This window comes from Gymnogyps californianus, chromosome 4 (assembly GCF_018139145.2).
Source record: "Gymnogyps californianus isolate 813 chromosome 4, ASM1813914v2, whole genome shotgun sequence".
Classification (NCBI taxonomy): Eukaryota; Metazoa; Chordata; class Aves; order Accipitriformes; family Cathartidae; genus Gymnogyps; species Gymnogyps californianus.
Genome location: NC_059474.1, coordinates 58,361,881 through 58,462,900, shown reverse-complemented (window position 1 = coordinate 58,462,900; position 101,020 = coordinate 58,361,881). Strand labels below are relative to the sequence as shown.

Genomic DNA, 101,020 nt, shown 5'->3' with positions numbered 1-101,020 from the left:
TTGGGACTGCTTGAAGCATCTCTGAAGGGTACGGGCTTCCTCCAGCTACTCTCTTTTAATTTCTGAGACTTACAAAACCCGTGATTATTGTTTCCCATTTGTCTTAATCTTAGTACTTTATACAGTTTACATTCCTCAAAAATGGCTCTATTAGCTGTTTTCATGACCAAAAGCTGAGCAGAGATGCTAAGTTTTCCAAACTATATTTCCAAAGGCTTACATCCTTGGATAGTTTCAGGAAAAAATGCTGAAGCTTTGTGGAATTTATACTCCCTGCTAAAGCTCATGGGAAAGAGAAAAACTGATTTAGACTACAGTGATTTTTTTTTTTTAACAAAGCAATTAACTGAAAACAAACTTTGCACTTGCTCCTCAATGTTTCACTTACATAAGCAGAAAAAGCTGTATCACAAAGTTACCCTATTTTTTCCTTTGGATACTACTGTGGGATGGGGTTTGGTCGGGGGGGCAAGGCTGTTTGCTTGTTTGGTTTTAGTTATGCTTTCAGTATTCAAATTACCTGAAATCAGACACGCTTTAGAAGGTGTGAAATAAGAGAACTGGTTCAGTTTCTTTAAACCAGTTTACCTTATGACTGAAGCCAAAAATTGATTTTCTGTCTAAAAATATACGCATCCAAAATCACTGACTCCAGCTTCAGAGCTCTTTCTATACACAACAGCAGCATTTGCTTGTATGAAACAAGGCTTCGGAAGAAATAGCAAGAGTGCAGGTACTTACTTGACAGAGGGTGTAGGGGGGAAACGGGAGATCAGGAATTCTAAAACTAAGTTCTAGTTTATTGTCTCTATCTGCAGGTTTGAAAATCAAGGTGATTCTAGGAAACTGCCTCAAGCAAAAGTATGGGAAATATTCTCAACCTCTTCAGGAAGAGAGGTAACATTTTTGGAAACAACTAGTAGATCAGAAGAATGATGCCAGGCAGCTGAAAAGGCTTATTAAGGCTTTTCTGTAGCATCATAAGAATTTCTGGATATGACATTAAATGCATGAAAATTAAGAGAAGACTGCTTAGCTGTAACAATTATCACAAAGTCAACTGACAGCTGAATTAGCCCATTTTCTTTGCTGATCAACCTTATCTACTTTATCTTCTCTTCATGCTCCTGAATAGTTTTGCTCTCTAACTTCTCTGATCCCATCTTTCCCATGTAGCTTCCTTTTCATTTCTCAGCCTTAGGATTTTTTGCAGCAGGCCCATCTGAATCAGAACAGTTGTGCTAAACCTTTGACCGCTAGCAACTGTCCTCTTCAACAAAAAGTTTGTAGGGCTTTTCCCCAGTAATGCAAAACAAAAAGCCCCTACATTTTAATACAAACTAACAGTAGCTGAATAGGAGTTGCTAGATGATCTCTTTTTGTCCCTCTGTGTCTGCTTTTTCTATGAAGGAGAATTTTATCTTATTCAGCTGGGAAAGGAGAAAAAAATAGAGGGAAAAGGAAGTAAGACTGGAATGTGAATGAGCAATCCAAAACTGCTAAGATTTACCCCTCCCCATTGAAGTTTATGAGCAATATGATTTTTATCTCATTATCTTACATTTTAGGATTCTATTAGTATGAAGACTTTTTTTAGCAAAAATTATTTTTAAACCTAAGCAGCTGACACAATTGCATGAGGGACAGGTGGCCTACTTAAAAAAAAAAGTGACTGCTGTTATCATCTGAATGTAAATTCAGTATGAAACATACTGAGAGATCTATCATACTAGGGTAACCTCCTATCTAATCTGCTGTCCTGGCTCTGGTCGCAGGCAATGCAAGAAGCTTCAGAAGAGGCACAATGGCAATATCAATAAACACTGGGAAAAGGACAGAAAGGAGTAAAGGATCCTTCTATTCTAGCTGCTTATCTACTTACCCTTCCAAAGTACTTGCTTTTTGTTTTCTTTCTGGCTAGCATAACAGGAGATGCTTTTTCTCCTTTTAAATAAAAGGACCAGCAACCAACAAGTAGGGCTTAATGAAGTTATGCACTGAACACCAAAAGATCGCTGCTTTTGGTCATTTTTTTTTTGTGTGTAGGGTGTGATGCTCCTCAAATATGTAAGATCTGAATACAATCCCATGCCTATTTCTCCAAGAGTATAAAAAGGTTTGAGGAAAAATACTGGAAGGTATACAAAATAGTCTCAAATGAAATCTCGCTATTACTTTGTGCAAGACTGTAGAATAAAGTCTGACTGTGAAATAACGGCTAAAGACATTCTGACATATCCTTCAAGTAAGTGAATGAGTCATGAACCTCAGAGATATGAAGAAGCAAAAGACAGAGCTGACTCATATATCAGTTCTGAATTTCAAACACGACATGCTTCTTTTGATATTCTGTGTATTAGCAGGGCTTTAACATGTCTTCTTTTTCAGAGGACTCAAAAGGTAAATGAGTTTGGTGAAAAGATGCATGTAGACCTTTGTTCCACTGTATTTGAAATGTATCCAGAAGTAATTTTGGGCTTATTCTTACGTGGGAGCAAAATGCCCTGGTTCTACTTATGGAAAGTCATGGCCAAGAGATTTGGCGCAAAGGCCCCAGTTGAGAAAATGTTGATTAATGGATGATTTTTTAGACTGAAAAGCACTTCCTGATGAGTCTTTATGCCTGTTTGTATGTATCATCACACAGATGTGACTATATGGCTTCTGATGGCATGAAGCCAAAGTAAAGGGATCCAGATAGTGTTATGTCCTGCCAAATGTACATTTACTGTCATAAAAACATGTTCTAAAGTGTCTTTTCCTTTGATTCATATTTTTTAATTGATTTGGAGGAGGATGGAGAAAGGGTGAGTCATAATACAGGGAGAAGGGTTCTTCCTATAATCTGATGAGAAAAAAGATGAAGACTCTTCTCAAGTCTCTAGCTTGAGAAGAGGGGCGGTTCTCAGAAGAGATGAGGAGGCTGACAGTTTGCCATGAAATGTCTCAATGGAAAACACCATAGCATAATCTTGACTTTAGGTACCACAAGTTTATATGTAGGCAGACCTTTGAGATGTCTTCATTGTTGAGTGGAGATTCTTGTTCTGCTCTTGTAAATGAATCACAAGGAGTTGTAAATACAGATGTCGCCAAGGTTGCACACATTAGGAAAGGCAATAGAAAGTAAGATGGCAGTGGAAGAGTATTCTGCAATGTGAAGCTGATGGGAATCTTGTATCTAGTATGAATATAATTGATACTGATTAATTATGTGCTGAGCTGAATTGGCATTGTGCCAGTTCAGGGATAGGCATTGAAAGTATGAAAGATCTACAGGGTGATAGGCTTTGAAGGAGGAACTATACTGGAACCAGAAATATGAGGATCCTTAGCTTCCTTTCAGAGTATGAACAAAGGCAAAGCATATTATGCTCTGACTGGAAAGTAGTGCTCCTTTCTGACTCAGGAATAACTGAGTGACTTGTGGAAACGCTGCTGATCATATAACTGCTATGAGAAAGTGTTGGCATCCACAGCCCTGACAATAATAGCCCTAGTGAGTTACTGATCAAATGTAATTAATGAAAAGCAGCAGCTTTTTAACATGTTTCCCTAAACCAAAAGCAGCCTTTGTCGATCACCTCATAGAAATAACTCCAGGCAAGCATTTTTCTAGTCCATCTGGAAAACCTGCAGTACCTGTGGTCTTTTCTAAGGCAAAAAACCCCACATTATAAATATCCAGTATGCGCTCTCACTCAAATCTTTTATTCCTACTCTGCTTGATACTTGTATTTTCTAAAGCATTATTTTATAACTTTACTAATTTCTTCACAAAAATGTTGAGGAAAAGGCTAATGCGAATAACAGAAAAATATTGCAACAACAGAGATCTGTGCCATAGTAGGCAGTCATGGCTAAACTGGATATTGTGGCAACTGGGAGCTAGTTAATTAGGACCTCCTTCTTCTGTGCCTTTCTGCTGGGGCCTGGGACAGGTGCAGGCTGGGGATGGCACAATCTGCAATACAGTGGAAAAGTATTTTCACATCACCTAAGAGCCATAAGTGGAGTCTACGTAATGATTCCTGAAGATTTCATGCTGCATTGATTATGTAAGTTAGTTAAAAGGTATTGAGATTTTTTTTAATCTCTTTTTAAAACCTATTGTTACTTAATTCAAAATGCCTTTCTTTACATCTTAAGGAATTGTTATTTTGCTGCCATATGGTGACGAGGAGAAAGACAAACTAGAGACAGTCCGTAGTACACATGTTCTTGTTTGTGTTTCTGACTCCTGTTACAGACAGAAAAAGGAGAAAAACAGATTTTTAGAGTAGGCATGGGATACCTCCTACAGCAAAAAATATCTGAAATATAAAATCTGGGAAGTAAGGTGGAATACAAGTGTCTTATATTCCTTACATCTCTGGAATCATTTGGGGATTAACAACCTTTGAACCAGAGAGCTCTTGCCTAAGAGATCATGATCTAGCTTACACTGGGCATCCCGAGAACAGAATAAGAACTGAAACCCACCAGTGGCCAGTGTTAATCACTTCCATTCCACTCTTTTCCTATACATCACTACAGTCCACATGCTGATGCTAACAGGTTTATGATCATGCAGTGCTTTTATGCAGACATCAAATCCTGGGATAATTTTTGCTTCCTGTATATTTCTCTTAAACAGTCGCAATACTTAAAGGTCACTTGTAGAATTACATTTTAGTCCTTATAATGGATTTCTGGAAATAACTTTCTCATGTGGTGAAGTTTTTATGCCACTATCCTTTCAAAAATACCAGGCAGACTAGGGCACAAATGGGATGCATGCAAATACTGCTGACTGTGACTGCCCAAAGAGGCTTAAAGGAAAACTGTAGCGTGTTCATTGGTTTTCACTTCAGTTACTGGAAGCAAATGCAATTTGCCTACATTTGTTCTACTTAGCTGAATTTTCCTTGAGAGTATGAGTTACATCTTGCTTACTGTCCTAAATTCTTAAGCAGTGCTGCATGCTGCCTGTTAAAAAGTTGTCACATTCAGTGCCAGGGTTAGCTGCAAATCGAATCAGAGACTCAATCAGGTAGGAATGGACCTCTGGGGGTCACCCAGTGCAACACCCTCCTCGAAGCCGGGTCAACACTGAATTCAGGCCAGGCTGCCCAGAGCTTTGTCCAGTTGGGTCCTGAAAACCTCTGAGACCTCACAGTCTCTCTGGGAAACTTGCTCCAATGCTTAAGTATCATCATACTGAAATATGTTTTCTTTATATCTAGGTGGAACTCCTGTTCTCTGCTGTTTCTCATTCTCTTTTCCTGCCCCTCTGTAGAGAGCCTGGCATCGGACTCTTGGTTGGTAACTTTCTCTTAAGCATTGGAAGGCTGCTGCTAGGTCCTCACTAAGGCTTCTCTTCTGACAAATTTATTCTCAGCTCTCACTGACCATCTACTAAATCTGTAAAGTGTTTAGGGAGGTACTGGATTAAAAGTTTTGGTATTAATGTAAATCCATTAAGTTCTGCAGGTCACTGATAAAATCCTAGAAATTCTACTAAATTTCTATATAATAAAATATTCATAAATACTTTTGTGGACTTAATATTTTTAAGAGAAATCCAGAATCACATTTTATTTCAGTCCTTAGCAACCAAGTAGGTGATGGGTCATAATTGCCAGGTCTTTCTTTATATTGATCTAGGAGGGAGTTTCCAAAATAAAGTGGAAGAAAGCCCTATATCACTTTTTCTGTAATTTGGGATAATGTGAAAAAGGTTGAGAACAACAACAATTTCTGTTCTGCAAGATTTAAAATGATTACTTAAATTTTCTTTATCAAGAATAGAAGCTGTAGTATGAGAATAATATATTTGTCAAGATTAGGTATAGTTATAAATATTTCATTTTCACACTGACTATTCCATTGTAAAAAATTTTAATTCTTACTGACGGTAGAATCCAAGCCAGTCATGAATTACTAAACTCAAAGTCTTGCGGCATATACACTATGACTGCTTCTCTTCTGCCTAAGTTTACTATAACTTTCCCTGTTCGTTAATATTTTCATCATCCTCCTCTGCTACTCCTTCCCTGTGCTCTCCAAATTTTCTGATGGCTGCCATGCTTTCTGTATATTCTCGCTTTCATTCAAGGTTTGTATGACCTGCCTTCTTTTCTTTATATGATTCTCAAGGTGACAAAAAGTTAAGACTTTGTTGAAGAACAATAACTTAAACACTTAAGTCAGTAATAAAATAAAGATATGGTTATTTTTTACATACTGTCAGGGTGTTTTCTTTAAAGTGTTAACGTAAGTTTTACGTAATTTTAATGATTTCAATCCTCCTTGAAAGATTAATATGTAATGGATATTCAGTTGATTTTTCTAAGCATTTATTATTAGTACTATAATATTCAGTATTTTTTTGTCCATATGCCTCCAGGCTTTTTTAGAAAGGAAGGTATGTACGATTTTCCCAGTTATCAGATAAAAATAAGATTGTACAGTGGTGGCTTCTCCAAGCAGCTGCACATCAGAAACAGGATGAGGATTCATGACTTCAGCTCACTGATCTATATATTGTAAGCCAACGTCACACTATTTTTTATCAGTGGGAAATCTAGTGTGTCTAGAATAAATAAATCTTGGAAATTTGAAATAAGCCGAGAATTCAAACATATTAGTAATAGAGGGAGTGGCTGTGTGCATGCTTGCACAGATGCGAGACAGATCAGGCTTCTGGTATACAAAGCATGAGAAGGAACTTCAGAATCAGAAAGTGCTGGAAAAATCCTTTTAACATGACCATATTATAACATTGTTCCAAGAATGCTACAGAGGGAAAGAAGGCCACATAAGCCCACAGTGTTATGCTAAACTTTGTTAGCGTGCCAAAAAAAAAAAAAATCCCAAACTGTATAGAAGATAGGGAACACTGTAAATCTAGTGTTTATCTTACAACTTTTAAATAGAGGACTGGAATTCTGTTTCCAGCTCTGCATTGTGATGTTGGGCAAGTTGCTTCTAATTATATTTTATATATATTTTCACAGTTACAAGAGACCTGTGACCAGCCTCCTCTATCAAAAATTTAGATGGGTTGGGACTGTATTTTGAAACCCTCAAATAAGTTTATACATATATTTTGGGGGAAAAAAACCCTAATTTTTCTCCCCATTTATCTGTCCATTTTTTTAAAATACTTTTGAGATCCTCACCTAAAAGTGAAAACTTGGAAAACTGACTATATGTCTGCACTTGTATTACTGAGTATGGGTGAAAAGTTAAGTTTGTCTGTATTATATATTTATTGACTTCCCAGGGTTTTGCATGATTATATACTAAGTAGGTTAGGGGGGCGGGGTGTTTAATACAGGTATATCGCTTGTATTGTTTAAGTACTGCTAAAGTTAGCTCAGCTAAGATATGGGTCATAGCATCCTAAGCCCTAATGGATGTACACTTGTATTAGTTGCAACCATTTCAGCTTTTAGAAAACCCTTCTTAGTCTACAGAAATTAACTGTGTAAGAGAAACTGCAGGCACCTCTTTATGTTTCAAAAATATATCACATACAGTTTCTAAAAAAAAAAAAACCAAAAAAAAACTTGACATCCCTCATGCCAAATACAAATAACATCAATAACAATAATGGGAAAAATGTGGACTAAAATACTGTTTCTTTAACTATTTGAAAATTTCATAGGTTTCCATCTGAAAACTTGTATTGTACAGCAGTTGTGTGTATTTCCTAAAATTATTTTGACAGCAGCACTGAAAAAACAGAGATTCACCTTGCTAGTGACCTCTGGTTTTGGCAAGATAATAAGTACGAGAAAAAGAGAAGATCTGTTCTTACCATAAACAGGAAAAGAGGCTTTATAACAGCAGCATTTGCTAGCACCTCTAAAATTAACTCTGGGTCAAGCTTTTCATGATAAATGCCTTTTTTAGAGTTAATACAGAGCAGCTCAGCCTATAAACACATTAAAGAATATATTTCAAACAAGTCAGTCTGGAAACTAAGTTTTAAAATAGTACAAGTGGAAACAAAAACATAAATTTATACTGAGTATCCATTTTCTATTATAAATTGTCTGGCCTACAGTATTTCCATCTTCCCCTGTGATTACCCATGATAAGGTAGTTTAGGGCACAGACAGTTGCCTGTAAATCATAGCAGAGGTTAGGTTAGAAGGCACCTCTGGAGGTCATGCAGTCCAACCCTTTATCAAAGCAGGGCTAAATGTAAAGCTCTATCGAGTTGCTTAGGACTGTCCAGTCAAGTTTTGAGTATCTCCGAAGATGTAGATTCCATAGGGTTTTTGTCAAGAAATTCCAGTGCTTAACCTCTTCACTGGGACAGTTTTCTCCTTCTATCTATTTGGCATTTCCCTCTTCTCCTTCTAACAATCCCCATTGGTAATCATCACCAATTACATTACGAAGGAAAAATTATTTTACACCACTCTCCATTGTATTTTACGCAAACACATTTTACATGCATTGCAGCAAGCCAGGAATGCATGTTTGCTGGGTAAGCAGTAACCCCTCAGACCACATTAACCAATGTCAAATCTCTAGTAACCGTCTGATTGAAATGTTAATCACTTTTGATCATAAATTTGTGTTAGATGATATAAAAATATTATCAGGTAGTTAAAGCTGAGAAAAGAGCTCTGATAGACAATTTTGACATTTAATAACTGATAAACTTTCTTATTAAAATTGAAAATATTTGTTTGGATTCTAAGTTTTCCTGAAGTGGGCATACACCAAACACCAGGAGAAAATGTTAATGCATGGAAAAAAGAAACGGAAAGCACAGCTAACTGTGTGCACTTTGTGTATACTTTGCGTAACACATCAAGTGCAGATAACAGATAGTACAGGTAGGGAAAAGTGATTTAACTTTTTAAATTGTTCAGTTTTAACAGTAATTATTACCTTATATATGTGACCAATAAGGAAGTTTGCTGGGCTTTGTCAAGTTTTCTCAAGTTTTGTCAATTGCTGAAGGCATTCTCGTCTCTAAAAAGTGGATGCAAGGTAAGGATAAAAATGCTTTTATTCCGAAGAACTAGCATTTTATATCATCAACTAAATGTGACATTACTGTTTACTTGAATGGCAAAGCCAATTAAAGAAGTTCTTGCTACCCTCTGCCCCCAAACCTCTCCTCCCCTGGTACTCATTCCTACCTAAGTGCTAGAATTTAATGCTTCCTTTGCTATAAGAAAAAAAACTACTTGTGTCTGTACTTTAGATCAGCTGAGTGAAATGAGCCAAGTTAAAAAACCCTTTTAAACTGGATTAAACCCTTTTAAACTGGATTAAACTCTTAGGAAAAACCCTAAGAGTAGGGTGTAAGAAGAACATTATATTCATGTTGTGTTCTCTTTGTGTGAGAGTGATTGATGACAATGGGTAAAAATGAGACAAGAAAGAAGCTCCTTTCTTTAATAAATTGAGACTACTTTTTGTGCTATCCCAGCCAAGCTCACAGAAAGAAGATTCACATTTGCAGAGCACATGCAACATTACTAGTGCTGATGTCTGTTTCCACATTTTTTTTCCTAAATTATCAACTTCTTCAGTCTTTAATGCAAGAGCGTGAGTGGCTGGGTCAACTCCAATTTGTCCCAGAGTGTGGAAACCCTCCTTCCACCCATTGCTTTTGGCCAGTGTATGGCAAATGACATGTTGACCTCTTCTGTCCACCTGACCCTCACAAGTAGTGATCAGGTGCTTTAGTGCTGACAGAAACACTGCCACAAATGTACGTCCGTTATGGTTTAGGATGCTATAGCACACTTCTGAAGCTGAGCTACCACTAGCACTGCATTTTGAAGTATGTGGAAGTTAGCGAAGTATTAGAGACATGTTGTGCCACAGTGCCTAAAAAGGGGGGTTCCTGAGATGCAGATCTGCCTATATTGATATGCGAAGTATACGGAAGTTAGCTAAGTATTAGAGACATGTTGTGCCACAGTGCCTAAAAAGGGGAGTTCCTGAGATGCAAATCTGCATATATTGATATAGAAACAGAAAGCATAGTATGCTAGAACAAAATGAGGCAATATTATAAATAAGGAAAAGCATGGAAAGGAAATCAACTACGAAAAGATTAAAATATCACAACAGAACAGACACAGCAGAATCCAGCTGCAAGTCAACTAAAAGATGTATTAGTAGTCTGTGCAAGAATTGTCCATTTGCCTAATAATGGTTAAAACATTTCCCTAAATTTCTTTCATTTACCACTGCAATTAGAAAATGTAGGAAATTGTTGATCCCTGATATTCCAGAAACAACACTCACCAAGCTTATATGCATCATATTTAACTATCCTAGTAGAAGGTGGTTTAGCACACTGCAGCACTAGAGATATTTAATACATTTTATCATAGCTCAAGGGAAATGTAAGGAACTTCTTGAAGGCCTACCAGACTATGGCAGTGTAAATTGAAGACTTTTCTAGTCTTATCATATCTAGTATTTAAAAATATTTATAGTCTTTTTAGTAGGAAAAAAAAGTATCATTCTTTATTTTGGTGTGGCACATCAAAAGGCATACTTTCTGCCCTGTCCTTAGAATAGGAATTTCCAATGGGAATTTCTGTGGTATGTGCACTGCTGTTGGTCAGTGAGTGATTTCAAAATGATGCAGAATCTAACACAGGGACAAGAGCTGCCACTGCCAGTGGTGGCCTGCTATCACCGCAGCTGTTGGTGTTTCTGAACCCCTAACATTGAAAAGGAAGTTAACTAATACCTTCCAAAGCCATGCACTTCTCTGCTGACATTGCAAATGAAACTAAAGTATTCCAACTGAAGAGAAGTGAAGTTGGGCTTTTTAAATTTTTCCCTCCACTATAGATAATGGGAATGGGGAGAGGTAAAATTGACAAATGATTCTGAAGGATATTTTTAAGTTTTAAAGGAAAAAGTACAAGTTAGACACATCACTAGATCCTAACAGTAGCTGCCTAGGTTTTAAGACCCTGCACAGCGAGTGCTGAGTCATTCCAGTATTATACAGAAAAATATCCCCCATAAGGGCAGCTGGGTAACATTAGTTTTAATCCAGAATATAAAATGCACTAGAGAATCTCTCAGGAGCGGAGGCAGTAGAGGAATGTGGTTTAAAACACTGACAGCAGCCAAGGTCAAATGAAAGTGTAGGTGCATATTACTTTGTTATTTAAATTTTAACGATAATGGCCAGACCTGGGGAAGGGTAAGTTTGTATTATACTCCACATAGTCACATATTCGACATCATACAAACTGTTTACCCCAAGGGTAAATCCTGTGTTGGTTCATCAGTGAAACTTGAAGGCAAGAACTAGTAAAACCTGTCAGACTGGGGAGTTTGGCAAAATTTATGTTTTGATTATAAACTAAGCGTAACTTCTAAATATTTATTTCCTCCAAACTTAAAGAATTTAAAAACTATATATTTTATGCTATTTTTGGAACCAGGCAAATCTTGACTACGATGTTGTCTTGTATTGGTGGGGGGTAAACTCTGCATATACATATTCTCAAAAAAAATTTTGAGGTTTCACAGTAAAAACCATGAATGCTGGGTGTGTGGTAAATGTAATCTATATCTTAAGATGTTGCTATTTACAGCAACTTACCACTTACACTGGTTTCTGCCCACTTTTTGAGATTAACCAACTAGATTCCAGTTAGATATTAATGTCAATTAAATTTTCAGGTTATATACTAGGGCATCACTGTATTCTAGATTCTCCTTAATTCTGTTTATATGAATTGCTTCAGTTACAAAACTTGCGTCTCAAATGTAGAACTTTCAAATCAGATCCAAATCATTCTAGACAGAGCCAGCTATCGTCATTCACATCAATATTAATTTTTGAAGCCTAATTATAACAGTATAAAGACTGAACTATGTACTTTGTAGAACTTAGATGTTCACAGACAAAGGCATTTCTATGCATTTTTCTGCATATTTGTAACCGTAGAGCCAAATCAGTATAGGCCATCTAAATAACCGCATTTCCTGATGTCCAATTTTCTTTTGTGCATAAGTACATAAAAGCATAAATATGACAAAATATGTATCAAACACCTTGCTACCCCCATTATGGAAACACAGGTTCTAACTGTTAGCATATGTACACAGATTTAAAATAGAAATAAACCATGAGAAATGAATAGCCATTATTGTTCCCCAAGTTGAGCACTGAAAAGCAACTTTTTTTGTGTTGGTATCCGACTTTGTAATTAGAAGAAAGATAAAAGAACTAAAAATCACTATTAGCTACTGAATTAATGGATAGCTTGTATAATTTAAAGAAAATAATCTGTACTGAATTGGTGCATATGTTTGCAATTTGTTCTGCGAAAAGAACAGTGTGGCATTTTGCAATAGCTGGCATATACAGTAGTGGGTATGTTTTATATCTGTATTGATCCTTTGTGGTGTCCTGTAAAAGAAGCTTGTAAATTATTCATGTCTAAATCAAATTAGATTCTAGAAAAAAACCCTTACTGAAATCCATTTTAAGGGCAGCAGAATTGTAAAGTCAGCTGGCTTAGCTATAGTGATTTCTAACAATCATTCAGTTGCTAATAATACCTCAGTCACCATCTAAAAACCACCCTCAGACACTGAATATAAAAGCAGTGGTGCAAAGTAAGTTTAGATAACAGGCCTCAGAAGGCACCTTAATGGGATATCTCTTTGCCCCAGAAGTGCTAGCCTGCTTATGTTGTTTCAGGGCAGGAAACAAAACCATGTGGATATTAAATGATCAGTCCTAGAGGCTTGAGACTAACACTCTTCAACACATTGAATAGTGTCTTACCACATGTATATTCCCCTGAATAGGGGCTGCACTATAAAGCAACAGTGAATGATCCAGGTTTGCAATTTTCAAGAGGAATGGAATCAGGCCTTCAATGGGCACCCTGAAACAGTACTGGCCAAAGTCACTAGTCTTCTTGGACTCCTCAGTTTAACAGTGCAGAAACAAAAGTTTGTAAACTGATCATCTGAATAATTAAATGACTATGTACACGCATTGTTTATAGAAAACATATACATACAAGAACTCGTAATATTCATTGGATACACTGATAATTATTATCACTTCCTCTGTAATGTGGGATACTTGAGTACTGGGGAGGGAAAAGGTACTGACAGCTCAAGACTAGGAATAAGTATCTGTTACAGTCTCACATTTTTGACTAAGAGATTACTACACAGATATTCATAAAGAACTGGTATAGTTTTTAATTTCTTTTTCATTTCATGAGCACTTCAAAGCCTGTTGTGCAAGGCATTAAGCAGCCAACAGGGACAGCTATGCTGTCTTCTTAGGCTGAGGTCATCCTGAGCGGCATATAAAATAGCTAAGTAGTGTGACTGTTGTAGCACAAGAACTCTGTGCCAGCAAGTTGTCCAAATATTTACTTACCTTTACAAGCAGATTTTACAGCTGACACGGAACTGCTTGCTGCCATGGCTACGCTGCTTCCAGTAGCTGAGCTAGTTCATTTGAATCTAGCCTGAGTTTCTCTTCAAAACACTGCAGACATAAGTCTACAGCTCTACAACATATATGACTTCATTTACCAATATACAAATTTTTCTGTTCACTTTCTATAGCATATAAGACATTGGAGGATTAGGGTAAGTATATCAATGAGAAAAAAATCTTACATATAAAGCACAATTACTCCATGACGACTGTAAAGGGATTACATGCTAAAGCATGTAAAACCAGCTGGATTTAAAGGTGTTTCTCAAGATGCCTTAACACCATTAACTTCTCAGGAAACACTCAAGGCATTCCAGGATTTTAATTTGTGCTATGGAGAGTCTTTTGGAGTTTAGAGCCTGCAAGTAAAACCTGCATTGTTCCTTTTTTTTTTTTTTTTACTTTCTTGTTATGTAGTGCTCCAGATCTAGCATAGCCTTTCCTACTTCTTTAACGTGTTACAAATCATGTTACTATAATTAAAGCTGTACTGTTGAATTGGTAAATGGATTAGATGCTGGAAAATGGAGTTCAGCTTAGACTGACCGATTTCAGTTTACTACTCTGTACCAAATCCAGATGTATTTACTCACCCTCCATTTTAGTGAAGCATGCCCAGAAAGACCTGTAAAGAGGGAGGAGACCAATAAAATTTATGTTAATATTTACAATACAAAGCCCACTATTTTTCAGTTGCCCCATAAACTCCCATGTAACTTGCCTTTAGATAGATCACATTTATAAAGATAAAAATGGATCAACCTTATTCAAGTAGTTATGGTTTATCATTTGACTTAAATGTCCTATTGCAACCTTCCCTTGGATTGTCTGATTCCACATATTCTTCCCTATAAACCCCTGAATATTTACATATTAAATATTTATTATTAAATATTTATATACACACACATTCATGCAGCTAACTCTTGAAGGACTAAAGCTGTGCTCTAAAATGGTTAATCTTTATATGAAAGAGATGCAGCCAAGTTACAGACTATGAAATTCATCTTGTCTCGTTTGGCTAAAACTTTGGTATTTACTGTAAGCCATGTAGGCTTTCTTTAGCCAATCTAAAAAGACAGAAATTAACACACCCCATTCAAAAGCAGCTTGGACAAATAATTTCTCTTCTCTGTCTTATAACTATAGAAGAAGAGCAGGCAACTAGCTTAGTTCTGATACATACCCAGCTAAAGTTAAATGAGATGAATCTTACCCTATCAGACAGATCTGGGTTCTCCGAAGAACATGTTGAAGGTAGTTTATTTTCTATGTCCTGAAAGAGGCAGTGAGATGCAGCTTCAAATTAAAATAATCTGACACTGAAATTAGTGAACAGTAACGAACAATCTCTCATTTCAAATTTAGTCTTATTTTTTTCCTCACAGTCTGTAGCACCCACTCAATTTTTGGTATTGGGAGGAGACTCTTATGATCTGGATTTCTGTCAGTGGTGTTTTTGAAGAACCAACGTAAAGCATTTCTCTTTACTGTTCTTAAAGTGGTGCAGCCTGCACATACACACCACATAATGTTTTGGCTGCACTGATGATCGAGTCAAGAAGCTTTTAGGCAGTATCAGTATTTGGGGGAGTATTACATCTCAAAAACCTACCTTTTTCGGGTATCTAATAAGGAACATTGAAAGACATAAGGACAATATTGTTCCTGAAGCCTTTCTTTCCACTTCATGGAGGGTCTTCTTCATTTCATCTTCATTGCTACAGTTATAAAAGTTCAAATATTCCTCAATAATTTTAGGCAGTGAACTGATACGCAGTATTAGTAGCATGCCATAATTCCATTAAGCTGGTGTTGAGCCTAATACATACATGGTATAGGGAAAGCGATACTATTGGAAAATTCTACTCTGTTCCTTGGAAACTGAGAACTTAGGTGAGAACTCCTTACGGGTATGATAAATCTTATGGCACATTCACAGGTACCCACACTTATGCTCTTGAGTCATCTCAGTAAATTACTTGAGTAATTGCAGTTGGCTTAGTGGTTTTAACTGGTTTAGTATTACTCCCTTCTTGTCTAAAATTACAGAAGAGACAAATGGTATGCTCTTTGCTAGCTGCAACTTTCCATTGCAGAAACACTAAATTTCAGGCTAGCTTGCCTATAAATACCTCATTTTAAAAAAAGGTTGTAGCAAGTTCACAAAACTTACATTTTACAACTTCAGTTATCCCATGGCGTACGGGGATGCCTGGAGCACATATCTATCAATGCTGCTACACACCTACGCACATAGCACTAGGATTTTAATAATTTTTAGATGCGTAGACAATTGAGTAATTGTCAGAACTGTTTAAAATGAGGCAACATAGCTTCTATTAATATTAGGAAGAACTTATTATATAGTACTGTATAGTACAAATAGAATTATTTGCACTAAGAATCCCATCCAATGCATAGTAGCCATGTGATGGAAACACTTGACATTTACTGTTAATGCATTTCTGTAGACACAAGGGTTCAAACAGGCATCACAGACTCAGTGTGGTTTCTCCTGTAATTAAAAATATTTTCATTTAATGGCAAAATATTTTTGTTCTTGTTCCAAGAACACACCACTGCGATCCAGTGTTTAAACCAAATGTTTTCTTTTAGCTTTCCTCAAATCCTTAGCAGCCAAACTACACATGACTTCAGTGGATTCTACTCAAGCTTTCCCATATAAACCAAATGGCTTTCTTATAAATGTAGCAGAGAAGCTGCGTTACATGGTAAATATCAAGTCCACTCCTACTGGAAAGGTTTACCATTTGTTCCTGAGAAATAAGCATCCTGATCCTTCAGCCAGCACCTGGCTGAGATAATTCAGATCCATTAAGGTGTTTCCATAAACTTCAGTAGACCAAACTATACGAGAAGAGATCTGAGATTTAACTCATACTAAATGTGCTGATAATGCTCTAAAGTGAAATCACAATGTAGGACGTCTATCTGAAGCAAGAGTGCAATTTTGCTTAGGTTGCGAACATCACAGAGAACTGCAAATGAGATACACTTTGGAAAAAACAGATTAAAACACAAAGTAGGCAGTGCAACCTGACAAATTCCTAATGCAAAAAAAAAAAATCTGGTCTTCAGATATAATTCCATCAGCTGCAATAATAAAATCTGGTTTTGGAAAGCATGAGGCACTATAATCCAGATGATAGAGAATTTAAATAGGGAAAGGAAATCTTCCTAATCCTCAGTATTGCTTTATTACATCATTTGGTTAAATTAGATCATCTGTACCAACTGCTGCCTTCAATGCGCTCCCAAATGAGCACAAATACTACTACTAATCTGTCTTTTTGTGTTTTGTTTTGTTTTGTTTATTTAATGGGATCCAAGGTCAAAATTACTTTTAAAAAAGTTTCTTGCTAGAATCGTAGGAAAAACATTCAGTGGGAGGAAAATAATTAAGGAGAAAATAGGTGTATCAGATCAAAGGCTTCCTTCCCCGCGCCCCCCCAAACAGATTAAAAGCAGATCTTGATTTTATCATGCAAGTACAAGTCAAAGATACATTGTTAGCATGAATTTGCTTTCATTTAATGTTTTTATAATACAAATCAATTGAAAATACAACTCCTCTTAATATCGCAAACAAATGGATTTAAAAACTTGGTGAGGGAGTGGTAGGTGGCTAAATAAATACATAGAAACCCCAGTGTTTTGTCATATAACAAACTATAATAGCACTTCAAAGTTTTGGACAGATTTCCTTATATTATTGGTTTAGGGTGTAGCTGTGTGGAAAATTGTAAATGCTGTCTTTTGGTATTTACTTTTCAACCCTTTGTAATCTTCAGCTATATTTATAGCTTAAAGTGGGAAGAAATCAAAATTAAAGAGGCCTGTCCGAGCATCCTTTGTAATCAAATGCTTTTCCCATTTTTCCTTAAAATAAAAGCACAGCCTGCACGTTTGCCTGCCTGAGGAGACCACCCGAAGAGTTTACAAGTCATGACCTTACGCTGAAGTATCTTTGTGGAAAAGCCTAAGTCGCAGGAACACACAGAGAGGAGTCGTGAATAAACTAGCTGATTTTTGCGGGGAGAAGGGGGCTACTTCGTTTTGAATTGGAGGGCTTAACTAGAAATAAGAGGGAAAGGGTGAGATTTTCTTGCCTGGGGACAACATAGGAGCGACGAGTTATTTCCGAGGCGCTGGGACTGCCACTCACTCTAGTTCACCGGCGCACCGGAGCTGTCCATCCCCACGGCCCGCTCTCGGCCAGACCCGGGCAGAGGTTTCAGGCCCCCGGCAAGGCCGTGGCGGCCCCAGGCCCCTCCGCCCGGCTGCTGCTCTCCGCCCGGGCTACTCCCGCCGCGGCGCTCCGCGGCGCCGGCTGCCACCCCTCGGCTCCTGCCCCAACGGCCAACGCCGGGGCCGGGGCCCGCAGTGCCCTCTGCTGTGCCCCGCGCGCCGCCCAACGGCCGCCGGGGCCTTGGCTTGTGGGAGCCCACCATTTCCGCTCGCCAAAGAGCAACCTTGCCCCCATTAGCCGAGCGTCAGGACTACCTCTGGGGCCTCCCGCACTTGCCCGGGCGCAGGGGCCTGTGACAAGCGGCGTCTGGCCTGGAGCGTGGGTGAGGCCTGACTGACAGGCGCCCGGAAAGGCAAGCCGCAGGCAGAGCCCCGAAGGTGAGAGCTGCCCCCTCGGAGCCGCTGCAGAAGGCTCCGGCCTGAGGCAGGTACTGACCCAAATGAGTTCTGCGTACCCTGGGATCACCCGTGCTGGGGAGGCGGGAGAAAAGACCGTCCGAGGGGAGGTTGCTCCAGTGAGGGCATGGCTATTGCAAGGGAATGAATCCAGTTACCGGCAGCGGTGGAGGCAGCACAACTGTGGCAGCTGGTTATAACCAGAGATGAGCATCCAGCCAAACAAGGGCACCAAAATGCATAACCCAAGACTGGGGGTGAAAAATTGGCTGTGAGCTACTTTATTTAGACTTTTGAAAATCATTTCTATTGTAAGTAAGGTGGTCCAAGAACTGCTTTTAGGTGTTGACTTTCCCCTGTTGTTTACAAGATGCTCAAAGCAAAGTTGATAAAGATAATTGCGTTTTATTGGACTGACTGCTCTCTTTGGCAAAAACAGCTAAGCTTTAGGGCAGACAAGACCTTCAGGTTTGTGCAGCTGGAGAAAGGTGTCATGAGTACATAAATTACAGGAACTCCTTTCCATTCTGCCAAACACTCTTGGGCTAAGACATGAAAGCTGTTGCTACATAGGGAATATCACAGGGGAGCAAAGTGGTTTTTTGGGGGGTACACACGAGCCTTACCAAAAGAGGTTCTGGCTCTATATATCAGTATAGTGAAAACAGGCCCTCATTTGCTATAACTGAAACAAAAGTAGAACTGCTCAGAGAAGACACAAATCCATCTCCCATAGCAGCTTTGGAAACGTCCCAGAACTGTAGTTGTAAGAGCAGCTGGGTATGCTGTAAAAGAAACAGAATAGTAATGTTTTCCGAAATGTCAAGTAAGAGAGTTTGCCTTATTGACAGCTAATGTAGGTCCAGGTGGTCATATCACAGCTGCATTTCATTTAAATTTTGTTCCTTTATATTTGGACTGAAATCTTCTTGTTGCCTTTTGCTTCCTTTATTGCTTAAGCCTTCATCTGCTTTTTTCTAAATAGAACACAGGATCAGAAAAGATTTCATGGACTATGGAGTCTAGTTCCTTCCTGCAGCAGTTAAACAGGTCATATAATCCCATTCTTAAATTTATCAAGCTTTCATCTTAAAACAAGTTTGGGTTTTTTGCATCCATACTCCTACTGGGAAGCTGTTGCAGTATTTCATGTCCCTGACAGTTGGAAACTTTGCTAATCTCCATGATAAATTTTCATGGCAATTTACTTAGGTGATCTTATGCTGATACTGAGTTCTGCTTTAAGTATCTTTCCTTTCGGTGTTTCTCTTATCCTCCTTTATCCCTAGTATATTTAGGGAACAATAATAAACCTTTTCTCAGGTTTTCTTTAAATAAGAAAATAAGGTAATAAGCTAAATAAGGTAAATCCTTTCAATCTCCTCTATCAAGATTGTCACCCATTTTACATTATTTCAGAAAAGGTCATAACAAATTCTTATGTAATAGGTTGTACACTTGCCTGTCTATAGGAAAACTGTGGGAAGGGTTTCATAGCTTCATCTCCCCAGTGGTACATAGTTCTGCTGCAACAGATGAATATACCAGTTTTTTTACCTAAGTGTCTTTTCTAAACTATGAACATTAGCTGGTAATAGAAAATTCGTGTTATTAATTCCAAAGTGTACAACCTTGCACTTTGTACATTTTAACCTCATCCCCTTTCAGTAACTGAAGTTCAATGACCTTTATGATATTCCAGGCCTTTTCTAGTTTGGCACTGCCTCCAGACTTTGTCATCAGAAAATGTCATAAGCACACGCTTACGCCGTACCAAAATTAGCTATGATACTATCCACTATTTTTAGTCTCCAAACTAATCCTAGAGAATTCCGCTGGTAACTTTCCTCCAAACATACACTTCCCCTTTCAACACAACAGGTTGAATCTTTGTATTTTTGCCCTGGCAGTGAAGATAGTACAATCCGTCCAACACCAAGGAATTTCTGTTTTTCTCTGTAATTTTGATCTGATTCCAGTTCATTTCCTACCTCTAAATTCTTATTTTCTCTCAGTGAAGCCTTTTTCCCATTGTGGGCTAATTTTTGATGGGCTACTATATAAATGGTTTAATAAGGTACATCAAAATTAGGCTTATTTGGCTTATTTTAACTAGAAAAAGAAGGAGTTGTTTTTGTCTGAAAAAAGGCAACTAGGTAGATCTCATATAGTCTGCTTCACATAAAATGATTTTTTACTCTTCACTGTTTCAAATTTCCTTTTACCTTGATGTGTTAATTGTTCTTTCCTATGCTGTGTGTTTTAAAACCTTGCATACTATTAAAGTCAGTTTAATAGGGTTGTAGTTTACTTGGTTACTTCTTCTCTCCCCATACTCCATTTGCTAATCTTTAGTAATATGATCCAATACTTGCCTTGTTCACTTAATTAACTAACCCTCTGCTTTTCAGTTCACCATTTCAGGCAAAGTAACAGATTTTTAAAAATTTTTTCATTCCAAAAATAGGCTTGGTAAGGAGTACTGTGCTATTAGGAGCGGAACTGAGGTGCCTAAAGCAACAACTATACAGGACTCATTTGGCTGTCTGCCTAATGGTCAGCAAATCCACAGGGGTTGTATTTAAACTAGGGAATAAAAGGAGGAGCCTCTCTGTATCTCATTTAAGTTAATTGCTGAAATGCCTGTTTTTCCTTGTCTTTGTTATTAGAAGTCACTGTGATTTACCCTAACAATTACGAATCAGTTTGGTCTGAATCATTCTTCTCTATCATATGCTATGTTCTTAAAAAGTGATACTTTTTTTAGTTGTTTATATTATCTTGACTTTCTCAGATATATTTCCTAATTAACACATGATGGTTTTTCCTGTACCTACACCAAAACAGGAAAGATGCCTCAACTGCACAGTATTCTGACTGACCAGCATTCTGGAGAATGTCAGAATTTGCAAAGGGCACAAGTAAAAACAAAGATCAGGGTATTCCCGTCAGGAATGGTACAAATCCTTCTGCGTAACAGATATTTAAAATTGAATTTTTCCATGTTGGCGGAGCACTGCAGAGCTGAAATCTCTAAGGCATCTGAAACTGTCGTCCTTATATCCTTTATTTTAATGTGAAAAATAAAACTTGTTGTGTAGATCATTACAACATCCATCTCAAACTTACTTTAAAAATACCATTCCAGGATGGAACAATAATTTCATTGTTTGCCCTATGCTATAGAAAGGAATCGTGAAGGATAACTGCAAAAATTTCAAGAAGGAATCTGAACTCCTGCTCCTTGCATAGGGAACTGGATTTTTCTTTGCAATATCTGCTGTAAATGAAGCCATTTAGCATCCCCAGTAATGCCTCCAGAGAAATCTGATTTTTGCTTAGCAAAGAAAGCACTTCCAAGTTAGAATTTCTGTAAAGCATGGGTTTAAAGTTTGACCATTTATCTGGAAATACGGAAGGCCTTAATATTTCCCACTAGGTTCTGACTCTCTGATATTTGTCTGTCTTGCTCTCTTAACACTCATAGTACAAAGCCTTGGCCACAGATACTTTGGAGCTGTTTCTCCTGAAGCCAGAGCATCTGAAAAGAAAGCTCTCCTGGTCTGATGCCTTCCTTTTTTAACAGTGGTATTTAAGGAGATGCAGTAGCTTATTCTACATCTTTGAAAACAATGTCTCCTGGTTGTTGGTTTTTTTGGTTAATGTCCTGAAATGTAAAGTGGTGGTCAATGTGTACCATGTCTGCTATTTCAGACACATGCCTATTAAGATGGAGGAAGGCCTCTGCTTTCCTAGGCATCAGATAGATTGATCAAAAGGGCCAGAAGCCTGTGGCTTGCTTTATTGCCAAAGAGTGCATTTTGCTTCAAAGTTTTTTTAAACCACAAGAAATCAAGGGCTTCAAATATGAGCTCTGAAGTGAAAGATTACAGATTCTGAAGAGAGGCCTGTCTTGTCTAGATATATCACAAGGGTTGCTATAAAGGTTATGTCTACAAGAGAGCCTTTCAAACCAGTGGCCTGAAAATTGCTGTCTTAGATGGAAAGGGTGAGGCTGAAGTGTGGAGCAAAGGAAATTATCCAAACCTGCCAAAATGTATAGATTCTGACAAGCATGGAGTGTGGAGGAGTGTGCTTGAGTTACTTTGTAGGGGACTGTCGATCCCATGTTTTCTTTCAGTCAGAAGATACATCACTGTGTCATCTCAGAACAAGATGGTTGCTCTTTTTGTTCTTTGAGCTGCAAATCTTATGCAGTGTGAAGCCATGGAAAACCACCTGCTGGATCTCAGTTAGTTACATTTTTCTGAGTAAACAACATGAAAAGTTCGCATTGTTTAAAGTGCTGGGGAAAGTCTGTGAGAAGTTTGTTTGTGTTCTACATGTCGAACAAATTGTTCTTCTGTATGAAAGATTTGGCAGACAACATTGTGCCTTGAGCCCTCTCATGACATAGTATCTGTAGAGAAGAAACAACTGGTTTTATAGTTTGGTTTAACACAAAGGTTCAGGTTCTACACTTCCCCAATATACACAAACAGACACAGAGATTGTTTAAAAGACAAGTGTGTAAGTTGCTTATCTTGGCTTTCTCTTTTTTCTCTTCTTTTCTTCTGTTTTTGACAGGTTAGCCCATCCCTCCTTAGTTATATCTCTGGGAAATTTCCCAAGAAACCTACAAAATTCTCTGAGAAGAATGTGTTCTCTGAGCTAAAAAAGATACATTAAACTGTACTTCTACAGTTTCAAATTACACAGGAAGATTATGAAGAACGTACTCATATGTCAGATCAGAATAAAATTTTACAGGCTGCTGTGTAAATATACACAGAGTGGTTCTTGATGTGGTTTCCCACAATAGTTGCTCTAGGCTTTCATCTGGTGCAATTTTCACTGAGTGCCATAATGACAGGTTCCACAAAGCCCCCCTCATTCATTTTTAGCTTTACCAAACCAAAACAGAAAAAATCAGAAGAGAAGAGCCAGTAGCTAAAACCAGACTCAGAAACAGGAACTGCTGGTAAATCCTGTCTCCGCACACTGGGGACTGGTCACTATAACTCTGCTGAAAAACCATATGTATAGACAAATATTTAGAATGCAAGTAGGTGGAGGTGGTTCCAGGCACATGAGGCAAGGTGAATGTGAGTGGCAGCAAGAAACGAAGTAATTTTATGGTACAGGTCAGTTGAACCAGATCAAAGGGACTAAGCACAAAGGCTCAGGATCACATGGAGCTACCCCCACAGCACGTAGCCAGCTGTTCATGTGCAGCTTTGAAATCATGTTCTGGATGAAGTCAGGTAACAACTTTACCAAGCTAAGGGACTAAAATCAATGTGAGTGGAAACAAAGTCTAATGAGTTTGCTGTGAAGATACTAAATAAAAGAATTTTAATAAAGCAGTAAAGATGCTCTAGAAGATAAAGAAAAAAGTATTAAGCAAAATTAAAATTATTTAGTTAGAAAGAACTTCATTTCCATCTCTATCTGAGCTGTATTTTTGGTTAATTGGAGGAGTTTGAAATCATAAATAGTAACATAAACAAGAAATAAGTGTTTTTCCTGTCATGACCTTTCCCCTGATTGCAGGTTACCTTTTTATGACAAAATTCTACATTACAACCTTCCCTCCGCCCCCCCCCCCCCAAAAAAAAAATTTTTGTTGAAATATGGATAAAATAGTCCTTTGGCAATATTCCACCTTGTTCTAGTAACAAGACCATACTCTTCACTCTGCTCCACTGCCCAGCTCCTACAGAGAGAGAGTTTAAAGCTGCCTTACCTCAAGGTAGTTAATGTAATTATTTAGGTAAATTATTGAAGTCAAAGCTCCATGTAGAAGCATTTTGGCTTAGAACCTAACCAACTAATCCTCATGCTTCTTCCCGTCTGTACTGCAGATTGAATTTAGGTAGCACTCTATTGATTGACTGCTGATTGAGGTAGATTGTGTTTACATGTGGTGAGCTAAACCTAGATGTAACCATTTTTTCTAGACAAAACAACCATGGTGTTTATTACCCTAAATCATCAGTGAATATTTAAACACTGGAAGTGTTGCAATGATATTTATGGAGCACTGATGTTTGTCTCTAAAATTTACTCGGGAAGAACAATTTTCTTGAAAGGATGACTCTGTATATGAATGCCTGCATTTCAAGTAATTTCATCTTGATCATCTGCTTTGATTTCCAGACTAACAGAAGATTGAAATGAGAGGCTTTGTATAAAGGAAAATTTGGATATGAATACGGTGATGATTCTGCCAGAGGTACACCTTGCCTTACGAATTCAAAGCGTTCTTTGTTTTCTACCTTATTTAACTTCTTCCGTTCTGCTTCTTTGTCCTTCCTATTCAAATGTTCTTTTTTTGCAAATTACTGTGAGCTTTATTTCTCATTCTCTCGTAACATCTTGAAAGATGATTCTGCAGCACAATTTTCTAGAGAACAAAAGCACGCTGTTGAAACATTCTTTTTCCTGCATGGCTGTATTTTATATCATTACAGTCCAACTCTGAGTAATAATGTTAATACGAAAAATTATTCATCACAATAATAAATCTCCTAAGATTTCCTTAATTACTATTAGGCATTCTGTTGAACATTACTTGAGTCCTTTGTATGAATTAACATGTAAGTGAATACCTATTAAACCATGGATTTTAAAGGCCATATACAGACATAACCTTTATAAAGATTTAGAAATGCCAAAGAAACTGCAGCCACATCTGTCATGACCAAATGAAACACAATGTAATACCTGAGTTAATGCTGCCACAAACCAGGTCAGTCTGCCCCTTGGACACTTACCAGATTGTGCTGTTTGCTCCCAGTCCGCTGGGCCTTGTATGTGTTAAGCTTCTGGAGTATGAAGAGACCCCAGGTGCTTCATTTGTGTTTGTATTGTGAGGTGCAAACTTTAATGTTCCCTTCTGAAACCGAACATACAGTTCAACAAACTGTCTCCTGTGCCTGTTGTTGGCTCTTCAGGCTCTTTGTTGTTTAAGCACACTTTGAGAAGAATTCGATTTGCATGGACATTTTGGGCTACATTTTAGTTCTTTGGGCATACATAGATATGAAGGCAAAGACTTAGGGAGCAGCAAAAGAACTAACATATGATCTGTCTTTACTTACAAGGTAGCAGATTTATTGGTTAGAAAACAGTATCTAAATGCAATGCATTTTTTTCTTTCAAATTACTAGAAGTCTATCTGTTCAATGTGACAGGACTCCTTCCTGCAATTGCTCTACCTGCTTTGGGTGAAAATGCCCATGTAGGTTAGTTCTTATTATTTTTTAAGTTCAGCCTGTCTTCCATAAGACTTCGTCTTTGTCATCACCTTATACAGCCAGGTGATACGTTGCTTAAATGCCCCATCCTTTTCTCCTGCTGCAGACCAGAAAGAGTGTGTTGTAATACAAGCGTCTGCTTGTCCAGAAGATAATAGCCAAAATGTTACAATCTTATGCCAACTTCCCTTGGAATTCTGCTTCAAAATGCAAGTAAAGAAATGACATATGGGCTTACAATCAATGTTTTAAGTCTGAGATAAACACAGTTCATAATCAGATTACTCAAATCCTTATAATAGGTACACGAATACAAATGTGTTCCACTTAGACACAGTATATTCATAACAATGTTTAACAGTCATCCAGTTTAGCTGATTGCATTCTATATTACATGAACCATTTGATACTGGGGAGAAAGCCTGATATGATTAGAAGCATTTATGGCAAAAAGATATTACAACAAAGAAAGATTCATGATAAGGACACATGCTTACAGTGCTCATGAAGTAATGATTCGTTCTTACTGAGACATTTTACAGGCTGACATTTCAGAAAAACTTTCCCACCAGATATATAGCTTCTGTCCTAGTTTCTTTGCCTCCTTTTCTCTCTCCATTCTTCACATGATGATGAAAGGAGCTCTTTTTATTCTTCTCCCACCTCAATATGTCCTGTTCTGAAGGCCTCCAAGGCATCATTCTTGGGGCTATGTTTTTCAGGATTTCTTCCTCCAATTCAAAATTGAAGCTTTGCTGAATAGACAGGTACCAGCCTGGAAACATTATCTGCTGTCGCTGAATGGAATATCAGATTGTGGCTGCAATCCCATCTGGTCTGCTCATTGAAGAGTTTGCCCAAGACATTGCACAGTCTTTTTCAGACAGTAACAATAATTCCAGACCTTTTTCCAGGGGTGACCTCTGTGATCTTGTTTAGCTCTATGGTTAGGGACCTCTAGTGTCTCAAAAGATTACTCCAATGAGATTGTAAAGTTGAAAATGTTTGAAAGGTCTGTGTTTCAGAGACCTTTCTAAAACTCTCCCTCTGATTTTTTACATTGTTTATAGTCACAAAAGAGAATTTTTGAGGAGACAGAGAGGAGTCGAGGTGGCTAGATAAATGGGTCTGACCAAAACTGACTGTGCCTGCAGGAAAAAACAGTTAAACTGCCGGCATTTTTTTGTTGTTTTTCTCCTATTTCAATTTTGCTGGTGTGTTTGTCAGCATAGCAAAGAGTATTGTTCTCAGACATCAAAAGGAATAAAAGGAAATAAATGATTACTCTAGCATTTAGAGATTGATCCTGTTAGCTACTGGGCTGAAAGCCTCTTAAAAAGGGCTAAAACCTTCAGCTCCTTTTGATTTGATTAAGTGCACTAATCTTCTGTTCTAACTTAAGTCAGTGAGCGATCCGAGTACAAACACTTCACAGGATGTTCTCTGTATCACTCTGACCAAAGCCACAGTAAAGTCAGACTGAGACAAGCATCTGTCCAAGGCACTGAGGTGAGAAATTGCTACTTGGTAACCAAGTTAGCTGTTAGTTAACTATCCAACCAACCAACTGTTGCTGCTGCCACCTTGAACCAGAAGAGGGGACACAGGAAGTGACCAACTCTGGGTGTGAAGTATCACCAAGGCAGCTTGCAACAGCTCTGCTCACAACTGTGGTTGGTAATGCATCCCACTGGGGACTGAAGCAGTTATTTTGGGAAAATATGAATTCTAAGTTCCTTAGAGATGTCTTGAAGAAAGTCTTTCAGTTAAAGCTGCTTCAGACTTGCACATCTGGCAAATAATTCCATATTTTTAACCCCTAGGTAAATGTCTGTTGTTTGATTAAATATTTTAGGTTAGAGAAGAGTTTTCCCTGTTCTTGAGTTGCTGGATTTAAGTACCTTATGAACTGAACTAGAAATGTGTTTTGAGTCTCTTAGCTTTGGCCCTTGGGTGTTCTCCACAAAAATACATTTTATAATTCTGTACTAGTAAATGCCACCATGGTAGAATAACTTTATTTAATGTATATGACATAGTAATATTTAGGGTGTATAAAAAGTCTTTTGTTTCAAAGCATTTTCCTCAAGTAGCTACAGTAAAAAGAATGATTATTCATATGTTACAGAATGGGAAACTGAAACACAGAATAACAAGCCAAAAATCTTTAGAGTCAAGTAGTAATTTTGCAGACCTATTTAAAGTACTCATTTGTCAAGGATGGTTAGCATCTACATGGCTTTAGTAGTTCTGGGTAGTCCTCCAAAACTTAGGTCAAAAGGTCTGACACTGAACAGCAAATAATGGAGGTATAATGTATAAACTACTTTTGTCCCTTCCAGTATGCATTTCATGATCCTTGTCCTGTTTTCTAATGAGCAGACCATACTCTTCTGGAAACCTTTAATGTACTTTTCCAGTGGTGATTCTTATGAAGCTACCTTTCAAAGTTTAGTGATTCTGTGGCAACTCACCAATCTATCTTTTAGTATCCATGTGTACGACACTTGTAACACTTTCATACAGAATGTTTTTTTCCATCCTTTGGAGTTGTTGTGGGCAACATTCTATTTATGAATTATGTTGGAACTTGCTAGTTCCATTTAGAAAAAAATAGAGCTTGAAATTATGTGTATTTGCCAAAACTGCTAAAGGTAACTAAAATAACTTTTCTGAAAATTTCTTTAGAAGAAATAATTCCTGGGGTAAACATCAGTTAGATTCTCAAAATGTGCCGTGGTTGCATTGGCAAACAGATAGTCAGGCTGCTACAGTTGTTTCCAACAGGTGGGTATGCTTGTGATAGAGTCCTCTATTTAGCAGTCCAAAAATCTTTTCAAGATGAGATAGATATTTTTCTCCTAAACATGTTATTCTTAGGAGGTGGATTTGCATGTTGAGAGCAATAAATTATTGAAAAGCACTCTAATGGCTCACTTTCCATTTGTAAAAAATCAAACGGCTGGAGAAGAAATTGTATTACAAGTATTTCTGAGAAAGGGCTTTCCTCATTAAAGAAAATTTGTTTGTATTCTAATGACAAAAACTATTATTAAGCTAAGTGATGTATGTAGTAAGTAGCAAAGTGGTAGAATACTTGTAGCTGGTGAGAAAGCAATTCAATAGCACAGTGACATTAGAAATTACTTTGCAAATCTTTATGTACAATATATTTACTTCAGTTGAAAACCATCTACTCTTGGAAGGAACTTCCTTTTCAACAGTTGTGATTTGGCAAAAACAGTCTTAGGGACGTTATGTCCTGGGATTGTGGCAAGTGTGAAAGTCCTCTGTATGTCCTCATCCCTAAGAAAACAAACTGTTAGTTCACATTCACTTTCTTTCTCAGCTTGTCTCTCCTACTAGGATCATAGCTAAGAAGAGCTGGTCCTTCTTTGGCTTTAGGGTAAGAACTGTTGCATATCTCTTCTTCATCTTTTGCTTACCTGACAGGAGCTGTAACTGCTCATCCTTCTCCCAGTTTTCTTCTCTAAGCACCTTCCTATCTTCCTGCCTGATAACCTTCTTCTGTTCCATTCCTAATCCCAGAGATCCCACCAGGTTTAGCTTATTTACAGGTTTGCCACAAGATTTTTTTTCCACATAATGTCACAGCCAGAAATATGGGAAAAGAAAGAAAAAAAAGTCATTTTCTTCAAATGTTGAACAAAGACTTTAATAGGAATAGAGGAAACACCTTTAAAGTTATCCTGTCTTTAGTTTTGCTTCACTAGAGATCCCTCTGTCTAGAGTTTCTCAGTCTTGCTCCTGATGTTTAAACAAACAATACACTTGTCCTTCCTTGTATCTACCAAAGACAGGGTGAAATTATATAGTACCTAAATTTAAAATGACCAAGTTAGATGGAAAATAGACATCTGCCATATAGATAAATATTTTTGAAGTTTTGAACACTGGAATTAGGACCAGATTTTTTAAGGGTTGTTAATTACCTAAAGACACAGAGAAGCACGCAGCAAAGTATTCAGGTTTCTAGGTGTATGTCTAGTTCCCAATCAAATTAACTAGCACTCCTGAAAATATCAGCAGTCACCTAGGGCTACCTACAGTCACTGTCTACCTATGAAGTACATGGATAGTCAACTGTCTTCAGAAATGTAGTACTTAGCTCTCTTGTAAAGTTAATTCTTTATGTTGTTAATGACAAAGAACAAAATGAAACAAATAAACCCCAAATCAGAAAATCACCAAACTGAAGGCCTGAATTGTTTTCTTATTCATTGAATGACCTCTAGTGGTCATCACAGCTTTTACAGCAGTTGAAATGCCAGCACTCGGAACATTCTGGAGGAGGTGTGCATTTTTGGCAAGTATGGAGCATGAGGATCAACTTTTTCAAAACTGTGCACTATGCACTTTTGCTCTACCCCTGTCACTATTAAAATCGTATTTTATTTCGCTTTACAAAGTGAGCGCCCTCTGAGCTCTGCAGGAGTTTTAAGCCAGAGTTCTAGTATCTGCACTGCCCCTTGCTGTCTCTCTTTGCTAGCCAGTACCTCCCTCAATCTACCTCTCTTGAACTTTGTCAGAGACAGCTTTCCATAGCCCAAAACAGTGTTGCTGTGTATCCTGTTACCTTGTATGCCATCTGTTCAGCTTCTCATAACATCATTTTATTACCTGGAACTGGCCACCAACCATCACCTCTCACTGCGAGCCAAAATAGACCACTTCATTCTGAACATTGACGGCACATGGAGTGAGTTTATCTGTCTAAAGAGCAAACTCAGCAGATGTAATACTTGCAACATAATTGGGAAGAGAGCTCTAATCCTCAGTATTGTGGGACATGAAAAGAAATCTGAGTTGAACGTTCAGCAGTATGTCAGAAAACAAATGGTATTCTCATCACCCAGGGTTTTTATTAGCATTTCTGCTGATCTTTCTGTGGCTTCTTTAAACAGCTGGACCAGATTGTTCTGCCGGACATACATATCAGTCCAAATATTAAAAGATTTATTAAAAGCTTTTGCTAAAGACAGAGAATGGATTCCCAGAAATATCTCCTCTATTCCCATCTTTCTCAAATATGGGAGTTATACAGGACTTTCTGCATTTGTGTATTTTGTATGTAGATGAACATATCTTGTCTGCAACCCAAGCTGCATTACAAGTGAAGTATCCACATGTTAATTTTGTTAATCTCAGGTAGCTTTTGGCGGTCATCTTTTCCACTACACAAACTTGGTGACAGAAGAAAAATAGCACCTCCAACAGGAGACCACCGAATAAGGAATTTATGGTTAAGAGCCATTAGAGATTGCTTCATGGTCCTACTTCCAGTGTCGAAAAATACTTGAGAAAAGCTTGAACAAAATGCTTAATTTGTTTAAAAGGCATTCTGAAGTTCTCACTTACCAGAATGGTGTCAAAAGAAGAATGATTTATGTGAGAAATAAAGTTTGGAAACAATCCTGACAGAACAGTGATGAGCCTTTTCTATGAGGCAGCATCATCTACATTGAAGATGATATCTTTCTCAAAAAAAAACCAAAACAAAACTGCAGGCAGCCTGCATGAATACCTGAGTTACACTGCTGTGGGTATTTTTCAAGAAAAAAAAATTGAATAGATGCATCTTTACATGACCATGACATGTCATCAGAATTTGGTCAGAATGCTTACCAGAGGAGCAAGTCCAGTATTAAAGGAATTTCTACCCTAATTTCTCATTTTATTGAAAGTGGCCACAGTAGGTGGATTCTACAGAATGCTTCATTAATACTGTTTTTCTTCCTAGAAATAAGAGAACATGCATCTTAAAGATAATATTTATAGATAAGGCATTTCTGGGTTTGTGTATCAGTCATATACAAGTAGATGGTCAGTCTTTAACAACAGAATACTTTGTCTCTAGTCTGTAGTCACGTCTAATTCAGACATTCCTTTTATGTTATAATTGATGCCTGGAAGCTACTCAAAATAATCTTGTCTACTTTTGAACATCCTAAAACTTGATTTAGCTCTGTTGTTTCAATTGACATCTTGGGACAGATTGCCTTGTGAAACACTATACTAAAAAGTAAATATCAGACATCATAATTTTTTAATATTATGATTAAATAAATAATTTTTCTTTAAAAAGCTGATTTTTCCCCTGCAAATTTGTACATTTCTTTGGAATATAACCTAGGCTGAAATCTTCTCATCTTTTTCCTAGTGCGGTCAGTAGCTCACATTGTACTGAAGGTTGAAACTGTATGGTACCATGTATCTCACTGTTTGATAACGTTAAATAATGCACATTGGGACTCTTACTATATGTTTGGGATTGATTGATATTAGATAGTATAACTGGCTATGCAGAAACTAACTCAGTAGAGAATTATTTTCTATGGCATTATCCCTATGTAGAATTGAAAGGATTTCCCTGAGTTGGTTTGGTCAGCACGTCCATATGTAGAATTTGCTCTGGGCTGTCAGTCATTCTTCAGTGGTATTATGTGGGTGCAGGCTGCTTTGTCTAAAACTTAATCTGTGCTCAAAGCCTGTTTTTCCCAACCTTCAAATGAGAATCCAACACAGTTTCTTTAACTAGTCCCCATGTTGCCTATGAAGATTCTAGTAATTCCTTTTTAACAAGAACCTCCATTTTTATGTAATTTCCCTTTTTGAAATTAAGCACAACAGTAGTGGATGTTTTGTTTTTGTTGCTCCTGCAAGAACGTTAAATCCAAATTTATTATGGTTCTTTTACAGAGTAGCTCTTTGACAGGAGTATTCAGCATCACAATCAACTCAAGAATATAAATCCTCGTGGTTATTCCAGAGGTAGAGTGGGTCTTCTTTTTGGGGACTCAGACTAGCCAAAGGTTTAGCTCATAATATCATTTCTGCCATCATTCTCTTACCAGACTTTAACATTTAGTAAGGGCACACGCATACAGCACCTCCGCTCCATAGAGAAGGGTTGCAAGAGCACCTGCTGTCGTGAGAACAGTTTTTGAACTCCGGTTGGAAGCAGATTCAGAAATAACAGCAATTCATCAGAGATTGTTTATTGATTTGAATTTCACTAAGGGCTCCCACAGAAATTTGCTTTTGAAGTTTAGAAAACACCTGGCTTGGATATCAAAATCAATCCATCATGAAAGATTTCAGGGAAGTAGAATTGGAACTTACCCCTTAATAGCCATGCAGAACTTACACATAACCTTACAAAGAATTCATAGGCTGTTCATTTTCCCCAGATCTTTGTATAAATTAACATATATTTGCATCCTATATTTAAAGAATGCGCTTCTCATCTCCCTCTAATAGTTTGAGGAGGTTAAGATGTTAAAGAGGCAAAATGCATGGGCAGCTCTGGATGGACTTACATGTCAAACTTCTGTACACCAAAAATATATTTACATTTTCACTGAAACAGTGTTGACAAGAACTGATGAAATATGACCTATGCTTGTGACATTAGCCTCTGTAAAATACGTAAATGTTGGTTATTGCCTGATACACCTCATCTACGCACATAGCTTTACTATATAGTTAATATTTTACTATACTATATAAGCATACATATGTATTATTTTAGAATGTTAGTGTAATCATAAAAGGTGATCTGTTTTAGGAATTGCTGTTCAGAAATTTTTTTTTATTACCTCTAAGATTATGTCATCTTTCTGACCACCAGTGTCTATATTTGCAGTCACACTTCAGATTTCACTAGTATAGGCCTATCCATCAGGTTTTTTGCAGTATTTTGTGGAAGGAATCATGCAGCTCCCTGCCTTCAGTCTGTTTGGGCAGTATTGTGCATACATCTTGATTAATACAACTGCATTTTCTTCTCTTGTGATTTTCCAAACTGTAAATACCGTTGCCTAAAACTTCACCTGTGCTCAAAGCCTCGTTTTCTCAATCTTCAAATGAGAATCCAACACAGTTTCTTTAGAAACTAGGTGGCAAAAAAAAATCCCATGATAGGATGGAACTCCTTGCTGGCAAACAGCTGACCAAGGCAAAACTCCTATGCGGACCACTTAAAAAAATCCAATGTGTCTTGCTCCCAGTCAATGTGTGAGTCTTACAGGGGAGCCAAATGTACCTGTAAGAAGTCACTTGCATAGTTAAGTGGGATGCCTGTGGTTTTTGATGTAACTTACAAGTCTTGCAAACTACCGTCTTCCCACTATTGTCTCTCAGACTGCAGAATGAACAGTACCAACCTATATCAATACAGTTAGAATAAAGTAACACTAGAATTTTAAAAAGCATGTGATCACAAATAACATTTATAATGACTCTTAAGCCACATAAAACAATGTTGTGCAAAGGGCAGTTAACCAAGCGTGCCCTAGACATAACCAAATAGTCAACAGGGTGAAGCCCTTAACTCACTGTTCCACGGCAGTATGCTGGTTCTCTCTCCGTGTTTGGGAGACCATTGTGAGAGAGATTTTGCTAATTAAAATCCAGGCCCTGCCTCTGTCACTGTTTGTCATGGTCAGAATGTCCATATACAGCCATGGAGCATCTGTTAAAGAGTTACTTGCAGGGCAGCATGCTGTACAACCTTGTCATTCTGACCTTCAAATTGCCTGAGAGCATTTCCAATTATTTTTCCAGATTTCAGAGGGGTCATCTACCTTGCATAAGGATTTTAAGCTTTTAATCTGAATTTCAAAATATGGTTTAAAACCAACACCTTAGTATCTTTGGAAGGATGTCTTTCTAATATAGCAGGAGTAAACATTCATCCACAAAGAGGGCCTTTTTATTTTGTGTTTAAACTGTCAGAGAACAATCAATCTGCTAATATTTTTACAGTAAATGCAACTCATGTTAGTACAGCACCATTTCCACCTTAAGATTAGCACTTAAGTGCTAAAGCAATTCCTTTCTTGAACTAATATAAATGGACTAATATTTATACAGCAAATGTAACTCCTGTTAGTGTGGCATCATGTGTATCTTAAGATTAGCACCTGAGTGCTAAAGCAGTTCCTTTCTGGAAGTAAGAATCCAAGAACTTCTGGTTCTAAATTCACAATAAGAGACATTTCCTAGAACGCAGCACAGGATTAACTTTGTTTGTTGGGGAAATCCTTGTAAGGTGGGAGATTTAACTGAAACAATCCTTGCCCTCCAAGCCACTCATGACTACATCACCACCGGTGCCCACTCTGCTGCTTGTCAGAGTTTCATCACCTCCAAGCGAAAGCCTTGCAGCAAAGCCCTGTCTTTCTTCAAAGGCCGGGGAAGGAGTGCTCTGCTTTGGCTATGTCTTTAACTTGCCCCTCTCAGAGAAAAATGAGACAGCCACTTCGGCCCCCCCCCCCCCAACTTTTCCCGAGGGACATAACAGCCTCTCCTCCACCTCTGCGTAGTAACTGGAGAAGGTGGCGAGCTTCTGGGTTACTGGTGCCAGCTGAGGGACCCTGGCAGTAGGAGCAGGCAAACGGCCTCTTACTACTGCAGTCTCCTTCATTTCCAAACGAGTAGGACTGACTGCGCAATCCAAAGCATCACACGCAAGAGAGAGTACCTCCATAACGCCGCCCAAGTGCAACGTTACAGTGCAGAGCGGGCGGGAACGCCGCGACCGGCGCCGACAGGGACAAGCCCCGCTGCCCACCAGGGGCAGCAGCGGGCGGGCAGCGGCGGAAGTGGCTGCCTCCCGCGGCCACCGCCCACCCTGGCGCGCGTCACGGCGCGGCGCACGCGCGTGGCTGGGCTCCTATCTCCCCCCCCTTCTCCCCCCGCCACCTCCCTCCCTCCGGGCCGCGGCTCCTCCCTGCACCACCTTTGGCCGAGCCGCGGGCGGGGACGCGCATACGGCACAGCTCCCCGGCGGCAGCGGCTTCATCCGCCTCAAGCATCAGCGGGGAAGGCGCGTTCTCCTCCTCCCTTCCTCCTCTCTTTGCCCCCGCCGCCATGGAGCTGCCCGAGAGCCAGTGCAAGAAAGTCAAGCTGAGCAACAGGGTGCCGAGCTGGGTGAGCCGGCGGGGAGCGGTGCGCCCGTGGGCAGATGGGCGTGCGGGGGAGCGGGGCGGGCGGAGCGGAGCGAGGCGGGGGGGTCGAGGAGAGGAGAGGAGAGGGAAGGAGCTCCGTGGTGATGTGGCAGTGGGCGGCAGCGGGAGCCGGTACGGGGAGCTCCCTGCCCCGAGGCGGGGAGGGATGCGGGGCGGCAGTTGCTGCGGGCGGCAGTTGCTGCGGGCGGAGCGCCGCGAGCCGAGGCCGTTAGCGGAACGGCCGCGCGGGCTCCCTGAGGGGAGCGTCGCCATGGAGCCTGGCGGGGGCGGCCCTGGGGGGGCGGCTGCGCCCTGTACCGGTGTTCTGGTTTTCCGTTGCTGCCCTCGGGAAGGCGGGGGCTGCCTGTGGAGAAGGGCAGGAAGACCCTCCGGAGAGGACCGGGGGGTCTGGGGTTTTCATCCCTGCCTCTTCCGTCGTGAGCCCTCAGCTTTCAGCGTTTTGGAAGAAGGAAGACTTAAGAATGCGATGTACAATGTGGCCATTCATAAACCTGGGTTGGCCAAAGACTGAGGTTCTTTGTATGGTGGGTGTGATGTGGAAAACTGTCGAGACGGGGCTTAAAAAAATCTAACCAAAGCCTTCATTCTTGTTCATAAAGATGGGGGAAGATCAGTTTACAGCGACGACCAAAATGCAGCTATTTAGAAGATACATTGCAGGCCTTTGAGAACATTTGATACTTCTGATGATGCAAGACAAGTGAAAAAAAAAAAAAGCATGATTTCTTTCAAACAATGCTGAGCTGAAGCAGCTGAGATCCAGAAAACATTTGATATGAAAGTAACAGTGTAAAACAGTCTTTGAAGTCTTGCTGTGAGTAGTACAGGCCACAACTTTCCTATTAAAATGACAAATCTACTAAAAAAAAAAGAAGAGAGTCTCATGGTTGCCTGAAAAGCAGGGGAGTTGGTATTGTACTAAAAAGTGTTCAGTAGATGTTGTGCCTGTCCAAGCCTCTTCCACTGTGTATGAATTCAAATTTGTTTACATAAGAGAGTAATGGGTAAGTTACATTCTTTCAATTTCTATGAGGAAAAGGCAAAATCAGATGTTACAAAGATAGTGAAATAGATCATGTCTGGGTGGGGGTAACAAAGTGTATTCAAACGTTACTCTGTATCATTTAGTTTGTCAGCAGCAAAGTCAAGATGGATTTGTCCAAACCAGGGAAATCACATGTTAAAAAAAGGTTAACTGACATTAACTGTTTGCTGAGTTCAGTTGAGGTTAATAACCCCTTCTATGTTACGTGGCAGGCAGAGGAAGTCTTCCGCTTCTCCCTTTTTCTTCAGAAGACCTCAGCTGAAATGCTCTTTATAACCCAAGAAGCTTCACCAGGAAAAAAAAATGCTGCTGATTCACATGCTCCACAGACAAATGTTCTGGCACTTCCGACTCTGCGTCTGTTCAGCTGAGAGCAAAGTCAAAGTGACCTATTATACCCTGATGGAATTGGCAGCCCCTAGGAGAGTGGGCAGAGCCTTGTCTTCCAAACTTTCTCTGGGCATCCAGCACTATTCAAAATACACCTCTGTGGAAATCCCCTCGCCAAGCCCACCTCTGAGCACAGCAAAGTCCCAAGTCACAGAGCAGCACACAACATAGCCACAAATACTGCCATTACACTAGCTTGATAGGAAGACTTGTGGAACACTTTCTTTAGTGTAGCTCGAATTCCTAACACAGCTGAGGTATTGCATCATTTTGCAGGTAACTCCTAATGAGAACTTGCTCCAATTTTTGTTTCTGAGGGCATATTCAGCGGAGGCATTTCTGGCTTCGTTTTTGTCCATTCCCTCCGATGCTAGCCAATGACTCCACTCCAGCACTGGTGAATAAGCTGTCTCTGCTTTTGGTCATGCTGTTACTGCAGCAGGTGGCAGGTGAACATATAGTCCTCATAGTATGGTTATTACTGAGTTGCTTGTATCCACAGTAGTGTAGAAGATTCTGGCTGCTTTCTGCTGCTGTGATTTTTGAAACTGTCCCAGCATTAGAACATCTGGCAAAGATGAGCTAGTCTAAGTGGCAGGAGAGCATGCATTTGGCAGATTGGGTGGTGCTACATGCAAAGGTGTTTAGATGCCTTATTGTATCAGTATCACTGTGGCAAACTGCGTTCTGGAGGGCAGTTGTGAGGATAAAAGTAAGAATTTTTGTTGTAAGTGCGAGAAAATGTAATGCTGTATGCTATGGCAGAATATGGATTGGTGAATTGTTAGGTTTTTAATAACTGTAAAACGTCTTATTGTTCAGATATCATTTCTGGGCTTGCCCTTCTTTCCCAAGCACAGTTGTCCAAATCAAAGCATAGATTTTCAAACCAAAATTTGAGAAAGTAGCTATGGGAGGGCATTCCTGGCAGCTCTTTTGGTGAACAGGTCCTGAAACCTCATCTAAATGTGTGAATAAACAGACTCTTAGGTGAAGTGCCCTTGTTTTAGCATCTGTGGTAGTCAAATTTTTATGTTGGAACTATGTCTGTTCTCCTTGCTTGTGTTTGTATGTAGACAAAGAAAACAGGCAATATTCAGTCTGCTTGAGTTGCTGTTTGGCTATTGAGGAGAGCAGTTTGGAGGGAAAAAGAAACCTATCATTTGGTTGAGTTATCAGTGCTGAAGAATAAATGTCATAAAAATGTGTTATTATCAAGGTATCCCTGGCTTATAAGAGGCACATGGTGAGCAAGTTAGCAAATGGCCTAGGAAATATCTGAGGTGATTGGGAAATGGGAAAGACATTAAAGATAAGACTACATTTCAGAGCTGATGCTGGATGTGTTGCTATTGTAGCTTATGGGAGTTGTTAGCGTGGGGAATCAACACTGTCATCTTAGAGCAGAAGAATACGGAATTAGTCACAGCTTCTTGAGTATATATGGTCTGTATAGAAACCATGCCTGTTCTTTACACAGTTCTTTCCTGATGCTTCCAACCTCAAAGCTGTCTCAAGTTGGTGCTGTAGCTTGGGGAGTCTCTGCTTGCCATTGAATGCTTTACTTCCTACCCCAGAGGTCTTGCTTTGTGAAAAGTTAAAATTTGATGTAAAGTGACTGTAGAAGCACAATGTTTCATTGTTTCTCTGAAGTAATGAAGAATAAATTCAGTTTCTGCCAGTGTAGTGATCTGTCTGTTAACTATGAAACAATTCAGCAATAATCTTTTCTTTCTGCTGTCTTTTGATCTTGGCGTTGCAACTTGGGTTTGCTCTTCTTCGTCTGGATGTCTGATCTGAGTTCTTACATCAAAGGTGTTTGGCACTGATAGATTTGGCTTTGGCAAAAAAAAATATAGTTGCAACTGGGCAAAACATTAAGAATAAGATAAGAAAAAAAATATAGGTCAAGTCTATCTTGGCAAATCTTTACATAGAGAAATTGACAGAAGTAGTATTTCCTTTTGGTCCCCATCTTCTTTCTTTCTTCTGTTCCCATAGTTCTTAGATGTCCGTATGCATTTCCCCAGTCAACTACCTGCAAAGCTAAAAGCTTACCTTTATGCCAAAAAAAGTAAGCTGCGGAGTTATCCTTCTTTGTTCTCTTATCATTACAGCTCTTCAGTGCACATCTGTGAAAGGCTTGTTACTTTAATACTCCAATTTTTTTATCTTCAGTACAAAGATATTAGCCTATTATGGCACTTCAGATTTCATGTGAGGAACGAACTAGCATAGTGGAGGAGAAGAAAGGAAGGATATGTCAGCCTTCTCAGCTGACATTCCTGTTATAATGAAGCACTGAAGCATTATTTCTATTTAACATGGTGAGCAGGAGGGAAAATATTAAAATGCAGTGTTTGTATAAGTAGTGCAGAAGCACTTAATGTGTAACACGGGGTGGAAGAAATATTTTTGTGAGCAAGTCAGAGAGGAAATTTCCAATGGTTGTAAAAAAAGCACATAAATAGACCTTTGAGATTAATGCCTTTCTTTTCATTAGCCCCCTTACAAAAATCTAGGGTGTCCTTTCAGTAGCGACTATTATAGTAAATGTAATTAGGCTAAGAAGTTTAAAATAGCTTTTTTAAAGAGTACTTGCTCATCACATTGAGTTTTTCTGTTACTCATTTTCTTATGTTTCATTGCTTTTAACATTGATAATATGGATCTCCAAGGTGAGCGATGCTTTGATATAGTGTAAAAGGAAATGACTGTTCTTTATTTCTGCTGTCATTTTGGATGGCCATTTAATTTCATCAACTGATACCTACCAAATTTTATGTACAGGAATTTGAAGACTGGCTAAATAATTTGAGAGCACAACCAATGTGAGCCACTGATTTCTGCTCCTGAGTATTTTTCTGTGCCACATCAATAGTTTTAGTAAGTGTACATATCAGGGATAGTAATTAAAAACTTACGTTGTTGAGGATCCAACGTTCAGCTTTTGTTGCTCAGTGGTGGTAGTGAATCATCCAGTAGCAAAGTGGGCATGATTAGGAAACATTACTAGGTTTTTTTGCAGCAAGAGAGAATGACTTGCTAAATTATTAACTCTTTAGAGCATCTCTATGAAAAGCTGTTTTCTATTGGAAGATAAGGAGGATTTTGCTACTGCTTTGCCCAGGAGTAGTACTGAGCTGTCTTGTTTGTGTGCATGCGTACATAAACAAAAGGTGCGGCTGCTGGGGACAGGTGTGTTTTTTGAATGCATGCAGACTGTTTGGGCACTTTAACCTTTAGTCTTAGATGCCTGCTTCTGAAGTATAGATGGATTATTGTCCCACTGCTGAGCTTGCTGGCTGCTCTGTTGCACTTACATGCCTTGTACTCTAGCAATCGTTCTAGAGTGGCCTATTCGTTGCTGTGATTTGTCATCTCTGCAAATTTGTTGCTTGATACTTTTTTGGTTTTTCTTTTTTAAAGTTGTGTCGTCTTCATCATTTTAAGAATCCTTCTTGCCTGCTTTCTCAGGGTTTCATGTGTTTTGTAAGCCTAGTGCAATACCCTGATCAGTTTCATTGCTGCTTTGCTAGTTCTGGAAAACAAAGAAAACTGATGTAACTTACTGAATAGGGACTGGAAGAAGTCTCCTTGGATGAGACATTTGACCTCCCAAGTATTTCAGTCTGATAATAGACTCATTGCCAGGAGTCAAAAGCAAAGCATGTGTGTTTTTATGTTTTAATTTAAAAGAGCTTACTGAGACAGTGGTATGGGAGCTGTGCTTTGAGACTGTCTTCTGTTTATCCAGTGCCTGGTACAATACAGTACAACTGGAATTAATAAGAAAGAATGTTGCTATTAATGTATTAGTTTGAATTGCTGTGTACGTTCATTATACACAGTATATCTTTCTTTTAATTGAAGGCTAAGTACTTTAATTGGTTTTGTTGTTTTTAATTCCACAATTTATGCATTTGCTTGCTGAGATCTCCAGTTTTATGTAGTGCATAATTGTTTTCTATTATAAGAAGAAAGACTTTTTGATTTTTTAACTCTTTGACTTCTGGTTTTAGTTAGCTGTATTGCACTGACTTCGTGTGCAAAACAGCTTTGTTTTAGGAGATAAATTATTTGAAGATAACACGATCAGCAAGTATAACTTCATTTGGTATGGTTATAACCTCTTTGCAGGTGGTGGTTTCTTATGGCTTGGTATTCAGTCTTCATCTGTTTTTAGATGCTGGACTCTCACCACTGAATTAGAGAGTTGTATTTAAAAATTTCAACTTCTGTTCCTATCTCGAGTTTCTGTTTGTATTAACTATGAGCCCAGCTGTGTATAGAAGTGGGGACATGCAATCACACAAATTCTTCCAATCATAACTTCCAATTAAGTTGTAGATAAACTTTTGAAGGGGTTTTCTACAGAAGAATGATGTAGCAACAGTTCTTGAAGCCACAAGTAGATACCATTTTCCTGTTAACCCTACTTTGTGGTGTCTCTCTCTAAAACTATGAACGGCTCTCTGCTAGTACTCTGTAGATGAATATCCTCCCTTCTTTCTTTTTTATTAAATGTCATAAGTGCTTTCCTTTCCAGCTAGTATCGATACAGTGATGAAAGAGAAGATAGTGCAGATATCTTGCAATATGTTTGTAGGCAAGAGAAGTCAAAGCAGCATTACATATACCACTAATCCCTCCCACTTTTTTTTTTTTTTAAGCCTTCTCTTGTGTTTGATTGTTCATGCTCGCTGTGGTTATCGAAGGTCCTGATCTTTTATGAACAGTTCATATAACTAGATACTATCAAAGCTTAAGGGAATGCTGAGGCTGATCTTCCTGTGGGTTCCCTCGCCTTAGATTGTGAAATGTGTTTGACAGCAGTGTCATCTTACTTAAGATACTTGTACAGCAGCTTATTATGATGAGTAAATAGTTTTAAGAAAGTCTGTAACCAGTTTTGTTAATATATATATTAAAATTATATATAAAATCTATATAATTAAAATTATATCACAAAAATCCCATCTTTTTAAGTAAATTCTTTAATAAGTCACTTAGAAATAGTACTTGCTTTAAACGCTCAGAATATGTGATAACTGTCTCAATTCTGGAGACTGAAGATATCATAGGTAAAGGCAGAGTGGTTTGGAGGTGTGTGTGCTGAACTGAAAGTTGGACCAGACGTGTAGTTTGCAATGAAAAGGCCTCTTAAGAGTTAAAAATGAGCCAATGTTTGGCTGTTTTATGGCAGAAACCTTTAGCTCAGAGAGAGAATCCATTTGATCTTCTTAGATTTAAATGACTTGAATAGAAGTCAAGTCTAGCAGCTCTAGCAGTTCATCTCTATTTTTGTCGCTGATTTTTCTTAAACAAGTTGTATTGGAAAGTAGTAGCTGACTAACCTGGCAATATCAAGTTTCACAGGAGCACAAGGGATGTGGTTTGCTATGGGTGGCTTTTCTAATTTCCTTTGTGTCCTTTGATCTGTGCTGCAGCTGATGGATTGGGCATTGTTTTTCCTTCCATTGGTGTGTCTCCAAGTCTTTCTTTGTGCCTGTGAATAAGTTTTAGCATGCTTTGCCAGTTCACCCTTTCAGAAGTTAAAGACCTAATCAACTTCTTCTTTTACAGGGAATGCAGAGGGCAACCAATGTTACCTACCAAGCTCATCATGTCAGTAGGAATAAGAGAGGCCAAGTGGTAGGAACAAGAAGTGGTTTTCGTGGATGCACAGTCTGGTTAACAGGTACAGTCACGGATTTCTGAGGATCCTTTTGTTTTAGTTACTCTTCTGAAAAGCTACTTAGCTGTAGCTCCTTTTTTTTTTTTTTTTCATGCAAAGTTGAATGTTTGTGGAATCTAAGACCTTGATGTAATTTTATTACTATTTTTAGGTAGACTAGCAAGAAATTGCTCTGGGTCAGATAGTAACTTGAGAATGTATTTTGTTCAGTGCTCTAGGACAATTGTTTATTTGGTACTGTACGCTGCTAAATTCCAGTTGAGTTTTGGAGTTTATGGGGGGTGTTTGTGTTTTAACCAATTCTGGCTCTTCTTACTGTCCATTTTACCTATTAACAAATGAAACCTAACTTTTTTTTTTAGAGTCTGTGTTTCTGAATCTTTTCTGTAAAGGTCTCTTCTCTTTGGAATGTTCTTGTCTCCTTGGGTTGAAATAACATTTCAACATAAACCTATGCCTTTGGACAGCAATTGCATGTTGAGACAATGCATACTGGGAGTTATTTGTTAAATCAGCACCATGGTTTTTTCACTGAATTGTTTTGATTATAAAAAGAGGGGGTAAGTAAATTCTGGAAGACAGCTTTGTTTTGTAACTGTGAGGGATTTTTTTGTTCTGTCTTTCAAAGTTCCTGGAAGCTTTAACATATTTCCTTTGGAGTTTTTTTCAGTTAAAACTGAAAATAAAAAATAAATATAACAAAATGTGTTAATTAGTTTGTAAACCATTTAGAGCACTGTTGTATTGCAATACAAAAGATCTTCACAGAGTATTAGAGAAACTTACCACACTAAGTAAAATTTGTTTCCACTAGTGTTAACGAATGTCTGTGAAAGGTAAAGCAGTAGTTGATAACAAATTGCTGAAAGCCATTCCAAACAGATTTGATACAGTAGCTTGCTGTCATGTATTTCTTTGCTAAAAGAATGGAGCCCTTTCTCTCCCTATTTCTGTTACGTAGCTCCAGCCTGTCTCTCAATGCTCGAATGATCTGGTAGGCTGCCTTTCTGTTTCTCCTGGTAATTCATTAATATCCTTTTGAAAAAGGTCATGATAAAAATGTTTTCTCAGTTATTTACATGGCAACATTTTCCAGTCACCATTCTTTTTAAACAAATATGATCTTAATGCCCAATTTCCATTTTTTCAGGAGGAAGAAGGGTGGTGGTAGAATACAGAAGAGTAGGAAGGCTGTAAGTTATTAAGAAGAGTGTGTTGGGGAAGCTAGGTTATTGAAGATGTTTGAGCACTAATGTTAGGGAGTGAAATGGGCTGTAGGTATTGAAGTAAGCAACACTACCCATTCTAGAACTGTGCAAACATGAGTCTTCAAAACTCTGCTAGGTTTTAGAATAAAAGCTAAAATGGTGGTATACTCCCTTCAAGATTCTCTCACCTCATCAGCATTCATGGGTTAGGAGTGTACAGAAAGTTATTTCAGAGATCACTTTTCATTTTTAAGCCCAGATTTTTTTGAGAGCTAAATTCTAATGAATGTTTTGTGCTGTTGAGTCAGAGGGTCCTAGTAAAAAAACCCCTGAGGAATGTATCAAAAATATGGAAAAGCATTACTTTCACGTGTAAAATAATATGCAATTTTGAGAGGGTAAGTTATTTTAAAGACTTGTCAGCTCAAAAGCTGTTTTTAAAATTTGTTATTATATAACCCTAACTTTTGCATTTCATTACACATTGGAGACCAAGTGATGTGTGAAAACCTAGAGCATTTGAGTGAATAGCAAGCTAGATGTGGGGAGAAAAATTGCAAGTCAAAGACTGCATCAATGAGAAGTAAATGATGAAGTTGCTGAAATCTTAATTTGGACTGCCATGCTTATTTTCTAGGATGGGAGTGTACTTAATTGCTGCCAAAAGAAGACTGTTCTGTTTCCAGCCTTGCTTTCCTTCTCTTGCCTTGCACAAGCTGTAGTGCTTGCCCAGCCCAGCCTTCAGCTGATTCAACTTGCTAAATCATCAGTGAACTTAACACAGCCTCCCCCCACATGCAAAAAAGGGAAAAAAAGAAAAAAAGAGGTAAAAAAAAAGATTAGCAAACTGAGTTGGCTAACGGCACCAGAGGTGGTAGAATAATAGAGGTAGGATGGTGTGAGTGGAGAGCAGGGAGGGCAAGAGAACAGGACCTCCCCTTTTGGAAGCTGGTTCTGGCCTAAGTCAAAACATTCAGCTTCATCATGTATAGCTGTTGCTCTTTTCGAAGTAGACAGGTAAGCATTGACACAAGAAACTTGAGTTGTCCAAGAAGATGTAGATAGTTTTTATAGATGATGATAGGTCATTATTCACAACTCTGCAATTTTTTGAGAGTTTTGAGTATGAGCCAAACCATACTGAAATCTGTGAGATGGATGCAGGAGCTTTTCTTGAGAGAGAGGTGTTGGCTTAAGTTCTTATGTAGGATTTGCCCTGGGATATACAGTCTTACGTTTTCAGTAGACTGCTCTGCATCTTCTGGATATTACATTGAGTGAAGGAGGAACCAATGCAATGACACTTCTTCTTTAAATTACCCTGAACTATTGCAGGTGTCAAGGTTTCCTTTGCACTTTGTGTTTTCTTAGAACATGCTTGTTAGCATGATTGTCATCATTTGCTGTAAAGGTCTTAGAAGTAATACCAAACTGCTGTTTTGTGTGATTTTTTTTTTTTTTTTTTTTTTTGCTTCTTTCTCTGAAAGCTAGAATAAATCTTAACCACCACTAATAAAGATCAAAACATTTTTCTTCACCCACTAGTGCTATTATTTTTCTTTTAGGCTACCATTACTCTTATTTTTTTTCTTATTCAAAGGATTAATGTCATCTTATGAAGATTTGAGTTTGTGTCCCATTTAGGAATTGATTGCTCTGTATAAGCTGAAGCATGTGCTCCAGATAAACTCCTGAAATCTAGTCTGGAAAATTATTTAAATACACTTCCAACTTAAAGTGAACAGTAGACTTTTTAGTGCCAGCAAGACTTCTCAATTGTTTAAAGGTTTGTTGCCAAAGATTCTGAACTGGACCAAAGTTTAATGTTAAAATTGTCTTTGCTTGTTGCTAACACACTCCGGTTAGTGGAGCATGACTGCTGTGTGTGAGTCTTGAGTGAATTTTGTTGTGTCTGTGGTGTCTAATATAGTTCTGTTATCCTGCAGGGAGTAAGAACAGAGCGTGGTTTGGTCTGATCCCATTTCTTTTGTTGACTGAAATTCACTTCAGTGTGAGATCTTCCTCTTCGGATGTAAATATAACATCTTAATTCTGTGTTGGATTTCTGAATTTAGTTTGCTCAGGTGGTAACAACTGCATGCAACAGCACTGGGGAACGTGCACCACCTCTGTAAGTGGCAGCAGCACTCAAGGCCAAACTCTTTTATCTGCTTCTAATTGCACACTTAACTTTGTGCCTTACTCTCCCTATACCTATTGTCTGGGTGAAAGGCACTTGGCTTATACTGCAGGTAAGCATTTCCGAAAGGCATTGCTGCTGATGCCTGTCACTTTGGGTTTTTCATACTAGCAGTGGTACATGTACTACAATTTGCCCTAACTTGTTTCTATGCTTATAATATATATTTATATTATTATTGAATATTCTAGGTCTGTCTGGTGCTGGAAAGACTACAGTGAGCATGGCTCTGGAGGAATACTTAGTATGCCATGGCATTCCATGCTACACATTGGACGGTGACAATATTCGCCAAGGCCTTAATAAGAATCTGGGTTTCACACCAGAAGATAGAGAAGAAAATGTCCGTCGTATTGCTGAGGTTGCTAAACTGTTTGCAGATGCTGGTTTGGTGTGCATTACCAGTTTTATCTCTCCCTATACTCAGGTAAATGTGAAAACCCTCTAGATAAAGTCTAGGGAAAATACAAAATGCAAAATGTCACTCAGAATTTTAGTTATAGGAATCCCTCGCTGAACTTAGCCAGGATCAAATGCTTGCTTGGTTTTTTTGACATTTGTGCTTTCTAGAGATGATTACTCAAATTGCAGAAACATTAATCTTAAGTATAAAAAAGTTTACATTAGTCCTATAACTGGAACTGTCCTTCAGTCTATTAGGCAGAATTATTAATCTAATATTAGGAACAAACCCAAATGATACTCCAAGAAAGAGTGTGAAAATTATATCTTGTTTGATCCATGTAGATTCCAGTACTTTATAAATATGAAGACTAGGTATACACTTAACCTGAAGACTCAGTTAAATTGGTTTTAAAACCAACTTTTCCTTCAGTGAATGAATGGCATGAGCTGTATTTTATCAACTGGCGTAAGGGAAAAATGTGTAATTGCCCGTAGTTCTTTTTACTTTATTTCATGCCGTGTATATAACATAACATTAGATAATACTGAAAATTAACCTAAATCCATGTTCACATTGTTTTGTGAAGACTTTTTTCGTCTGTGTATGAGAACATGGATGGGAGAGACAAAAAGGATGTGTGAACACCAAGTATCTTGAAGAATGACCCAGGGGCTGTAGCTCACATGTTTCACAGCATGAGAAGGTGTTATTTCTTCAGTAACAGTGGTACAAACAGTTCTTCTGACAATAATTTGGGGAACTCAAGATCCTGCAGTAGGAAGTCTTTAGGTATGAGGAAGAATAACCATATTTAGTAAGAGAAGGTTATAGTGGATTTTTTGAAAGTTTTTTGTTCTCTAAATGAAATTCACCAATTGCTTCAATGCTTGGCAAGCCATACAAATAAAATAATATTTGGAGTATACAAGTCTTGTCAGATTAACAAATGTAGAGAAACCTGGTGCTCTGGAGAGAAGGGTGGTCATATCAGGAGCAGCAGGTAATACCTCCTCTGACTTTAGTGAGCTAGGCAGATGTAACTGTTGGGGGTGTAAGTCCTAAGATAGGGGCAGGTATAGAAAATTCTGCACTCTATGCCTGGGTTTGTTTTTTTGTTTTGTTTGTGTTTTTTTTTTTTTTATAAATCTGGCTAATGTAAAATATCTCAGATCTTCATGTGAGCTTTTAGCATGTGATGAACTGTAGCCAAACTGATGTAGCTTGCAGGGCATCAGTTGATCAAATCATGTTTGTTTTTGTTTTTTTAACTTTGAAAACTTGTTTACATTTTACTATCAGCTGCTTTAAAATGACCTTCGAAAGCAGAAAGACAATAACAACATGTAGGTGCAATCTTTTAGGGTTTTTTTTTTCTGTTTTCTTTCAGGATCGTAATAATGCCAGACGAATTCATGAAGGGGCAAGTTTGCCTTTTTTTGAAGTATTTGTGGATGCTCCACTGCATGTCTGTGAGCAGAGAGATGTTAAAGGACTCTATAAGAAAGCCAGGGCTGGAGAAATAAAAGGTGAACCTAGATGTAGTCACATCCTTTCTACCTAAGTGAAACATTGGTGTAATCTGCCTCCACATAAGTGGATGTGCTCAAGTCTGTGCGTGAACCACCCTTAAAAGCAGCATGGACTGGGGACAGGACCGAGCAGAAAATTGGAATCAACTTCTAGCTCATGCAACTGACTAGTTAAATGCGTAGGACAGTAAAAGGGCAAAAGTGGCTATCCTCACATTGAAAAACCTTGAGCAGATTACATGGTTTCTATTGCAAGCACTTTTGATTGAGGATTAATCTCCTTTGTGTGTCCATTGACTAGTTAAAAAAGAGCTTGATTCTCTGAAAGTCTATAAAGAATTGCGTTAATAAGAGTTACTAACTTCCAAAAAGTAAAGCGTGATCACTCTTTCTGTAAAGACCGTTAAGAACACTTCTGAAGAGACTTTTATTTTGAAATTAGGGTTCTATGCCAGTGCCCATGAAAATGATTTCCTATCCCCAGCCTCAGATCAAGATTTAAGTACAGCCTGCAATAAAAAAAAGCTTAAATATGTGATCGCTCATTACAAGTATTGTTTCAAGTGCTTCTTTCCTCTGTGTTACATTCTAGTTTGCAGAGGTTGACGATAGCACTTTTTGCCTGTTTTAAGAAACAAAGCAGTTTTTAAAGTAATCACTTTCAGGGCCTGAGTTTGCAGATGCTGTAATGATGAACTCGCCATTAATCAAAAGTGATATAAAATTCAAGAAATCTAAGAAATTCCACATGAATGGTTGCTTGATACTTCTACTGCTACCAAATATATCATGTGAAGACCAGGAATAAATAAGGCTGAACTAAGGTTTGCTCAGAATCAAAGCAAGATGGCTTGAGATGGCACGATATAAAGATATAGTTCTGTACAGAATCCTTATTTGTGCTGTAGAATTCTCTTAATATTTTGTTAATTTTACAAGCCCTATAATGGCATTGTATTACTTTAGAAGTGGTAGTGAGGTATACAGTGCCTGAGTAAGCTACAAGTGGGTCTAGCATTGGCTGTATCTTATGACCTATCTGATATATGAAGGACGAAAATTAAATGAACTTGCCTATTCACAAGTAATGTCAGCAACTGTTATCTTCTTTTTCTCTGGCAATGGTAATGGGACACTTTCTTTGCCTCCTATTCCCAGTAACCAGATACTTACAAAGTATACAGGTTTTGGAACAGATACTGGCCTTTCTTTATCACGTGGGGTACTGCAGCAATTGATCTTTTTCTTAGATGGGGAATTAAGCTACTGATTTTGAGAGTGTTTAAGTCTGAAGTGAAAAACTTGAGTTTTAATGTTTGCATTTGCAATAGTAGAGGATGCAGATGTTCAGTTTCTGTAGCCCAGCTGATATTTTGCTGCAGATCTGACTTGTAGTGCTTATATGCTTTGCCTTTGGGCTTGATTTTTCCTTCTTGTTTATGGATGGTTAAAATGGAATAATCTTTTGGAAAAAGTCACTTAAGATTTTTGTCTTATGTTCTATAGGTTTTACTGGGATTGACTCTGAGTATGAAAAACCAGAAGCCCCAGAGCTTGTGCTGAAAACTGATTCCTGTGATGTGAATGATTGTGTACAACAAGTTGTGGAACTTCTTCAAGAGCGGGTGAGCGGAAATGCAGATATATTTTAGTAACTTTTTCCAAAGCATTTGTGCCTGCAATCTGAATGTATGTGCTGGGAAGAGCAAAGACAGTTTTTAAGAGTTAAAGGCATATACATCTTTACATTCTAGCTTTTAAACTTGTCCTATTGTGTTTTTCCTTTTTACACCTAAACATTGCAACAACATTGATCTCTAAGTGAAATAAGATTTGGACAAGTGGAAACTTAATTTATATTATCGTAACTTGATAACGGGAAGGGAGAGAAGGCTGTCTCAGTTGTTACAGAACCAATGATGAATGCCGATTTTAAAATTGGTTGCTATAATCTGAAATTTTTTACTTAGTCTGTATAGCATACAAATTAATATATACTGCAGATGTGAAGAGACAGGGATGCACTTACACTGTAATTTGAGCTGGCTTAAATAGGGGCTGCTGTGGTTGTGCCTGGTTTCCCTTGTTTCCACTGTTTTTCTTGCACTAGTAAAAGTGGTCCTGCAACTGTGTAATGACCAGTTCAGGAAGCTGATCTTCTTGACATGGCTGAGTTGAGTTAATGGTTCATAGCTTCTGAAAAGGTAGGTCTCTTTCCTTGTTCATGCCTGCAATCTACACCATCCCTTTTGAAGCCTTCCGGCTTCCTCCTGTTGTCTGATAAGTGGATTCAGCTCATTACCCAAACTAAAAAAACCAAAAAAACCCAAACACCCCCTCCCCCCCCCCCAAACCACAAAGAAACAAACAAACAAAAAAACCCCAAACCCAAAACTCACTAAAAGTGAAGGCAGCTGTGAGATGGCTTTATCCTCTTGAAACCATACCCTCAGAATTTGCTAATCTTCGTGTAGAAGAAATGTGTCTCCTTACATTCTTATCAATAGTCATTGGGTAGTGGGATGACATTTCAGACAATTATTTTAACTTAGATACTCTAGCAGACAATTATTCATGTTTTTTTGTGAGGTGGATGTTCTGGAAATTTAGGGTGTTGGCAGTAGCTTGAGTAAAGCTCCACCAAGTGTTGAAGATGGTAGAAGCAAAAGACCTCATCATGTAGGCAGCATGGAGTTAATTTTAACCCTCTGTGCCAGTACAGCTCTGCAGAGATTGTCTCTTGTATCTAAATTTTCAAGAAAACTCTCTTAATAGATCACTGCTTGCTCAAGGTTGCTCAGGAGATAAGACAGGGCAGAAAACTGCAGCAGAATTCTAGATTTTTACCCTAATGCTCATCTGAATATTTTTTGGAAGAAAAAAGGAGAGAGCTGTGTAGGAGTCCTACTTATAGGAGGTGGCAGTTGCTGACTGTGGGAGGCCCTGCACCTCCTGCTCAGAAAAACAATTCAGTATGTTTCATAATTGTAGAAACCAATGTCACGTGTGCCAAGATAGTGATCCCCAAAGTCTTGCATTAGTACACTTGGTACACAGTGCTGAATGCTGGCTTCTGGCCCAGTCAGCTTTGCTCTGTCCTTTGCTTAAGGCACATTTTAGCACTTTTTTATCTTTCTAGACAACAGTATCATGAATGCCAAGATATCTTAGTGGTTGCTTACTTTAATGAGAGACAATGAAACCAATGCATGGCTGAACAGGCGTGTCTTGTTCTCAGGCCATATTAATACAGTGATATCTTGAGAATATAATTTCTGTAGGTTTCCTTTAGTTGGAACAAGCTGTGTCTGTGTTCTTTAATAATCCATGGTGATTAGTAAAGAAAAAGACCATAGGCCAGAAGCATTAAAAATAATTTGGGATGTTTGTTTTGTTTCAATAGCTGTGAAAAACTTTGGGAAGAAGTCCTCTCAAAGTATTGGTAATGCTTGAATTTCAAGGACTGTTTTTATACTAGTTCAGACAATAATGGCAGTAGAGAGGAGAGAGCTGGAACTGTATAAAAGTGTATTGAGTTAGAGATAGATATACACATATATATATTTATTAAACAAGAATTTGTAACATTGTTCTTTTATAGGTAGTGGAATTATTTGGTTCTTAGAATTTTTCATAATATTTGAAAAGAACTCTGAAACAAATTTATCAGGTCTTTTCCAAAAACATGTTCAATCCTTTATGGAAGAAAAAGGGAGGTAACTACACAGAAACAGGAGTCATAAGCAGCTGTTGAATCTGGAAAGTTCTTGTGTGGTATAACTTGGTTTTGGGGGTCACCTGGTTTGGTTTCTTTGCATGTAAATGCAACAGATACTTCAAAGTTCTTTTTAGGGACCTAGAATGCAAGGTACTGATGAGTATCTCCTAAAACTACCATGTCTGAGTCATATCAAGTTCTTTTTTTTTTTTTTTTTTTTCCCCCAACAGCTTTCAGTACTATACAAATCAGTGCTTGCACACTTTTTTTTTCCAGTCAGAAAGGCTTGTGTGGCTTTTAAGCTTGATAAATTTGGCTTTCAATCTGCTGATATTTTCCAATGAAGGTAGACAAGCCTAGTGCAGGTGTTTGGCTGTAAAGATTTCATTGTTTTCGTTCTTGTTTTTCCTGTCAACAAATATAGCTGATCTAGCCCCTTGCACAAAGTTCATATCTTCTTACTATCAAATAAGTTCAATATTTAGCCTGGAAAATATTTTCTGAAGAAGTCATAGCTCAGGAATGCCACATTTATTGTTAAGGAAGTGCAAAAGTGTACAAGGAAAGATTTGCATTTCCAGTAGGTAACTTTATTAACTACCTTTGTATGAGAGTCCCATTCTTAGGAACATCAGTGGCTCTGTGAATACCACCCCCCAAACTGGAATCTCTATGCGCTTCTACTACTATTTGGGTCAGTCCACTGTGAGTGTATGAACTTTCTGTCCCTTCTGCTATCTCCCACACATCCCCCAACAGTTACAGCCAAGTTCTTATCTAAGCTTAGCATTATACTTATATTTGGGAAGGTGGTCCTCATGGTATCTTATAGTACTGATTTCCTAGCTATAGTCACACAATTCCCTGCAGTTGTATTCAAATTCTGTATTTTGGAGTGGTGAGAATTTGGAGCAGAGTAGAAGTTAGGGGTTGTTCTTTGTTGTTGTGGTTTATAAGGTCAGTCTCTTTTTTTAAGATGTGAAGCTTGAAGCTGGTGGTTCCTGGCAAATATGTAGAAATGGATTCTGCTGTTCTGTACATCTGGGTTGTTTCGTTTGTGGGTTGGTTGGTTTTGGGTTTTTTTTGCCTCAAATTATACTGCAGCTATCACTGTAACAACACAATGATTCTCTCCGGAGCAAAGTTCTCAATCTTGTCTAGTTCCTCATTCACTTATCAAACATTTGATAATAAAGAATACTCTGTGTGATCACCTTGGTCATCCACATGAATTACAGCAGGCTCCAAAACATCTTTCAGTATTTTTTTTTATTGAGAAACTTGCAAACATGGGAGCTTAGTATTTTTAATATCTGTGACATTCATGTAGAGCAGGCTTTACAGGTCTTTAGCCCACTTTTTCATTATTTGACTGTAAATTAGGCACTCAGTAGAGTGTATTTGACACAATTGATTATACCCAGCTGGTAACTGGGTACTGAATCATTTTACATGAAACTTTGTTTTCTGTCTCCTACTTTCAAAATCATTTCAGCAGAAAATTTGTATGAATACAACTGTTATTTGTTTGGATGCAATGTTCAAACCAAATACCTACAGCAAAAGGTGATTGGATGGGACTAACTGGGATTCATAAGACAAAGTGCAGACCACGGGGATTTTATAAATGGGTTATAATGCTGGAAGTAAGCATTTGTATGAAATATAGTACAATGACATTAACTTGCAGTATACCTACCTTTTAACTTTGATATATGCTGATACTGTGTGGAATAACTCACCTTTTTGATAACTAAACAAAGTATCTCTCTTCCTAAGACATGAAGAGGATACAAGAGAACTGAAATAAATTGTTCAGCATTATAAAAACATTTGTCAGCATTATGAAAACATGTGTCCATGCAGCAAAGAAGGCCAACTGCATACTGTACTGTAATAGCAAAAGCATAGCCAGCAGGTTGAGAGAAGCAATTCTGCTGTTTTATGTGGCACTTGTGAGACCTTATCTGGATACCATGTCCAGGTTTGTGCCCTTCTCCCTCACCCAGTAGAAGACAGACATTGAAGTACTAGAGTGAGTTGAGTGGAAGGCCACCAAGATGGTCAGGGCTGGAGCACGTTGCCGTACAGGGAGAGGCTGAGAGGAACTGGACTTGTTCAGCCTGGAGAAGGGAAGGCTGAAGGAGGTCTTGTTGTCGTTTCTAGCACCCCAATGGGAGGGTATAGAGAAGACTGATGAAGACTTTTCTCAGAGATGCACAAGGGTAGGATGAGGGGCAACAGAAGTGAGATGAAACATGGGAAATTCAAACTAGACATAGGGGAAAAAAACCTTTCACTATAAAGATGATCAAATATTAGAACAAGTTGCCCTGAGAGTTTGTGGATGCTCCATCCTTGGAGATATTCAAAACTTGATTGGCCAAGGTCCTGAGCAGCCTGCTGTACTGGGACCAGTTTTGAGCAGGAGGCTGGACTAGATGACCTCCAGAGGCCCCTCCGTGATTCTGCGATAAGGCTAATAGTTATTTTGTGTGAGAAGCTGGGGGAAAAAACCCCATGCTCTGTGTAAAGGATATGCAAGATTATACTATTAGTTTTATACTGTTACAGTGAAGATTTAAACACACAACAGTAAAGATGTAAGCCAGACTGAGCAGAAACCAGTATAAGCGTTTAAGCATAATTTAAAAAAAAACCCCTCAGTATTCAACTTCTGTAATTCCCACATCAATAAAACATTGATTTCTTCCCATGCTTAGGAAAGTAAGCAGAAGTTCCTGTATTTTAAGTTATGGATTTCCCGTTTTTGAGGTATGTGTGCTTTGGTTGTGGTTGTTTTCTGAAAATATACTACTGAATATTATAGAAATAGCTTTCAGTAGCTCAGATTGGTAAAAAAGCATGCATAATTTTTGAGTTATTATTAAAGAACAAGCTTGTTACATTGAGTTGTGTAATCATTAAATACTGTGATAGTGTTGGTTTTGTTACTTATTTCTTCTGCTTTCTTCTCTTGTTTTTAACTTCTGTATTCTGGGAAAAGGCACAGACAAGGTTTTGGTTCAGAGCCATTCTATATTAATTGCAGAGGCTCCGGTTAGGCAACAATCATCCAGTTAGATCTGCTGACTGATAGGTTTATTATGAGTATTTCCTAGATGTTTTTGGTCAAAGTGATTTAGGTTGATATAGTTGTACTATGTAAGCTAAACATGACTTATTGTGACCAAAACAAATGTGTAAATTGTGTCTTTACACATTTGAGAGAAACAGCAGTGAATGGCTAGGGTCAGAAATTCCTCTTGTTGGCAGAAGAGGAGGAGTGTTTCTATGGCTCAAGTGAATTTAAAACGTGATAGAACACAACTGACGGGCAGAGAAGAGGTCCTCAGTCCAGGAAATTGTACCTCTCTCTGTTAAGATCATGGCTGTCATTGCACTTCTCAGTTTTCCCCATACTTAAAGTACTGACAAACTTCCCTGCGAGCTGTAGGTACCAAAACTTCAGTGATTATTATAGTCAAGCAAATACTTCCGTTTGGTTTTTCCATATATAAATAATTCAGTAGCCTCACACCTCAATTAATATGAACTTATAAGACTAGTCATTCAGTAATGTAAATTGGATGTCACTTGTGAATGCCCATCTACCGGAAACTTGCCTGAAGGCCCTTCCTTACAGACTGTTGAGAATGTTAGACAGCATCAGCAAAGAACCTGCCACCGCAGTCTGAGGAGGCACATTCCCATAAAGCATCTAGTTTATTTTTTTATTATTTTGCCATTATTTATATGAATGCATTGAGAAATAATAAATGTTGAGGAATATTGTGTAACTTGTCCTTTGGTCGAATGAACCTTTGAGTAAAGTTACTACCTTCAAGTGGTCACTAGATGGCTTGCTAGCTTAGCATTTTCCTAAAATTCATACAGTTTAAAGACCTATGGATTCCTCTTGCTGCTGTTTTTTTTTTTTTTTTTTTTTTAAATCTAAGATGTTGTTTCAAATACCATTTTTATGTCTGCAAGGTAGTCTAGGTTTACTAATCCTACAAATTCTCTAAATGTCTGACTCAGTGTTGCTAGAACTGTCTTCAAGCTGTTTACATCCTTATAATGAGGTAGGTTGTTGACAGAAACTGCGTTGTGAAACCTTTGTTTTCTCCATTGTTTTGCCAATTAGTGGGACACTAAAAACAGGATAATAATTGAAGAGACCTTTTTAATAAGCACATTTATTTTAAGCTTTCAATGGTTTGTAAAATTAGGACATTCTAGCATGGTAATGAACTAGGGTCCAGAGGGGAATCTTCTGTGAAGCATCATAGTGTGTACTCAGGCATTATACTTTGCTCGTAAGGTCTGCTGTTCTTTACAGCAGGCAATACCTTTATTTGATTCTGGGCTTATTGCTGTGGCAGGAGTCTGCTGCAGCTCTCCTGAGCTGTAATGCTGCTGCTCAGGCAGAGAAAATGGAAGGCCGGTTTTGCCTAACTTACTGTCTAATAAAATCAGCTTCCCAAATGATGTCTGATATGTAATGGACTGAGCATTTCCGTATAAAACACAATTTCTAAGTGATAGTTTAATTTGTTTTCCTTTTATTCGTCTTTGGAGATATGAATTATGTAACAGCCAGTGAGACTTACAACGACTTTTTATTCCTGCAGTCATTTTATCTCCCACTTGCTTTCATCATCCCACTCCCTTTGTTTTACTTTCCATGGAGGTAGTGCCTAATGTTTGATAAATGCTTGGATAAAGGCTTTAAAATGCTTGGATAAAGGCTTTAAAATGCTTGGGCAAACTTTGTGTGTCCTACAGGCATACCTGTTTACTCTGGGCTGCATATACTGGAAAAATAAAGATAACTTCTTTATTCTTGTTATGGGTCTGTATAAACTTTGCTGTAAGGGTGAGCTTCTTTTCTCAAAAAGTAAAACATTACTTTACAAAAGTTTCCAAAACTCTGAAAAACGTGTTTTAAAAAGAACTGTCACCTGCTTTTCACTGATATTTTTTTTTTTTTTTTTTTTTTTTTTTTGCTACTGAATCACTGGAACATTTGACTCGGTTTTGACATTTTACACCATCCTTTGTCAGAGGAGACTCTTTAAAGTTTTATCATGACAGCCTTCTCCCTTTTTTTAATTATGTTTTTATCCTTATATTCATATCTTATGAGAAGTTTAAGGTCTTGAGTCTTGAGCATTGTGGAGTGAGAATGTCTTGTTTAAAAAGTACGGAGGAAAACTGAATTTTTTTCAAATAAAAATTTATTCTCTGGTAATCTGGTTAAAAAACTAGGTTTCAGTTCATTGCATATATATATGCACAGATGGCCTCATTTAAATGTTCTAAGTGTTAGTATATAGATTAGGACACTGGTGTTATGTCATTAGCTGTAGGTAATACATTTAATATGTACTTCTGTATTAATCACTTTCAGTTGAGAGATTTTTTTTTTTAACGTCCATGTTACCACCTCTAATGTATGTTGTATAGTGAATGACTTAAATTTATAAATGCTCAGTCTCTAGAAGTTTTTTTTACTTCTTTAGCAAGTATAAAAGCATAGAGTCTTCCTTTCTGCTGTAGATAATGTAGGCATTAATAAGTCATAAAAACTGCACTTAGTTAAACACTTACTAGGTAAATGTTATATGGGGTACTCAAGGTTTAGGAAAACAAAAATCTCGTCAGAATGTTTCACTTCAGTTACTCAAGCCAACAGCTTGGCTAGCAATATAACATAATCTTGGAACAATGCTGGTTTTTAAATGAGTAAAAATTGCTTAATGAATAAACTCTTGCTACAGAGTAGTGCAACATTAGAATTTTACTTCTTGACCACATGTTCAGTGTCCAAGAAACATTTTGAGCAAACATTAAGTTCTATTTATTCCTTTTATACAGGACATTGTACCAGTGGATGCCTCTTATGAGGTGAAAGAGCTTTATGTGCCAGAAAACAAGCTACAGTTGGCCAAAACTGATGCTGAGTCTCTGTTAACCTTGGAAATAAATAAGGTATTGTGTGTTCAGTTGTCTCATTGCTGAAGTTGAAAGACAGTCTAATCTGTTGCTCAGCAGAAGTAGATATAGTTGAAATACCTGTACTGGTTACAGAATGTATCTTGATATACTTTTTCCCTCTTTTCTTGAGAGAAATCACAGCATCTGTGTTTTCTTTGATCACTTACTAGAGATAACAATTGAATCTTTGTAATTTCATAAATAATGTCTGGAAAAGTGTTACTTAGTTTATCCCAAGCCTGGAGATTAAATTTACAGTGACTTCCTCCCACACTTTCCCCCGCCATGGACTAAACCGTGCTTGGTATGTCTTGTATGAGTAGTTGTTTCTAGAAGAATTACTAACTTTTTTTTTAGTTTAATTATACAAACTGTTTTATTTAGAATTGTAATGACCTAGAAACATGAAGGAAATCAGTTACTGCTGCTTGATTCTCCTTGTTGGTAACCTTCAGCTGAATAATAGTAACCTTATATACCAGGCTCAAACAGTTGCGAACTTAAGTCTACAGAGAGATGATCAGATCTACTTCATTGTTGTTGTTTTTTATTTTTTTTTCCATATTCAGACCATATTCATGCTACTTTTCTGGCTTCCAGCAGAGAAAATGTGGAAAAGCATGGATCAACTTGATCAACTCTGTTCTTATTTTGGTTAAATGCATTATTTTCCATCTCAGATAAATCAGACAAAGCTGCTTCTGGCTGCTTCTGTTCTACCTCATCTTTTTCTGAAGAACTACACCTAAACACAGATACAATGCATGAGTTTGACAGTATTACTAGAACTTAAAGCTAAGCATTTTATCTAGGAGCTGACTAAGCTCAGAGTTGAGCATCTGCAGTGAGTAACTTGACTTTGAAGGATTGAGACGACATACTAAGCATTGAATTAAATAGTTTTAAAATTTGCCTAGTCTTCTACTACTAATAAATTTTAATACTTCCTTTCACTGCATCTTACTAGATTCCTTTCACATATGTGTCTGTAGAACTATTTATTGCTTTGAGGAATAAATATTTAAGGTCACCATTATTAAATTTCTGTAGTGTCCTGTTCTAAATTGCTCCCTATCTAGAAAAACAAATCCTTTCCCCCTCCACCCCCAACCAGTGGTTTGTTAAATATCAAGCAAGTATATAATGTAAGCTTGGGAAGAAAATGTGTGTTGTACTTGTCTCAGCGTAAATTAAACACTGTAATAAAATTAGTCATGCTCTTTGCAGAAGAGACTTGCACAAGCAAAGCCTGTCCTTGTTGAAGACTTGACCAAGTCTTAGTAATGCACATGCAGAAATAATAGAGGCCACACACTAAGTCATAGTGTGACTGTTTAAGTGCTAAGGAAGGAAATTCCCTGTAAGCTGATACCTCTTAAACTAAAATACCAGTCCCGAGAGAATTTTACTTCTGGATTGTCTCACTAGTTTCTGCAATAAAAACTTTCTCTCTAATCTGTTTTAAGATTAGACCTCTTAATATTCACCCCCATAATTCTGATATTTTTGTGGTAATTGTGTTGTTTTTCTTTTTTTTGTTCCCTTTTTTTTTACCTCTTGGTTATCTTGCTTTGTTAAAAAAATAAATGCAAGTGGGACTCTCTAATTCTGTTAAGTTGAACTTTATCAAACATTTACAAATAAAGTTTGTTGTTGTGGGGGTTTGGTTGGTTGGTTGGTTGGTTTGGTTTTTAACATATGGAAATTTGATCTAGTGTAAGGACTGGAAAATAACCAAAAATATGAACAGTGAGGAACAAGTTGTTCTTTTTTTCTTACTTGTAGAAACTTTGAATTCTTTGTGATTAAAAACTGTAATACTGAGAAATCTTCCATTTATACTGTCCTGCATTTTATGGGTAAATCATGATCTATTATGAGTAATACCTGATGTCAATCATTAAGCAACAACTTTTATCTGCTCTAAGTCTATTTCTCCATTTCTTTACAAGGTGGATATGCAATGGGTGCAAGTGCTAGCAGAAGGTTGGGCAACACCCCTGAATGGCTTTATGAGAGAGAGAGAATACCTACAGTGCCTTCACTTTGACTGTCTCCTCGATGGTAGGGTGAAAATTACCATTTGTAAAACTCAGCAAACTAATCCTACTTCTAAAATATTGCTGATGCTTTGCTTAGTGGTGGTGTGGTAACATGTTATCAGGCTTGTGCACAACCTGGGATAAGAGAATAGGATATTATAATCATCAGTTTTAAACTTGATGGTTTTATTCTTTTTATACCTACCATCATGTTAGAGTTTGAATGTCTTGTCATTTTGCCTTTACAAATTATATTTTTCAAATGTTTTCATTTTTGAAAGACATTTAAACCTGAAATCCACGTTGCTAATTTGTTTTGAAGAAACTGATTTTAGAATTCAGAATTGCAATTTAATTGCTGTTTAGCTCTATGTGCCAAAAGATTTCTTCTGTAATAGTAATGAAGGAAAGGACAACAAACTGAGTGCTGGAGCTGTTGCAAGTATGAAATCAGAATTTAAGGAGGTGGCTTGAGTATGGACAACTGTCACATGTAGTTGAATTGCTATGACTTAGGAATTATCCTGTGATGATTTAAACAAATATATTTTATTTTGCATTACCAATTGGCTAAGAGGAAGTATTAGTTAAGGTAGTCAACAAGTGATAACAGCCTCAGGTTTTGGAATTTGATTGTGATCCTCTTGTAATTTTTCATTTATTCCTCTTTGAAGGCTCTGTTTTACTCCAGCCTTTTAGGTTTTTTTGCACTCTCTAGATCAAAGAGGGATAGTAAAAATTCCTGTCTCCCCACTTCCTTCTGCATTACTCTTCTCTTGCTGGAGACCAAATAGCAGAAAAAAAAAATGTCACTTGTCTTTCAGCTCTATAATCCAGACATCTGTTGTCCCTCTTACATTTTCTAGTTCCCTTTTCTATAAGTCTCTCAGATACTATCCTAGGCAACATAATGCCATCCGTTATTTTGGAGTAGCTAGAGTTTGCAGTATCGTTTTGGACTGCTAGTTTTGTTTTCATTCCATTTGCCTTCTGTGTGTCCATCCAGGTGAAATGTACTCTGCAGATGGCATGCTATGCATTCAACTGCTAAAATAGCTTGTAGCTCCTTATTCTGCCCTGTAGTCTTCTGTAAATCAGAATTTTTATAAGGCTGTTAAGACCTTGTATAGGTGAGTGTTTCAGATATGGCAAAATTACAAGTTTTTAAACTTCTCTTGCAATTGTTTTTAGTACCTCATGTGTGCTGCAAAAAATATAAGTAATGAAAAATAACGAATAACTTATTGATGGAAACAATTTTCAGTCCTAAGCTTGAACAGAACAGTCATGTTCCTCTAGATGCTACCGTATTTCCTCCTCTTAGATATCTACTGCAACATTTTATGTATGAGAACCTTTTTAGAAAAAGCTGCTTTGCTACTTGAAGCAGTGGCAACGGTTAAGTCAAAACAACATCCTGAAAGTTTCCTCCCTGCTTGGTATGTTAGTTCTAGAGTGTCACAGCAGCAGTCATTTTCCAGGGTTTTGATTTTGAAGAGAAGGAAATTGTTTAATACCTGCAATGCATCTCATCCTTTGGGCTCTAAATGCAATGTTCATACTGACTGACTTCTACATTATGGAGATCAGTGCAGGTGTGTTGAAATTCTCACTTTAAAGCTTAAGTTATCTGAAATAGTCTCAAGCTGACACTGTGCTCATCTATCACTTAACAAACTCACTCCACTACCTTGCCTCAGTTTCTCATTTGTACAGTGGCTGAAGACAGATGCCAAAGATGAAATGTATTTATTATTGGTCACCGACAAAATTTTAATAATCAGCAGGTTTGAGATCTCTTCCCAGTTTGAAATATTTATTTACTTGTTCACAAAGCAAAAGGATTTTTTAAATTATCAAGTTAGGGGTGGGAAATCACCTTCTCTGTGACTGTTGCCAAGCTTAATTTTATGACCTAGTTGCTTTGAAAATAACTCTAAGCACTAAGACTGAACTTAGGAGAAGATGCGCAGCACGCTTTTCATTTTGCATTATGAAGGAAGGGGGAATTCAAGCCTTTGTATAAGACTTACAGTATTTACTCCACTGGGTTTCTCAAATCTCACTCTTGTAGTCGAGAAAAACAAGACTTCCAGTATCTAGCAGTGAAATAAATGCTTAAAAATGAGGACAACACATAACCTTAAAATTCAGTATATTGGTTTAGTTTTAGAAGTAAAGTAGCTGGTGAGCTTTCAGCTGAACAAACTATGCAAAATGTCTGCCTGACTCAACAGTTTTTTCTGAAAAATATATGCTTGAGTCTGAATACAGTTTTAAGTAAACAGCAAGAGTCACCTTTTGAAATAGTTGAATTATATATACTAACTACTTGGGTACATTTGGCTGCTTCTATCACATTAACTTTTCTTAGGGACCAAAAGTACGGCTACTGAGAATGCTATTTCTTTTTAGCTCATTATCCACTCCAGTAGCAATCTTGCCTAATATTTTAGATGATCTGTTTAAAAATGTCAATTTTGTATTTCTGCTTACTATATAGCTTCTTGAACAAGATATTCATTTAAGATCCCCAAGAAGTAGTATCCTCACAGTCTAAATACTTGTGTGCAGCTATAAGTACTTGCTATTTTCAGTACTGTCTTTGCTCTGTCTCAAACCTCAGTGCTTGCACATTTTTATAGCACATGTATCTTATGCAAGAGTTCATTCTAAAAGTTGCTTTTAACGCCTGTTAAAATAAGTACTTGAACTACCTGTTGTGTGATACATTTACAGCCTGGACTGTAACTTGTTAGGAGGGTAGATTTTCATATCATTGATGACCATTACTAAGGATAAGGGCACTTTTTTTTTTAAAATTTCGCTCTGCAGGGGGAGTTATTAATCTGTCAGTGCCTATAGTGCTAACAGCTACTCAAGAAGACAAAGAAAGACTGGACGGGTGTACAGCAATTGCACTGGTGTATGAAGGTCACCGTGTAGCCATTCTCCGTAATCCCGAATTCTACGAGCACAGGAAAGAGGAACGGTGTGCTAGGCAATGGGGAACAACATGCAAGGAACATCCCTATATCAAGGTGTGTGTTTAAAAGTTGAAAATCTAGTCCTATTCGCTGTACTGTTTGTGGAGCTGCAAATTAAGTGAAGCTGATGTCTGACTGGTGTATTTTGACAGCAAAACTACTTTGAGAACTAATTAAAAAATTTGAGCAGAAACAAAGGTGATTTTTTTTGTTGTTGTTGTTCTATGCAGCTGTTGAATAGTCTGCACTTAGTGTGAAAATCTAATGTCAATATGTACACATGAAATGAATTTAGAATGTATTGCAGAATCTGTGCTACAGAAGAGGGAACTTTGCCCTCTGGTGTGCCTAGGAAACACATCCCTCTGTGTAGGCAGATGGATCATCAAAGCTCCTTAATCAGTGGATATATGCATTGTGAAGGCAAGAAAACTTCTATTCTGCCTGCATGTGGAGCACGTGAGAACTGCCTGGTTTAGAAGCTTTTGAAATAGGCCCTGTTCCTGGAGAGTTCATCATTTAACTCTCTGGGGAGTTATTTCCCATCCATTGTGTTCAGTATGTTTTATTATCTTGACCTTATGTGTGTGTCATACTGAAATATTCTAACTGTAACACACTCATCGCAATGCTATGTTTGGTTTTGCAAGCTGATGTAAATGTTGCATCTTAGCTCTGCAGAGCCAAAATATGTTTCTTTCCCCATTTGTGTCTCTAGTATTTTTTGTTTACAACTAGGACTTAAAATCAGATAAAAAGAAATCAAACCAACCTCAAATTATGAGCTTGCCCTTAAAAAGGGAAAGCCTTTGATGTGTTCTAAAAGTATCTGTATGACTAATAGTTATACATATGTGAAAACTATGGATTTTTTTACTTCTTTATTAATGTGTAATCAATTTTTTTATTAATGTGTAATGACATCCTTTTACTGACTGCAGTTGTATTCAGGAGTATATCTGAAAAAGGACATCTCCTGCTAGATACAAGTAAGAGTATTCTGGAAGATTTTCAAAGCCCTTGATGTGTTCTGTGCTGATGAACATAAGATTACCCCTTTATTGAAAACTTAACATAAATTTAAGAAATTCTAAGAAAATCTCATGCAGATAAGATTTGAATGACTTGTTATAATGCATTAGCAATTACAGAATGACATGGCTGAAACTAATGTAGAAGATGAGGAACTATGTTCTTATGTCTGTACTGGAGCGTATAGTAGTATCATGACAGCACATGAATCTGATGGCCTTTCTAATTAATCAGAAATCTTTGGGTCCCTGAGAGTTACGCTAGTGCAGAGTTTTCTCATCTTCATATCTTTATCACACCTTCCCCCCCACCTTGGTAAGATGTCAAAGTCTGGCATTTTCTTTTGGAAGGGGATGGTGACTGTAGCATCATTTAATTCCACCAGGTCCTCTATCTCAAAGCAAAAATAAATTGAAAAATCCACACTTAATTTTAACATCTTGGCTTGTGGGTTTAGTATGTAATGTCTTATATCAACGTTTGTTGTCATCTTTAAATTACATAGGGCTAAAAAATTATCAGAAATGTGTATGAAACTTGGAAGTTTTTTGTGGTTCCATCTTCAAAAGCAAATGCATTCTCAGAAATTAACAATTTCTGAGTGATTTCTATGGCCATTGCTAGAGTATGTTAAGCAGCTTGCCATAATTCTTTTTTTAATAAAGGGTGAGGTGATATTTGAAGATATCAAAAGAATTCTAGTGAGTGTACAATACGTTGCCTCGGTAAAGTACTACTGTGAAACAAATCCAAAAGCTATCCTACTTCAAAGATTCTGATTTTATTTGTAAATTAAAGTGGGTGAGTAGTTAATCAGAACTGTTTTATTTGTTACTTTATTGCTGACCAGAATCTTGTAAACTGCAGGGTGATACTGGAACTGCATTTGCTTTGACCAACAACTATCAAGTGTGCAACTTCAGTGCACTTAATATATTAGGCTTTCCAGCCACTATCTCTTTTTGTCCTGTAATAATGTTGGTTAAGAATACTGGCTACTTTCTAGATATTAAAAAAATCCTTTATTTTGAAAGAAAGGCATGTGCCTACTGAAGATACGTGCATCTCTCCTGCACCATGGTATAACGTGTCTGGACTATGTTCCAGTGATTTTAAAACAACAACAACAACAAACATTGATGCTTGACTTGAGACTGGCAAATAAAATTAGCCTGGAACTCTTCCCTTGGTAAAGATATGCCCCCATTGCAATGCTCTAGATGCTCAGGAGAACCTGACAACCAATCCTAACAAGGATTTTCCTTTATTTTCTTAGATGGTTATGGAGCAAGGGAACTGGCTTGTAGGTGGAGATCTACAGGTCCTTGATCGTATTTATTGGAATGATGGACTTGATCAATACCGTCTCACTCCAGCTGAACTAAGACAGAAATTCAAGGAAATGAATGCTGGTGAGTAAATTTTTCTTGTTCTGTTTCTTCCTGCAAAGATTCATCCAAATGCCTGCTGCCTCAATGCCACAGGGACTAGCATTGTTTCAAGGATGAAGATTTTGAATGCTCTCTTAGGTGGCATTCTTTGCCTTTTACTGGTATTAAATTTTTATGATCTCGGGCATTGCATTGCCTAAACAGGCAAGAGTAGCTGGTAATGCCTGAGGTTCTGAATTTCATCCTTCCATGCACACTAGACATGTTACTAATGCAAGAAAAGATACTGTTAAAATGTGGTAGAACGTGATTTAAAAATTATCAGATTCAGCTAAAACTGTAGAGGTATGGTTGACTGCTGAGCTTTCATGCTCTTATATTTTTAAGTCTGTTCCATGCTGCTTCTGGCGAGCAAAGCTTATGACAGTAATGCAAGTAGACTGGTGCAAAGTAGAATGTATCATAGTTAAAAATTGTGAGCTAACTGCTAGCTTTATATTGCAGAAGAAACAAAACAGTTTTTCTCACTAAAGCCGTTGTGTTAGGCAGATAAATAAGAGGCTGACTAATGTCATAAAGCAGAGGACAATCAAACATACTGCCTTCATTGTGGCAGCAACTGGCAGGCAGCTGCTAAGCACTTCTAAGTGTGAGGGAAGAGATTAACATCAAGAATGCAAACCGAGATTGGTCCTGAGCTTCTGTCTTTTTTCAGTGTGGTCAGTATTTCCAGGATCTGCAGGTTTGAGATACCAGTCTTTGTTTTAGCTAGCCCCTAAATAAATATATTTGATACCTGAAAAAATCCTGTTCTCTAGATTTCATTGGTTCCTTATTGGGAAACCTCTCACTTACGGTGATTTTGCTGTCTTGCAGGGTACCTTAGTTCATCTTAATTTGCAGATGGGAGAAATCCTGGTTGTGTCAGGGTTTTTTGTCAAAGGGTTTGTAATACTTTGGAATATCAGTTAACCTTGCTTTGTTCGCACTGTGCGTAAACTCTACTAAGCTGTTTAGGTGAAGGAAACTTATTAAAGCACATTAAATCCCCTTTTATGTGTTTTGTTGCAAACATGTCCATTTGTTCTCCTGATGATACATTGAGCCTTTAAGACAGGTAGCATAGTTTGATTTCCTCTTAGAATTTAACTTTATATTATATGCTCATGCAAGTGAAAAATCCAAAGAGAAGATTATAGCTATTGGAGAAACTAGAGTAATTCTGCGGAAATCTCAAAAGTGAAGAAAGCTGATTTATGGTTTTATTAGTATGGTTGTGTTTTATAAGTTTTGCTTATTGAGTATAATGATTTTGTAGTAATTCATAATCCTTTAATGACCTGTGACTACTGCTATTATACTTGTTTAATAGAGTTCAGAGGAAAGATTGTACTGTTTGAAGATTTTTCTATGGTTGTACAACTCCTGATAAAATAACTTGCTTTCCTTATATCTTTTGTCTGTTTTTTGTCTGTAGATGCTGTCTTTGCGTTCCAGTTACGCAACCCAGTGCACAATGGGCATGCTCTTTTAATGCAGGATACTCATAAGCAGCTTTTGGAACGTGGCTACCGGCGCCCAGTTTTACTCTTGCATCCACTTGGAGGCTGGACAAAGGAGGATGATGTTCCTCTCATGTGGCGCATGAAGCAACATGCTGCAGTACTGGAGGAGGGAATCTTGAATCCAGAAACAACAGTGGTGGCTATATTCCCTTCCCCCATGATGTATGCTGGACCAACTGAGGTAAATACATCAAGAGTTTAAAACAAAACCAAACCCCTTTGATAGTGCACTAAAGTATTTCGTGCTATGCCTGATGTTTGTGCGTTATGGTTTTTTTAATGGAGAGAGTAGACTAATTTTCCTTGGGAAACCAGACTGTAAATGCTGCCTCTGTCATCAACCAGAACATTCTTCTATGAAGAAACTTCTGTATTGGAGGATTTGGTGGAAATGGTGGGAGACAATATTGGGTTTATGTGCTCCTTTCTTTAGTTATAAGGGTATGATAACAAATTAATCCTTCCTCCTTTTTTACAGTCTTTTTCAGAAGGAATTATAAGATCTGTTAACATACCAAATAGTTGTCCTGAATGTTAAGATACTTAAGTTTTATGACTGTTAAGCAAAAAGTTCGTATGTTGGAGGGCTATACACAAATTAGAAAAAAAAGAAAAAGGCTTTGTTTATTTTTTGGCAAACTTAATTCAGAGAGAATTGTTTCAAGGCTTTTGTATGAAATAGTTCTTTGGCAACACTTTATTTAGAAGCCAGGGCTTGGGTTGGAATCCCTAGAGGCTTGTGGGAAGCAGCAGAGAGAATAAATGCTCTCATTTGAGGGTAATTCCTTTAGGGGATATTGGTTCTCCATCTCATTACTTCCCCCCCTCCAATGAGTCACAGGAAGTTCAAATTCTGACCAGGCTCAAGAGGTTAACTCTGTGGTAGCTTTTTTATAGATAGGAGATCTCACCAGTGAAATTAAATTAGACAGGTGTCGCTTATTTTCTGCTGGCCAGTTGACTGATCAAACAGAGCTTGCACTGCCTTTCAGTCCAGAGAAAAAACTATAGTCCACATCTAGTTGAGGCATGTTAGTGAGTTACTGTAGGGAATCTTGTACTGTTCCCCATAGACCTTTTGTGAGAATTAACAGAAATCTTCTACTTCAGTCTTGTATTCATGAGAATATGAGGAGGAACAAAATCCACAGTCCTTATTCTGAACAGAATAAGAGTTTTCTCCTAACCTATATGGCATTTCCAGTGACCTCAGAGTACAGCCTGACAATAATGTTTGTAGCCAAGTAATAAAAGAGACTATTCCTTTAATCATTTTCCATAGGTCATTTAAAAGACATTGGTACCAGATTTGTTTCTGTAGCACAAGTGCTTTACAGAACAACAAGCAGCTGTTAGTGTAGTTATCTACAGGATGGATATGGCCTTCCAGTCTGTAAAGATTTCAATGGACACATTTCATAAGCATCAATTTAGCATCTTTGTATTTTTAACATTCCTGATAATTACCTTGAAAGAAAAGAAACAGTTCTATAAGGGAAAATGCTGTATCAAAATGCAATAAATTCACCTGCTTAGGAAAGTAAACATGTTCTGAAGTAGTATGGGTGTATAGAAATGGGACAAGAGCTGCTAGTTTTATCTTTCAGACATGTGGTTTACACTGTTCTAAATTGTCTTAGTCAAATAGCTTCGCTTATTCAAAATGGAGTTCTTACTTGCTGTTACCCAAATGACAACATGAAACTTAAATTTCTTAACTATGCTAGAATAGTTTCAGAAAATATGCTGCTAGCTGCTGTGATATGCTGGAATTTCATGTGTATGGCCCACTCTGTGCTTGTAGCATATTAAAATTATTAGCATAGCTATCAGTATCCAGATGCTTCCATAGCACCCTATATGCTTGAACAGCGGTGGAATCTGTCATGTGTAATGTCTGGCTGTGGTCAAGATGAAAACTGATACCAATGTTACCCTTGTAACTCATGACTGGTTCCTAATTTCATTATCTGGCTACTGATTTACAGAACTCTGTCTATATTGACTGCAAAACTTCCTCCTTGAATGGTTTCTCTAACTATTAGTTATAGAACTAACGTAGAACTAACAGTTAGTTACCACTTTGAGAAATCACTTTTGATCTTCTTGCCTAAAGCTTATTAACACAGAACAGCACACACAGTGACTAAAATATGAAACACTGTGATTTTGTTTTATGTAAAGATTTGCAGCAGGCAGATGCAAATTTTTTTTTGTAATGGAAGGAAAATTTATCCATCACATTGTCCATTTACTATGAGGTAGTGGCAGCAACTTTTGTCCTATGATTTGTGTTGTTTTTTTTTTCCCCTCCTGCCTCCCCTTCTTTTTTCCCTTTAGTGCTTGATAGATGTTTTGACAGATGTTAATTACCGTTCAACTTGTGAAGCTATTTTATACTATGTAGTTACTGGGTAGACCCTTTAGTTTTGTGTGAAGGTAAGGCTGCACATATAAGAAACTACTGTTATATACTTGCTGGTTTTTTTAAACTCTTCTCTGAGTATCCTTTGGCAGATACTAAGCTATATAGATGGTATGACAATTCTTTTAGGGGAATACTTCCCAGTATAAGAACAGATGGACATTTCCTGAAGTGGTGTGTCTTTGTTACCTAAAGTAATAGTTATTTTACTTTTCCTGTACTGTACAGTTGATACCAAAAATTCGGTCGCAAAAGAATAGCCCTCTAAGACTTAGTTTGAAATTTTAGAAGGCAGGCATTCTTTATTACAGCGCTGGATGCATGGGGGATCACTCCACCTAACGTGCATGCCGCATACCATTATCACAGGGTTTATATCCAGTTATCTAATTAGTAACAATCAGTAAAAACACGCCTAAGTTTACACTCATTGGCTAGTGATAAACACTTCATTCATTACTGCTCAGTTGTATTTAAAATTAACTCTGCTTGCGATGTGGATTAGCACGCATGCTCCTTACGGGTGGGGGGGCAAGTTTCTTCAGTCTTGAATTGAGTCGGTGGTTGTGCTTCCCCCTGCCACTTTTACCTTTCCCCTAGTTATGAAGGACTTCTCTGGGTTTGGCTCACTTTGTAATTTAGTAATAGAGCCGGGGATACAATACCGATATTGAGGAACATCTTGCCGTTTTATCACATATTGTTACTTGCTGAAGCCTACATAGTTTCTAAGTACAAGGACATCCTTCCTTTTATCTACTGAATAGGACAATGCATGTCTTATTTGGTAGCCTAGTATTTGGCAGACAACACTTAATTACTAAATAGAGTTTAGTTATGGTATCGCAGTTAAATTTTCTAATGAAAATATTACATATAAAAATGAATTAAGAAAATTCACCAACAGTCCTAAAACATAATGAGTCTAAAAACTGTCATAAGTGTAACATATCTAAGTCTAGGATCTAGTAAATACTGCAAACTGTCTTTGGGAGAAAAAAACCCTCTCACCGTATTTAGTAAGAGAGATGCATTTCTAAACAAGTTGTTAGTTATGAAACCACTCATTTTGAAATGTGCAGCAAAGTAATGTGGGAAAGCTGTTTGTCAATATTTACAATACTTCAAATATTAGATGGAAGGGAGTTGGTGCATCCAAGCAAAAATGCAGTAAAGCTGAAGTTTCTGATTTTGACATTGGTTCCTCCCCAGTTCATATAGATGTGTTAGAATCAAATTATTTCAAAATTATCGGGGAAAAGTGACTAAATATTTACCAAAGCTAGAGTTGCTTTGTCAGTTTTCATCTTGGAAGCTTGTGGTATAAATAGGCAGTCTCAGTGCTCTGAAAGCCTGTTCCAAGCATTGATGTGCAGCATGTACCTAGCTTGTATGTCCTTTGGGTCTTAATATTGATGCAGACTAAGCGTTAAAGTCCTGCGTCGGACAACATCCTTGCCACATGCACCACATGAAAATGCTGAGCATGGGTAACTTTTCTTTTTTAATGTGCAGATAGGTTGATTAGCTCACTTGTGAACACTATGTTTAAGTAGCCTATCTTTTCTGTCTTCTGATGAGATGTTTGGCAGCTGTCGGTCAAGGTGTCTTTTTAGAGAAATTTCTGTGATTAAAAAAGAGCAATATACGGCTACATCCCACTAAGCTTCCCAAAGCAGTTGCTTTTGTGTTGATCTTTTTATATAAAAGGAAAGGGATGGAGGGTGACAACATCAGGAAGAACCGAGCTAAGAAATGGACAAGCTCCATCTTTCTTGCCCTGATTATACTGTTCCAAACACCGTGCTAAAGTAACTTTTTAAGTATCCTAATGTGCAAATGAAACAGGGGAATAGCATGCCTTAGTTGTAAGTTTGGTGGTGACTCACATAACTGATTCTTTGTTTTGTTGTGGCTCTGTTGGGTTTGTGTAGCGGGGGAGGGGCTACAGGGGTGGCTCCTGTGAGAAGCTGCTAGAAGCTCCCCTGGCTCCAAACTCGGACCCGGCTCTGGCCAAGGCCGAGCCAGTCAGCAACGGTGGTAGCGCCTCTGTGATAGCATATTTAAGAAGGGGAAAAGACTGCTGGGAGAGCTAAAGGGTGGAGGAAGAGGAAGATGGAGGAGGAAGAAGAGCAGCTGTGGTGAAGAGTGGGATGTGAGAGGAACAACCATGCAGACATCGAGGTCAGTGAAGAAGGAGAGGGAGGAGGTGTGCCGGAGCAGAGATTCCCCTGCAGCCTGCGGTGAGACGGCAGGCTGTCCCCCTGCAGCCCGTGGAGGCTTAACGCTGGAGCAGAGATTCCCCTGCAGCCCGTGGAGGACCCCACGCTGGAGCAGGTGGCCGGGCCCGGAAAAGGCCCTGACTCTGGGAGAGCCCACGCTGGAGCAGTTTGCAGAGGACTGCAGTGCATGGAAAGGACTTCAGTTGGAGAAACTCATGGAGGGCTGACCCCCATGAGAGGAACCCCACGCTGGAGCTGGGGAAGAGTGTGAGGAGTCCTCCCCCTGAGGAGGAAGGAGCGGCAGAGACAATGTGGGACGAACTGACCGCAGCCCCCATTCCTGACCCGCTGCGCCACTCGCTTGGGGGGAGGAGGTAGAGGTATCGGGACCCAAGCTGAGCCCGGGAAGAAGGGAAGGGTGGGGGGAAGGTGTGTTTTTAGGATATGGTTCTATTTCTCATCATCCTACTCTGATTTGGTTGTTAACAAATGAAATTGGTTTATTTTTCCCCCAAAAAGAGTCTGTTTTGCCTGTGACCATAATTTGTGAGTGATCCCTCCCTGTCCTTGTCTCGACCCACGAGCTTTTTTTTGTATTTTCTCCTCTCTGTCCCGCCAGGGGGGAGGAGTGAGCGAGCAGCTGCGTGGTGCTTTGTTGCCAGCTGGGCTTAAACCACGACAGGCTCCATAGTAAAAATCATGTCCGATTAGGGAAAAAGTGGTAATTATACAATGCATGCACGTATTAAGGATCATATTTTGACTGTTTTCTGTTTTTCCCTGTCTCTGTTCTAGGTTCAGTGGCACTGTAGATCACGGATGGTTGCAGGAGCTAACTTCTACATTGTAGGGCGAGATCCAGCAGGGATGCCCCACCCTGACACTGGGAAAGATCTGTATGAACCAACCCATGGTGCCAAAGTGTTGACAATGGCTCCAGGCCTCCGAGCACTGGAAATTGTACCCTTCAGAGTTGCAGCGTATAATAAGAAAAAGAAGTGCATGGATTATTATGACTCTGATCAGTAAGTTGTATTTTCATTTTAAGACTTCTTGAGCAATAGCTGCCTTTTACCCCCCGCCCACAAAAAAAAATTGGTTTTAATTAAATTCATATTGCTCAAAGATGGAAGTGTTTAGATGTGGTTTTAGATCATGAATGCAGCTTGACTTCAGCATGATTTGGGTGCGGTTTCACAGCACAACTGACCTGATCCAACTTTAGCTGCCACTGGTAGCTCCCCTTTTCCTCCCAGGTACTGGAGTTTCTCTAATTCTGGAACATGTTGGCACAGATTGCTAAGTCCACAGAAAAAATTACAATTTATTGTAATGGTGAGATCAGCTTTCTGCTGGTTTATCTTTCTAAATATGCTTCTCAAGTGTCAGGTATGCATCAGATACGATGGAAGAGAAACAATGAGAGAGTGCAGCAGGGAGAAGATAGTGGACAAGAGAGGGTGACAAATAGCTATTTGCTCTGTTTAACAATAATGTGAAATTATACTCTAAGTCCATTGTATGTCCCAGGGTTTTCAGCTGGGTTTGTGGGGGTTTTTTTGGTTTTTTGGGGGTTTTTTTGGTTTTTTTGTTTTTGATCCAGTTCCAGGACAGGTAATTTCACCTTCTGTGTGTTGCAATATTATTTTTCACTCATGTGGCATAGCGGAGTCCAAAACTCACTGTGTGTGTTGTTGTGGTGCCAATGAGTGGGACTAGGAAGATGATTTGTCACTTTAGTTTAAACCTCTTTATTCAGATTGTTGAACTGTACTTTTGCTTTACATCAAACTGCAGTTGAAGTTAGTACTGAAATACAAACTGTCAAGCAAGATGTTTTTCTAAAAAAACCTTGTATTTTTTTAATATTCTGACTATTTCCTACTGCCTCTAACTGAAGAAGCATGTCTGTACAACACAGTTTGTCTTTGAAAGCATGAAATCAGCATGAAATCATGATGGAAGCATGAAATCAGATTGATCTGTAAAAATGAACCTATCTCTTGTTCTTCAGCTGCTTATGCTGCAGTTACACTGAGTATAAAAGTCTCCAAGGATGTCACTGTGGCTTGTGACAAGGTCCTGGTTTCGGCTGGGACAGAGTTAACTCTCTTCTTAGTAGCTGGTACAGTGCTGTGTTTTGGATTTAGTGTGAGAATGATGTTGATAACACGCTGATGTTTTAGTTGTTGCTAAGTAGTGCTTATCTCAAGCCAAGGACTTTTCAGTTTCCCATGCTCTGCCAGCAAGCAGGTGTGCAAGAAGCTGGGAGGGAGCCTAGCCAGGGTAGCTGACCTGAACTAGCCAAAGGGGTATTCCATAGCATGGAACATCATGCTCAGTATCTAAACAGGGGGCAGTTGGCCGGGAGGCACGGGTCGTGGCTCTGGCATCAGTCAGCAGGTGGTGACTAACTGCATTGTGCATCACTGTTTTATGGTTTTTTTTTTTCCTTTTGTTCCCTCTTCTTTTTTTTTTTTTTGTTCCTTTTCATTACTATTATTATTATATTTCATTATTACTATTGTTAGTATTATATTTTACTTCAGTTATTAAACTGTTCTTGTCTCAACCCACAAGTTTCACCTTTTTTCCCCCGATCTTCCTCCCCATCCCACTGGGAGCAGGGGGGAGTGAGGGAGCAGCTGCGTGGTGCTAAGCTGCTGGCTGGGGTTAAGTCACAACAGACAATCAACCAACAAGTTTTGTTCAGCAGCTTGTGTCTTTCTTACCATGAATTATGTTTATTAGTAGATAGTGTGCTGGCTTAACCTTGATTGTAAGTTATGTAACTGCTTTATATTTCAGCAGTAAATTCCAAGCACCTGAATTAATCTGCTTTTATTTTTAAAAGCTGCAAAGTGTCATCATCTCTTACATAACTAAGTATAACTTTATGGTATGTTCCTCTGTTGTTTGGCAATCATAAGCAGCATGATAAAGGCAAATCTGTTGAAACCTGACAAGAATTAAAATAGTTTCACTGTGTATTACTCTACGATGTCCATATGTGTTTAGAAATTTGATGATTTGCTACACTGCAGATGTTTTAAAATTGAAGCTAATCAGGGAGGCTTATTTAACAGTTGTAGTTTGCTGATGTTATTCTTCCTTCCTCCTCCCTCCCATATAGGCAGCATTCCAGTGTAAGGTTCTCCTTAGTACTGTGAAGGTTCTCTTTGGATGGCATTGCAGCAGGTTGTTTGGTTTTTTTTTTTCTCAAGTGAAGCTATGGACAGTAGCATCAGATCAGACCTGTGCCCTTATACACATAGTTATTTTCATTAGGAGGAATAAAATCAGAGGGAAGGATACTCCTAGAGTGTATGACATGAAAGTCTTTTCCTGAACTTATTGACTCTTAACTAGCTGTTGAACACTTCACTACCTTTGTGCCTTTCATTATTTGAGATGCATCTAGAAGTCCTCATTGCTGTGCACAGTAACTAGATTGTGATGTAAGTATTGCTAGTTTTATGCAAACCTGTATACATAATAACATAAGGTTCAAAAGGCCGTTGTAGTAGATACTATGGGTATTTGTCCTGTTTGTTGTCCAAGTAATTCAGCAAGTTCTAGAAGATAAACACACAAAGATTAAAGTGAAATAGTTATACCGGTGTGTCACTTCTTACTAATTTGGAATAGAAGGGGAGTAGCAATGTGAGAGGCCAGAATTCCCATTGCATGGAACAGAAAATCTTTGTAGAATATTGATTCTGTGATCATTGATACTGTACTCTTAGGATAGATTTGATTTAGATCAAGGGGAATGAAGTTGGACCTCTGTCATTACACAGAGCAAATGATAAAAGAAAAAAAAAAAGAAATCTCTGTGGTAACAGGTTTTGCCTTTTGTCACAGACTACGTTATGTGCACCCTATTATCCTTTCATCATGCCTGTGGGCACCCTTTGGTTTGAGGCATTTTTTTTTTTCTGTTTCTGTCACTGTCTTGGAAAAAAGACTATGCTGCTATTAGTGTGCAGTTTCGCCCTGCTGCTGTCAGAATGTAAGATCATTTGTCCTGTCCTTCCCTAGATACTGTTTGTAAACTACAGGGTGGACTGGAGTGTGGCAGCAATCCTCTAGATGGCAATGCGGACACACGCAGGCTCCCTGAAGAGAGCGCCATTATTGCTCCTGCTTGCCATGGACAGAACACTGTGGTAGGCTCCAGACAGAGTTAGAGCTTGGGTGGGTGCAGCTGGCTGCATTTCAAGATAGTCTGTGTAATGCTGAAAATGTGGCAGACTCCTGGACTGTGTGGTGTTTGACTCTGTAAGGAGGATGGCAGGGAATAGAGAATTGTCTGGAAATATGAGCGGATCAGTACTGGTGGAAGACCCTTGGCTGTGAAATAGCAATGCTGGTAGAAATCTTCCGTGAGCTCACCACTTACCTGGTGAAAAACACAGCATGAAAATGTTGGGAAGGGGGTTGTATGCATAGAAGCATTGCTCTGACTTGTTTTGGAAATGGGTAACTTGATTTCTATTGCACCTTTCTCAGTTCTTTGAGGCTTGGAGACTTGACAGCCAACTAGGCAATTCAAGAATTTACATCGCTAAAGGATGCACAGAAGGTTATGGCAAATGGGTTTCCCTTGGACTGAGCTATAGCTGAGCTGTGTGTCTTAGCTGCTGGAAGTAGTTATTCTGCCCCCAAGTGGTCATCTCTTCTTTCAGGCCTCCTAGACTCCTCTATCTGGGAAGGTGCTTGTGAGAAGCAATAATGGACACCATCTGCTATCTTGGGTGTCCCTCTAATTTGGCAGAGTTGGATCCACATCTGACTTGGCAGCAAAGACATGCAGAGGTTATTGCAGTTGGGCTCTTTGCTGATGTTAGTGAATTATCTTTCTGCTTCTGAAGGCAATCCCAAGCCATGGGGACAATGGGGGATGAATCTTTGGCTAGTGGTGAGAGGTTACCAAAAGCTTGATCCAGCTGCCAGAAGGATGTCAGACAAGTTGGTGCTGTAGCATTAGCAGTGGCAGAGAGTTGCTTTGCTTGTGACAGCTCTAAACATTCATGCTCAGCTTTTATGAGAAAGATGTGACACTTGTTGATAATATTCCATAGATGCCTGTGGGGTTAGGTTTTCACATGCTGGATTGGTACTGGTCAGCTACGTACCATAAGATACTGGGCAACTATGTGATACCTTGCTGTGGCTAAGCTGCTCGTGACCTGGTGGCAAGCCTGGGAAGCATCAAAAAGCCTGCCACTGGCCCTGCCTCCAAATTAGTAACAAAGGCCCTTACTTCTCAGGTGTGCTGCCTGTGATTCTAAGAGGTTATTGTTCTTAAGGTCTTCAGCTCCCAAAGGTGTCCACGCAAGTGCAGTTTTGTGGAGCTGATATAGAAGTTAAGTTTGTTTCTCATTTCCATTAGTATCCTCCAGAACGCATGCTGCCCTTGGGATTTCAGTAGACCCGATATCTCTGCTTGGGAACAGTCTGGAGAACATGACTGTTAATTTTGAGTGTCAGGGCCTCATGCGGCTGGTTAACAATGTTGAGCTGCTCTGGTGCTGTGTTGGAGCTGAAGTCACTTGGCAGCAGGTGAATCTACATGTACCCCTGTTTATAAGGAAAGGCAGAGATATCCTGGTTGCATTCAGGCATAATCATGGAGCATTGTATGTGAGGAAAGGGGGTAAGAAAAGACTGATGTGAAAGCCTTAGCTGCACAGCAATTGTAGTTGCTGAGTGGTGCACGAAGTTTAACTTGTATAAATTGTTTGACTAAAGTTACCCTTTAAAATATTAAGACCTGTGAACAACCAATGACTTGAAACTGTATTTGTGTTTTACCTCATGAAGCCACCACAGTTTTTAATTTGTTTCTTGTACATCTTAGAACTAGGTTTAGCACCTCATGGAACTGCAGTCTTAAAACATATTTTTGAAAAAGATGTGTCTAAAACTAAGATTTAGGAAAAGGATTTGAGGAATGCCTTTGAAGTGATGTATAGCAACACAGGTAGAGCTGCTATTTTCTCTTTGGTCAAAATGAGGATAATAAAAATTCCCTTTTTATTGTTGCTGAAGTCAGATAGCAAGCCTAATCTAAGTTTCCGTGGGAAGCTTGAGCATTTCCACTTGCATAGAATTCTGAAGAAATAATACGTATAGAAACTAGTATGAATATTGGTACAGTCCTTTGCTTATCATAGTTTTTACCCTTTTAGATTTCGTAGAATTTTGGATCAATAACTGAATATGTCCAAACATGTTTTGGAAAAGTTTATAGGTAGAATTCTAGTTACAATGGAGAAATTCCAAATGAATGTCTGATCTGTGAACCACTATTAGACTGAAGTGTAAAGAAAAAAAACCCAAAGAACCAAGCAACCAACAAAAAACACCACCACCTCCCAAAAAATCCCTACCTAATGCTGACATTCCTTCAGAAAAAGTTAGTGTGTTTCTTCAGCCAAAAAGGCCTCTCAAACAGTTACCAGACAAGTGTAGTTTGGGATTGGTGGCTTAATAATAGTAGTTGTTTGGGTGAGCAGAGATTCTCAATTCCTTACAGAAGATCAGTTCTATAAAATGGAGCGACAGACTGCTGCTGAGAAAAAACTCAATTAAGAAAAGAAATTAGTCTGGCAATTAAAAAAGCCACAGCAGTGTCTGGAAAAATGGATTTTTTCTTTTTTTTTTTTTTTTTTTAATCCTGAAAGAAAACTGATGAGATCATTTTGTCTAAAAGAAACCCATAAGTAAGGTTACTGGAGCAGACTCTTCATGCTTTCTGTAAAATGTGAATGAAGTATGGGTATCTGAAGACGAGAGATTTTAACTTTATATGGTTTATTCCCAGGACCTTTAATATGGTCGTCATGACTGCTTTAATACTATCAAGTCATACTTAGAGGAAAGCTATTCCAACTAAGTACATGCTGTTCCCAAATTTATTTGGTGTGATACCTGATTTTTAAGGCGATAGTAAGAGGCTGAGATAAGCACACTTGACTGTCCTCCTTAATTTAGCTATGTGAAATATGGTTTCTCAGTTAACATTAGTACATAATTTAGGATACATGGAAACACTACAGCAGCTCAGAAGGCTTAAACCCTCCTGCCAGTCAGAAAGGAATTTCATTCATAGTAGGTAAAGGATTTGCTTTGCATATATTGGTATTAATCACATTATTTTGTTCTGCTTTCACAAAGAGTTTGTTCATGTCCAGTTAGGTTTTGAACCTAGCAAGTACTAGCTGGTTCATTCAGCATCATGGGGCATTCCCAAGGCATAACAGAGACTGACATAACAAAGACTTGACACTATAAGGGACAATGTTCTGTTCCTGTAGGAGTTATGGTATAAGTCATGACTTGGTGCTGCAAAGGCAAATCTAAATTCAGTGAAAATCCTTCTGAAAAGGGTTGTAAGGTTAGATTTCATCTCATGACAGAACCTGTTCAAGAAGTGTGAAGTTAGAGAAGGAGAATTGTTAAAGGACTGAACCCCAGATAAGGAGGCTATGAAGTGTCCTAGGAATTAATTGGATCTGAAGTTTACCAGCCGAGTAGAACATGGCAGTTGTTTTGAAGCCAGACCAGGGTGAATAAGTCATGTTATTGTTTTATTTCCATACATTTGTTTCCAAAAAACCATATTTTTATGAATAGGCAAAACTATGAAAGAATGGTCTGTACTTCTGTCATAAGTCTTGTATTTAAGAGTAATTTCTTAAGACCTTGAGAATGCCAGACACTGCGCTCCACAGAGAGAGGGAATTCCAAGAGGGTCATTCACACAGTGCCAAATACCCTAACAGAAGGTCGGGGTTCCCAAGATTATGACTGATCTTTAGTGCTCCCAAGTGAAAAATCAATTATATAATATATTTTATACTTAGATTAAACCTGTAGGGAATAATTGTTGAAGTGGGAAAAATATTCTCCTCAGTCACTGTATTAAGGTACTGTATTGACACCTCAGAGATACGGCAGAGGTTTCCTGTAGGACTGCAGGCATCTTCATGCAGTCGTTTCCCACTTGCAAACTGGTGATAACTTCTTTGTTTTGTCACAAGAACTGTAAGGTCTTTGAAATCTTGGCCTCACACACTGCTCTTAGGGTGTTTGAGCTCATAACAAAGCATAAAGAGCTGTCATCGTTGCTGGGGTCACTTGTGGTATTATAGTAAAAAAACCCAACCTACTGAATGCACAAAAAAAGGGAAATCCATTTAACAGATTAAAACATTAGTCTTTGAAAGAAAGGAAAAACTGGTGTATGACTTCTTAGTCTTCTGTGCATGGTTTGTAGTGTCCTTTGAGTCTGATGCTCAGTTACTGTGAATAGTTTGAAGATTAATTAACAGCACAAATTCGTTCCTGTGTTATTCTGAATAAATTGCTGCTTTCCAAATGTAAAATATTATCTTGTGCACTTGCGGGTGTCTGTATATACATATAGCTCTGTGTATGGAAGGAGGGCACAATCTGAAGTGTAAGAAAAGATTCCTTTTCTCCTTTTGCTAGATGTATGAGAGCACAGCAAAGTTACGTATTTTCTGTCTGCCTAGCCCCGTCCTCAATAACTAAGGCTTTTTCCACACTGCGAGTGTAATAGGGTTCTAGGATGCTATGCCATGGAGCAAATACCAGTCTCAATGTAATATGTTTCAAGACTGGTTTCTGTTGACAAGGTTTTGTTATGGATTTATTTCTGCCTTTTTTTTCTTTCTCTTTTGGAGAATGCTTTTAATTGCATTGGCACCAAATATTATGTCAGTACTAGTCAAACTCAATTTGTAGTAAAAGGTCAAATCAACGTTGCAAGCATTTACTAACATACAGGGTGGCTCAAAGAAAGCTAATTCCAGCAGCCACTGAATAAAAATTTCAAAGGCACTTAAATCCCATGCTCAGAAAAGGCTTGAGTTAAGTTTCATTGAGAGTCATTCCAAATCTCACTTGAGAATGGAATTTGGATGGCTTTGGCATTTATATTTCATAGCAGCTTTAATGGTCAAATGTTTCCCCCCTCATGTTCCGCTCAAATCCATTTTATGTAGAGTAACTCCTAATATCCTCAAAATCCACTATGAGCAAAATCAATTGACTCTTCTTTCTGGTTTGTTTTTCCACAAAAGCAAATCACTCATACTGATATGTTTTATTTTAAAATGCTCGTGGTTCACATCACACCACAGTGCCAGTACTGATAAGGTATTTCTGCTTAGTGGAAATCTCAGCTTGTGATATTAAAGAGATTTGATTTTTACCATTAGTAAAGACAATGAGTATTGAGTGGTTATTCAGATATTCTGTTTTAGGTATGAAAGTGGAGATTAAACTAGAAACAATAACATTGCAAATCCAGTAATTTTAAAAAAGGCAAAATTACTGTGTTGTTTCAACATACAGTATATATTGCCAAAGCTCCATTTGAGTCACTTCAGTGATTACTAATTAAGGTAATTTTTTTTAATGAAAAACCCATTCAATAGAGAAGTTTAGGATAATGAGAGGGCATCATTAGTAATTTTGTACTTTTTAATAGTATTTTTGAAACACTTTATGACATGCTGAATGTAGTATGTTTCTTAAATGATCCTCACTCATGTTTTTCTTTCCTTTGCTTATAGTTTCTATAGATAACCTTAGCTTCTTTTCATGCTTCTCTCTTTCTTGCTATCTCTGATTCCTAGAGCTGTTTTTTATGCAACTAGGGATGAGAAGACGCTAAAGGAATTGGGGGTCTTATTGAAGCAAACTTATATGGCATATCTAAATTTATTGTCTCAGTACCTTTATTTGACTTGTAGGGCACGGGAGGAAGTTGAGTGTTTTTCTGAAACTTAACAGGCAAGGAGGGGATAAAGCAGCTAACTTTTTTTTTTTTTAATGCTCGAACTTTGGTATTGCTACCACACTGTGGAGAAAACCACACATGGAGAAACTTTATAGCACTTGCTTTACTCTTCTCTTCCTGATCATCTGAAGACTTAGTATTTTGTCGCTAGAATTAACCAGGTTTATCACTTACCCACAGATATTTTATAGAAACAGTTCTTTGCAAAGAACACAAGTTACCTTCAAGCAGTGTTAGTGAACCATAGGCATCTCTCTGCTAAGGAACAAAATTTTCAGGCATTATAAATAGCAGTGACATCACTTTTTCTCCCATGAGCTTATATCAACTTTAAGTTTTCATTTTTATGTAGTTCATATTTTGCAGAATTGAAGCACAGTAGGTTTTTTTGCCTTGCTGTGACACTTCAGGAACCCACAGTCCCAAATTGAGAGCAATAAGAAAAGAGCATGTGTGGCAGTGCTGCTGTGTAAATGTATACAATCCAAATCAAAAAGTTATGGGGATAGTGGTTTTGTGAAAGGGAACTGGAATGCTTTCTGCATCTTGCTAAGTTCCATATCCAACTGAGCATAGCTCAGCTCCTAGAGCCAAGTTCTGCCCTCTGATGGGCACACTTGGCTCTTGTTTCTATCTAAGGCACTTGCATCTGAGATCAATACTTGGCTTTTATTTCAAACAGACAAGTAAAGAATGAGTAATGCATACATGTTGCAAATTGAGCAAATGGCTTAAGTAAAATTGCATATTTAATTTAAGAATAATTAATTTTTCCTTTGGAGCATTTGGTAGAACTCTGGCATTCTTGTCTTGCTTTTAGTGTTTCAGTCCTGTGAGGAATAAGAGTTTAACTTGTGGAGCTTTTGCTGCTTATGACCACATACGTGAGAAGTTTAATATTAATTTAGATTGTCCTGTTAACAATGATAATCCTGGTCTGGGTTCATCTGTGCATTTGTCCAACTGAATTCTGTTTTTTAGGGAAGGACATCTTTAGGGGAAGGTATTTTTATTATTCCTCTGTTTTTTTCTTTATTTTGAACTGTTATGTGCCACACTACTGATATGCGTATATATGTATATGCATGCTCAGTGGCTTGCAGTGGCCCAGCTGCGAAAGCTGTGGAGCTTGCCTCTAGACTCTGAGGCTTTTACTTTCTCTGTTCTACAAACTGTCCTTCACTAAGATTTTGTGCAGTATTGTTTTTTCACATTCTCTAGTGGCACTGCCAGCACTGGAACCTTCAGCCAGAACATAGGGCTGGTCTGCTGCCATGGCAAGGCAAGGTGCAAAATAGGATGGCTGCTGTTGCTTGGCAGAGGGCCGAGACAGGAGATGGAGGAGATGGTTCTCTCTCAACAGCAGTTCCCTGTTTCCTCAGAGAGAGCGAGCCAGGCTAGCTGGAAGCACAGACTCAGTTCAGTCCACAGGAGATCAGTTGGACCATGTTGCTAAACCTCTGGACTTGCCTAAGCTGAATATTGTAGAGGGTGTATATTCTAGAGATTTACTGGCATTGCTGGCTAAATGTCTGGAAATGACTGTTGCTATACAGCATTATACTCCCAAGAATAAATTTGTAAAGTATCAATAAAGCAGAAGGAATATGAGCAACTTTACCTGCTTCTAAAATATGTTCTTTTTTCCCCCTTTCCCCTTGTCCCGACTCCTGCTCTCTCAGCCATGAAGACTTTGAATTTATATCGGGGACCCGCATGCGCAAGCTGGCTCGAGAAGGACAAAACCCACCGGAAGGCTTCATGGCTCCTAAGGCTTGGACTGTGCTGACAGAATACTACAAATCCTTGGAGAAGGCTTAGGCCTCTTATTAACTGCAGATCAACCTTTGACGCCTCATCCATTTACGAGAAGGGGACCACACAGTCACCGTTCATGTTGCTTTGTTGTGGTGTCTGTCAGGAAGTTCTTCTCTGAAAACAGACTCTTTCTTCCTAACTTAGCATCATTCTTTGCCTGTCCTTATGGGTTCTATTATGTCCTGGCACCTAACTAGCTGCTGGTTTTAATGTCTTCTCTTTTATTACAGTTAATATTCTTGCAGTAGGATTTTTAACTCATGTCTTTTTTTATATTTTACTGCCTCTGTCCTATGAGTTCTGCAGCTGTTAAATAGATGCAGCTTTTTCATATGTTATTTAAACTGCTGGGTAGTGTCTGGTTTTAGTAGTTAGTAGGAGAAAATGTAATGGTTAGACCCCTAACTATGGATAGATTATCTATAAATCAAAAAAGTAAAGTTTTAAAACGTGAAAGGTAAAAGTGTCCTCACCTTTTCTCATCATCATCTCCAGAAGCACTTAACATTAATTTCTCACTATATGTAATCAAAAAGCAGAGTTTTTTATGTAGCATAACTAAAATTTTTTGCTTTCTTTGTTTAGTTTTGGAGTTCATTGAATTGTCCGGTGATTGTCTTCTGCTGTGGACCTGTAAAGATGGCCGAGTAATGAATAAAAGAAAATACCTAGTTTTCACTTTGATAACTAATCCAGATTTTTTCTTCTGTATGTGCTTGTTGCCATAGGTGTCAGTAGGGAATGTTTTATTTCATTTGCTATAACTTGCCAGTTTTTGGTTCCAGATATAGTTGTTCAGCTTACTACAACTTGTAAAAAAGTATGGCAGACCAGCCTTGAATTAATGTTTAATTATTGCAAGAAAAATTAAAAAAAAAATCCTTAGATCTTGGCATTTCCTGTGGTACAAATGCTTAGTCCTGAGGTTAATTTTCTGGCTATTTTTTCAAGGTCTCCAAAGAGTAATCTCCTTCTCTGTGTTCAGCTTTGCTTGCTTGAAAGACAAAGCATTTGTTGTTCTTCTAGGATTCCTCAAAAATCCTGAAGTTGGTTAATTCAGTATGTGAAGCATTAACTGCTAAAGGAAAACATAAAAAATGAAAAGTAAAACACTTTAAGTGTAAAGTAGCACCGACCTATTGGGATCTTTTCAAGCATTTGCAGGTAATCAGTGGAACCGTCATAACCCCTCTTAGCCTATTAGCTAGAAACTATCTCATATCCTTCTCACAGAAACTTACTTTTCTGTTGTTAAACAGTGCATATAGGAGGAACCAGCTCAAAATTGTTTTTAGAACGTTGATACTGGCCTGCTGCTGAGCCTGGATGAAGCATATGTTCATCTAGATTTTTTTGGACGGCGGGAAGGTTGTGATGGGGGGACGTGTAATGAATGGGATGAAACCTACTTGCAAGCTTTGTTTACTTGTTCAGAGTAGTATTTAAGACAAATGCTTTGAGAATTACTTTCTTCTCTTTTCTTCCTCTGTTTCTTTGGAGAGATGTAGAAAGTATCTTTTAATGGGATTCTTATCTCTGATAGAAAGTAAGGCAGAATTGGGAAAAGATGAGGCATGTTCATTAGCGAACCACAACAATTACTTGAGACTGTGTTTTGGTAGTGTGAAGCTTATTTCTTCAGAACTGCTGAAGAGATTTTCTTCAAACCTGGCTTTCTTTTTAGGTTGTATCAATATGTAGGGTGTACGAAATCCAGAAGAAAGAGTCAGTTCCTCTGTGTGCAGCTGTTCATGCAAAACTTCAAGTTTGACCATGAAGGTGAACAAGAGTTATCAGCTGCTAAAATGGGATTTGCTGTTGGAAGTTGGAGTTTGGACTCTTGCTGTCAGGTTTGATTCTTCTGCTAGCTATGATGAAAGATAATAAAAATATTTTGGCAGAATAGCAAACACAGGTGAAAGTCTACAGAAGTTAATGTTTTAAAAATGCTACGTGTGCTGTATGAAGTCCAGAAAATGAGTGGGAGTGGTGAGCAAGAATGTGAATCATCCTGTAAAGTTAATTTAGAAGCAGGAATGCTTTCAAGCAAATTAGTACAGTGATAACAAGCAGATCTAGTTTTCATACTTAGCTGGTTTGATGCTGAGGCCCTGTTGTTATAGTGCTTCTGGAAAGCATTCCTTGCAAGGCTCTATTAAAGAAGCTTTCGGGTTTATTCTAACATTAAACCAACAGCCACAGCGTTCCCAGCATAATGCTGATTAAGAACAGGAGCATCTGGTCAATTTGTGGGCAGGACTTGCTCTATACAACAGTATTTTCCTGTATCATACAAATTTTCACTGTAGAGTTCAAATTTTTCCTCTTGTCTACAGCTGCCTTATTTAAGGAAGCCGTACTTACAGGAAAGGGCTACCCCAGAAATTATTCTTTTGCCAGTGTCTCTTTCTTTAGCTTTTCTCTGCCTTATCTCAATGGGTAGTGTTGTCAGTTGGCCAGTCCTAACATTCTGTTTTTAACAGTAGATTCAACTTCATTAAGAGTGCTATGGCATTTGAGGCTCTTCTGAGACAACAGTTGTGCATCTTCTAGGAGGCAGCAACAGGACTAATGAGGTAACGGTTGTTGCACCCAACACCTGTCTTCCTGCACCTGCTCTGTCACCAAAGAGCAATGATCTCAGGAACATGCCATAGAAAAGTAATAATTCTCTTGAACCGTGTCATGGATATGAGGACAAGCAGGACCTAACTTTCCAGCTGGGTAAATAAAAAGCTCCATTGTCTCATTTCTTCAGTTCCTAAATTAACTCTTCTTTTTTTTTTTTAACTGGAAAAAAACTGGTATGTTCATGAATCACGAATCTAAGCAGTTATATAGGTGTGTTCTTTTTTTACGAAGAACAGCAAAATCAAACTTCCAAGTATGTCCTTTTTCTAAAGGTCATTTTGCTTGAACAATCAAGAAGAGTTTTATTCTGTTCATTAAGATGAAAAACGTCAAAAAGTGTTCTCCCTGCCTCCCACCTTCTGCCTCTACATTGATCTACCTTATAAATGGTTCTTTATCTGCTACTCTTGCACAGGATAATTCATGGCTGTTGTCCTGTGCTTTTGGTACAGTCTCAGAATGATTATTCACTTCTAGCTGATCATTCTGATGCATGGGGCATGTGATGTATGAAAGTAATAACACCCTTGATCCATATGACTGATACAAGGACAACTTGGACCCAGCTTTCCAACATACAAGGATTAATGAGGTAGGTGGAGATGACCAAACCCTAATCCCTGGGGTTAAATAAATGGTACAAAGTTACTACCTCTCCTAGGTGAAATGATTAATTCCAGATGACTTTGATTCCTGCAGTACCTATGAGCAACTTAAGAAAAAGGCAAGTTTTTCATAAAGAATCTCATGGCTGAGAATTCTGTTTTCCCGTGTGAGCTCCCGTATGCCTGTTTTTGACTAACGTGAATATTCAGGGTAACTTTTCAAATAAGGAGCTACGGGCTGTGATGGAAAAAATAGTAGATGAATGCTGAGGATGGTGACTTCTGTCTGATATTTTTTCTTTCAATAGGGGCACTGAGCACTAACAACTCAGTAATACATCAGAGATGTGAAAGGAAATGTAGACTAGGTCACAGTTTTTTAGATGCAGTTGAGCTACCAACTTCTACATCTGAAATAACAGAGAAGTCAAAAGATAGTGATCTTTGTGATGGTGGTGCATAGAACACTACCATGAGCTGTGACCAAAGTAAACTATCTAACAAGAAGTTACAGTCCACCATACTACATCCTTTTCGCTTCCTGATGGATTAAAGGTGCTAATCATGTATTACTCCCTTTCTCTGTAAACGCTGACAGGTTCAAAAACAAGTGTGTGTGTGTGTGTGTGTCTCAGTATTTACACACACAGTGTCCCTTGTATCTCTGGTCATGAACCTTTAAGCTTTTGTGCTAGGCACTGTAGGGACACAGAAAAAAGCTCTCATCTCTGCTTCCCTGTGAGTCAGAAGATAAGTTTACTGCAACTATGGCACCATCTCCAAAGACAGGGAAAGGGGAAACTATTCCTTCACTTAATATAGGAGAATCCACAGGAAAAAGTAAGATGGAAACTGAATCTTCATTTAACTTTTCATGCATGTTTGTGTATCCATCTATAGGAATGGGGTTTACTGTGGTGCTTGAATACCGTTCCTACACACTTCTTACTGGTGTTCTTTTCCTCAAACGTGACACCACCACCTGTAAAATAATAGGGACTTCAGCCTGGAGTGAGCTGGCCAAATTAAATGCTAGAATGAAAGCAACTGAGAGCTCAGAATTAGTATTTTATTGTTCTTTATCAATTGGTCTTGGAAACTTGCTTACCAAAACTCCTGATTTAGATGCTGTTAAAGAGGAGAGTGACACTAGTTCCATTTTTTTTCATGTTTAGAGTTCTTTACAAGATGGAGCTGAGAAACTAGATTGCCAAGAGTAATTTTAAAGCCTTCAATGGCCAATTCATTGGATATGAGAGTTCCTTGCTAGCAGCCAAACAGGTGTTGAGTAAACGTGATTTAAAGGAAGACTGTGCTGAAGTTTCTGCTCAGTTGTGTTGTTTTACCTTGAAGAAAGCCCGAGGGCTGGAATAGCAGGGCCTCTTTTTAAGTTTGCTTTCTCATTTCACAAAAAACTTTTTGATTATGAATATAGCTGGATTTTTACTAGGCTTTTGAAGTGTCCATTGAAGGGTTTTCTTTGTGTCTCCTGCAAGGTCTGTGTCTGCTCTTGTGGTATTAGGATTTTTTTACCTGTATCCCTTTTCATTATTTAGTCTTTATTAAAATCACTTTTTTCTTTATGGGAGAGTATATAATGTGCATGAGCCAGAATCATGCCTTCAACATTTCCAGAGCTGTTTCCCTAGAAACCTCATCTTGATATCATTTTGAAGTTGAGGGGGGAAAGCAGCTACACTGAAAGCTAGAAAACACTGCTTTAAAGCCACATCTGGAATTCTTAGACAGTAAATGGCTCCAACTTAAAACAGAGAATACAGAGATTTTATATGCAATAAAACTCAAGGAGCCTTGGATTCAGTATAAGGACTGTCACCCGACCTTCATGTTAAAATCCATCTACACAATGCTTTGAAGTATGATTGTAGTCAGAAAGCTACCTGTCTATGTATAAAAGGAGAAAAAAAAGATCAGTTTCAGTATAAACTTAAGTGGGGTGGAAATAGTGCCCAAATCTTGCTTTTATCCTGTACAAACAAAGCTGTTTTGTCTGTGGAGTCCTACACTCATCACTCTAAATTGCATCATCTGAGAAGGGTACAAACATTTTGGCCACTTATTTTTGTCTCATAACAGCAGTTATGATTGCAAGTAAAAGACTTGCAGTCTAAGCTGTGAGTTTTCAGTTGTTGCTGAGCACCTGCAGATCTCCAGGCTTTGCACCCAGATGACCTGTGTCTGAATTTTTGTGGTCTAAATCAATTATTTCTGTAATGATTGACAGTAAAGTTTGTTGCAATAATTGTGATGAGACAGATGAGACACCAAGTATCCATGTGTTAATATTCCTTGAACATCCTTGGTGCATTTTATTTATTACAAAAAACATGATATTTTGTTCAGGAGGCCAAACCTGCTCCCCTAACATGGAAACATTTCTCTGACTTCAGGAGTGCTCCTCAGAGAGAGAGAAAACATTTAGGCTTTTGTACTATTAATTTGATTTCATCAACAGCTTTCTGAAAGGCTTGAGTGGAAGCAGAAGAGACTCCTTGACCCTTAAACACTGGGTTCAAATGGGTTGCCAGCTGTAGAATGGAAAACTGTAGCTGGATAGTCCATGGATGGTTGCTTGCAGGATTGCTCACGTGTCATTGAGTTCTGCCTTGTTTATCGTTCATCTACCACTTGTGAAAAACAATATTTTGATCATTTGATTCAATTGTTTCCAGACAATGAAGACAATCATGAGACAAGATCATGTTTAAGCATAACTTTCCACTAGGAACCAAGTTTAGCACTATTATAGTTTATATTTAAACTAGGATACAGTCTGAAAGATCCAGTGTTATAATCATATGAGCAAAAATTTCCTATCGTACTATGTGACAGCAGAGCAATAAACATGCCATCAGAGTCAACATCAGAAGTACAGTGCAAAATGCTAAGTATTATTGACATTTCTTCATTAGAGACAGTTACAAATAACTCCTTTGTTCATTATTTCCTCAAGGAAAAATACTGCTTCTTTCTGAAAACTGAAAATCTGTTTGCCTTACTTGGTAGTTAGGGACACTCAGAATGGCAGTAATTCTTCATAGTTTTTACTGTTTTGCTGTGAGTATTTTTAAATACGTGCACACTTCTGAGCTCCACAGTGAAATGGCTTTGCAAAGAACATTGAAGTTTTGAAGTTTTTCTTTGTAAATGTTCTTGGCTATTTTACTTGCAGTAGCTTGGTAATTTTTTCCTCTGTACAAAGAAAAAGTCTCATAAAGGTCAAGCTTATGTAGAGATTGGGTACAGAATTTTCATCAACTATTAAAACTACTATAGCTGGTTTCCTTTTCATACAAGCTTTTGGTTCAGGGATGTCCTTCATTCATGTTGTGAAGATTTCTTGTCAAATACTTCATGTGCTGGACAAAAGTGTGTTTAAAGATGGTGAGTTGATGATGGAGAATTCCAGGATAGCCTCATTCAAGCACTAACAATGAAAGACTACACCTTGTAATATGTAGTTCTTTCAAAAGAATATTGTGCTTTTTCTATTATCATAGTTGGGGATATAAATGCAAATTTAAAGCAGCATGTTCTGTCTAAAAGATGTGCAGAAAGAAATGAACATTCTTCAGTCAGTGGTTTTCTGGGGGGGGAAGAAAAAAGCTTCCTTTTCACGTTTTTAATGTACTTGAAAAATGAAACAAACGTCCTGATCTTTCCATTTCCATACTTAAAGATGTGTCTTGATGGGGGACCAATGTGTTTTCTCTCTCTTATTCAGACAGTTGCATTGTCTTCAGTTTGAGGATTTGCTGAATATTGGCAATGAACTGAAAATCGTGGTCTATCTAGACCAATCCTACACTAGACAGTTTCAAACAAGCAAACTCATCTTTTCATTTAGACATACTTAATTGACTTTTTCACCTGTATGTAACTTGCAACAACTCACTTACCGTGTAAAGAAAATTCAGCCTCTTTACCCATTCTTGGTTTATTATCCTACATGTGTCTGTAGATCTTGAAACTAATGCTAAGGAAGTAGGTGCCTTTCCACATTGATTTTGTGATGTTAACTCTGGAAGACGTCATTGATGTTCATCAATGAACTTGAACAAAGATCTGGCTGCCTGTGGAGAAATGAATCTGATTGTATTGAGAGCCTGCAGAGTGTGTGCCAGCTCTCCTCTCTTTAAGTCTGTGACTGAATGTTGGAATACACAGAGCCTTTTATTTTGACAGAAAAGGGCTAAGTCACTGTTTTCTTAAATGAGACACAATGGGGGTTTCCAAAGAAATAAACTTCTCTTAACTAGCCAAATAAAGACAAAAATGTAAACTAGGAGCTTTTTAGCCAGCGGCTTACAAAATGATCAGTACAAATTAAAGAAGGCCTGCCCACTAAAACCCAGAGATTTGTGCCTGTGTATATCCCCAAGGAGACTACCACTAATGTGAAGAATTCCAGCATCGAAGAGGATTTTATGCAGTATGAATTTATTATGCATTTCATGGTTCCTGTGGAATTTTCAATGTCTGCTCAATCTCCATATGCAATTTTAATAAAATATGTGCTCATAGTACATCCCGCTCTTGTATCTTTTTCTTCCTTTTCTCATAAAATACTCTGTTATTCTTTCAGGCTGAAAATTTTCTCGACTTGGATGTGCCGAGGGAAGCATTGCAGTTTACAAGGGAGCTCATGCAGTTTATAGTTTCATCGGTCAGCCGTGAAAACTATGAGAGAAGGGGCTGGAGAGTGTCCTGTGACAACGGACTTTCTGATTTTGGTCAGGGCCAGTATAACAGGGGCCTACAATCTTTTTTTGGTTTGCAGTCTCCTACAGGTGTGTAGGGTTTTTTTGATTGGTAGGTTTTTTTGTTTTAGTAAGCTTTAGTCAGCCTGTAATCTTCTTATTATTTAGTTATCTTCTGACGTTTCTTTCATGGTAGTCTGTGAGCCTTTCTGGGAAGTGCAGCTCACAAGTTTAAAACCATTGCTCTAGAATAACAGTTAATAAGTTTTCATGAATTTTTGTCTATATAAAATTACAAAGTACAGAAGCATTCAAAGAAACAAGTATAAAAATAAATGGAAAGAATAAAAGAAGATTATAAATGGAGTAGGCAGTATTTGAGGGGTTAGCATGGTTCCCATTTAGGCCAAACTCCGTTTTACATCCACCACATACATGTAAGTTGCTGTTATATATTGGCTCTCTGGCCTTGTACATTACCAGAAGTGCAGGTGAGAACCCAGTGAAAGCTAAGATAACAGTTCCAAACCAACCAAGGCTTAGAAGGCAAGCATCTGAAGGAAAGATGACTCTTGCCCTTCAGTTAAAGAAGTGGAGCAGAAGAGGAACTGAGACCCTGAACTTTGGGGCTGGATCTCTTGTACATTAGATATGGAATTGGAGCCAAGGCAAATACCACTACTTTATCTGGTAGGATGTTCATCTAGAATAGTCTCGTGTACACAAAATGTTGAACCTTGTCAGTGTAAGAAGAAATCATGTAGAGTACTAATGTTCTTCCACTTGCTTTTCTCATTAGAAAGGCAAGCATTGTCTGCCATGGGGTTGCTGCCTTAACCTTGGCTGCTTTGGGATTATTTGTCTTGGGCCTGACGGCCTTGACCTGTCATACTTAGGGTTTACCTGGACTCTAGCTATCTTTGTGGGGCTCCAGGAGTTGGTTCTCTTTGGACTGCTTTCCCACTGAGGCAGATGCTGGATCTCTTTCACAACCAGATTTTTTGGTTTTCCTGAGCGTGCTTTTCAGTGAGCTTTGTTATTTTTACTATCTCTGGTGCATGTTTTCGTGGTCTGTGGCTTTGGGGTGTGACGTTTCTTTTTTTTTGGGGGGGGGGGGGGGGAGTGGTTTTTTTTTTTTTGCTCCCCCCTCATATTTGTGGAGCTGAAAGCAACAGTTACTGTAGTATGAACCAAAGTATCCTAGACCATCTCTCTATGCTTCTGCTGCTGCTTTTCATGTCACAGTTTCCAGTCAACAGCCTACTTGCTGAGAAATAGAGAAAGCCTTGACATTATGCAAGCACTGTCCAGCAATAGCCAAAACATCGGTGTGTTACCAATACTGTTTTAGTCACAAATCCAAAATGCAGTGCCATATAGGCTGCTGTAAAGAAAGTTAACTCCATCCCAACCAAACCCAGTAAACCTTTGCTGCTTAACTAGAGCTGCGAAGGCTGGAGCAGCTGCAGCTCCAGAAATCCTGAGATTTTTCCATATTGGGCAGAAACTGCTCTTCTGATGTAGCCAGAGAGATGATAAAGATAGTTGCAATTGCTTGTGACTACTCTATTTCCATATGCTTCTATCTCTACTTCTATATGCGTCTGTCTATGGAACACCAAGTAGCAATGTAGGTGTGAAGCCTGCTGAAAGAATTTGTGCCAGATCTGGAAGCAGAGCACTGCAATTATTTGTAGGAGGTTTTTTATTCTTGCCATGATATATCACTTTGTTAGTACAACAATCAGAATGGATTCTCCTGAAAAATGAGGAAAAACAGTATAAGCTTAAGCGACGTGGAACCAACTGAAAATCTGAACTGAAATTAAGAAAGTGAGGAGCTCTGAATTACCTTTTTCTCTTAATGTCTCTTAATACATACTTCATCTTTTGACCTCATCTCTCCATTGTTCTATATTGTTTTCTCTAATGCTTCCATGATGAGCAATATGGATCGAAGAGATTAAACCTTGTTTACTACTGATCTGACATAAAGGCCGTGATTCTTCAGTATTTCAAGGTAAAATGATAAATAATCATGGTAGCGAGGAAAGCCTCCTTGTTTGCAGTATGACACAATTAAGCTGCATCTGGTAGCGCTTCATCTGCAAAATGTTCATAGAACTGTTCTAACACCATCCATGGTACGGATGCACAAACTGGGAAATAATCAGAAAGACATATTTGTTACAGGCTTCATTGGAAACAAAGAGCAAAAGAGAAGCCTGCTGTTCTCCAAGTAGAAACATACTAATCCTGAAATGAGTGGGGGGGATGGGGGAACATTAAAACTTCAAATCAGCACAGACAGAATACTAAAGGAATTTAGTGTTTTCACTAATATTGGTCTTAAGCAGTGTTCTTTACTAAAGAGCCGATGGCATGAAAGTGTCAAGATTAAGCTTGTTCAAAGAACAGAGTATCACCATTTCTTGTTTTTAAACTGACTTTCAGTTATCCCAGAGCTGCTAAATTTGTTTTAATCAATAGTACTTTTAAATTGTAGGAGGACAGAAGAGTGCATTTGGAAAGTGGTAAGTTTCTCGATATTTTAGATTTTTCCCTTGTCTCTGGTACCATGAGTGTTTTCAACCCAGCCTGAAAATAGAAAACTAAATCTGCAGATTGATGTTTATTACACATGAGCATGTCTATGAGCTCTGTCACAGCCTCTCTGTGGACCTGTTAACCTTGCACTAATTAGAAGATGTCATTCCCAACAGGGATAACAGCAAATCTGCCCTTACTGCTCATGCTCTGGGATTAATTTAATGGGTGCAGTGCAAAATGCTACCTAGACCTCTGTGAGAACAGGCTGCTATGGGAACAGCTGGCTTAGCATGTTCTTGCCTTAGTAGACTTTCAAGCCACTTGGCCCTTCTTTCTGCGTCAGTCAGTGCTGGCAGATGCCCTCTTATGTTCAGAGATGAATTTTGTCCCTGGAAAAGTCATTTTGTAAGTGCAAAAAAGGGCATTGCAGTTTCACTGCAGGAGTCAGTACTTGATCTTTTCCTGACACTGCTGAACAGGCCTTGCTGTCTTGTATATTAGAATAACTTAATTGGAAGATTGGAATATTGTCTAAAATTTCAGCGGTTGCTGAGGGATTTCTTTTCCCCCTTCTGCCCTGTGTGGTAAAATTGAACACTTTCTGTAAATATGTGTAGAAGAATAAAAGTCTTCCCTTCTCGGAGTTCTGCTGAACAAGCAGGACTGTATTGGTCTTCCTCAGAATTAAATACCAGCCAGACCTGCTGTTCATATGTGACACGCTTATTTGCATTTGCTCTGATCTTTTGCCCAAATAAAAAAGCAGGAACTGAATAGGATTTAATTACAGGCTTATTTAAGCTTTCTTTTATGCAGACAGTTGTGGAGTGTATATTTATCTGAGTAGAACTTTTGAAACATGGTCCTTTCTGCTCTCCATTTTCTCCTTTTAAGAAAGAGATATCTAGCCACTGATGTTTGGTTTGTTGTTTTTTGTTTCGTTTCCTTCTGACGGAAGCCTACATTTAGTGTAATGACATCAAGCTACTTCTGTCATAAAGAAAACAGTGAATTAAATTATTAATTTTTCTGTCACTGTAAGTCCTAAGCAAAAATACTTGCATTTTTGTTTCTGGTGAGTATAGTTTTATAGGGTTCTGTTCATCTTAAGGAATTCTTATTCATCAGAGTGTGAGGGGCATAAAATTAGACTAGATTAATCTTTCTACTGTTTGATATGGCTTTTTGTTGCTTCTCAGAAGAACTTGCCAAATCTAACTTCTATCACTTCTGGTTTTTTAGTTTCTCTGGATTTATACTAAATGATACTTATCACCCATAAACCAAAGTGTTTTACTTATGGCTTAACCAGTTCAATTAACATTAAAAACAGACATAAATCTTCAGCCATCTTTAGAAACAAAATTTTTTTTGCAAACTAAATTTGCATTCACTTTTCATGTTTTGATGATTTTCTCATTTACTGGGCATGTGCACTAGAAATGCTAGCCTGTTTCCACAGGGCGAGTTGCCTGATGGGTGAGCAAGGTGTACTCAGTACGGTGAAATCATGTTACTAGATGAGTTTTATCCGAACTTATGATCAAGAGGTGAGTTTGTTACTGATCCTTTCTGGCTTGCAGAATTAGTTTTGTAGAGTTCTAGTGCTAAGTGTTATTTAGTAGGAAACACATAATAAGAAATACAAGAGGGCTTTTTTTTTAAAAAAAACTCTGCCTGTAATATAAAGATTTTTTTGATAACAAAGTGACAATTGGGAGGCATATTTTTTTTTCTTCAATATTGTTCACATTCAGGAGATACTAAGGTATTTGTAAGTGTTTGTATATACAGAGAGAGAGAGAGAGAGATGTGAAAAGAGAGAAAGTATCTTAACCACAACACATGTTTCTATTGAGTTTCATCTGTTTTCTTCAGTGACAAAGCCACATGATTATCCCTGTTGGGATTGCAGGCTAATACAGATATGGAAGAATGAGCTGAATGCCATATTGCTTAATCAGCCAAGTGGTTGGTTAGTCTGGTTGTTTTGTGCGGAGGACAGATGCATAGCCTCTAGCAGAAGTAATACAACATGATTTTTCAGATCCTGTCATTCTTCCTCTGCTGGCAGTTGGGAAAAAGATATATGCTATACAACCAAACTTTGCATATTGAAAGTCAGTAGTATGAAAATTGGTGAGGAAGAGCAAATGGTATCTTTTTCAGTGTTGGAATGTTTCTTGGAGGTTAAGAGAGTATACAGAATATTATTTTAAGCACTTTCAGGTTACTTGCTTCAGTTGTCAAAGCTACCTAGACAAACCTCCTAGGCCTCTTAATATTGTCATTAGAGAACAAAGTAAAGGAGAAAATGGGAGACTGATATGAAAGAAAATTCACAAATGCATGCATTTGTGCATAGAAAAAAAGCCTGTTCTATTGCTATGTAACAGAAATGTCATGAATTAAAATTAATTCATTAACTGAGTTGGCAGACCATCCTGGAAAGAAAATTGTTACGTAGAACAGTCTGTAACCTCTGGAAAAAGAAATCAAGATAGTTTCCTGGAATTAGTTAGCTTGGGATCCTAACAGTACCCCTGGATAAATCCATCCATGACTCTTTTTCCACCTTCTTTTGTTGTTACTCTTCTGTCAACCCCATTTCCCTCTCTATTTTGATCTTGTATTTTGTTCTGATGTGTCCTATGATTCTGTGTTTGGGGCTATTGCGGTTGAGAGGTATGAAACTTGTTATTGTGCACAAACTTAGTATTTGCTGAAGTAAAGCATTCTGCACTTGATTATGTGCTAGCACTTAATGTCCTTGATTTTATTTAATAGTTTAGATGATTAGAACATGTCATTTGAATACATTATTTTTGCAGCTATCTCGTCCCCATTTTAATTTTTGTCTATATGTTAAACTTTGGAACTAGATAATCTCAGAGAAAACCTTATTTGTATGGCAATGATGGCAACAGAACACTTTTGGAACCAAAGTGTAGCATGACTAATGGTTGTTAGAAGGGAGCCTATGCTTTTCTAGCTTTAAGCACAATCTATCCCTGTACAGAAGGCTGATAAAGGCTTGCTTACCACTTGATCAGAAAGTCCACACTGATGGAAACAAGTGTTGCTCTGCTGACTTCATGGGAGCAATGCAAACGTACATGTTCAGATTTGGCTCAGAAACTTGAAGTGATGTGGGTCCTTGAAGGTTCAAGTGGAGAACAGGCCTTTTAGCCTGGTCTTTGCATAAGAGTGAATTTTACCCTGGGTATATGGATTATTCTACATAAAAGGCCTTCATCAGTTTTTACCATATGGTTAAAACACATATACATATTTTTTCTGTTACCTCCAGGCACTGTGAAGCAGCTGGTATTAATGAATAAAAATAGCCAGCAAAATCATGGCATGTGATTGCTAGAAGGAACAATTTATAGCCAGGAGTCTTGTAGATTACTAGAAAGAAGTAAAAAGGAACAACCCCAAAACACATGATCTCTGAAAGCATGTGTGAACTCTAAGTTTCATCTGCATTTTGGGCACCTGTACTGCTCAAGGCAACAGAATACGGAACTGATTAGAAGCTATTAATTCTATTCCTATTGCTAAAAATTATAGGGAAGGGAATCAGAGATAGTGTGGTGTTTTGGGTTTCTTTTTTAAACACCATTGCTGTAGTTTATCTTCTAGTTGATCATAGCATCAGGATATTTGTAGCTTCATGGAGAGCTCTGGAATAGATTACGTGATTTTTGTCTCTCAGAATAAATGAAATATAACTTACAAGGTGAGCCTTGGAAGGTGGTTTTACTGTAATGCAAAACTATGAGCGCTAGTAATTTATTTCATAGCCCTGGTTTACATTTTTACCTTCTAAAAACTAAAGCTGACCTTTCTTCTACACAGAGCAATGGCAAAATGCAAGATTCTTATGTTTCAGAAAATGACTCTTTAATAGCCCTTAGTGTTTCATAATTGATAGTTACCAAGCTCGGTGGATGAGCAGCGAACTTCCTTTAAGCCTTCACTGAAGCTCATCTTATGGGTGTTTTTCTGTTTGGTTTTTTGGGGTTTTTTTGTGTGTGAGCCAGTGAATTCATCATTTATTTCTCATAAGGGCTGTGGTTCAAATAGTGGGAAGATCAATACAGCATGCAAATTCTGTAGAGTTCTAACACTAAAAGGGATTATGGCATTGTAGTGAGAAAAATGTTGAATCTTTATTTGCAGTGAGACTATAATGGCTACTGCGGTCCTTAATTTTTATAAACAGGGAACAGGAGCAGCAGTAGGTGGGGGATTCTGTTGTTCTACAGAACTAGGAAGACTGGCATCAGATTCTATCTTAGGTTAGCACAGGAGGGATGAATACCAAAAAATCAGAATAAGATCAAAATAAATTTAGAACTGCAAAATATTTTACAGAAAGACATTTGAAATGCTTCACCATTCATTCAAAAAGAAACTGAGAAGTGCCCAAGTTAGGTTAAAGTTGGGGAGGAACAGAGATCTTTGATCTAGAGAGAGAGACAGCAACAGTGTCTAAAAACTGGTCAAAGAAATTCAAATGAGAAATAAGGATGTATTTTGTAGTAAGCATGATTACCAGTTGGAACACATTACCTAGAGATGTGATGGTTTCTCTTTCTTGTTTCATAAAAAGGCCGTATGCCTTTGAAAGGTGGTGTAGACAAAACTGGGTATGATATAGGAGTATCCAGGTGAAATACTGTAGGTAAGAGCAGGAGCTATACAAAGGTATACAGTTGATCCACAGGAAGGTCCCATTACAGAATATATTCATCTGTACTATAATTTGTCCTGAATGAGAAGTTCCCAGATTGCATATGTCACTCTGACTGCAGTGACAAAGGAATGTGACTTGCAGAAGCATCCAGCTGTGACCAAATTCTTCTTCCTTATAAGGCTGAGGGGAACATAAGCAGGCTGATGATGTCAAAAGAGGAACAACGTATTTCCTGATTATGCTGCTTGGTGGATCTATGAACTCCAGAAAAGCCAGTAGGGGTAAATGCCTGGTGGCTATGTGGCTTCATTACAGAAAAACTCGTGGAATATGGAAATCATAAACAGCAGGCAGGCAATTCTAGTGAGAACTCGTTTCATGATTAAAACTGCTAAACTATGTTTTAACTCTTTTAACTTCTTTCAAAAGACAATGCTGCTCACTATTGTTAAGTTTAAATTTTTGTTTACCCACCATTGTTGATAATGGCTTATTAAAAGTTTAAAAGTACGTATATTATTAACCAGTATTATCCATTATGCATTTCTGTTTGGCAAGTGTGAAATGCACATGTATTGATGGTTCTAATACACCACTTTGGCTTTGTGTTTGAAAGCTGATCACCTGCATTTTTTGCTGATTTCCAGTGACTAGTGTCAGCAACCATTTTCTGTGAATGTCAGATGAACAAGAGTACCTAGGAGAGGCATACCTTGATTTCAGAAAGAAATGTATGAAGATGGAAGGTACTTGTAGTTTAGATGTTTACCTAATCTTAACAGCAGATGTAATTGCAAAGAAAAAAAAAAATTACTTTAGGACAATTAATCTTTCTTGTAACAAGATATTAATACAAGCCTTGAACAAAAAATAGTTCATTGTAGTTTATAAAGATGGAAATAAACATCTGTGGTAGTGAGGGACTTTAAAACCTCTTAGAACAGAAGTGTTTGTACACAGAATTGTTGCATTTTTGCTAGGCAAATTCAATTCCGAAGCTCCCACATGTGAGGCATTTCTAATTTTACCCAGCTGAAATTTAGCATGCCAGCTGCCAGCCCTGATTGCTGTGGCTTTTGTTGCTGGGAGAGAGTTGGAACTCTTAATTTTTGGAAAATTCTTGCTCATAAACTGCAAATTATTCTTCATTGTGGTTGAAAAAAAAAAAATCCTTGAGTGTTTTATATCAAGTAGTGTGACTCTCCCTCTTAACATATTCTTCTTACTAATGTTTTTAAGTGGAACTGCTGCATGACAACTTGTAGTATACAAAGTGTCTTCAAGAGGAAAGCGCTGATTCACTCACAGAGGTCAATGGTGCAAACTCACAAACTGGTAGTGGAAAGCAGTGATGTTAACACAGACAGAGCAAGCTGCCCCCTGGAAATTGCTTGTGTGTGCAAGTTCTTACTTGTGCTGCCCTGTGGTAAGTTACTTCTCTTTCAAAAGGAGTAACCCAAGTTAAGTGTGCACATGTGTGGTTGTTATGGAGTAGTAGGCTCGCTGTAACCACACAGTCCAGCCCCTACCAAGGTTACTTTGTTATCTGGTGGTAGGAAAGTGTGTAGAAAGTAAACAACTTTTATATAAAAATCCTGGGCCCTATGTACTCTATTATGCCAGTGTGATGTTACTGTTTGTTACACAGAGAGTTGTAACAGTATAAAGTAGGTGCAAGTAGACAGAGATGGGGAATAAAATAACTCCTGTCCCTGCCATGGTCAGAATACCTTTGTCCTGGTTTCAGCTAGGACAGAGTTAATTTTCTTCCTAGTAGCTGGTATAGTGCTGTGTTTTGGATTTAGTAGGAAAGTAATGTTGATAACACACTGATGTTTTTAGTTGTAGCTAAGTAGTGTTTATACTAAGTCAAGGATTTTTCAGCTTCTCATGCCCAGCCAGCAAGAAGGCTGGAGGGGCACAAGAAGCTGGGAGGGGACACCGCCAGGACAGCTGACCCAAACTGACCAAAGAGCTATTCCATACCATATGACATCATGCCCAGTATATAAACTGGGGGGAGCTGGCTGGGAGGGGCGGATTGTGGCTCGGGAAGTAACTGGGCATCTGTCAATGAGTGGTGAGCAATTGCATTGTGCATCATTTGTTTTGTATAGTTTAATTCTTTTAGTATTGCTATTGTCATATTATTATTATCATTATCATTGTTTTTCATTCCTTTCTGTCCTATTAAACTGTCTTTATCTCAACTCACGAGTTTTTTTTTTTCCCTGATTCTCTCCCCCATCCCAGGGGTGGGGGAGGAGTGAGCGAGCGGCTGTGTGGTGCTTAGCTGCCAGCTGGGGTTAAACCACGACAACCTTTCTTGTTTGATTGAAGCAAAAACTTTTTTTGCACTGCAAGCACTGTTTACAAAGAATTGAAGTATTTCCATTGCTAACTTAACACTGTACTTTGAACAAATCCTCAGTTACAGCCCTTTATCAAAATCCTGAGAGTTCTGAAGTATGGATTTGGATGTCGCCATTAGTGCTACTAATAGGCCCAAAGGGGAAAGGCGGGGGAGAGTGTACTCCGAAAACACCCAAGTTTGAAGGTGGCCATTTTGCAGATGGTTTCAAGGCTTTTGTATATATATGTATTTAGGCATACAGGTGCACACACTCATAATCACAGGGTTGCCATTTGAAGAGTGGATCATTAGCTGGCTAAAAATGAAATATGTATAAAATGACATTCTTGTTCATATCAAATGCATGTGTGTATCACATCGTTGCCTACTGTATAGTCGTCTTGCACACAAATTGTTATCAACTGTCCTGTGTAGAATACTATAGTTGTTTAAATGTGCTGTTAATTCTGAAAAACAAACTTATTTTGCCACAGAATATTCTATGCCATCTCAGAAATGTAGAGTATTAGGATACATCTGAAAATCTCTGTATTAAAAAAACTGAAAAA

The 101,020-nt window shown here is 38.2% G+C and overlaps 1 protein-coding gene across 3 annotated transcripts; it reads left to right on the top strand.

Moving 5' to 3' along the window:
- The first annotated feature begins 35,179 nt into the window (after positions 1 to 35,179).
- Positions 35,180 to 83,776, top strand: PAPSS1 (3'-phosphoadenosine 5'-phosphosulfate synthase 1). Of its 3 annotated transcripts, XM_050895743.1 has the most exons (13): positions 35,180 to 35,340; positions 42,400 to 42,514; positions 46,111 to 46,346; positions 47,713 to 47,851; positions 49,361 to 49,479; positions 57,453 to 57,566; positions 59,525 to 59,636; positions 61,402 to 61,419; positions 62,450 to 62,655; positions 64,910 to 65,045; positions 66,502 to 66,770; positions 72,032 to 72,261; positions 82,754 to 83,776. In XM_050895743.1, the coding sequence occupies exons 1-13, from the start codon at positions 35,281 to 35,283 to the stop codon at positions 82,890 to 82,892; spliced, it is 1,893 nt and encodes a 630-aa protein (XP_050751700.1). In that variant the 5' UTR covers positions 35,180 to 35,280; the 3' UTR covers positions 82,893 to 83,776. The 3 variants fall into 3 exon arrangements, with proteins under 3 accessions (XP_050751700.1, XP_050751699.1, XP_050751701.1); XM_050895742.1 differs by lacking the exon at positions 61,402 to 61,419; XM_050895744.1 differs by lacking the exons at positions 35,180 to 35,340; positions 42,400 to 42,514; positions 61,402 to 61,419 and adding exons at positions 44,186 to 44,545; positions 45,666 to 45,751.
- Positions 83,777 to 101,020: the final 17,244 nt, after the last annotated feature.

Bases quoted from the DNA above. Each gene is read 5' to 3' on its own strand.
- PAPSS1 (XM_050895743.1), top strand. From the start codon at position 35,281: ATGGAGCTGCCCGAGAGCCAGTGCAAGAAAGTCAAGCTGAGCAACAGG. The intron at 35,341-42,399 runs GTGAGCCGGCGG...CTTCTTTTACAG, and splicing joins GCAACAGGGTGCCGAGCTGG to GGAATGCAGAGGGCAACCAA. The intron at 62,656-64,909 runs GTGTGTGTTTAA...TTATTTTCTTAG, and splicing joins AGGAACATCCCTATATCAAG to ATGGTTATGGAGCAAGGGAA.